This window comes from Cynocephalus volans, chromosome 4 (assembly GCF_027409185.1).
Source record: "Cynocephalus volans isolate mCynVol1 chromosome 4, mCynVol1.pri, whole genome shotgun sequence".
Lineage (NCBI taxonomy): Eukaryota > Metazoa > Chordata > Mammalia > Dermoptera > Cynocephalidae > Cynocephalus > Cynocephalus volans.
In genome coordinates this window covers 52,599,511-52,743,689 of record NC_084463.1, presented here as the reverse complement: position 1 = coordinate 52,743,689, position 144,179 = coordinate 52,599,511, and the positions used below count along the sequence as shown (strand labels likewise).

Genomic DNA, 144,179 nt, shown 5'->3' with positions numbered 1-144,179 from the left:
CACCCAGTGAGCAACCGGCCATCCCTATCTGGGATCCAAACCTGTGGCCTTGGTGTTATCAGCACCACACTCTCCTTAGTGAGCCAAAGGCCAGCCCAATTTCTTTCAGCAGTGATTGGTAGTTTTCATTGTTGAGATCTTTCATCTCCTTAGTTGATTTCTAGTTGTTGTTTGTTTGTTTGTTTTCTAACTATTGTAAATGGGCTTGCTTTCTTGATTCCTTTTACTGGTACTTCATTGTTGGAGTATAAAAATGCTACTGATTTTTGCATATTGATTTTGTATTCTCAAACTTTACTGATGTCATTTATCAAATCTGAGATTTTTTGTAGAGATTTTGGACTATTCTCTATGTAAGATCATGTCACATGCAAACAGGGACAATTTGACTTCATCTTTTCCAATCTGGATGTTCTTTATTTCTTTGTCTTGCCTGATTGCTCTATCTAGTGCTTCTGGTATTACATTGAATGGGAATGATGAGAGTGAGCACCCTTATCTCATTTCTATTCTAAAGGGAAAAGCTTTCAACTTTCCCCATTCAGGATGATATTGTCAGAGGGTTTGTCATATATGGTTTTTATTATGTTGATATGCTTTCTTTTCTCATCTAATTTGCTGACAAGTCTTTATCATGGATGATGTTGAATATTGTCAAATGGTTTTTCTGCATCTATTGAGATAGTCATAGAGTTTTTGTCCTTGATTTTTTTGATATGGGTTATCACATTTATTGATTTGCATCTGTTGAACTATGCTTGCATCCCTAAAATGAATCCCACATGATCATGGTGTATATTTTTGATATGTTGCTGTTCTGTGATTGGTAATATTTGGTTTAGGGTTTTTGCATCAATGTTCATCAAAAATATTGGCCTGTAGTTTTCCTTGGGTTTTTTTTTTGTTTGTTTGTTATTTCTTTTTCTGGTTTATTTTTCAGGGTGATGTTGGCCCTGGAGAATGAGTTTGTGAGAATGACTTCTGTTTCAATGCTTTGGAAAAGTTAATACCAATAGAGGATTGGTATTAACTGCTTTAAAAGTTTTGGTAGAGTTAAACAGTAAAGGCATCTAGTCCTTGGCTTTTCTTGTGAAACTACTGATTACTGCTTAGATCTTATTCCTTGTTATTGGTCTGTTCATGTTTTCTATGTCTTTTTCATTCTTCAAGAAAATATTCACAAACTAATCAAACAATGTTTAAAAAGAATTATCTGACACAACCAAGTGGTATTTATCCCAAGCAGGCAAGTCTTGGTCAATACTTGAAAATCAATTAATACAATCCTTAACATGAAAACACTAAAAAGAAAGAAATTAGATGTTCATATCAAGAGATTCAGAAAAAGCCTTTGACAAAATACAGCACCCATTCATCATAAAAATTCTCAGTAAACTAGAAATAGAGGGGAACTTCACAATTTGTTAAAGACTGTCTAACATTATTGTTTATAGTGAAAAACTCAAAGCTTTTCAGAAAATCAGGAACAAGGCAAGAATGAGCCCTCTCAAAACTCCTTTCAAAATTGCACTAAAAGTACTTCACAGCACAAGAACAGAAGAAAATGAAATAAAAGTTTACAGACAGGGGAAAATAAATCATTAAAATCATCATTGGTTGCAAGTGATATGAGTATCTGTAAAAATTCTAGTAAATAAATGAAAAAACTCCTGGAATTAACAAGTGATTACATCAAGATTGCAGGAAACTAGGTTAATAAACAGAATTTAATCGTCTCAACAAACTAGCCAAACTAACCAAGTAGAATCTAAATATCAAATGCAATAGTATTTGGTAGAACTTCAAAAATGAAATAGTGGCAAATCATCTATGTCATAAAAAATTAACATCAAGAATACATAAAGAAAGGTTTCCACAGCTATACAACAAAAGAAATAACCTGTTTAATATAAAAGCTAAGGAAGGGGCCAGTTGGTTAGCTCAATTGGCTAGAGAGCAGACTTGTAACACCAAGTTCAGAGGCTCAGTTCCCCATATTAGGCAGCCACCCTCACTCCACTCCTCAAAAAATTAGCAAAGAAATTTAATAGGCAATGTAAAATTGTGCAGCCCCTATTAAAAATTTGTGGCTTCCTAAAAATTTAGAAATGGAATTACCATGTGATTCAGAAGTCCAAGTTCTAGATATATATTCAAAGTAATTAATAGCAGAATCTGAGAAAGATATTTCCTCACCGTGTTCACCACAGCATTGGTCAAATAGTGAAGTTGTGCAAGTAACTCAAGTGTCCATCCATGAATGAATGGATAAACAAACTGGTATGTATACAGAAGTATTATTCAGCCATAAAAAGAAATGCAATATTGACATGTGCTATACATGGAACCCTGAGGACATTATGCAAAGTGAAATAAGCCACTCACAAAATAACAAATATTGTATGGTTCCACTGATATGAGTCAAATTTTTAGAACCCAAAGTAAAATGGTGGATGCCAGAGGCTACAAGGATGGGAAAATTGAGGGTTGTCATTTAATGGATACAGTGTTTCAGTATTCCAAGATAAAAAAGTTCTGGATATATCCTGCACAACCCTGTGTATATACCTAACACTACTTAAAGGTAAAATATGGTTCAAATGGTAAATTATATGTTATGCATATTTTTCTTTAACAAAACTAAAATTAAAATAAATTCTTTAAGAAACCAATATGTAACATCCTAAAATATTTAAAGATATTTGGTAAACTGAAGAAAAAATCTGGGAAAGTAAAAGCAGAGGATTAAAAGGCAGATGAGATTTTAAAAATTAATAGCAAAATGGAGACCTAAATCTAAGCCAATTAATAATTACTTTCAATGGAATTAGTCTAAATATCCTACTTAAAGCAAAGACTATCAGATATAATAGGAAAGCAAGTCCTAACAATATGCTATCCAGAGACATATAATTTAAATACAAAGACACAAACAGAGTGAAAGGCAAAAATTAAAAATAAAACACTACATAAACACTAATTGTGAAAAGCTTAATTGGAAATACTAAATCTAGCCAAAAGAAGCTTCAGCACAAAATATATTACTAGAAATAAATGGTGCATTGAAGGATGTGAGCCACAATATTGTCTCCCAGTGCATGGAAAATGGAAAGGGTATCTCACCCTCTCAGGGGTCTGTGAAAGGAGACTTCTGTGACAAATGAGAAAAGTGCCACCCAGCCTCCTCACTCTGCCACTGATAAAAAATGAGAAGAGATATAAAGTAAAGAAAGCTGGCTGGCCAGATCATTGAGATGTTTATTTTAGAACATGGTTTTGATAACACCAAGGTCAAGGGTTTGGATCCCTACACAGACCATTCACCAATAAATAAACAAACAATAAAATAAAATAAAGAAGTGTGCTCAATTTTCAAACCAAATTTAAAGAAAATATAAAGGAGTCAGAACTTGCTGAGTTTAAAATTAAACTACTTTTCAACTCAAGTTGTTTTCCAATAAAATATTTACAAAGACACAAACTACTTTGTGGCAAGAATCAAACAGTGTTTTGTAAAAAAAAGAAAATAAAAAACTAAAAATATTTCCAGTATTCTAAGTACCACAGGGTGTGATACATAGATAGTGCCTGATAAACAATAAAACTTCTTAAGAAATAGTTGCCTCAGAGAGAAGGGGAGACCAGAGTAAAAAGTGCCTAACACAGAGTTAGAACTGGTTTAATGGATTTAGTAAAATGGAAGCCCATGCTTTTTAAAGATGTACAAAGGGCAATCTCTTGTATCAAAAGGCCAGAACCACACACACACACACACACACAAAATTCTAAAATGGTCATTGGATTTTCAACATATTATAAACAAAAAATAGGCAAAGAAATTGGTCGACTGCAAACACAGGCACTTAAGAAAAATGGATATTGACAGATAATTTTTAGAACCCAGATGGCACAGTGCAGAAGCAGGAGGCATCTTTTCCACAGACCAGCATGGTGCCCTAATCAAAGAATTAAACCAGGTGCCCCACATTCATAACTAACTACTCAGACCAGTGCCCGCAAGTTGCCACCCCTTCCCACCAACCCTGTCTGTAGGGAAGTGCCCACATGTTTATGCCATTCTCCTCACTGTGAGCTGGCCACATGTTGAGGAGATGAAGATAACAGGCCACTGGACATGATTTAGTTGGGTTTTCAGCCAACTGCATAACAGTAGATTTCTAGGGCTCTTGAGGGCAAAGTATATTTTGCATGTGGTAGAAACTTGTGGCCAAAGAGGAAACTGTGGTCTATTAAATATGGCTGGACATTCTTATTATTACTCTTATAAAGAGGTGGAATCTAATTTTCTTCCTCTTGAATCAGGGCTGCTTTTAGTGATATTCTTGACTAAGTAAATGTGGTGGAAGACATGCTATGGTGTCTTAGTGGAGATTACAAATAGCCTTGCAGCCTCTGCCTTGGCCTCTTGGACACTTGCCCTGAAGATGCCTGACAAACCTGACTACTCTGAGACTGCTAGGCTCTGAGGAAGTCCACCTGGACACAAAGAGAGGGCCAGATGTCTGCCCAATGTCCCCAGCCACTGGTTTTCTTCCACTTGAGACCAGACACATCATGAGGCAGCCAACCATCACTGCCCTGTGTAGTCTAATAATCTACAACATTGACTCCTGATGGCTTTCTCCACTCAGACTCCTAAGGATGACAGCACAGGTGCTGGTTAGAAGCACAGGTCAACAGGGATTGAACCTCATCACCCAGGAAACATGCCCATCAGGTTTTTACAAGAATATTTCAATGGAACAAAGTTACTGTCTTTATAAGTACCAACACCTCTTCCCCCTATACAGTCAGTGTTTACAGAAATTGGAATAAAATGAAAAGAACAAGCAAACAAAAGCAGTAGGAATTGACACCAGAAAACATTAGACCCAAGAAATATGGAGTCCAGGAAAAATCCCATTTCACTGGCTTTGGTCACTGGCTGGATGGTAGTGATACCATGTGGATCAGAGAAAATATAGACATCACTTTCATTTTGGATTCACTGGCCTTAAGTTGCCTTTTGAATAGCTATAAAAGGCAGTAAACAGAGAATTCAACCTATGATCCAAAGAAAAGGGAAGAAATAAAAAAGGGAAGAAGCTAAAGAGAACTAAGAGTACAAACTATGGATGACTGAATCAGCCAAGAAGAATAGCAGCATGAGAAGAATAGCACCCAGAATTAAGCACTTTGATGAGCTATGTAAAGAAGAAAGAAGAAGAATCCAGGGAAAAGAGAGAAAACCATCAGTAAGGGTAGGAAAGAAACTAAGAAGAATTTTCAAGAGAAGATCAAGAACAGCAGTTTCATATGTGGCAGAACATTCAAGTTTGTAAAAGACTAGATGTCAGAAATGCCCTCACTCATCCAATGCCAAAGGATAGACATGAAGACATGAGGTATGGCAAAGCAAGACTAATGGCAGTCTTGCAAGATTGGGTGTCTGTTGGGAAGACATGCTGAAAACAGTTACATCAGTTTATTCCCTAGTGCACAAGTCTCTCCCCCAGTTCCCCATTGACTGAGTACTACGGGGTGTACAATCTTCCTGAATGTCACCTAAGGTTCATTGTTGCTTTATAAGGTATTTATTGCTCACTTCCTGCTGATGGAAAGGGATGGACTCAAGACAAGCTCACAAAAAAGGCCTGACAAAAATTGCTGAGCAGACAGAAGAACTAGGAAGTAAACAGAACAAGATGACCAGCCACCATCTTGAGAAGTCACCCTTGGGAAAGTGTACTTACAGGGGTTATTACATCACAAGTTAATCAAGCATCCCTTGTTAAGCTATTCTTGAAAATGAATCACTCAGGCTGTTTTCCCACAAATTCCTTCCTCTATTTTTCTGAGAACTACTGATTCCACTTTCATTGATGTTTTGGCAGTTTTGGTTCTCCTCAAATTGTCTTAGCATTTGTTGCTTTCCTCATCATAGTCTGGGTTAGCTTCCATCAACATAAGGTTATTTTGGACATAGGTTATGGGCAAATGTTTATTAATTGTGGCTTCTATAAGCTTCTATGTCAGGCTTCTGACACAGTAATAATGCAGCACCCTATTGCTGTTAAAACACCAGCTACAATTATAAGGGATGTGAAGACCAAGGCTACCATCCCCTTCCATTTTCGAAACCATCCTTCTAACCAATCAGTAAATGGATCATTAATGCTTGCAGTTTCAGCCAATTCATTTGACAATGCTGTAAGCCCTTGTAATGCCTTAGTAATGTTCTCATCCAGGGCAGTATTATTTGGAATAAAGGTACAACATTTCCCTCCTAGCATGACATAAGCTCCCCTTTTCTCTGGCAGAATCATGTCCAATGCAATTTGGTTTTCCCAGACCATTCGGAAGTGGTATCCAATTGACTAGCTACCCCCTAGACGGCATCTCTAGTATAGTTAATGAAATATGGTTGATTGTAATAAGTATAATTAATCTAGTCTACATTTTTGTTAATAGTAGACCACCAGATGAGTGCTGACTCAAATCCTGCAGCTATCTGACTTCTGGCCTTGAATTCATTCGGAACACCCTTTGGGACTCCTGTTGAATTTATGTATACATTAGAGTCAAATGATCCTTCTAATGTCCTTCACTATTATTTTCAACTGAGGGATGAAATGCCAAGGTAAATGGAACTGCCAATTGGACTAATGCACAAATTCCAGTCCAGTTGGATGGCAACAGATTATGTAGGTTCCTCTTCCCACAATACCACCAAACATCTGCCCAGGGGATGCGCAGGTTGGAATAGTTGTATTCTGGCCCACCAGAGACATTTAGCATGTGGGTACAATTCAACAGACCTTCTATGGGTTTATTGAAATTTTACCCCTGCCTGGAGAGGCAAGAGTAGTGATTCATTTCCCCTATGCAAAGGAAGGGATTGCCCTTGAATTTGACCTTTGTTGTGCAGAGAAGAGCAACATCAAGCTTCTGCAAGTTTCATTTCCCCATGCATCTCTGTCTTGGTATAGAGCCATACAGCACATTCCTATTGGTTCTGTATCCCAACCAAGAGGAAATTGAATTACCAGTGCCTGTGGCCATCCTGCAGTGCATGTATAGAAATCATTCTTGTTCAATGCATGCACAGAAAATTGAACCAATTCTACCCAGGGGTTTATATCCCAATATCCTGTATGTCCTTTAACCCCTGGTATAACAGTCTTTCCTATCCATATCAACTTCCAGAAGTAGTCCCAGCCTCCAACCCCCCCCCCCTTTCTTTTTTGTATATTGAGTCCACCTGTTTCTTCAGCAGTTCATAGAGTCTCAGTAGTGAGGATCACCTGGTAGGAATCTTCCCAGCTCAGCCAAAGTTTGTCTTCCTTCGAAGTCTTGATTAACACCTGGACACTGGGGTGGAAATGATAGATGGTGAATTCAAGAGGTGGGGTCTGAGCAAGAAGCCCTTTTAACCTGAGGGAAGACAAAGTAGAGGATGTGGCCAGTATATACCTTTTAAGAAATTGATCTTTCATTTTTCCTGTGTCAAAATGTTGCCTCTTCTTCTTTAGGTCACACTTTTAAGCTTATCAAGTGTTCCTGGTGAGACCTTACCAAAGGGAACCCCTGACTCCCCTAATTCTCATCAAGAGTCATGAGGGATGTCACTTTTTCTTACTTTTTCCATCTGGGGAAATCTCTCTTAAAATGACCAGATTTCCCACATTTATAGAACCCATTGCTGCTTAAAGTTTTTCCATGAGAACACGTGGTCTCTTGACTGGAATCCAGGGTTCTTTCATCCCTGGTGAGGAAGTTTGAATCCAGATGCTTTCTAAATACTTTTCTGCTGTGGATACCATGGTCTTTCTTTTTTCTTTCTGTTTCTCTTCTTCCGTCCTCACAAACACATTCTGGGCCTCCCTGATTAGTTCTTCAATTCGCTTTCCATTCCACCCATCTAATTTCTGTAACTTTTTATAATATCAGGCCAGCTATTAATTACAAAATTAATGTTCAAGAGACCCTGTCCTGTCGGGTCTTCTGGGTCTTCCTTGTCTAACCTGGAATATTTCCTCAGTTGGTCTCTAAGCCTCTGCAAAAAGGCAGAGGGAGTGATGGAATTTGGATGTGTTGTCCCCTCCAAAACTCATGTGGAAATTTGATCCCCAATGTGGCAGTGTTGGAAACTGATGAGTCATGGGGCAGATCCCTCATGAATGGATTAATGCTCTCCCTGGGGGACGGTGGAGTAATGAGTGAGTTCTTGCTCTGTTAGTTCCTGTGACAGCTGGTTGTTTAAAAAGACCTGGTGTGCTGGCCCATGGCTCACTCAGGTGAGTGTGTTGGTAATAACACCAGGCCCACGAGTTTAGATCCTTATATAGGGATAGCCGGTTTGCTCAATTCAGAGAGCGTGGTGCTGACAACACCAAGTCAAGGGTTAAGATCCCCTTACCAGTTCTCTTTAAATAAATGAATGAATGAATAAATAAATAAATAATAAAATAAAAAGACCCTGGCACCTCCTTGCTCGCTCGCTTCCTCTCACCATGTGATCTGCTTGTTCCTGCCACTTTCTGCCATGAATAGAAGCAGCCTGAGGCCTGCACCAGATGCAGCTGTTCCAGAATCATATGCCAAATAAACCTGTGTTCTTTATAAATTACCCCGTCTCAGGTATTTCTGTTATAGCAACAGAAAATGGACTAAAACAGGGAGTTTCCCCCTTTTCTTGTTGAATCTCAAAGGCCTTGGAAACATTTTGTGACCTTGGGGTGATTCAATTTCTTTGGTTAACTCTCTGGGGTCCTGCATTTAGGCCCTATCTCTGGGGTCATTATTGTCCTATTTGGGATCCAAATATGGGAACTTTGTTCCACAGATAGGACCCCCTGTCTGGGAGGGTGTTTTCTCTCTCAAGTGTTTCCACACTAGCCATGTATTCAGCTTTCTGTGTTCAACCACAAACTTCTATTGTTAACCTTATTTCTAAGTATTTTATTTTGACTCTATTGTAAGCTAAATTGTTTCTTCAATTTCTTTTTTTATTCTTTTTTGTTTACAGAAATACAATAGATTTTTGAATATTGATCTTGTCTTTTGTTAGTTTTCTAAACTCGAATTGTTTTAGCGAATTCTTTATGATTCTCTAAATACAAAAATGTCATCTGAAAATAAAGAAAATTATACTTCTTTCCAATCTAGATGCCTTTTATTTACTTCTGTTGCCAACTTTTCTGTCTAGTACAATGATAAAGAGATGTGGTGAAAGTGGACTGTTTATCTTGTTCCTGGTCTTAGAAAATGAGGATATGGATTTTCACCAGTAAAAACAGTGTGAGCAGTGGGTTTTTCATATGCCTTTTATTGGTTTGAGGATATTCCCTTCTATTCCTACTTTGTTAAATGTTTTCTTCATAAGTGGATGTTGGATACTGTCAATTTTGTTTTGTCTATCTATTGAAAGGTCGTGTGGTTTTGTTTATTAATTTATTGTCATAGTGTATTATGAGTAATTTTTGGCTACTAAACAAACATATAGTTCTGGTATATATGCAATTTTGACATGGCCTACAATTATTTTTATATCTTGCTTGATTCAATTTACTTTTGTATTTTTACCTAATTTTGCATCTATTGTCATCGTATACATTCTTCTGAATTTTTCTTTCCTTGTAATGTCTTTGTAGAGTCTTGTTATCATAGCGATACTGACTCATGGAATAAGTTGAAAAGCATCTTTACAACGTCTATGTTGGGGAGAATTTGGGAACAGATGATACTAAATCTCCAAATGTTTGATAGTATTTATGCTTTAAACTTCAGGACATGAGCTTTTCTTGGTGTGTAGTGGTTGTGCATCATTAATATAATGACTTCATCTGTAATAGTTCAATTCAGATAATTTTTTTCTTGACAGGTTTTGCAGTTTGTTTCTAGAAAAATGTCCATTTCATGTACATTAACTAATATATCAACATGACATTATTCATTTTAATCTCTAAATATTTTTATGTGTGAGGATGGTAGTAATGTGTCCTCTTTAACTTCTAAATTTCCCTGTCTGTCTTTTGTCTAGCTAAAGATTTGTCAGTTTCCTTAATCTTTCAGACCAATTTTGGTGTTCAATTCTTTTTTGCTTTCCCATTATCTACTTCACTGATATCTCCTGCAACCTTGATTCTTTTCTTCCTTCAGCTTACTTTAAATTTTATTTGCTCTTCCTCTTTCAGTGTCTTCACATGTAAGCTCGGATTACTGTATTAGACTGTTTTGTGTTGCTATAACAGAATACCTGAGACTGGGTAATCTATAAAGAACAGAGGTTTATTTGGCTTATGATTCTGGGACAGCTGCAACTGGCATGGGCCTCAGGTTGCTTCTATTTATTGTAGAAAAGTGGCAGGCAGGTGGTGGGTACAAGCAGATCACATGGCGAAAGGAAGCAAGAGAGAGAGAGAGAGAGAGAGAAGAGAGAGAGAGAGAGAGAGATGGTACCAGGGTCTTTTTAAACAACCAGCTCTCAGGGGAGCTAGTAGAGTGAAAACTTATTAATCCCCCCACCCCCAGGAAGAGTATTAATTCATTCATGAGGGATCTGCCCCCATAACTCAATCAGTTTCCAACACCGCCACATTGGAGATCAAATTTCCACATGAGTTTTGGAGGGGACAACACATCCAAACTCCATCAATTACTAAGTTGAGATGACTTTTTAAAATATAAATATTTACAGCTATAGACTCTCCTCTAAGCATTGCTTTCATTGTCTGTCAAATTTTGTATAATGTATCTTTAGTTTTGGTCATTAAGTGTATTTTCTAATGTCCTTCTTTATTTCTATGACACGTTCATGGTTCTGGAATATGTTGTTTACTTCTAATAAATTTATTTTTAATTGGAATGTAATGTCAAATAATATATCAGTCAGTATCACACTATGTAAGGATAAGTATTTCATGTGTGATAATGTGCTTCAATTGTTCAAGGCTGCACAGGTGTGTACTGGGTTGTAATATAAAATGTATTTCTTATCATGGGCTGAATTTCAAAAATAACTGAAAACAATAAGTTATTCTTACTCACTTGTTTTGACTTCAAAATGTGTTCACACAGTTGCCTCTTTCTTGTAATGTGGTTACCACACAAATCTGCCTATAAAAGAAAGGACTTAATTCCTACTGTACTTGCATGCATGCATGCATGCGTACATGCGTGCGCGCGCGTGCGCGCGCGTGTGTGTGTGTGATACTCTCTTGTATTCTGTGCTGCAATTGCTCACTGCTCCTTGGCCACAGGCCTAAAATAAAAATCTCAGCCCAAATGCACCAGCATACATTATTCAAGTAGAATTTGGGGAGTGGAGTCACCCTGAGTAAAAGTTGACAATAAGTGAAAGAGAGGAGCCTCAGGTGCCTGAGAGTGCAAGGCAATGCAGGCCAACCCAGACGTGCCACAGAAGTGCTGGATTCACACTTATCAGGAGCTCTCTGTTCTCTCCTTTTCAGAGCCCTTTCTTTCATCACCTTCACCCCTAACTCAATGCCTCTCCTCTTAAGAAATAAACACTTTCTCCCTCTCTGACTTGTTTATTCCTATGCAGTATGAATGAGGCATTGGGGCTCCAGGACCTGCAGGATGTGATCAGAACACATCAAAAGTTAATTGTTACCCCTTTACTATCTCTTTCTTCTTCTTTTGGTTTGTGGACCCTCCCATCTGCTTCTTTCCAATTTGTATTGTGGCTGGGCAATGCGCAGAAGAAAATAAGTCATTTGGGATGGATGTCAGGTGAGAGTAGTATGAGAGGCCTGATTGCCCATGAGGTGAAATGTGAATTTGGGGCGGGGAGAAAAACTCAGGTCTCTGAGATCCTTCAGTGAAGACAGGGAATCCCCAGAAATCATTGAGGATCTGAGAGTGAGAAGGGAACCAAAGACACTAGGCATCCCTAAGTGTGCAGGTGACTAGCCAACAGTGTGGCTGAGAGGAGAGCAGCCAGGGTTTTGAGGACAGTCCTGGACTGTAACTGAATGGGGTCCCATAGTGAGAGGAAAACAAGAATTCACTCACCTAAGCAGAGATCAATAGCTGGTGGTCGGTGCCAGATTGACAATGGAATTTAGTGGTGAAAAAACGCTGGCTCAAGACTAGGGACAGGGTAGACAAAGTGAAGCAGAAGAGGAAGAGAGATCTCCACCCACTGGGGCACTGATTACTGGGGCAAACAATGCTGGGGACTTTAGACTGAACTGAACTGTTGCCTTGACTGACAACCTTCAATTGACATCATTTATGCCACCTTTTCATGGGAGAGAGAAGAGAGAGAGTTTGTGGGTGGGCAGGGGTGGGGACATAGGACTGCTCAGGATCTGGCATTAAGCTTGGGATGAGCTGTGGCTGCCCATCACTTCCCATGTTGTAAGAGAATGTCCTTTGCCAGAGTCCCAACTCTGTTCTGGTGGTTGGGGGTGGAGTGGGAGAGGAAGAGAGAGAGAGAGAGGATAGAGCACCTCACCAGCTTCATTGCTGGCATGGATGGAAGCCAAACTACCCACCCCACAATTGGGTGCTAATAAATGTTAGGTTCAGTGAGATGGAGAAAAGAGAGAGGGACCTGAGTTAGGAATCATTTCAGCCAAAAGGCGTATTCCACTAACATGGAGGGAAGGCTGAGTCAGATCAGTTTCCCTGAACCAAGGAAAGCAAGAGGTTTATAACTAAGACTTTTAGGGAGGGTTCTGACAGAGTAATGGGCAACTTCAAAATCAGTTGTATGCAAGGTGACACAGACTTTTTGGCCCAATGACATCTGGTCGATTAGGGCATAGACTCTTGATTAGCCATTATCTCAGTACAAAGCATCCCAGCCCAAAGCCTGCTAAACACATCCCACAAGATGTTCCTTTGATGATAAAGGTCATGGTTATGTTTATCCCTTCCCAGGAGAGGAATCTCAGTTCCTGGGGTAGAAAAGGCAAAAAGGGATGGGAAAGAAACTTAACCTGGCTGTGCTGATATTAAGCTCAAAAAGGCCTAATACTGGAGAACCTCCAGCTAGAGCTGGTCACGCACATGCCTGCATGCCAGCTGCTGCTGCACTGCCACCTGGTCTACAGCCTCTGCTGAGACCTCAATGACCTGGTGACCCTCTGGAAGCACAAATGCCTGCATGAGGGCTTCATCAGAGAGGACTGGGACCAGCCTGCAGCTGACTGGAAGACCTACTTCCTACGAAGCCTCCACAGGAACCTGCTGCACTGACTCTCTCCCTTCTTGTAGAGTTAGCTTGGTGTCATCCCTCTGGGCCTCTCATTGCTTTCAATGAATTGGGCTCTGAATAACCCTTGCATCTCCATCACTGAGAGGATTGTGACATATATTTGATTAATATGTCTTATCTCAATTTAATCAGAGATAGCACACAGTAGGTGTTCATTAAATATTAAGTAATTGAGGTTTTAAACAACTTCAACTTTATTTATGTCAAGACAAAGCTTGGTATAAACCACATTGACAAGAATTTTCATAACATGGAAGATATTTTCAGGCATGGGCAAATTTTACCATGGGAACATTGTGATTTCCTCTTCCACCTTGAATACAGAAAACAAAAAGAGTGTTGTTCTAACAACAATGAAAACAACAAAAACCCAGATTAATCACAAGTCAAATGGTTTTGGACACATCAGAATGCAGAGGACATCTGGAAACCCAAAAGCCTGATATCTAAGGAGGAGCAGAACTTTCTAAGGAGAAACTAGACAAAACAAACAAACAAAAAAAAAAAAAAAAAACCAAGCTCACAGGTGGTAAAGAATGTGCAGATGTGGAGTTAGTCAGAGAAACAGGTAAAAAGAAATCAGCAGAAACATTCCTGAAATTTTGGAAGCAAATTTTGTCCTGATGTGTCAGTTATGATATCTGGGGACCCTGGACATGATGGAAAGGAAGTTTGCATTCACTTCCCAAGTGACTGAAAGAAAGCTGAGGGATGAACAGGAAGGGGAGAGACTGGCAGCAGTACAAGCAAGCAGGGGGGACTGAGCTGACTAGAACCTCCCTCACAATACAGAAGCCTTAAGCCCAGGAGCAAGGGGAAGGCAAAGACCTGCTGCAACTGGAAAATGGTAGCTGGAAATGAAGTGGAAGCTGGAAAAGAAGCAAAGCCCTGTACCACTGAGGGGAGGGCAAGAAGCCATCCTGGGACCAGGATCGATTACTAAAAGCATGGAGGGTTCTGCTGCCCCTGGGGTGTAGAGGATAGGACAGGAATCTTCAGAATAGGTAAAGTTTGACCACAAAGAGCATTTACAAGTACAAAGCTGGACCAGAACAACTGCGAATTCCCATACCCCTCACCTGGAGCCTAGAACCAAGTCACCAGCAACACCATCTACCTCTCGGGAGGGACAGGAGCATTGGGAAGACCCCATCTGAGACCAAGATATCGAGCAAGAGCTGAAAGCTGGGCATGGAGCCCTACAGCTGAGGAAGACTTTCCCACAGCCCCACTCCTGTCCGGCTCTTGAGTCAATGGCAGCCTGATGTGGAGGAACTGAAAGCCTGTGTTTAATGAAAGTTGATAACAGCAACAAATCCCCAAATCAGCTTTTCTCCTGTCTTGATTTTATCAACTCTTCACATTAGTGGTCTCACAGTGTAAGAGTCATGCACATTTCTAGGGATAATTACTATTTACTTCAGTTTATTTGTTCCCCACATGATATCCAGCATTAAATAAAAATTTATTCGCCACACAAAAAAAGCAAAAAACAAAAGAAAAAGATCCCACACTCAAAAGACAAAGAAACCAATAGAATCAGACAGAGATTACACAGATCTTGAAAAACTAAAATAAGGACATTAAAATCATTTTGAGTAATATGGTGAAAAATATAGAGAAAAAGGCAGCCAGCATCCTCGAGCTCATGTCCATTTTCAGCAGAGTGATGAATGGGGGTGGGGGAGATTAATGAGTGAGATCTTGCTGTATCAGTTCCTATGAGAGCTGGTTGCCTAAAAGACCCTGGCAGATCCTCTCTCTGTCTCTCTTACTTCTTCTCACCATGTGATCTTCTTGTACCTGCCACTTTCCACCATGAGTAGAAGCAGCCTGAGGCCCATGCCAGATGCAGCTGTCCCAGAATTGTAGGCCAAATAAATCTCTGTTCTGTATAAATTACCCAGTCTCAGGTATTCTGTTATAGCAACACAAAACAGACTAATACAACAGGTTACTCCCCATGGACGAAGCTTGGAAGACCACTAAGACACAGGCATCAAGAGGTCAAATGACCAGTGGGGCCTGAGTCATGCATCCTGGAAGCCTCCCACAGGATATGACAGCCTGGCCCTGGTGACCTGTCTTGGCCCCCAAACTGATACCTCCACACACCCTCTGATGAACACCCACAGCTCAGGCCTTACAGGCCACACCCTTCTTGAATCACAGGCTGTCACTTGAGACCTACCTCTGTCCCTGGTGATTTCCCTGCCCCCTCTACAGCCCCAGCCCTGGTGAGACTCTCCCTTGCCTCCATCTTCATCCCAGACAGCCATCCCACCTGGCCCTGGTGGTGCCAGCCAGGCATGGAGTCCCTCCCCTCACTGAGCTCCTGCTCCATGGCACAGAGCTTTTGCTGGAGGAAGTGCCACACATTGGCCAGGTTACAGCCATTGACTCAGTTATGGTTGCTGGAGATGGTGTCATCTGGAAGGGACAGGGTGTAGGCTGGTCCAGGAGCCCACGGTGGGCACTATCCCCTGCCCAATCTGCAAGCATCAACCAGGGCCTCATGTGTTAAGCCCCACACCCTAGGTGGATGATGTGGGACACAAGAAGCCCTGCCCTCTCCCACCACCTGATGGCACCAGTTTAGCAGGGAAGAGAATGCCAGGCTGGGATCCTCACAGACCACAGCTGACTCAGAGCATCTGGGCCCAGGGGAAGAACATGGCAGGGAGTGACATAGAGGGACTGTGCCTCAGCAATGCTTCCCCTCCCAATGCCTGCCTCTGCCATCCTGCGGGAAACAGGGGCTGTGGGCCACAGCTAGTTAGGTTCTGGCATTCCAAAGTTTGATAAATGGGAGAAAAGTATAATGGGCAAAAGTGAAACAGACTCAAATACATAATACTTGAAATATCTGTGGAAATGTCCAAGTGGCAATTGGATATATGATTCCAGTATTCAAGAGAGAAAGTTAAGTTGACAATAAAGATTTGAAAAGTATCAAAATTTCCATGTTAACTGAAAACATCAGAGTGAATGAACCTGAGAGGTTGAAAGTAAAAAAAGAACAAGTAAAGAATCTGCAGAAACATAGGATAGAAGGGAAGAAAAAGTGGCATTACATAATAATATAGGAGTTAGTTCTCTCAGAGGAAAATTCTTAATGTGTATGTGCTTCACAACAGATCATCAAACTATGTGACACCAAACCTAATAGAACTTCAAGGAGAAATAAAAGAATCCACCATCAAAACTGGAGATTTTAAGACTCTTTATAGAAAATGAGCAAATACAACAGACAGAAAACCATAAAAGACATAGTGAAACTAAATAACATAATCTGGATATAATGGATATCTACAGACTACTTCTTCCAACAACAAAAGAATAGACATTTTTCTCAAGGTCTCATAAAAAAATTACTAAGACCTTATTCAGAGTCATATAACACACCTTAGCAAAATTAAAACAATAGAAATCAAACAATATCTGCTGTCAGGACACAAAGGAATTAAATTAGTGATCAGTAATAGAACAATAACTACAAGACCCCAAATAGAGTGGGATTAAACAAAACACTCTAATACATGGGTTAAAAAAACTGAAGAAAAACAAAAAATACTTTGAGCTAAATGAAAGTGAAAATGGGGCTGATGTGTTAGCTCACCTCGTTAGAGCACAGCCTTGTAACACCAAAGTCAAGGAGTTCAATTCCTGTACTGGCCAGCCAACAGGGGGAAAAAAAGTGAAAATGACACCAAAATTTGTAGGATACAGAAACAATAGTGCTCTCAAAAAATTTATGGCACAGAATGCATAAACAAAAAAAAAAATCTAAAATTAATAATCTATGTTTCCAACTTTGGAAACCAAGGGGAAAAAGAGCTAATTAAATTAAAAGTAAGCAGAAGAAAAGAAATAAAAACTAGAACAGAAATAAAATTGAAAAAAATCTGGAGAAAAAATAAACATCTAAAAAGCTGATTCTTTAAAAAGATTGATAAAATTGATGTCAATAGCCAGCCTAACTAAAAAGATAGTAAGCAGAAGACTGAAATTACTAATATCAGAAATGAAAGAGAGGACATCACTACACATCCTGTGCACATTAAACAAATAATAAATACTAGGAAAAACTCTGTGCACAGATTTGACAACCTACATGAAATGAACCAATTCCTTAAAAGACACTTTACCAAAACTCACAAACAAAAATACACAACGTGAATATGTCTGTATCTATTATGAAAATTGAGTAAACAAACAATAACATTCAAAACAGAAAGCACAGGAGATTCAAGCCCACATTTAAGGAAAAAAAATACCAACTTCCTACAGTCTATTGCAGAGAATAGAAAATGAAATACTTCCCAACTCATTGTATGAGCACAGCATTACCTCAGTACCAAAACCAGACAAAGATATTATGGGAATAGAAAACCACAAAGTGCTAATGTTCATGAACATACATGCAAATAAGCTCAGTAAAATATTAGCAAACCTTATCCAAAAATGACTAGAGGAAGTATGCACCATGACCAAATGGTATTTATCCCAGGTAGGCAAGGGTGGTTCAACATATGAACATCAATAAATGTAACTGATACAATGAAAACACTAAAAAAAAAAAAAAATCACATGATCACATTAATAGATGCAGAAAAAGCAGCTGAAAAAATGCAGTATCCATTCATCATAACTCTCAGTAATCTAGGAATAGAGGGGACACCACAACTTGATAAAAATTATCTACAGAAAACTGCAGCTAAAATCATCCTTAATGGTGAGAAACTCAAATCTTTCCCAGATAATTGGGAACAAAGCAAGAAAATACCCTCTTATCACTCCTTCAACATTGCACTAAAAGTACTGGCTAGTGCAATAACACAAAGAAAAAAAATAAAAGATTTACAGATTGGGAAATAAATAAATAAAATTGTTCTTAATTGCAGATGATGTGATTATCTGTGCAAAATATCCTAGCAAGTAAATAGAAAACCTCGTGGAATTACTGATTACAGCAAAACTGCAGGATACAACATTAATGTACAAAAGTCAAACACTTTCCTATACCCCAGCAATGACCAAGTAAAATTTAAAACAAAAAACACAATACTATTAGCAACACAAAAGGAGAAAAGAAAGTTGAAAACCATCTACCTCATAAGAAATTAACATCAAGAATACATTTAAAACAATGCCTACAACTGAACAACAAAACAGATAATCTGATTGAGTAATAAGAAAAGGGCTTCCACAGACATTTCTACAAGATGATATACCAATGTCTAAGAAGATCATGGAAAGATGCTTAACATTAATCATTAGAGAAATGCAAAAACACAATGAAATATCATTTCACACCCAATACAAAATAACAACTATTGGCAAAATCAGAAATTTAGTACACTTTATGTGAGAATGTAAAGTGATGCAGCCCCTATTAAAATATAAAAGGTACAGTGGCTTCTCAAAAAATTAAAAATAGAATTATCATAGGATTCATAAATCCAAGTTTTGTGTATACTTCCCAAATAATTAATAGCAGAATCTCAAAAAGATGCTTCCACACCTGTGTTCATAGCAGCATTACTCAGAGTTAAGAGGTGAAAGCACTCCAAATGTTCATCCATGAATAAAAGGATATGATATATAAAAAGAAATAGTATCCAATCTTAAGAAGAAAGGAAATCTTGACATTTGCTTTTACATGGAAGCTTGAGGACATTATGCAAAGTGCAATAAGACATTCGCAAAATGACAAGCATCATATGCTCACACTGATAAGAGTCAAATTTTTAGAAACACAAAGTAAAATGGTGGCTGCCAGAGATTGGGAGAAGGGGAAAATTGAGGGTTGTCATTTAGTGTATATAGAGTTTCCGTTTTCCAAGATAAAATACTGGTGGATATCTCCTGCACAACAGTGTCAATATACTTAACACTACATAAAGGTTACGAAATGATTCAAATGGTAAATTTTATGCTATATGCTTTTTATCAAAATTAAGAATAAAATTTTTAAAAAGCCAATAGATGAACCAAACTGAAATATTTTTAAACAATTAATTGATAAAATGTTAGAAAATAGAAGGCAGAGGATTAAAAGGCAGATGAGGCAAATACAAATAGAAAATAGCCAAACAGCACACTTAAGTTAAAACTTATCAGTAATTAGTTTAAATGGAATTGTATTAAATATTCTAATTAAGGGAAAGACTGTCAGATTTGATAGAAAAGCAAGAACATGTTGTCCAGAGAACTACACTTTAAATACAAAGAAAGAGACTAAAAGTAAAATAATGAAAAACATATCGACCATAGCAACATGAATTATGAAAAGCTTAAGTGGAAATACTGATACCAGCAAAAGAATCTTTAAGACAAATTATATTAGTAGAAATAAATGGAACATGGAAGGATGTATGACACACTATCACTTCCTATAACATGGAAAATGGAAAGGGTGTCTCACCATCTCAGGGTCTGCCAGAGGAGAATTTGGGGCACAATGGGAAAAGTGCTTCCTGGCCTCCTCTGTCACTGAGAAAATAAAAGAAGGATGTTCAAATTTCAAACAGAATTTAGAGAAAATATGAAGGAGCCAGGACTTGCTACATTTAAAATAAAACTATTTTTTAACCCATTTTTCCCAATAAATATTTTCAAACTGTTTTGTGACAAAGATCAAATCCAGTGTTTTCCAAAGAAAGATGAAAGACCAAATATACTCCTAGTTTTCTAAGAACCTTAGGTTGTGACACATGGATAGTGACTAGTCAACAATAAAACTTCTAAGGAAATAGCCACGTTGGAGAGAAGGGGAGGTCACAGAACAAAGGGCCTGACAGAATGTGTGGAGGTAATATTGGTCTAATGGATTTTAGCACAATGGAAACCCATGCTTTTTATGATAGTGATTACACCCAATAATTTCCTGTATCAAAAGGCCAGATTCAGAAAAAAATTAAAAAGATGGTCATTGGATCTACCAAAATATAGTAACCAAAAATAGGTAAAGAAAGTCAGTCAACTGCAAACCCAGGCATTTAAGGAAAAGAGATATTGACAGAGAAGGGCATGAACCCAGAGGACACAATGAAGAGGCACAAAGCATCTTTTCCAGGGACCAGGACTGGGCCCTAATGAAATACTAAAGCAGATGCCTGATGGGAATAACTACTCAGACCAGTTCCTGCAGGCTGCTGCCTCTTCTCACAAACCCTGTCTGAAGAAAAGTGTACACATGGTCATGCCTGTCTGTTTACTGTAAGCTGCATGTGTGTTAAAAAGAAGACAGGACACAAGCTTATTTAGATCGGCTTTTTGCCAACTGCACAATGATAGAATATTTCTAGGACTCTTGAGAGGGGCAAAGTATATTTTGCATGTGGTAGAAATTTACGGTTAGAGAGCACACTGTGGTTTATTAAAGACTGCTGCAAAGTCTTGGTATTCCTCTTATTGAGAGGTGGAATCTAATTGCCTTCCCTTTGAATCCAGGCTGGTCTTAGTAATGCGCTTGACTAAGAGAATGTGGTGGAAAAGATACAAAAGTATCTATGTGGACATAACAAGAATGCTTGAAGCTTCTGGCCCTGCCTCTTGGACACTTGCTCTGGCAGAAGCCAGACTAACTTGACTACCCTGAGAATGCCACTCTGTGAGGAAGCCCAACATGTCCACAAAGAGAGGGCTGGATGTCTGCTCAGTGTTCCCAGCCAGTAGAGTTTTTCCAGTTCAGAGCAGAGACATCATGTAGCAGCCAACCCTCACCACCCTGTCCAGTTTACTGACCCAAAACATTGTGCCATGTAATAAGATGTTTTTATTTTAAGACACAAAGTTTTGTGATACTTTGTTGCATAGCAGATCATTGGAACGCCAAAAAAAAAAATGTTACAGACCTTATGTAGTGCTCTGACTTGAAACATGAACAGTGTAGGTTCACATTGAATATTACATTCAAAACAAAGAAAAAAAGCATTTCACATCTTATGTTAGATCTCAAACTACAACTGTGAATGTAATGTTCAGTTAACTGGTTTGTTAATTTTAGCTGTTAGCTACAGTTCTACTTTACAAACATACTGATGACTAATGCACACATCCATTATTCTCATTCATTTGTAAGTAATTACCTGAAAGAGGAGAATAAAATACAATCTGTAAGAAATTTTAAAAACATGATGGGTCTTATTGAACTACAGATAACTGTATATTAATAAAAACTACAAATAGAATCACTGATGTAAATTTATAGAAGCAAAAGGTAACACATTATGAAAATTTGTAATTTCTGTTTTTACTATTTCCATGTCTTTTTATTGACCATTGTTCATATATGTCCCAGTAACTCCTGAAGACTTTCTCCCCATGGACACCTAAATATGTCACCGCAGGTGCTGGCTAGAAGCATAGATCACCAGGAATTGAACACATAACCCAGCAAACATTACCTTCAGGTTGTTACAAGAATGATATTGCCAATGAAACAAACCAGGTTACTGTTTTATGAGTATGAACATCTCCCCCTACATTGGCAGTGTATATAGAAATCAGAATAAAATGAAAATACCAAACAAAAGCAGCAGGGATTAACACAAGATAAAATTAGACCCAAGAAACAGGGAGAAGTCCAGGAGAAATCTCATTTTGGTGGCTTGTGTCAGTGGTTGGGTGGTAGGAATAACAAATATAAGAGAAGAGGAGTAAGTGCTTTTAATTTTAGATTTGTTGACCTTGAGGTAGCTCTTTTTTCTGGCATCTGGCTGGTACAGAGATCTGAACCTTTGACCTTTGTATTAAATACCATGATCCGAACAACTGTGCTAACAAGCCTGCTGCTTGAGGTGCCTTTTAAATAGCTACAAACAAGCATTCAACAGAGTTCAACTTATGATCAAAAGACTAGGGAAGAAGTACACCCTGGAGAGAAAACAAAGTGAGAAGTACAATGGACTGAATCAGTGAAAAGCAATTTCACATGAGAAGAACAGGGCCCAGGATGAAGAACTTTGATAAGCTATGTTATAAAGAAGAAAGTAAAAGAATTCAGGAGAAAAAAGCAAAAACCATCAGTGAAGTCATGAGAGAAACTAATAAACTAACACAAAAGAATTTCTAGTGGAATATCATGTACTGTAGTTCAAAATGTACCAGAAGACTCCACTTAGAAAAAGATGAGAGTCGTCATTTGATTTGACCATAATTTAGGTTATAATTCTAGGTTTTATCCATGAACCTAGTACAGTCTTCCAAAGCCACCTGGAACTAGATTTATTTTAGAAACTTTATAAAAAGCATACTAAGCAACTTGTGCCTTAGAACTAGGTAACTATTTCCACTGCAGAAAGTGAGAAATGTTGGTTTCCAGGTCAGCAGTGAAAAACTTTCTAATAGTGATGGTGTTGCAGAATTTGGTGCCACCAAGTCTTCACATCCCAAGATAATCTGGCAGATTCTTTTCTCAGGATCCATTGCAATCATGTAAACAAGTTGCCTGCCTTTTTTCCATAATATCAAAAAGACCAGACACAAATTTTTATTCAACTTAGATGACTCTGAGGTCTTATAAAATGCTCTATCTATATGTCAACTTTACCTTATGTATGTACATTTCTTTCAAGTTGAGTTTTATTCATTTGTACTTTTCAAATTTAATATATTCACACCATAAAGCTCATGTAATACAATAAAAAAGATAGCACTGCAGACAGATCCTCTCAGCTGTGGCAGGCTATTCCTGCACCCCACAGAACACCTTCAAACCCCCTTCAGTAAGTAACATCTCCTAGGTCCTTGCCTCTCCTTCTCAGTCTAATTCACCTGTCCCTTCATACAGTTGGCCCAAACCTTCAAATATCACCCAGTATCACCCAGTCTCGGATAGCTATTGAGTGAAGTATTATCAGTCAACTCTGATGTGCTCTAAGCACTAGACACAATTATTGTTTAGGCTGTGCAAAGCTAGGATCTTTACCTTTCTGGGACTGAAGCAGTACTGAGAGGGTTTCGGCCATAATGATGTTCTCCCAGGTAGGATTCCTATTTACAGGACACCATCCTTCAAAGTTTGTCACACCTCCTACACTCCAAAGAAAATGGAACCATCATCCAGTGCTCCAATCTTCTTCCTAGAAGTCAGTCCCTGGGAACAAGTTTCTTTATCAGCTTTGGTAAACTCAAAATAGGGGTGCTATACAAGCTGCACTGTGCAGGAAGGACCAGAAACTCGACTTCCTGAAGAGACACCAAACAACCCCACAAACACAACTGCTACAGAGTAGCAGTCTGCACACATGTCACAATTATTTCTCTGGGAATTTGGGGACATTACACTAATGTCAACACGCTCATGTTACAGATGGGTAAAGTGAATGTCCCATAGGTCGGTACCAGGTTCCTGGACGGCGGAGCTGGAACGTGGCCTCCCGCACACCTCCCAGGCTCGCTGTCTTCACACACCCGACCCACGTTCCCGTGGCCATCGTGGACCTGAGTCCCTGTTCTGGGACCTTAGGAACAGGTTTCTGCACACCCGGCAGCGCACGCCCGCCTTCCTTCAACGCCGTCTTCTGACATTGCCGCCTGGGAAGCACAGCCCGGGTGCCCCTTCCCCGGCCGGCCCAGGTCCGCGCTCGCGCCGCACGTCAGGCCCCGCCCGCCCGCGGCCCACAGCGCTTCTGCCCCGCCACGTGCCGGGACACCCGTTCCTCTCCCCATGACCCCCAAGGTCAGAAGGGCTCCACATTCACCCTCGCACCCACGTTCAGAAACGCACAATCCGACCCCAGGATCTAAGGAGCAGTGTAGGGACAGCGGCAGCGCGGGAATTTCAAGACAAAAGATGGCTGTGTGGGCAGAGCCGCACATGCGCAGAAGAAACCCAGAGAAGCCCTTCCCATAGTCCTGCGCTGGTGTCCTTATAACAGGGTGAAACTACATTTCCCAGATGGCAGAGCAAGTGGAGACCCACAAGTACAGAAGGAACTTGAAATGGCTGTTTAGTACTTCTGGGCTTGTGATGTTCTTAGAGGGTGAGAGTACATTTCCCTCAAGCCTCTGCGGTCATTCTTTAGGGACCCAAGGAGACAATTTTGTTTTCTCAGCAGGGATTCTTGTTAACAGGAGACCAGGAACTGATGGATCAAGACTGGTCTCTATCCACGTTATAGTGAGGTGGAATTCTGATTCTTTATTAAATCCTGGTTTGGCAACCTGGGGCATTGTGAGAATAATGGGGAAATTCAAATGTGGGCCAATTACTGCATATTAATAAGTAATTTTACTTTTATTTAGTTGTCATATATATATTGCTCTTCTAGAACCCACATTTATTTTTGCAGATGCATTTTAGAGTATGAAAAATTCATGCATCTATTTTCCTTTAAATGATTAAACAAATTAGAAATTAATATGGTAGCTCTCTTCCAAGCCATTAAAGACGTTTGTTCTCATCTAATAAATTAATTTGTCAGTCTTCAATTGATTGTACTACACAGTTGGAAAAAATGTTTGTCCCTCTCTCCCAGATATAGAACTGGTTATTATTACAATCTATTGACATGACCCTATTAAATTCTACACTTTAATCCTACAGCCATTGAAGGGCATGAGCCACGTATTTGTCACCTGTAGGAGACTAATACTCACCAGATTCATAGTAACCCAGCTAATATAAAGCCTTGGTTTCAGTTTGATGTTGTGAACACCCCCTTTTCTCCCTATATTCTTACTAGACATCACTTTCTTCACAGCAAGGGCACCTGATACAGTGTGTTTCAGATTAACACCTCATGCACTTTAGGATTCATATTCTGAGTCTTGTCTGTACAGAGAAGTTTTAAATCTATACATCAGCAAGGCTGGAAATTAAGATTCAGATGGGAGTTCCAACAGGAGGCCACCATGATCATTCTGACCATAGAGCATCTGGTTCATGTCTCCCCTCCAGCTTCTGGAGGTGTACTGGCAATCTTTGACATCCCTTGGCTTGTAGAATCATTACCCTGGTGTTTGACTTGATCTTCACATAATGTTCTTCCTGTGTGGTCTGTGCACAAATTCCTCCTTTTTATGAGCACATTAGTCAATCTGGATTAACTAATTACATCTGCAATGGCAGTACTGCAAAAGAACATCACATTCTGTGGTAGTGTAGATTAGGACTTTAACATATAAATTGAGGGGAAGGGAGAACACAATTTAACTCGTAATAGAAATTTATTATTAACTTCGGCAAAAGCTACAAATGATAGCACCTCCTCACTAAATGGAGAATAGACAAGTCTCCTGTTGGCATGAAGAGAGACAGCCCATCACATTACTCTAGATTTCATGTTGGCTAGTTGTATGGGTTTTCTTGGGCTGACATACAAAACACCACAGACTTGGCAGCTTAAAGAACATAAGTGTGTTTTCTCACAATTCTGGAGGCTGGATTTTGAAGATCAAGGTGCTGGCAGGTTTGGATTTCTCTGAGGCTCTCTCCTTGGCTGGCAGATGTTTGCCTTCTCTCTTCCTCTTCACATGGTCATCTTCTGTGTACAATTACCCCTGGTGTGTCTATGTATGTCCTAATCCACTCTTGTTGTAAGGACAACAGATTGTATTAGGGCAAAGCCACATTTAAACCTAACAACCCCTTTAAAGACCCTATCTCAAAATGCAGTGACCTTTTGAAGTTTCTGTGTTTAAGATTGCAACATACTTTGGGGGTAACATTAATTAGCCCATAGACTAGTCAGTGTGTTTTTTGTGTCATTACTGATACTTAGATCGATTATAACTATGTGCATCCACTCAGATATCTGCCAGGCACGTCAGGTCAAGTAGGTCATATCCTGGACTCACACACACTTTTCTTGTGACCCCTCTCCTGCAGGTGGCCCTCCTCTTTTAAGCAGAAGTCTTGTAAACCCAGATCACCTCACTTCCCTTCCTCCGATCTAGTGGTTATTGCTCAGTTTTTCACTAGACAAATGTCTCCTTTCCCCTTTTTTGGTACAGTCTGTGTTTTGAGAAGTTCATGATATCCTGGTCTAAAAAGATCTTGCATGGGAGCGGAAGGTTCCATTGGGTAGAACTGTCTCCTGGGAGGATTGGTGGCCCTGCCCTTTAGACTCTACTCTCTCTGGCTTCCCTGCAACCAAGTGCCCTTTACTTGGAATGATACCCTGTGCCCTGAAAAGGACCATCTTGGTTTACATAAATCAAAGCTTCCCCCGAAGCATCTCTCCTCACTTATGCCAATCCTCACTGGTCACTTCAATCTCCAGTCCCTTCTACACTTGGAAGGTTCTGGTGCACCAGAAGGCATGGGCCCTGGACATGCAGGACAATGATGGCCAGTTGGGCAGTGGAGTTTCCACCTACAGTGTGAATGTGCTCAGGCTGGTCTTCACTGGACAGTGATTACATCAGGCATGGTGGGGTGCAGAAGTCCTGCGTGCCTCTCACCATGAGTTAAACATGCCCTTAGGTCCAAGAACAGAACCTGTATAAATGTCTCTTTCCAGAATGGGAATCTGTGCTCTGGGGACACCTGGACCTCAGTGTGACTAAAATGACCATCAAGCTGTTTATCTGAATCTGACCTTGTCAGTATCCCTTTCTTCAGCCAGCAGGACCAGCATCTAATCACTCAGTGGAGCCAGATGTCCAGATTTTATCTCCAACATCTTCTTTATCTTCACTGACCACATCTGTATAGTCACCAACTCTGCCCTACAGACCTTTCTCTCCATCCCTGAATTTCTCATTTTGGCCACTGTCATTTGAGGTTTGGGTGCTACCAACTTCCAATTGGCTTTGCATCTAATTCTTTTTCTTTTCTTGTCACCTGGGCAGTACAAGGATAAAACCCTGGACCTTGGTATTACCCACAAAATGCTGTAGCCAAATAAGGTAACTAACCATTACCTTATATTAATTCTTAACCCTAACCTCTAACACCTAATATTTAACCACTAGCCTTTTCCATAACACCACCATAATCCCCATCACTATCCACTAAGCCTAAGTCCTAAACTATAAACACAACCAATTATCATAATCCTTAAATTTTAACACGTGATATACATTACCTATCCCTAAACCCCACCACTTTCGCCCAATTCTAACTCTAAACCCCAAACCCAACACTTTCCCCTAAACTGAAACCTAACCCTAAGCTTACGCTAACCCTAAACCAATACCTTGAACTTTAATAATGAGCCTTAACCCTAAATTGTAAATCTAACCCCAACAGCAAGTCTATACTTAACCACTAACACTAAACCTAGCACTTAACCCTACCAGAACTGTAACATTAATCTCTAACCCTACGTACCGAACCCCTAAAGAATAATCCTAACCTTACTCTCTAAAACCAACCATAACCTCTAATCCTAACCCAACCCCCTAATGCTATCTCCAACCCCTATCCCTAATTCAACCTGAACCCGAACATCAATATCAGAACCAACCCTAACCCTCACTCTACCTGGATGGTCTTGGGCTCTGGGAGTGGCATCAGTTTCCTCCTTTCCCAAGGCTCACCTGGTGTTTTCCACACGAGTCTCCTGTTGTCCCCTGTCCTCCTCTTCTGCATTCTTTCCCACCTACCTTCTGTCCTTTACCTTCACAGAACCTGGTCACGCTGCATTCCTTCTGCTCTGACTCCAGAGCACCCCTGGTCCCGACATGAGCACCTGCTCATTCACTTGGGGAGGACTGTACTCCTTTGCCACCTCCTTGAGTTTACTTTTACTCCTGTTATTGTCATCAACATTGTCATTGCCATTTTAAAAATCATCACTGTTATAATTATTACTGTTTTTATTTTTGTTTTTGTTGGACAATCATTGAACACAGTCTTGTGGTCAAGTTATCCTGGGTTCTGAAACTGAGTGGACACCTCATTTGGATGAAGACCTCCCAAAAGTTTAATGAATGTGAGCTGTGACCTTGGTCTCTCAAACTGGTGCTGACTTTGAATCTGGGAACAGACTTTCCAATTAAGTAGTTAGGATTTACAAGTAGCAATGGAGTAAGGAAGTAGAAAGAAGACAGCTGGGCAGGATGGGATGTTACCTAAGTAATGAGAAGGACCATAAAACAGTTGCTAAGCTCCAGGAACAGGAGACTTTCTCTTGACACGCATCCTCAAGATACATTTACAGGACAAAATCCAGAACCTTCCCAGCCCGCAGAATGTGCTGAGGAGGTGAACTGTCAAGAACACAGACTGATAGGAATCTGGTAAGTGATAGAGGAAACCAAAAGTTGTGTCTTTGTTTACAGAGATCCTGCTTCTTTGTGCTCAGAGATGCAGCCACTCAGAACAGTCAATGGTTGACTTAGGCAGCCCCTTCCCCCACCCCCAACACTTTCCTTAAAACTCCCTGCCTGTAAGTGTTCTCAGAGATCATGATGTTTCTGAGCTTTAGCCACCTGGACTCCATTACTTGGCCTTCTAATTAAAGCTTCATTTCCCTCACTGCAGCTCGTGCCAGTGTTCTGGCTTTAGCTGCACATCACGTGAAGTGAAACAAGCATGGTTCTATTACAGTTACAGCTCACAGCTGGCAACATCTCAGCCCTGTAAAAAGTCAGCTCACGTCAAGACCTCTTGGAGCCTCAGTGCCAATTCTCTTCTCATGTATGATGTTGGGCATCCAAGTTGCCCTGACTGCGTGACCCCACCTTGTGCCATGCCAGGGACTGGAGGCCTGCTGCATGGGGACATTCCAGGCAGACATGCTGGGGAAGCTACAGGAGCACCAAGTGTGGCTACCCAGGCAGGGACCCCTCCCACACCCCCATCTTCCTGTGCTCCTGCTGAGTCCTCACCTCCACACAAAGGGTGCTGGACCTGCTGCTGGGAGGGTGAGCACTGCTCCTTTATGCCACAGAGGTGACCCAGCTCCAGCTAGCTGTGGCTTAAGAATGTCACTGCACCTGAGCTGTTTGCACCTCTGAAAACTGGGTGCCAAAAGGACCAGACCAAGAGGGTCATTGCAGGGACAATATGGAATGAGCCATGGAGAGTTCCTACCTGGTGTGTGCCCCTATAGAAAGGACTGGAAGGGCTGCTCATGTTAACTATTTCCCGATCCCCATGAAGCAGCCCCTGCCTCAGCTCTCCCTGGCCCCTGGGTTTGATTAGCACTGGTTTTGCATTTGTAAGAGAGGTTTGGGATTCCATCTAAGGTAACAGCGGCAGGGAGAGGGACCCACGTCTACTCAGGTATCTAGAGAAGTGCTGGTTGGGGTTTATTTATTCAACAAGTATATATTAAGTGCCTGCCATGTACAGTCAACTTTTTAAGCACTTAGCATAGTACATCAAACAGAACAAATTCATGTCCTCCTGGGAGTCCACTCTAGTTGGGAGTCAGCCAGTCCCAGTAGGGCTCATAGCAGGTCTTGTCCAGAGCACAGGTATGCCACTTCCTATAGATTTAGATGCACTCTCCCCTGTCATGATTGGGATGGTAGACTTCAGTGTTACTGAACTCAGGTACAGCTGTTGGTCCCCTAGAGGAGAAAAAAAGCCCAGAAGTCAAATTGTTGGTGTTAGAAAAGCAGAAGTATTCAGCTGAAAAAAGTGGTGGGCTATCCCATCTCAAAGATTTAGATTTACTGAGGCATTCCTAAAGGACAGCTTGATGGAATGGAACATGGGAGCTGAAAAGAAGGAGAGAAGGTTACCTGAGCTATATGGGGTCCATGTCTATGAGTCAGGAGGTCTCAGCATGGCTCCTTCTGGTTTCTGTTCTCACCTTTACTGTTATCTTGGGACCCTGGAAGATGTTGATTTGACCCAGTATAAAAACATCATTTCTGCAGTCTTGTGCATAGTTTCACTTCACAGAGCTCTGATTAACTTGGCTGGGGCCCAAGGTCAGCTTCTAGTCATTTGGCCTTGATTGCTTCTTAAAATTCTACAAGTGTCAAAGAAAGAACTGTTTGCTTTACAAAGTACTGATTAGCTTCTCAGCCTTGTTCTCCTCTTTAGTCAGAGGATGGAAATAAAAAGTGGAGAGAGAAAAGAAAATGTCATTTTTCAATCTCCTTCCACCCCCTTGCAAACCGGGCAGTTTTAGGTCCCTACATGGCTTCAGTCCTGCTTACTCCAACATCCCCACTGTCAAATGTTCCTTCTATTTCCATGGACTGGGCCACTGACTCATCTTACTGCTTCAAGCTGTTTCAAGGCTTAGTAAGCCTTAATGTGGATTGGAACTACTTGACATGATGGAGGACATAAATTTTGATTCCCAGCTGGAGCATATTTACTCAGACATTTTACTCACACTTTACTCAGAGTTAGCAAACTATACATTAATTGGTACATCAAGAATTTTAAGAACTTACATGAATCCTTTGTTTAAGAACAGGATGTCTCCATCATGAGCACCTCCATCCCATGGCTGTGAAGCTTTAGAGAACTGCTTGTGAACTTTAGAGGACACAAGGCATCATTTCCCCCTTTTTGATCAAAACATTCCTCATGAAAGCATTGACGATCAGTTACCTGATTGAAAAGGTTTCACTTTTTTTTGTACATATCCCTCGGCCCTGGAAAGGCTCATCCCCAGTTAGTCATGTCCCATGTCAGGGGGAAGATAAAACAGCATTTAGGCCAAATTAGGGCAAAATTAAGTGGGAATCAGAACTTAAAAGAGTCACGCTATTTTATAATCAATGTTTCCAGTTGCATCCTGTTATAAAGAGAGAAGAGAATGTTATTGAGCCTGTGCAAATAACCACATTGCCATAAAAATAAGATGGATACTCACAAAGTTTTCCAATTTTGGAGCAATCAAATAGGGAGAAAGTGAATGCTTCCATCTTTGTTCATAAAAGTGCATTTTACCAAAGTACTGCAAGGTATGCAAAGCTTAAGAAAGAAGTTTTCCTTAAATCTGGAAAACAAAACATTTAAGAAGCAACAGTAAAAGTTACAAAACATAAGTTTTACCAGTTGTTTAACCTTATGTAATTAATTTTTTGTTTTGCATAATCTTCATTAGCAGTTTTATAAACCCATCATATTTCTTTTTAGTTTTGAAAAACTCTTATTTTGTCTATTCATCTTCAAGTTATTTGAAACTTGTGTTTAAGAGTACTTGTTAGACTGTTTTCCATGAATCTGATTGCACATGTCTTTAGAAAAAAATCAATACTTTGTCAATTTTACCAAGAATCTGATCAATACTTTAAGGAAACCTTGTTCTTTTGTGTGTGTGTGTGTGACCAGTAAGGGGATCGTAACCCTTGGCGTGGTGTCGTCCGCACCGCACTCAGCCAGTGAGTGCACCGGCCATCCCTATATAGGATCCAAACCCACGGCCATGGTGCACCCAGCGCCGCTGTGCTCCCAGCGCTGCACTCTCCTGAGTGAGCCATGGGGTCAGCCCGGAAATCTTGTTCTAACACAGGGGAAAATTAGTTCTGTAACAATGTCTTTTTATTATCAAAGTTCAATCTTTAGAAAGACTTAGCTAATTCTCTTTTAATTGGCCAACTTAATCACACGAAAAATTCTGTCATAAATTCACCTTTCACAAACCATTTTCACAAGGTACCATTTGGGTATGAGAAATTACTCAGGAACTAATAACCAGCTTTCTTCTTGAAGGAGTTTGTTTGTCCACTTGTCTCTTTGGGTTTGAGTAAGTTGTCCCTTTGGGTCAGCAAAGACCTGATGACCAAAAAGAAATTTTTTTTTCTGAGTTTGTCTTAGCTAGAGAAATAGAAACCATTATAATTGGCTAAGTCTCTGGGCAAAATTTGTATACCTGTGTACAGAGTTCTGCAAGTGGTAAACAGAAACACACTGTCAATGGCGATCCAGTGAAGATAAGAAACAAGAGAAACTCCTCATTAGAAAGAATTAAGGTTACTTGTAGATTTTGTTTTTTTTATACAATTCAATCCTAGCTAAGAGTAATGTTTGAGAATTTAACCCAAAACTCACTTGAAACTGAAAGATGAAAAATGAGCAAAAAGGTCTGATTCATACTGCTATGGAAATTGCCATACCTAAGGTCTGTTCCACAGTGTTCATTGGATTACCTATAGGAGCAAATAAAGTTTAGCCATGTGAAAAGGTGCCATTTTTTGTGAAGTATGATTTAGATTCAACTCTATGTTATGAATAATTGGGTTTGTATTACTATCTCATGACTGAAATGAAAGCATTAAGGTATTTGTGTGTGCGAATATGTGTTTAGTCATGTTTACACACATGTACATGTGTTATGTTGTATGTTGTGTATTGGATTTGAAGCAACTTGCTCTGGTGCTCATTCTGGAAACTCCCTTTTCTCATCATTTGGCGTTTTAGCCATTTGTTGGTAGCTCCTGGTGAGTGAAATAGTTCTACTTAGTATTTTTGTTCTTTTTTTCTCTGGGTGTGTCATTTTAGTTTTTTTGTGTTGTTTTGTTTGTTTGTTTTGTTTTGTTGTCATCGTTTAAATCATATGTTGAATTTTTAAAATGGGATAGACTTTAATAAAATGTTGATGTGTGGCAGACACTTCAAAATTTCTTGCTTCCTAGGTTTTCACTAAAAATTGTGGTTATTTAAAGTTAAAATTCTAATTAGAATGTATAGTTCTGTAGAAATGTGTATAAAAAACAATAAGCTGTGTTATTGCTGAGAAAGGAATTAGTATGTAGGAGAAGACAGAGATGTGAAGAAAGCTATGGCTATGAAGACGCAGTTCTGGTTAGGAAGGTTAAAAGGAAAAGAGAATGCTTTTTGTCTGAGAACACATCTTTTGTATAAGTTTTCATCCTGAAAATGACTGGCTGTGTAGGAAAGAGGAAGTATAGGACAAAATAGAATGTCCAAACCATGTTATGAAAATTTCTGAGTAAGTCATACACAATAATGGTTTCTGAAGAATTTTGTGTGTGATAAATTTGGGTACAATTAGCAGGGAATTATTTCTACAACTTTCTAAAGATTGAACTTTGACATTACAAAGAAACAGAGGTGGAGATAAAATTTCCCCCATATTAGAACATAATTTTCTTGATGTTATGATTTGCTCTTAGTAAGACTTCAAGAAGTTCTGATTTTTCTCTAAGGGCATCTACAAATTCATCTAAACACTATAGCAAGTACTTTTAAACACAAAATTCAAATTACTACAAGATCAATGGACAAAATGAAAGTTTCTCCATACTCTAATAACAAATCCAATGGGTTAAAATCCTCCTTATTAAGATCAGTCAAAGCAAATATTAATTACATAAAGTATAATAATAAAATCAATGTTTTGTACCATCCATTGTTGGTTCTTTACTCAAGTGTTTTGTTTTTCAGATTTAAGGAAATTTTCTCTCTTAATTTATCCATAACTTATAGCAATTTGGTAAAATATATCTTTATGAAGAAAGATGGAAATATTTGCTTTATTTTTTAAACCTATTTGATTCCTGCAAAATCCAAAACTGTTTGTGAGTATGTGTAAAACTGTTTGTGAGTATGTGTATGACTTTTATGCCAACATATTTATTTACAAAAATAAATTTAATAAGTATTTCCCCTCTATAACAAGCTACAATTGGAAACATTGGGTATAAAATAGCACAGCTCTTCTAAGTTCTTGACCACAGTTCATGTTGCCCTAATTTGCCTGACTGCTGTTTTATCGAACCCCTTTCCCCTACCCACACACTCCCCAAAGTGGAAGGTGACAAACTGGGAATAATCTTTTCTAGCACTGAGGAATCAATACAAAGAAAAGTAAGACTTTTCAATCAGAAAATTGATCATCAACACTTTGTGAGGAATGATTTGATAGAAAAGGGGGGAAATAATATCTTGTCTACACACAAGCAGTTCTCTAAAAATATTCACAGCCTTGAATTGGGGGCTCATGACTTAGATGAGACATCCTGTTCCTAAACAAAAGATTCATGTTCTTCAAATTGTTGATGTACCAATTAATGTATGTCTTTCTTGCTAACTCAGTAAGCCACCTGCTGTCAGTCAACTATTAAGACAATAAATAAACAATTATTTAAAGATATTTTTTGAGCTTTGGTATCAGTGTAATGTTGCCTAGTAGAATGAGTTTGGGAGAGTTCTTTTCTTTTTAATTCTTTTGAATACTTTGAGGAGTACTGGTATTAATTCTTCTTGAAATGTTGGGTAGAATTCTCCAGTGAAGTCTTCTAAATCTGGGATTTTCCTTGTGGGGAGGCTTTTGATTACTGGTTCAATCTCCATCCTCATTACAGTTCTTTATATTTCTTATTTCTTTAAGATTCTGAATGATAGCTTATTCATTTCTAAGAATTTATCAGTTTTATCTAGTTTATTCAATTTTGGGCAAAGAACTCATTTTTTAATAATCATTTTTATTTTTATTGGCATGAGATATCATGACATATTAATGACATGAGATGTCATGTTATGTCTATTTCATTTATTATTTTATTATTTCAGTCTCTTTTTCTTTCTTACTTTTCTATGTTTACGTAGCTAGGAGTTTTTCAATTTTATTGACTTTTTCTAAAACCAATTCAGCATCGTTGGTTTGTTTTTTCTTTCTTTCTTTCTTTCTTTTTTTTTTTTCTATTCTCCTTATGTTCTTTATCTGGGTTCCAGTCATTTTTCTGCTTGGTTTTTCACTAGGTTGTTCCTGTTTTTCTAGGTTTTGAAGTCTAATCTTAGGTTGTTGATTTCAGATATTTCTTCTTTTTAATGTAAGTTTTGCTTGTAGAACTGCTTTCACTGCATCCTTTGAGTTTCCTCATGTTGTATTGTTATTTCCATCTGTTTTAAGGCATTTTTGCCCTCAAAAAGTGTAATTTTACTGTTTTCAGTTTAGTGGGATCATGTAGTACATCCTCTATCTCTGGCTTATTTCACTAAACACAATGTCCTTCAGTTATATCCATGCTGTCACAAATAGCATGATTTTTTTTTATTTGTAAGGCTGAAAAATATTCCTTTGCTTGTATGTGCCACATGTTACCTACTCATCTCTGGGTAGATATTCAGTTTATTTCCATGTATTGGCCTTTGTAAATAATGCCGACAACTCTTTGAGATCCTAACATTGATTCCTTTGGAGATGTATTCAGAAGGAAAATTGCTAGATTATAGGGTATTTCTAAGTTTTGAAGTAACTCCATGCTGTTATTTATAGTGTCTTTACCAATAAACATTCTCATTATCAGTGTACAAGGGTTCTCTTTTCTCCACAGCCTCACCAACACTAGTTATATTTGATAATTGTTATCATAATAGAATTCAGGTAAAATCTCATGTTTTTAATTTCCATTTTCCTGGCAATTAGTGATGTTGAAAACATTTTGAGATATCTGTTGGCCCTCTGTATGCATTTTTTTTTTTCCTCAATATGTCTACTCTCAAAAATTTAGCCAAATTGGGTTATTTGTTCTTTGCTTTTAGGGTTTTGTATTGTTTTGTCTTTGCTGTTGACCTATAAAAGTTTTTTTTGTTGTTCTTTTTATATTTTTGACGTTATTCTTTTATTAAATATACAATTTGCAAATATCTTCTACCCATTCCATATTATTGCTCTTTCACAATGCAGATTGTTTCTCTTACTGACAAGTTATTTTCTGATTTCTCTTCTGATATGCTTTTTATCTAACAGTTTGCATTTTTACATTTTTAAATATAGGTGGATTTTCAAGCTTTTTATTTTTAATGTATTGTGATTGGGAAAGTTTTTGTATGATTTTGATATTTTTAAATTTATGGATTGCTTTCTGTCCTAATGTGGTTTGCCTAAAGAATATTCTATGAACACTTGAGAAAATCATGTTCTACTGTTGTTGTAGGATGTGTTCTGTATATGTCTGTTAGGGTCCAAAATGCTCGATATTGTTGTTCAAACCCCTTATTTACTTATTGGTGTTTTGTCTGATTCTATTTATTATTGTCTGTGGGTTATTGAAATCTCCTGGTATTTCAATTGCTATCTTTTTTTTTTTTTTAAAGAATCTTTCATGTTTGGTGCATATGTACTTCTGGTGAGTTGAGCCTTTCATCTTTATATAATCTCTTTTTATTTAGAGGTCTGCAGCAAATCCACACTTTTATTGACTTTGTTATAAAGCAGACTCAGAGCCTCTATACTTTCACTGGTTGTGTCACCCTGCCAGCATTTTGATGTGTTCACCAGCCCTGAAGTTTGCTGAACCCAATCCTTAGGGATTCTTAGGGAGGTTTCAGTACATAGGCACGATTCATTACATCACTGTGCACTGGTGATAGAACTCAACTTTCAGCCTTACAGGGGGTGACTACTCAGGTTTCAGGCTTCTATTATATCTTGTCAGGTTCCAAAAGCAGGAGTGGCCTGAGCAATATATGGTTTCACCCTCTCAGTATTTCATATAATTGAGCTGAAAGATAATACCATCTTTTGCTCTGAGCCTCTTTCAGGATATTGAGGTAATACTGAATTTCTCTCATTACATATTTTATTTATCAATTCTTTTACTTTCACCTGCTATTTCTCTTTTTCTTCATTTATACCCAAGCACACTTAACACTGGATGAAGCATTTGGTTTCTCCATTTTGGCGCTCCACATTGCAGGCAGTGGTCTAACAAATACCCACTCCTCCATCAGTCCTTTTGCATTCATACAGGATATGTTTACATAGGTGCAGATTCAGTGGGCTGTTTCACTACTTGGCAATATACCTGCATTTTCTGTCAACCCCTTATCGGTAGTTTCAGAATACAACCTGCTTTATCATGACCTTAGGAATTATGAGACAAAGATTTAAAGTTAACATAAGTTTCTTGCTTTGAAATAATTTCTGATTCCAGCGCTTGCAGGTGTAACTCTGATTCTGTGACCACTGTATCAGGTAGGAACAAGAAAGTTGAAGTAATGTAGGGAAGAAATCAAAAAGTATACTAATGACCTTCCTCACCCGTTCATCTCCAAATCCACTTAAAAACTAGAGAAATCTATCAAGTGGCACTCCCTTCATTTGTCAAATGTTGAGTTTGGACACACACTGTGAGGGTGTGGAAGCCAGCCCTTTCATATCTATATCCCGCCTCCACAATTTTTTTTTCAAAATTTGTAGAAGACTTTGGGTTCTGAGTGACAATTAGGCTCACAAAACTCTGGCTCTTTTGTCAATCTCCATCATCATTAATCTGCCTGACTATTGCCTTAGTTAATTTCAGAGTAGATTGTTAATTATGATCTTTGCTTTTTTTTTCTTTCAAATTTCTCCAACTGGGATAAATGGAGTGGAATTTTTGAGGGACTGTAATTTTGGTAGAAAAACAGGGTATCCCTTTTGCCTGCCAAATCCTTTATACTGTGGTATCAAGACTTGTTGAGCTGCAACTGCTCCACTTACTATAGCAATTGCAAGGGTGAAAGGAGGCCACACCAAATGCTGGCTGTTTAAGTTCCCCACCCGCATGGTCCACACAAGATGGCACCTACAGGAAGCAAAGGGGGAGTGTCACTTTTAGTTCATCAAAAATTTTTATTGGTAGTTGCGCGTTTCCGTGCTCGTGATCAGTGCATGATCAGTAGGCTAAGCATAGGAAAGTAAGGTGCGTGCACATGTGACCTTTCCAGTGATTGGCTCTCAGTTTGGAAATCCACGCTTGCTTAGGTATAAATACAGGTGCTTAAAAGACAATAAATGGAACTGCTTGTCGGAACCCCTGCCGCGTCTGAGTATTCTTTTGCGGGCTGAATAGGTGGGCAGTGCACTCACCCACCTTCGGGGATCCTTATTTGGCTTACGCCGCTGCAGAGGGCAACTTATCTGGTCCTGCCTGGGGGGAGATAGGGAGTCTGCTGGTGATCGCTCAGTGGCCACGGCCAGGGCATACTGGAGCCCGGGCCTGGCTGACCAAGAGAGCACCATGACAAAGACTTTTTTATTAACCACACCAATGTCCATTTTATAGATCTTATTACTTAATTATCATCAAAAGATTTCCACCCTCCTGAGATGAGTCTCATGACTCCCCCTTTTGTTTTTCATCTTAGTTTCACATCTCTCAATGTTTATAAATTTTATCTTATGAGTATTTGTTAATGACTATTTAAAATTTTACTCCTTCCTGGTATGACTCTTCCTTCTACCTTTCCTTTTTCTCTTGTTAATTACTTAATGTTTTTTAGCCTCTGTAACTCTCATGAGGGAAAACTGAGACATCAAAGTCAGTATGGCTTCCAGGACGGTTACTGAATTATGGAGTAGTACATTTCATTGGATGACTATGTGAAAGGGCCCCTATGAACTACAGTGTTTATTACACTGGGATGATGTTCATGTCAAGCAGGTTAAGGCACAGTTCCAGAGAACTATGTCACATTTCAAAATAATTTGCTTTTTCTACTTCCCTTGCTAGACACATGAGGTCAGCTTTTATCAGTATTTACTGTGGGATCCTGGCCACGCACTTGGAGGTAAATTTCACAATAATGGGTGGCCTGCCAATGACTGGGTCCCCCTGGAGTTTTTTACTTTCATAGTTGTCCACACTGAGCCTTCAGGAATTGGTCAGTCACAATGTCACAGTCAGGTTTTCCTTCCCCTGCACTTGTTCCCATGGTGGATTCCCAGGTGAGTCTCTCTTTCCATGAGCCATGACTGCCTATATTCTACTGTCTGTTTCTCTAATTTTGAGGGCAGCACTTTTCCCTCTTCTCTCATGAATTGAAGAAGAGGTTTTGATTTTTTAATTTCTTCAGCCTTTTATTTTTTGTTTAAAAAGAGAAATTACTTTCACCCTCCTTACATGAGGAACTAGAAATGTGGATGGTGCTTTTTAAAGAATCTTCTTGGTCTCTACATGAACAATCAAAGTTTTGTTCTTCACAGCATTGTAAATATAATAAATTATAGTAGCAGCATTCTGTTGGGCTTCACTCAGTTCATAAAATGAACTCAGTTTATTCCTTGTCAGTCTTTATGATCTCTCTCTCCTTTTCTATCAGCAAATATTAGTTTTTCTTATAGCCAGATAGGAAGAATAAGTTCTACTGTTCTATAGTACTGTTAGGTGACTGATAATTAACAATAACTTATTTTATATTTTCAAATAGTTGGAAGAGAGGAGTTTGAATGTTCTTAACACAAAGAAATAATAAATATTTGAGGTGATGGCTGTACCAATTGCCCTGATTTTATCCTTACACCTTGTATGTGAGTACATGTATCAAAATATCATGCCATATAAATAAATATGTATAATTATTACTTGTCAACTAAAAAAAAAAATAAGAAAATACATGATTTTTTTTTCAGATTCTTTACATGCTCTTTTTATTTTTTCAATCTTTTGGGTTCACTTAAAGCCAATTTATTCACTCGGATTACTTTGAGCACTACTCAAATTCTGCTACTTTCCAAATTTTGCTTTAGCTTAGATTTCTGTAAACTGTTTAGTTATATATCTATTGCCAGCTCAACACCCCACATGTTGGATCACAGATATATCAAGTAGGACATGTCCACATCTGTGCCAATTTTGCCCATCATATTCTTTTTTCATTTTACAAATTTCACTTTACAAGACCAATGTCTATGTAGCTGTGATCATGCACATAGCCTGGAAACAAAACTTCTCTCCTTACATTATGCTCACCAAATTAGTACTACATTCTGCTCTTTCTCTCTTTTCAGCTCTTTTAAATAAATTCTGTTCTATTCTGTATGGTTGATGCTCTGTGTCCTGTTGTAGGTGCTCATCTGTCTCCCTGTCTTCTTCCCTCTGAATTGCACTTCCCACTCTCATTCTGGGGGATGAGTGTGAAAATTCAAATCTGGTCATGTAGCTTACCTGCTTTTATACAACCTCATTATTCATACCTATGGTTTGAAAAGTGGCACTGTTTTCAATCTGGGATGGCCACAAGCAATTATTTGACATGTAGAAAAAATTTCCAGATGTTTATGTAATTCTTTTAGTTTATAAGTAATTAAAAATCAGCAATATGCTCATGAAATGTTTTGTTGCTTGAACTAAGTCCAATATTTTAATGCATAACTGCCACATAATTTGTTTCTTCAACATTGTGTCTATCTCTCATCATGGACCAGGACTAAACACCTACAAACGATGCTCTGTGTAGCTTCATTAATGCAGGTTATATTCTTTGTGCTCTTTTGACTGAACTTTTGATGTTGTCCCATAATCTTGAGAATACATTGTTCATGTGGAAGAATTTAACATGTTTGGCTTTGCAGTGAAGTGCAAACTAAGTATAAAATAATACTATATTATTTTGTTCTTTGTTATCTCAGTCTACATTGAAATTTTGTCTATACTAGTTCAGCTAACACTATCCCTGTGAGTATTTATACTTATGTCTTCATACCAGATTGTAAACTCCTTGGAGAAGCATACTTCTATTCATACTTTGATCATTAGAAATTAGGATGGCTATATATTTATAAGGTAAGCTTTGTGATAGCATTTTTGGTAATTAATAAATTATTACAGTGGCTGGATATTTATTTTGTGATTTTTCTGTCTCCCACCATATGAGGTACACAGCTGCACTTTATATAAGATACGTTTAAGACACATGCACACGCAAAAGTATGAACTTTCAGATTACTGTTTTGCGACCCAGGTTTGGTGACTTCATTTACAAAGAAACATGCGGTTATAGGTATTGGTGTCATTTGAGAACATGGATGTGGACTTCACCTGGGAAGAGTGCGAAGACCTGTATTATGCTATGAGAATATTGTACAGGGATGTGATGCTGGACACCTACAGCATATTGTTGGGTGAATGAAGCTCCTTAGCAAATCCCAGCGACCAATTTTTTTCCATTGGTAATTACAGAAATCATTTATAAAGCTTAATGCTATACAGAAAGATACTATTTCATGAAGAATGAGACAGTCACCCCTCTCTTTCGAAAGGTTTGATTTGGCCTCTTCATTGCACAGCTTCTGAAACTGAGATCTTTTCACACTTAGTAGTTTTACAGAATTCTACATTATTTTTCATTAACAGGACACTACATTAGCAAACCTGAGGTGATCTTCAAGTTGGAGTAAGGAGCAGAGCAGTGGATGGCTAAAGAATCTCTGAAACAAAGCTTCCCAGGACAGTCACCGCACACTGGGCACGGAAGCTCAGAAGTGTACAGCCCAGCAGATGCTGGCCATGTTCAGCATTTAACCAATTTTCTCATCAGATCCTAGACTTGAGGACAGCTGGTCTGACTGCACCAAACACAAGCATTATGGGATCTCCAAGGCTGGCTCTCATATGTATACCTTTACCTTTTATATTCTTGAATTTCCTTTTATATTTACCCAAACTCTAATTCTTACCTTCCTCTTCTCAGACTTTATTTTTGCTATTCACTCTCTGTCTTCTCAGTTGCCCTCTTATCCTCCATTTGCATGCACATTTTTTTCAGACTGCATAAGTTCATACTCTGTCCCTTGTTAAAAAATTAGAAAGTCCTAAAGCTGGGCAACCAATAAAGAAACAAAATTCCTTTCTAATACTTCTGGAAGCTAAGTCTAATGTCATGGGGGTGCATCTGCTGAGGGCTTTCTTCCTTTTGGGGCTTTCTGCAGAGTCCAGGAGTGACACAGGGTATCACATGGTGAAAATGTCAGAGCTATGTCCACATGCTTTTTGTCTCTTTTTATAAAGCCATTTGTCTACTTACTGATAACCTATAAAGCATTAACTCATTATTCCATGAATCAATTAATCCATTTGTGGTGGCATAGCCCTCACTATCTAATTATGTTGTAAAGTTCCCATTTTTCAAATACCATAGTGGAATTTTCCACTTTCTTAACATTGATACAATGGGGATCAAGCTTCAATCTAAGTTCTGTGGGAACATTCAAACTCTGGAAAGGTATTAAATTATACTCTCTGCTGTGAGCATAGTATTCTCATACCCTCAAGTACAGACAGGCTGGACACTTCTGAGGACCTCACTGCATTCCTCTCTGATTGCTTATTGGACAAGTTTATCTTTTCACTTTTTAAATTTTGTTGTGTTTCATTTTGCTTACACTCTGTGGAGGTGGGTTACTCCTATTTGTATTTAAGTCCTAAATTGTCTAAATTTATCAGGCCCATGTCTTACCTTTTTCTTTTCACTGAAGTATTTGCAGGCACTTCTGCATACATGTGATGTCTAACATTATACTAGCTTTCCATTCCTTTTAATATATTGTGCAGTAAATCTATTCTTTATCTTTGTCAATTTTACATTGATTCTTAGTTTTATTTAAAAATCAATGTCAACTTCCTTTCCACACGCACAAATGCCTACCGGAATCTGATTGGATTTACATTCAGTTAACTTTTAGTGGGTATCCACTTAATCTAGATTGTGTGGGCCATTCCTAGGACTCAAGGTTACAAATACAGAGATGGGGGTACAGTGTGCTGTTTCCATATGTGTATAAATTGTTGAATGAGCAAATCAGACACATTCATATATCTATCAACTCACATGCTTATCATTTTTGAGGTAAGACTTTTAAATAAACTTTATAAAACAACTTTGAAGTATTCAACACATTAATTTTTTTGAAGTATATTCACTATGATGTGCAATACATCACTAGAAGTATTTCACCCTGCCTAACTGAAACTTTGTATCATTTGGCCATCTGGTTCCCTTTTCCCATCAAATTTCATCCCACCCTTTAGCCTCTGATATCCTTCATTCTATTCCATACTCCTACTGTGATTTGATTATATTCTTTTGAAAAATATCTACTAAGGACTATTGGCCATTTTTGATAAGGTTTTACAGTTATTGAGTCCTTTGAATTCCTTATATATTTTGGATATTTTGCCCTTAACAAATGTGTGATTTGCAAATAGTTTCTCTGAATCTGTGGGTTGTCTCTTTTGATTGTCTTGTTTGTCCATTTTGGAATGCAGAAAATTCTCAGATGTATGAATCTCACTGGTATATTTTTACCTTAATTGTCTGTGCTTTTGGAGTCATAGCTAAACAAAATATTGCTCAGACCAATATCATGGACCACTCCCATTAGTTTTTCTTCTAGCAGTTTTCATATTTTACAATATCATGTTGAAGTCCTTAATTTATTTGATTCTTGAACAAAGATTTAGGTAAGGGTCTTATTCTTTTTTTTAACGTTTGAAGTGGGAGTTATAACAATATCGTTTACTAAACAGACTGGCCTTTCCCCTTTGGGTGTTCTTGGAACTTTTGTTAACAATCAGTTGGCTGTAGATGTGTGGGTATACTTATGAGCTATTTATCCTATTTCATTGGTCGATGTGTCAGCTTTTTTCCAGTAACATGCTGTTTAGATTACTAAACTCTACAGTATATTTTAAAATTAGGTAGTGAGATTCCTCCAGTTTTTTTTCCTCAAGATGATCCTTTGCTGTCTGTGATCTTTTGTGATTCTACACATATTTGAAAGTTTATTTTGTACTTGTGTAAAGTATGACATTGAAATTTTGGTTTGCATTGCATTGAATCTATAGATTACTTCAGGTAGAATAGACTATTTAATAAAATTGAATATTCCAAAAAATAAACATGGGATATCTTTCCACTATTTCTGTCGTTTTTATTCATCAATGCTTTACAATTTTGCCTGCACACATTTTCCATATCCTTCATTAAATTCACTCTTAATTTCCTTATTTGCTACTGTAACTGGGATTGTCTTATTAATTTCTGCTTCAGATTGTTGTTACTGTGTAAACACAATACTAGTTTTGCAATGTTGGTTTTATATTCTGCAACAACACTAAATATGTTTTTGAGTTCTAAGAGGTTTTTTATTTGTTTGTATTTTGGTGGAGCCATTAGGCTCTATGTGAAAGACCATGACATTTTCCTTTTCTATTTGTTTGCCTTTCATTTCTTTTTCTTGCCCAATATTCCGTTAGAAATTTCTTCCCCAATTTTACTGGCTGGAAGAGTTTTAAATTTTCACTGCTTAAATGATCCTAGCTTTGAGCTTGTCATATATGGTATTTATTAAGTTAATGAACATTTCCTCTGTTAACTGAGAAAAAATACAGTAGAGAAAAATATCTTCAAATATGTTGAGCATATTTGTAAATATAAAGTTGGATTAAAGACTGGAATACATGCCATGGCAAGCCACAAATGCATTTAGTGATAGAAGGCTAAGAGAAAGCTTCTATTGGCACAAAGGGAGTTCACATAAGCTGCTTAGAAACAGGGTTCATTGGTTTTGGAGGCTCAGAGTCAGATTTCTCACTGTTCTTTGCTTGACATGCCATGACCTGACAGGTTTTTTGGAGGATCTTAACTGAATTACTGCAATGGCCAACAATATCTAATGATAAACTTTTTCCAGAAATGTGTTTTGTATAAACCAGGGGACACATAAAAAAGTAAAGGGATTTTTGATGGGTTTTTAGAAGGTCCTTTGAAACAATTCTTACCTTGGGCAAGTAAGCATGAGTCTTCCTTCCTTGTGCCTTTCCTGGCTCTATTTTGTCTTGATCTTACAGAAATTGATTTAGTGAACTTTTACATTTCCTGCTTTTGAACGAGATCTTTCTTTGAAGACCTCACTGATAAATTAGTCCAGTGTCAGACTTTATGTGTCCCTTGATGCTGGGATGAACATGTTTCAGTCACTGAATCTGATCTAATATCAGGGAAGGTAATGAACAACTGCAAGTCAGTGTCAAGATGTTTTAATTACATTGGAGCAACAGGGAGGCCAGAAAGAGGTGCTTTTGTGTCTGTGTTACCCAGGTTTTTAAGTTAATATGTTTTGTAGGTATTGTTTGTTATATCAGAGCACTGGGGGAACATTATTTTGTTGGTAGTTGCATTTCTGCAGACCTTTAATAGATAACATGTACATAGTTTAAAAAGGAAGGAATAAAGGAAAGATGGCAACTTTGTGATCATTCTAGGTTGCATGATGGCTTTAAGCCATGAACCTATAGCAAAGACATTCAATTACATAATGGAGACCTAGGTGAGGCTTATGGTAGAAATGTGGCTTCCTCTCTTATTTTATGCAGCTGAGTCTCAATTTCCTCAGAGTTTATGCACGTACATAATGCAGTATTAGCAATAAAAGAGACATAACCTTCCCAAGTTAACAGATAATCAAGAACAATTCTATTGTCTGAGACTACCCTGGCTAGAAATGTTAGAATGTTGTTGTGCAGTAACAGCACTTGCAGAGACCTTAAACATTCATAGGGTAGCAGATGAGGTTTATTATCATATCTGCATGAGTGGCTACAATGTACTTTGTTCAAGAGATCTGCTAAAGGAAGCAAATCTAGAATACCATAATTAACCAGGCAAATCATGCTTAAGCCCCTTTGATGTAGTTGGAGGGGACTACTGCAATCATCATTCTAATGATCTGTTTTAGATTTATTATGTATTGATAACAGAGGAGTCAAATATCCCAATCCACACTGGCCTCCTATTGTCCAGCTGTCTAAACATCTGGAAGCTCTAATTGAGGCATTCCACCTATAGAAATGAATGTACTTGGTACAAGCAGAGATGATTCTTTAATCTGTGAATTATTGTATGTAAGGCAATTAAACCAGGAGAAAGTAGTAAGTTATATTACTACATATTCCTAATGATACCTCCTTTGGGATTGGTTTTAATAACAATATATACATATATATTGTTTTAAGAAGAATACATAAATACATAAATATATATATGCCTTAAGAAGAATGATCCATTGCATCTTTCTAAGGGCCAATTCAGCAAAAACTGTTTTGAGTAGGTAAGACTGGATGGGAGTTGAAGGCAAATGACAAAATTTAACCCTGTTGGAGGCCCACAAATATAGTCTCTACAGACAGTGGAACATGGAATTAGTGTATAAATGAGCACATCCAGGTGTCCTGCTCTGAGACATGGGGGAAACTGGGACGTTTAGTTGATTTGCAAATAGCAGCTGCTCAGTGGAGTTGAGGCCAGGGCTGTAGAGTGGATCTTATCTGACCTCACCTGCTCATCATGCCCTTTCTCTACATTGAATCTGGTGGAGAAAAGCATGAAGGCTTTGAAGATTGGGCTGTGCTCCGTGTGTGGGACAAGAGACAGTCCATCATCACTGATGGGCTCATACTTCACATCCAGGAGGCAGGAACCATGCAGTAAAATGGATAGTTGGAGATGGAGAGGGCATAATGTAAAAGAGGTACTTACACCTTAGTACTAGCCCACAGGCAGCTATTGCAATAGAACTAGAAAGCCAAGGAGCTTCTGGAGGCTACCATCCACCACAAGCACCGAGAGCAGTAGCAGCAGAGGTGGACACACAGTACCTGTCACACCCAACAAATGTAGTCTCCTGTCCTCTTCACCTTCTGTGTCTGTATGTTTACTACCTCTTGACTCTCCTACACCTGTCCCATTTATTCCCCCATTGCACCTTCTTATGCCACCCCTTTCATCCAGTTGAAGGAAGAGCTGACAAGTGCAGTGTACAGGATCCTGCTCAAGCTCTGAACATTCATGAAGAGGTTGACACAAGAAAGGTGGAATGCCCTCAGATTCAGTGGAAGAGAGCAAAGGCAGCACCTAAATGTGACTAGGGGACTGAGGGCAAGGAGGGCTCTGGGAATTCTAAGAGGAGTGTCTACAAGGAAGGAAACTCTTGCCATGAACACAGAAAAGGCAAAGGCACAAAGGTACACTGTTGGTTGGGTGAAGTTTGGTATGAGCAAGGAGATCGTGAAGACTCCCAATCCAGATGTGACCTCCCAAAGACAAGTCCCATTTTCCTAGAAGTCCTTGAGGAAAATGACCTACAGCCACCCACTGACCATGGCCTGATGCCCTTCCAGGCAAGGACGACACACTCCAACATGACCTTATCCAAGTGGACTGTGGGAAATGAAGACACTATTCCGGTGCAACTACTTCAGTTGAGTCTGTGCTGAGGGAAGAATGGAGGTTTGTCCAGCACCCCCAAGTCCCTGATGCTTTGTAAAGCCTTTGCCTCACATGGCATTCAGGCTGGGCCAGAGTTTACCCAACTTCTGCATCCCTGGAATGCTGGCACATAAGAACTGAAAGGGTTTTGGAGCTCCCATGGTGGAGAGATGAGTACTGAGACTCTCTCTACCTGGGTCTGGAGGATCTGGGACCCACCAGAATATCCCAATTAAAAAAAAAGTCAATGAACTGGGATCCAAACCAGTCAGTTCCGTGTTATGGTTCCCATTGGTTTACTGAAGAAAAAGAAATGTAATTTGCAGCTATGTGTAGTTTGTCCTCTTACAGACATAAGATATATAATGGACTTTTTGGCAGGAATATATCTAATATATTAAGTGTGCAGAAAGTTAATCAAGGTTGTCTTAAATTGTGTACACCTCATACAGTTTCAAATTCACAACCATGCATTAACCCATTTACGGTCAATGACTGAAGTCAAAGTGTTCATCTCCTGGGTCCAAACACATTGATCACCTCTCATAACAGGCTCCCACACTAGGAAAGCCAGCAATGTGGTGGAGCTGAAGAGAGAGGCTGACCCATGCTTACAGAGTGGTAAGCATGTTTTCCACAGAAGAAAGGAAAAATATGGCATGGTGGAAAAGATTTACAACCAGCCCAAGACCTCAAGCAACAAACCTAAATCTCAACCTCTCATTTTTCAAACTATGATATGGGGTTAACTACCCCTGTTATGGGTGAAATGTTGACACAAAATCAAAATAATTTTACATCTAGTGTAAATTAGCGAGGACACTAAATAAAGTACAAACATTACATGGAAAACATTAATTCAGCTAATCTCATGGTTAGAAGAAATTTATACCTCAAACTGAAAAGCTTCTGCACAGAAAATAAAACAAATACCAAAGTGAGAAGATAACCTACAGATTCAGAGAAAACATTTGCAAGCGATACATCTCACATGGGCTAAATCAAAGCATACACAGAACTCAAAATGCTCAATAAGAATAAATAAATAAATAAACCTACTCAAAAAGTGAACAAAAACCTAAATAGACATTTCAAAAAATAAGACTTGAAATGACCAACAGATGTATGAAAGCATTATCAACATCACTAATCCACAGGGAAATGCAACTTAAAACTACAATGACATCACGTCAGACCTGTTACAACAGGTATTATCAAAAAAGATAAAACATAACAAGTGTTCATGAAGGTGTGAATACACAAGATATATTGGAACACCAACTTGGAAAGTAGCATAAAGTTGTCACAAAACTAAAAATAAAACTACCAAATGATTCAGCAATCCCACTTCATCTTACATGTCCAAAGGAACTGACATCAATATGAGAAAGAGATGTCAGCCATCCCATGTATATTACACCATTATTCACAACAGTCAAGATATCAAAATTACAAAAGCACTCATCAATGAATAAATGGATAAAGTGAATATTTACATATGAAATAAAATTCTACTCAGACATTAAAAAGGAAACAAATTGTCAATTGTAGAAATATAGATGAATCTAGAGTACATTGTGTTAAATAAAATAAGCCAGGTAAAGAAAGACAAATACCACTTAATTTTACTTATATGTGGACTATTAAAAAGTCAAACTAATAGAAACAGAGAAAAGAATGTATACCAAAATTGAGGGTTTAGGATGGGGTAAAAGATCAATGGGGGGCCAACCCCGTGGCGTGCGGCACTGGGAGGGCAGCAGTGCTCCCGCCGCGGGTTTGGATCCTATATAATGACGGCCGGTGCACTCACTGGCTGAGCGTGGTATGGCCGGTCACAAAAAGACAAAAAAAAAAATCAATGGGGATGTATTGGTCCAAGAGTACAAAGTTTCAATTCAGCAGGAGGAAAATGTTCTGTTGGTCTATTGCACAGCACGGTGAATATAGTTAATAGCAATGTATATTTCAAAGTTGCTAACAGAGTGGATTTTAAATGTTTTCACTGCAAAGAAATGTGTCAGATAACAAATATGTGAATTAGCCTGTTTTAATCATTTCACAATGTATACATGTATTGAAACTTCAAATTGTACCTCAGAAGCATATACCATTATAATCTGTCAAGTAAAACAAAAAATATTTTAAAAGATTGTTCAAAAGTATTTGTTAAAAAAAGTAAAACTATATATTGAGCACAAGAGAAACACATTAAATTCAAAGATACAAACAGATTGAAAGCTAATGGGTAGGAAAAGATATACATTGTAACCATAACCATAACACAGATATACTAGCTGACCTTATTAATATCAAAGAAACAAAATTAGAACAAAACTGTTACTAGGAATAAAGAGGATCATTTATGACAAAAGTGTCAGCCAGTAGGACACCAAAAAAATTATAGGTATAGGAGGCAACCAGCCAGAGAAGTGGAATTTAAACAGAGACCACACACCATGTGGTGCCAGTGCACGACGCAGCAGGTAGGCCTTGCCGCTGCTTCCCAAATCCAACCCCAGGATGGCAGAGTGTGCACAGATCACAGAGGCATCGAGCTGGAGAAGCAGAAGTTCTGCCGAGGCCACACACCCTGCAGTGCCAGTGCATGACCCAGCAGGTAGGCCTCACTGCCACCACCTAACTTCATCCCCAGCCCAGCTGAGTGCATGGTGACCACAGAGGCATCTCCCTGGAGAGGCCCAAGACCCAGGGCAACCAGACATCTTAGGCACTAGTGGGGAACTGAGCAGACACTGAGGCACCAATACTAAATTGGCAGCCCCAGCAGCATCCTAGACAGCTAAAACTGTCAAATCAGTGGACCGTGAAATCCCCTGCCACAATGACTAAACATCAAAGGAAAGATACCAGAAATATGAAAAAACAAGAAAGTACACCACCAAAGGGTAATAACTCTCAAGCTCTAGATCCTATAGAACAAGAAGACTTTGAAATGTCTGACAAGGAATTTTGAGTGATAATTCTAAGGAAACTAAATGTGATACAAGAAAATTCAGCTAGACAACATGATGAAATGAGGAAAATTATACAGGACCTGAAGACGAAATGTACAAGGAAATCAATGCCCTGAAAAAGAATGTAGCAGAGCTTGCTGAGCTGAAGAAATCATACAATAAAATAAAAAACACAACAGAGAGTTTAATCAGCAGGCTTGTGGAAGCAGAAGAGAGAAGTTCTGACCTTGAAGATGGGCTGTTTGAAAAAACACATGCAGACAAAAAGAAAGAAAGAAAAAGAAAAAAGAATTAAAAACATAGAAGAAAATCTAAGAGAGTTATCAGAAAACCTTAAGTGCTTAAATATCAGAGTTATGGGTATTCCAGAAAAGGAGGAAAAAGGAAATTGCACTGAAAACATATTCAACAAAATAGTGGCAGAAAACTTCCCAGGTATAGGAAAAGACACATATCTTCAGATTCAGGAAGCTCAAAGATCCCCAAAAGTATTCAATCAAAAAGCTCTTCTCCAAGACATGTTATAGCCAAATTGGCAAAATTCAGAGACAGAGAGAGAATCTTAAAAACTGCAAGAGGGAAGCATCAAATCACCTATGATGGAATTTGGATGTGTAGTGCTCTCCAAAACTCATGTGGAAATTTGATCTCCAATGTGGCAGTGTTGGAAACTGATTGAGTAATGGGGGCAGATCCCGCATTGAAGGATTAATGCTTGCTCTGGGAGAGGAGGTGTAGTGAGTGAGTTCTCACTCTATTAGTTCCCACGAAACCTGATTGTTTAAAGGACTCTGGCACCTCCTCTCTCACTCGCTTCCTCTTCCTTCCTCTCTCTTGCTTCCTCCTGCCATGTGATCTGCTTGTACCTGCTGGCTGCCTGCCACTTTCTGCCATTAGTAGAAGCAGCCTAAGACCCATGCCAGATGCAGCTATCCCAGAATTGTAAGCCAAATAAACCTCTTTCCTATATAAATTACCCAGTCAGAGGTATTTCTGTTATAGCAACACAAAACGGACTAAAACAACTGATAAGGGAGCCCCAATCAGACTAACATCAGACTTTTCATCACAAACCCTAAAAGGCAGAAAGGAATGGGATGATATATCAAAAAGACTGCCAGCCAAAAACACTCTACCCCACAAGGCTATCCTTCCAAAATGAAAGGCATATAGTGTATTTCTCAGACAAACAAAAACTGCAGTAGTTCTTTACCACATGACCACCCTTACAAGAAATTCTCAAAGGAGTACTGGGTTTGGTACCTGAAAAATAACTAACACTGCCATAAAAACCCAAGAAAAATCACAACCCACTAGTAAAATAAAAATGGCAACAATGAAGAGAAAACAAAATAAAGTTTATCTACAACCCAAGGAACCAACAAATAAAGAAAACAAACAGTAAATCAAAAAGAAAGGATCAAAAGACATTTAAGACATCCAAACAAAAATTAATAAAATGCTAGGAGTAAATCAATACCTTTCAATAAGAACTCTTAATGTAAAAATTTTAAATTCCCCAATCAAAAGACATAGACTGGATGACTGGATTAAAAATGAGGACCTAAATATATGCTGCCTTCAAGAGACCCAACTCACCCATAAAGACTCACATAGACTAAGAGTGAAAGGATGGAAAAAGATTTACCATCCAAACAGAAATGAAAAATGAGCTGGAGTAGATACTCTTATATCTGATAAAATAGACGTAAAACTAAAAACCATAAAAAGAGATAATGAGGAACACTACATAATGATAAAAGGATGATCCATCAAGAAGACATAACAATCATAAATACATATGCACCCAATGTAGGAGCAGCAGGATTTATAAAGTAAACACTATTAGACCTAAAGAAAGGAACAGACACTAATACCATAATAGCAGTGGACCTGAACACCCCACTATCACTATTGGACAGGTTGTCTAGGCAAAGAATCAGCAGAGAAACACAAGATCTAAACAAGACTCTAGCCCAATTGGAATTGGCAGATATCTACAGAACATTCCATCCAACAACATCAGTATATTCTTTCTTTTTACCAGCATATGGATCATTTTCCAGGATAGATCACATGTTAGGTCACAAATCAAGTCTCAACAAATTCAGAAAAAATGGAATAATCCCATGTACTTTTTCAGACCACAATGGATTAAAATTAGAAATCAATAACAAACGAAATTCTGGAAAATATACAAACACATGGAAATTAAACAGCATTCTTCTTAATGACATATGGGTCCAAGAAGAAATCAAACAGGAAATCAAAAAATTTATTGAAACTAATGAAAATAATGATACATACCAAAACATGTGGGCTACTGAAAAAGTAGTACTAAGGGAGAAATTTATCACGTTAAGTGGTTACTTCAGAAGAATGGAAAGATGGCAAGTGAACAACCTAACACTTCACCTTAAAGAACTAGAAAAACAAGAACAATCCAAAACCAAAGTTAGCAGATGGAAAGAAATCATTAAGATCAGAGCAGAACTTAATGAAGTTGAAACCAAAAAACAATACAAAAGATCAATGAATCAAAAAGTTGGTTTTTTTAAAAGATAAATAAAATTGGCTATTAGCATGGCTAACTAAAAAAAGAACAGAGAAGATCTAAATAACAAAAAGTAGAAATGAAAAAGGTGATATTACAACAGATACATCTGAAATACAAGACATCATTCAAGAGTACTATAAACAAATATATGCCAACAAATTTGAAAATCTGGAAAAAATGGATGAAAATCTGGAGGAAATGGATAAATTTCTGGACACACACAAGCTACCAAAACTGAGCCAATAAGATCTAGAATATCTGAACAAACCAATAACAATAAAAGAGATTGAAGATATTATCAGAAGGCTCCCAACAAAGAAAAGCCCAGCACCAGACGGACTCACAGCAGAATTTTACCAAACATTCAAAGAGGAATTGACACCAATTCCCTACAAACTATTCCAAAAGATTGAAACAGAGGCAATTCTCCCAAACTCATTCTATGAAGCAAACATCACCCTGATACCAAAACCAGGTAAAGACACAACCAAAAAAGAAAACTACAGGCCAACATCCTTGATGAATACAGAAGAAAAACCCTCAATAAAATACTAGCTAACAGAATACAGCAACACATATGCAAAATTATACACCACAATCAAGTGGGATTGATCCCAGGGATGCAAGGTTGGTTCAACATATGCAAATCAATAAATGTGATACACCACATTAATAAAATCAAACACAAGAACCATATGATCATCTCTATAGATGCTGAAAAAGCATCTGATAAAATTCAACATTTATTCATGACAAAGGCTCTCTGTAACTTATGTACAGATGGATATTATCTCAAAATAATTAAAGCCATATATGATAAACCCACTGCCAATATCATCTTAAATGGGGAAAAGCAGAAAGCTTTTCCTTTAAGAACTGGAACTAGACAAGGATGCCCACTCTCACCACTACTATTCAACATAGTGTTGGAGGTACTAGCCAGAGCAATCAGAGAAAACAAGGAAATAGGTTGGCTGCTCCCGCTGCTGCTGCCACTGCTGCTGTTGGCACTGCTCAGGGCCTTGGCCGCTGGCACCGGGCTCCTTTGGGACCTTTCCTGGGGGGCGGGAATACACTCAGTGGCCGGGGGCTCAGCCGGGCATTCCTGGCCTGTGCAGCCTGAGGAAGTAAGGTTTGGAAGAAGTTATAGCTCTCATCACCAGCAGCAGCAGAGGCATCGGGCACTGGCTCACACATGAGTTAGAGGAGTGCAGTGCCAGGAAGGAAGATTCCATGAGATTGTTGAGCACACTGAACAGGGGATCCGAAGATGCTGTTTGGGGGACTTCCGGTCAAGATGACAGAAGAGACGGTCCCTAGCATCACTCTCTCCCACAAAACAAATGATTTAAACTATAAAAACATAACAACAAGTGCATATAGAACAGGGAGACGTCCAGTGGGGGAGGCAAAAGCTCCACGGAGACCACATGCCCTGAGGGGCAGATAGGGTTCACCGCTGCCACCCGGCTCCATTCCCAGCCCAGCCCTGTGTGCACTGAGTGGGGAGACGTCTGGCAAGGGAGGCGGAGGCTCGGCAGAAACCACACACCCTGTGGGGCCACCACTGCGTGATCCAGCAGCCCGGCCCAGTGCACTAGGAGAAGGGAGACGTCCGGTAGGGGAGGCAGGAACTCCACGGGGACCACACTGCTGCCACACGATCCAGCAGCCTGGCCCAATGTGTACGGAGCACAGAGACATCCAACAAGGGAGACAAAAGCTCCATAGAGTCCACACACCCTGTGCGGGGGCCACCACTGCATGATCCAGCAGCAGGAAGGCTTCACTGCTGCCACCCGTCTCGATCCCAAGCCTGGCCTAGAGCGCACAGAGCAAGAAGACATCCTGTAGGGGAAGGGGAAACTCTGCAGAGAATGCACACTCTGCAGTGCCTCAGTGCATCCCAGCAGCCCGGGCCAGAGCACACGAACAGGGAGAAGTCCTGCACGAGAGGTGGAAGCTCAGCAGAGTCCACACACCCTGCAGTACTGCCCCAAGATCCAGCACCTTAGCAGAGTCTAAACTGACCAGACAGTTGGCTCCCCAGAGAGGTCCAAGACCCAAGGCAACCACACACACAAGGCACTAGTGGCCAATCGAACAGTCACAGAGGTAGCCATACCAAAATGACAACCACAGCAACATCTCAGTCAGTCAATAGTGTCAAAACTGTGTACTGTGAAACCCCTGGCATAATGAATAAACATCAAAGAAAAGATACCAGAAATATGAAAAATCAAGAAAGTACACCACCAAAGGATAATAACTCTCAAGCTCTAGATCCTATAGAACAAGAAGCCCTTGAAATGACTGACAAGGAATTTCGAGTGATAATTCTAAGGAAACTGAATGAGATACAAGAAAACTCAGCTAGATATCATGATGAAACGAGGAAAAGTATACAGGATCTGAAACAGGAAATGTACAAGGAAATTAATGCCCTGAAAAAAAAATGTAGCAGAACTTGCCAAACTGACGAATTTATTCAGTGAAATATAAAACACAATGGAGAGTTTAACAAGCAGGCTTGTGGAACTTGAAGAGAGAACCTCTGAACTTGAAGATGGGCTGTTTGAAATAACACAAGCAGACAAAAAAAAAGAAAAAAGAATCAAAGGCATTGAAGAAAATCTGAGAGGGATATCAGACAACCTTAAGCGCTCAAATATCTGAGTCATGGGTATTCCAGAAGGGGAGGAAAAAGGAGATTGCATTGAAAACTTATTCAACAAAATAGTGGGTGAAAACTTCCCAGGTATAGGAAAAATCACAGATTTTCAGATCCAGGAAGCTCAACGATCTCCAAACGTATTTAACCCAAAAAGGCCTTCTCCAAGACATGTCATAGTCAAATTGGCAAAACTCAGAGACAAAGAGAGAATCTTAAAAGCTGCAAGAGAGAAGCATCAAATCACATATAAGGGAGCCTCAATCAGGCTAACATCAGACTTTTCATCACAAACCCTAAAAGCCAGAAAGGAATGGGATGATATATTCAACATACTAAAAGACAGAGATTGCCAGCAAGGAATACGCTAACCTGCAAGTGTATCCTTCTGAAATGAAGGACAAATAGTATATTTCTCAGACAAACAAAAACTGCAGGAGTTCACCACCACACGACCACCCTTACAAGAAATTCTCAAGGGAGTACTGTGTTTGGTTTCTGAAAAATAACTACCACTACTATAGAAACACAAGAAAAATCAAAACCCACTAGTATAATAAATATGGCATTCATGAAGAGAAAACAAACAAACAAAAAGGCTATCTACAACCTAAGGAACCAACAAACAAAGAAACCAAACAGTAAATCAGAAAGCAAGAAACAAAAGACACCTAAGACAACCAAACAACAATCAATAAAATGCTAGGAATAAATCAACACTTTTCAATAACAACTCTTAATGTAAAAGGCTTAAAATTTCCCAATCAAAAGACACAGACTGGCTGACTGGATCAAAAAGGAACACCCAACTACATGCTGCCTACAAGAGACCCACCTCACACATAGAGACTCACATAGACTGAGTGAAAGGATGGAAAAAGATTTACCATGCAAACAGAAAAGAAAAACAAGCTGGAGTAGCTATTCTTATATTTGATAAAATAGACTTTAAACTAAAAACCATAAAAAGAGATAATGAGGGACACTACGTAATGATAAATGGACTGATCCATGAAGAAGACATAACAATCATAAACATATACGCACCCAATGTTGGAGCAGCCAGATGTATAAAACAAACTCTATTAGACCTAAAGAAGGAAATAGACACTAATACCATAATAGCAGGGGACCTGAACACCCCACTGTCAAAATTGGACAGATCATCTAGGCGAAGAATCAGCAGAGAAACACAAGATCTAAGCAATACTCTAGACCAATTGGACTTGGCAGATATCTACAGAACATTCCATCCAACAACCTCAGAATATTCATTCTTCTCATCAGCACATGGATCATTCTCCAGGATAGATCACATGTTAGGTCACAAATCAAGCCTCAACAAATTCAAAAAAATTGGAATTATCCCATGTATTTTCTCAGACCACAATGGATTAAAACTAGAAATCAATAAGAAACAAAACTCTGGAAACTATACAAACACATGGAAATTAAACTGCATTCTACTTAGTGACATATGGGTCCAAGAAGAAATCAAGCAGGAAATCAAAACATTTATTGAAACTAATGAAAATAATGATACATCATACCAAAACCTGTGGGATCCTGCAAAAGCAGTATTAAGGGGGAAATTTATTGCATTAAATAATCACCTCATAAGAATGGAAAGATGGCAAGTGAACAACCTAACAATTCACCTTAAGGATCTAGAAAAACAAGAACAATCCAAACCTAAAGCTAGCAGACGGAAAGAAATCATTACGATCAGAGCAGGGGAAGAAGACATAACAACTACAATTCCTTGAAGTTGATACGACAAGCAAACACAAAGGGCATTGTTGGTTTGGATGGAGGAGAGGGAGGAGAGAGGGATGTTTCAGTAATGGGCCACAATAATCAACCACATTGTATATCAACAAAATAAAATTTAAAAAAAATAAAAATTAAAAAAGCAGAGAAGAAGGAAATAACGGGCATCCAGATTGGAAAAGATGAAGTCAAACTGTCCCTGTTTGCAGAAGAGATGATCCTATATATTGAACAGCCTAAAGCCTCTACAAAAAAAACCACTTGGGAGTTGATAAATGATTTCAGCAAATTAGTAGGATGCAAATTCAACACACAAAAATCAGTAGCATTTCTATTCTGCAACAGTGAACATGCAGAAAGAGAAGTCAAGAAAGTTTGACCATTTACAATAGCCACCAAAAAAATAACATACTTAGGAAAAGAGTTAACCAAGTAATAGATCTTCAACATAACCAGTGCCACTTTAGACAAGGCCAAGTACAAAATGGTGCCACCCACCTCCTCTCCTCCCCCCTTCCCTTTACAAGAAGCCTCCAGACTTAGAAACAAGTCTCCAGCTCTGCATCGGTGCAGTTCTCCACCCACATCAAACTAATGGTCCCTCCCCCCGTACATTTCACACTCAAAAGCTAATATAAACTCTCGGAAACCCATTGTTGTGGCTTTCCATCATTTTCAGGGCAGCCATGGGCCCCTTGCCACTCTGAGCACAGCCCAGCAGATTTCTTTCTTTAATAAAGCTTGAACCATACCCACCATCTCGGCTCACTTTCTTTCATTATGGTGCCAAAACCCAGGAGGGATTTTGGCCGACATTGTGGATGATCCCCTCTCTCTGGTAGTGATTGGCCCTCGGCCGCCCTTCTCAGACCGGCCGGAACTGGGTACACTAGGGATTCTCTCTCCTTTTGCCATTTCAGAAAATGACATCCAACATCAGCCTCAATTCAGGGTGAGTCAGTGGGTCTGTCCTGCCTACTTGTACGGTTCCCCCAACTACTCTCTCTCTGACTCAGGTCTCTATGAAAGCCCAGGCACCTGGCCAAGGGAACCCTTCTCATGCCTCCCACCTATTGAAGGATACTTCATTAGCTGGTCAGTTGGCTTTTTTTTCTCTCAAAAACAAGGTGGGCAACAGAGAGGATGCTCTTTGTTGGCACACTTCTTCTACCGGGACTGACTTCCCTTTCTCACCCTCTAAATGGGATCCTCACAATCTAAACCTCCATGCTCTAGGCCATTGGGCTGTCTCCTGGTCAATTTCTTGGCCCCCAGGGAGAAATTGAACCTAAATGTCTAATTTTCAAATGTACTGCACTCTACGCCTCTGGGCCATGCTCCATGCCTCTGGGCCACTCTATGCCTCTGGGCTGTCTCCTGGCCAATTTCTCAGCCTCCAGGGAGACATTAAACTCAAACACCTTGTTACAATGGATCCCAGTGGCCACAAAATGGCACTCGATTTAGACACTCATTGAAATGGCAAAAGCTGTGGACATTCCTTGTTCAGGCCTTTTTCTACCTCTGAACATGTTCTTCTCTGTCAAAACTGTCCTATGTCTCAAATTCTCCTAGCTCATGCTCGACCTCTCCTTCCAGACTCGGATCAATCTTCTGATCCATCAGTCTCCAGATGCTCATCCTCAGCTCAACTCCTCCTCTTCTCCCACTTTGTCAGGTAACAACCCCACCTCAGCTCTGGCTTTCTATAACCCTTCCATGAGGTGGCTGGGATGGAAGGAATTGTCCAAGTCCATGTACAGGGGGCAGGTCTGGATGGCAGCTCAAGTACATGCTCAAAATAATAGGCAGCCTATGGGAGCCATTGCTGTTCTTTGCCTGGACCCAAATTAGAACTACCCAGCTGGCCTCAGGGATCGGGATCTCCAGTATAATATGATCACACACCTACTTCATGGCCTCCAAAAGGCTACTCACAAGTCAGTCAATTATGACAAGCTTAGAGAGATCACACAGAGACTCACTAAAAATCCCAGTGAGTTCCTAACTCACCTCTCTAAGGCTTTACATAAATACACACATATAGACACAAACTCCCCTGCAGGCATGGCCCTCTTACTCTCATTTCTTACCCAATCAGCCCCTGATATTCAAAAAACTATAAAAGAATTCAGGAAAAATACCAGCTCCTGGATAATGAGATCCAAGGCTCACATACTCCAAAGCTGGCTGCCTCAAGGGACAAGCCAACAAGGAACTTCTTCAAATGCAGTCAACTGGACCAATCAGCATGAGCCTGTCATGTGCTGTCATAACCTGTCCTCACTGCAAATGGCCAGGTCACTGGGGTATTGACTGTGCCACTCACCAGAGACGGAGTGGCCCAGTCCCCAACCTACAGCCTTTGACTTCACAGCCATCACTAACAGAGCTTCGCAGCTTTGCCCAGAAAGAGAACTGAGCATGCCCAGGACCTGAGGCCCCCACAGAGATCATCATGTGTGAGCCCAGGGTAACACCTCATAGCAGGTAAGCCGATCTCTTTTGTCATTGATACAGGGGGCATTTACTCTGCCCTTCTTGAGTATGCAGGACCAATGACCCTGTCCTCTATCACAATAGTAGGGGTCACGGGATCAGAATACCGCCCAGGGATCATTCAACCCCTTTCCTGCACCCTACATCACACCCAATTCACACACAAATTCTTAAAAATGCCTCAATGCCCAGCCCCCTTTCTGGGATGGGACATTCTTTTCAAATTCAAAGGTCCCCTTACCCTAAACACTTTAACTCCAGCTACAATACTCCTGTTACAGGCTGCACCCAGACCTGGCCCCTGAGGCTTCCACCTTCCCCTCCCCCTCAGACAAGGATAATCCCTAGTAGGGGGCGCTTCTTCTCCCTCCATTGCTGTGCACCATTCCTCTATCCTTGTTAAATTGCTGAATCACTCTTTGTTCCCTAATGTCTCACAGTACCCCATCACTAACAAACACCTAATAGGCTTAAAACCTGTCATATACAAACTCCTTTCTTCTCATCTCTCACAGCCTACCCACTTACCTTTCAATACACCCATCCTTCCAGTTATAAAGCCTAATGGCTTATATTGTTTACTACAGGACTAATCCTGACACGTGCCATTCCGAATAACTTACTTGGGCAGTACTACCTCAGGGGTTTCAGGATAGCCCCCACTTTCCGGCCAGGCCTTAGCTCAAGACTTCCTGAACTTCGCCCAACCTCTAGCACTTTAATACAGTATTTGGATGACCTCTTCCTTTGTAACCCCTCCTATGAGGATTCAAAGGCCCACACTGTTGCCTCCCTAATTTCCTGGCCTCCAGGGGATATCGAGTGTCCCTCAACAAGGCCCAAATTTCTTCTCCTTCAGTTCAAGAGCCTAATTTCTGAACCCCCTACTGCTACCACAAAGGCTGAAATCCTTTCTTTCTTGGGGCTTGCAGGGCATCTTTGTCTATGGATTCTTAACTTTGGTGTGCAAGCAAAACCACTTTATGGAGCAGCCAAAGGGGATCCTACCATTCCTTTAGATCCCACAAAGCTCATTCATTCTCCCTTCCAGCAATTAAAAGCCGCTCTCCTCACAGTCCCAGCTGTATCTCTCTCAAACCTATTTCATCCTTTTATCCTGACACCACCAAAACGCAAAGATTGGCACTTGGGGTTTTGGGACAAAAGGCAGGAGATATTTCCTCCCAGGTTGCATAACTCTCTAAAGAACTAGACACCACAGCTTGAGAATGGGTCCCAGCTTATGGGCCTTGGTGGCAACCGCCCTTTTAACATAAGAAAGCCCTAAACTAACTTTTAAAAAACCAACAGTCAAGACCTTCTCAGCTATAAGGCCAAGTCAATTCTCTCCCTTTCCTGCCTATAACTTATTCACCTTACTTTCACTGAAAACTCCCAATTCTCCTTTAAAACTTGCCCTCCGTTAAAATCCAGCCATTCTCATCCCAAAACACTCATGACCCTTAGAACACAATTGCATAGAGTCTTTAGACCTCTTTCTCAATCCCTTTCCACACATCTCTCTGCATCCCATTACATGGTTCATAGATGGGAGCACCACCTCCACACCCACCACCCTGGTGGGTTATGCCATAGTAAATCTAACACAAGCTATTGAGGCTGCACAACTCTCAAAGGAGGTTGGGGTTATACACTGCAGAGGACACCAAACCTCCAACAACCCCATATCCTAGGGAAAGAAACTGGCAGATCTAACCACAAAATAGGCTGCTCAGTCACCAGGCCCCCACTCTTCCTCTCTTGCTCAGGTCCTTCTCATGGCCCCTACACCCTTACACTCCAAGAAATAAAACACCTCCAACAGTTGGGGGCACAGAGAAAGGACAACTGGTATATTCTCCCGGTTGCTATATCCTCCCTACCACACAAGCTGAGCAAATCCTTTCAGAATTCCATAATTCAGTTCATATAGGCTATGACCTCCTACTATGCCTTCTTCAGCCCTTATATTACTCTCCCACAAAAGGACACACTATCTTCTAACATTAGTAGATACCTTTTCAGGTTGGATTGAGTCTTTTCCCTGCACTTCAGAGGACGCTACAGCAGCAACGCATGCTCTCACCTCAGAAATCTCTTGTTTTGGCTTACCCACCAGTCACTCACTCACCTACAGGCTGCCCCCCGCAAGCCCACAGGCCTCAGCACACCTCGAACTTATGTATGGTAGGCCCTTCATGCTCACACCTCTCCCTTCCAGCTCATCACATTCAGGCCAGTATCTCCCTACTCTTTTGCTCATTAGGGATCTTCTTTTTTTTTTTTTTTTTTTTTTTTTTTTTTTTTTTCGTGACCGGCGCTCAGCCAGGGAGCGCACCAGTCATTCTTACATAGGATCCGAACCCGCGGCGGCGGGAGCGTCGCCGCGCTGCTAGCGCAGCACGCTACCGAGTGCGCCACGGGCTCAGCCCTCATTAGGGATCTTCTTAGGGAACAGGTCAACCTTCTATCACCTCATCCTTTCCCCACCACCCTCTCAGACTTTAAACTGAGCCCGACAGAATATTAAAACCTGAATCCCAAAGCCTCTCTCACCACTTTGGGAAGGGCCTTATACAGTACTTCTCACCAGCCCCATGGCAGTAGAAGTACTAGGAAAGGCCCTTGATAGCACTTATCCTTGTAAAACTAGCACCTGAGACTTTACCCAAAAATCTGTTGACACCAAGCCAGAAGAGTCCCTCTACTCAACCCCCAACCCAACATCTCCTCACACTTCATCCATTTTAGGACCCACAAAACTGAAAATCTTCAGGACGATCTTTCCCCCAGCGATTTTCCTCTCACTCTTACAGGCCCGCTCCACATCCCTCACACAAGAGCTGCTATTATACTCTGTTCTAGTACTTGCTACAGAATTGGCAGCAGCTGCCCCAGAGCAGTGTAACATTATAGGAAGATTTCTCCTGGCATTTCTTTACCTCCTATCAGTAGGATGCTTCTCAGCAATGTCATTGTGACAATGTCCCCTTTAAATTCTTTTGGCTCCCTAACCCTTCGCATCCTTCCTGTGTTTTTCCTATCTCAATGCTCCCCCTCACCTGAAACATGGCGGTTCCAGGTCTGCAGGGATGATGCTGTCCTCAGTGAATCAGACTGCTCCCTGAGAGACCCATCTGTCTCCCCCTTCATGAGAAACTTTTTGTGGCCACCCCCTCCCTGTCAATGCAGCCCGTAACGTTTCCACAAATGTCTTTTCACTTTCCTCTAATCTCACCTCAGTGGGGACTGTCAGCGTTGTGCGGGGCCTGCCCACACTCTGCCTCACTAACACCACCAAATGCTACTACTCACCCCCACCTCATCCATTCCCTAAAATGAATATATTTCCTTTCTAAAACTATGTTATCCTGTTGTCTGCCCCCAACTCAATTTCTTACATATTTGTTTCACTCGCCCCTGCCTTCACCATCCAGACAGAGGGGACTGGGACTAATTTTGGCCCCTCCCTCTCTGGAAGTGCCCCCCACTTGCATAGGGCACTAATTGTACCTTTTAATTGGGGCAGGGATCCTTCATGCAACTGGAACTGGCATAGCGGGCCCTGCTACTGCCTCTCAATTCTATCAAAAACTCTCAAGAGAACTAAGCATAGACAGCATCTCCTCCCTCCAGTGACAGGTCACCTCACTTGCAACAGTGGACAGTTGCTTTACAAAACCACCGGGCCTGTTATTTCCTTACAGCTGAGAAGGAAGGCACTGGCCTCTTCCTGGGGGAGGAATGCTGTTATTATGTAAATGAGTCCAGGGTGATCCATAACAACTTAAACCATTCCACTGAACCCTTGGATACCCTGGCTCGTACTCCTACTAGGACCCCTAACTTAACTGTGTGTGCCTCATCCTACTTTTTTGTCCCTGTGTCTTTTGGTGTTTCTCTAATTTCTTTCAGGAATGTATCCAGGCTTTCACCAACCTAAAGGTCACCGAATTGTCTCTGCAAGGAGAATATCAGCCCCTCAGAATCAGTGACCCTTCCCCAGAGGAATACAGCCTCCCCACATGAAACCAATACCCCAACACCTAAATCTTATTTTTTCCATATCTTCACCCATCTCCACCAGGAAGTAGCTTCAGAAGAATGAGATCTCTGCCCATTCCCCCTTTTTCCTATACTTAAAAGGCAGGAATAATCAATATGCAACATAACCAGTGCCAATTTAGACAAGCCCAAGTACAAAATGGCACCACCCCCCTCCTCCCCTCTCATACCCCGTTCCCTTTACAAGCCTCCTGACTTAGAAACAAGTTTCTGGCATCTGCATCGGTGCAAATTCTCCGCCCAGTTACATCAACCTAATGGACCCTCCCCCTGTACGCTTCACACCCACTCTCACAAACCCATTGTTGAGCTGTCCACCATTTTCAGGGCAGCCATGGGCCCTGTACCACTCTGAGCACAGCTCTACAGGTTACTTTCTTTAATAAAGCTTGAATGGTACCCAGCATCTCAGCTCACTTTCTTTCAACAAGGATGTGAAAATTCTCTATAATGAGAACTAAAAACGACTGCTGATGGAAATTAAAGAGGATACAAGAAGATGGAAAGATATCCCATGCTCTTGGATTGGAAGAATCAACATTGTGAAAATGCCCATACTACTCAAAGTGATATACAAATTCAATGCAATCCCCATCAAAATTCCAAAGACATTATTCTCAGAAATGGAAAAAACTATCCAGATATTTATATAGAGTAACAAAAGACCATACATAGCCAAAGCAATGCTGAGCAAAAAAAATAAAGCTGGAGGCATAACACTACCTGACTTTAAACTATAGTACAAAGCTATAATAACCAAAACAGCATGGTACTGGCATAAAAACAGACACACTGGCTAATGGAATAGAATAGAGAATCCAGTAATCAACCCACACACCTACAGCCATCTGATCTTTGACAAAGGCACTAAGCCTATACACTGGGGAAGAGACTGCCTCTTCAGTAAATGGTGCTGGGAGAACTGGATATCAATATGCAAGAGAGTCTAACTAGACCCATACTGCCCACTATATACTACAATCAACTCAAAATGGATTTAAGAATTAAATATACACCCTGAAACAATAAAACTTCTTAAAGAAAACATAGGAGAAACACTTCAGGAAGTAGGACTGGACACAGACTTCATGAATGACCCCAAAAGCACGGGAAACCAAAGGAAAAATAAACAAATGGGATTACATCAAACTAAAAAGCTTCTGCACAGCAAAACAAACAATTAACAGAGTTAAAAGAAAACCAAGAGATGGAAAAAATACTTGCAAAATATACATCTGACAAAGGATTAATATCCAGAATATACAAGGAACTCAAACAACTTTACAAGAAAAAAAACAAGAAACCCAATTAAAAAGTGGGCTAAAGAACTAAATAGGCATTTCTCAAAGGAAGATATACAAATGGTCAACAGATACATGAAAAAATGCTCAACATCACTCAGCATTTGGGAAATGTAAATCAAAACCACACTGAGATACCATCTCACCCCACTTAGGATGGCTAATATCCAAAAGACTGAACAATAAATGCTGGCGAGGTGGCACAGAAAAAGGAACTCTCATACATTGTTGGTGGTACTGCAAAATGGTGCAGCCTCTATGGGAAATGGTATGGATGTTCCTCAAACAATTGCAGGTAGACCTACCATATGACCCAGCTATCCCACTGCTGGGAATATACCCAGAAGAATGGAAATCATCAAGTCACAGATATACCAGTTCTCCAATATTCATTGCAGCACTCTTTACAATACCTAAGAGTTGGAACCAGCCAAATGTCCATCATCAGATGAGTGGATATGGAAAATGTGGTATGTGTACACAATGGAATACTACTCTGCTATAAAAATAATGAAATACTACCATTTGCAATGACATGGATGGACCTAGAATTATATTAAGTGAAACAACTCAGGCACAGAAAGAGAAATATCAGCTTCTCACTTATTTGTGGGAGCTAAAAATCAATAAATAAATATACAAACAACCAGGAGGGAGGGAAGAAGATACAACAATTACAATTCCTTGAAGTTGATGCAACAAGCAAACAGAAAGGACATTGTTGGGAGTGAAGGGGGAGAGGGAGGAGGGGAGCGAGGTTTCAGTAATTGGCCACAATAATCAACCACATTCTATATTGACAAAATAAAATTAAGTTAAAAAAATTATAGGTATACATGCACCAAAGGAATAAGTTCAACATCAAATAAAAATAATTAGAGAAGAAATTAAGGGTGAAATACACTGATGTAAATATTTAGATATGTGAAGTGCAACTTTTGATAATCGATAGACCAATTAGGCAAAAGACTGAGAAGGATATAGAAGTCTTGGAAAACATTATAAAACAAGTTGAATTCACAGATATGTATATATAGACACAACACCCAAAAACAGAATACTCAATCTATCCAAGCCCTTGGAACATACTCCAGAAAAGACCATTTGCAAGACCACAAAATATCATCAATAAATTTGAGGATTGAAATCATACAGTGTATGTTCTCTGACCACAATAAGTTTAAACAGAAAATTTATAACTGAATATTTCAGTAGTTCACAATTACGTGGAAGTTAAACAAACTCCCAAACTGCCAGTGAGCCATAAAGATGACAATGAAATTTGAAATATTTTCAGATTGAAAACAGCAATACAACATATCAAAAGTAAAAAAGGGCTTAGAGTAAAATTTCTATTTGTAAATGTACACATTTTAGAAAGGAAAGATCTGAACTCAAAGACCTAACCTTCCAACAAAAAACCTTGTTAAAGGTGGAAATTTAAACCTCCCAAAACAGAAAGAAGAAAATAATAAAGATTAGAATGAAAAATGAGAAATAAAAGATGGTGCTGTACTCTCTGCCCACTATTACCAGATATTTGAGGACCAAATGGTAGCAATGGAAATGACCTCCCTCCCCAAAAGGATCCCGGAGCCTCTACCTCTAACTACACCCCTCAGGTTCTATGCTGGATACCATTTTGTCTTACTTGCTCTTACCCCTCCTTCGGGGCTTAGGTTTCCTCCACCCCAAGGGCTCTGAGGGCAGAGAGAGTCACCACAGACTTGAGGACTCCTCAGATGAAAGGCTCTGGGGCCATCTCTATGTCTGAAGGTCTATATACAAGAAGAGCCATGCACAAGCCAATACACAAGAGGAGCCAGAATTTACCTGTTAGTGGCAAGACACAAAATAGAACTCCATGACAGCAAATAGAAACACAAAAGATGTCTTAGCTGTAGGGCATGTAGTACACACTCATACCTGTGATTTGGCACCATTAAAAAATATGAATAGGTATAAAGTATAACTATTCCTTCCAGATGCTGCTTTTCACTGAGTAAAATAAAACTACTATTGTTCACGGCTCTTTAAGTAAGTTCAAACAAGTTGTTTACAATTATTTGCCTGTGAATTTGTGCATTCACTTAAAAAGTTTCTATTCACCCCAGAGAATGGCTCTGCATTAGCATCAAATACCAGAAAAAAATTACCTTTACTTAGTTTTGTAATACCTGTCATACAAATTTACCTATAATAGGAGAGTAGAAAAAAATCTATGTAATGCAGTACTTTAGACAATATATTTAATAAAACATACAGAAGTTAGAGTGGCAGTTAATGTCAAAAATCCTGAAGTAAGTCAACCAAACGATTTTTATTATAATAAGTGTACACATACCCGCAGTCATGTTGGTTTCATTAACATAAATTTTTAACAAATTCGTATGCATAAGTGTTTTATATGTGAGGTGGCTTTTTTGTGCATTGTAGGCTGTTTAGCAACATCTGTGTCTTCTTCCCAGTAAATGGAGTAGCAACTCCCAACCTTCGGTTATGACAACCAAAAATGTCTCCAAAGACAAATATCCCCTGGCAGGCAATGTTACCAGTCATATTTAAATATTGGTAACACTCAAAATGTTAAAAATATTTTTAATACTCCATTTACCATTTCTATTTGAAACTTTGCATGGACATTTTGATCTTCATTTCACATTCTGACAAAGTGTGAGACTTTTGTTTAAAGCTTTGACACATTAAAGAGACTTAGAAAAATATTTAACTTTATTTTCACTATTCAATGATCTGTCCCAAGAAGATATCTCATATTTACTGCATTGTTTCTCCCCATAATTTGATTTTCCCATAAACTGATTTGGGTATAAAAGGTGACAACACAAGATTCTCTTCCCATATACAAGGACTGGTAACTTCTCTCAGAAAGTTTATAAAATCATTTAGCTGGAGAGGGCTGGTTGTGCTGTAATGCAAACCGACCACACATAAAACGGTTCAACAAGGAAATATTTTCTTATATAATGTATAAATGGTGGTCTTCAGATAGTGGTGAGAATATCTCTGATATCTTTAATCCCTTCTATTTTAAATTAGGGTGGATTTCTCGCACCTGTGGTCCCCAACTCCACCCAAGAGTCATCTTCATTCAGTCTCAGAAAACATTAGAAATCAGGAACTGAATGGAAATTTTTATTTTGGTGCCTGAGCTGGAAGTAATGGTCATCACTTATATCTACATTCCCTTGAACAGAGTTAAACTACATGGTCATCCAAGCAATCATGGAATGCTCAGATTGCAGGCTATGCATACAAGAGGAAAGAGTGGTTTTATTTTAAAAAGACAGTCAGTCCAATCCATACAGAATTTTTCCCCACTGTAAATTCTCTAGTGCCTGCTATGATGTGATTCCATTTTTATTTTTATTTATTTTTTCATGTGTGGCTTGTCTGGGGATCCTTTGTTTTATGAGCACAATGCTATAAGTAACAGTGCTCTAACCATACACAGCCTTGAGACTTTGGAGAAAAGATGTTTTCAGTCTCATTACACTCCTCTCTCCATATCTGACAGTTACAAATCTGGTGATTCAAGCAACTACTTATCAAAAATCCTCAAAAATAAATAAAAATGTTAAATAAATGAAATAATTCTACAACTGAAAAACAACATGGTATAACAACTATTTACATAGTATTCACATTTCTTCCATTATTATAAGTAACCTACACAAGATGTAAAGTACATAGCAGGAATTGAATTGGTTATACACAAAAACTATACCATTTACAGAAAGGTCTTGAGCATCAGCAAATCTTTATATCAATACGGGATCCTCAAGACAATCTTCAATACCTGAGGACAACTGTATATTTACAGGTCTTCTCGACATAAGTTCTCTGATGTCTTCAGGTATGACTTCTGGCAAAATCTTTCCCCATACAAATTAAATTCACTGAGACTTTCCTTTGTGTGAATTCTTTTCTGTCTCTTAGGGGGAATTCCACTACAAGACCTGTCATATTACATTGATAAGGAGTTTTTTCCTCTGTGAGTATCCTGATGTTTCCTAAACTGTGACTCTGCTAAAAAAAAAAAAAAAAAAAAAAAAAAAAAAAAAAAAAACTTCTTCCACATTCTTTAAATTCATGTAGTTTCTCAGCTGTGTGAATTCTCTGATGCATGCTGTAAACTGACTTTTGGTTAAAAGCTTTTCTGCATTCTTTACATTTATATGCTTTCCTCACTTCTGTGAATTCTCTGATGGATGCTGAGGTTTGGCTTTTCATTAAAAGCTTTTGAACATTCTTTACATTCATATGATCTCACTTTTGTGAATTCTCTGATGCTTGTTGAGGGATGAGTTTTGGTTAAAAGCTTTCCCACATTCTTTACATTCATATGGTTTCTCACCTGTGTGAATTCTCTGATGCATGCTGAGGAATGACTTTCGCATATAAGCTTTTCCACATTCTCCACATTCATATGGTTTCTCGTCTGTGTGAATTCTCTGATGGATGCTGAGGCTTGACTTTCGGTTGAAAGTGTTTCCGCATTCTTTACATTCATACGGTTTCTCACCTGTGTGAGTTATCTGATGGATGCTGAGGTGTGACTTTTGGTTAAACACTTTTCCACATTCTTTACATTCATATGGCTTTTCACCTGTGTGAATTCTCTGATGGATGCTGAGGTGTGACTTTTGGTTAAAAGCTTTTCCACATTCTGTACATTCATATGGTTTTTCACCTGTGTGAATTCTCTGATGGATGCTGAGGTGTGACTTTTGGTTAAAAGCTTTTCCACATTCTTTACATTCATATGGCTTCTCGCCTGTGTGAATTCTCTGATGCATGCTGAGGTCTGACTTTTGATTAAAAGCTTTTCCACACTCTTTACATTCATATGGTTTCTCACCTGTGTGAATTCTCTGATGCTTACTGAGGATGGACTTCTGGTTAAAAGCTTTTCCACACTCTTTACATTCATATGGTTTCTCACCTGTGTGAACTCTCTGATGGATGCTGAGTATCGACTTTTGGTTAAAACCTTTTCCACATTCCTTACATTCATATGGTTTCTTGCCTGCCTGAATTCTCTGATGCCTACTGAGGATCAACTTTTCATTAAGAGCATTTGAATATTCCTTACATTCATATGGTGTCTCAATTTTGTAAATTCTTTGATGCTTGTTAAGGGCTGACTTTCGATTAAAAGCTTTCCCACATTCTTTACATTCATATGGTTTCTCTCCTGGGTGAATTCTCTCATGTCTCTTCAGGTGTGACTTTTGGTTAAAACCTTTTCCACATTCCCTATAAATTCTCTTATGCTTGCTGAAGTTTGAATTCTCGTGAAAGGTTTTTCCACATGTGTTACAGTCACAGGGATTCTCATCAATGTGAATTCTCTCATGTTCCTTGAGTTTTGACTTACTGGAGAAAATTTGACTTTCTTCACAATCATATAGATTTTCACTCATGTGAACCCTCTGATGTACAGTCAGGGAAGGATTATGGTAGAAAGATTTTCTACATCCATTACATTCACATGATTTTCCATTTGCGTCAACTGCCTGATGACAGTTGAGATGTGAATTCTCATGAAAATTTTTGCCATACTTAATAAATCCATAGGATATTTCCCCTGAATTATGATAGAAAAATTTCTCCTGTTTGTTATACAGATAAAGCTTCTTCCCTGAAGATGTTCCTTGATATGGGATAAGGTATGATTTCTTAATAAAAGATTTCTGACATTCGCTGCATTTTTCATAATTCTCTCCTGTCTGTATAATCTTATGCTGAGTAAATTTAGCCTTTTTATAGAACATTTTCCCACATACATCATAGTGAAAAGCTTTCTTCTCTACCTGAGTTATCTCTTGGGCAATGACAGCTGACTTATTACAGGCATTCCCATATTCACTATATTTACAGGTGGTCTCACCCATATGAATCTTCTTATATGTAGATAAAATTGGCACTGTGTTGGAGGATTTTCCTTTTCCACTATATTCAAAAAGTTGCCCAGTTGGAATCTTGTGATGCTGAATAAGATGCTCCTGATGTCTCTGTGATTTCTCACATATATTGTGCTCATCAGGTCTCTCTCCAGCATGCATGGCATCAGTCTCTGGAAGAAGTGCATTCTGACATATGTTAAACTCCTCATGCCCCACTCCTGAATAGTTTCCATTATTTATACCCAAACTTAAAATATACATTGAACCCAAATTAAATGATTTTCCTAACTCCACTCTCTCCTCAGTTGATTGGTTGCCATTGATTATTACACCTTGCAACAAGCATCTACCATGACTTTCTTGGCTCCTCTCAATTAGGTCAATGATTACCTGGACATCTGAAATGACAAACAAACAAAAAACCCATATCCGTGAATCACACATAAGCATATATTATTACATGCTCATGTAAAGGTACAGAAGTTCCTCCCAACCCTAGTAATAAAAGATTTTATAAAAATGAATAATGGGTGTTGGTTTCATGAGTATATGGATTTTCTACATACTGAAATAATGATATGTTGTATCAATATATTTTCTAACATAATGTCACAATGTTCTTTGCTTCCTTACTCACTTTTTTCTTTTTAAAATCATGATGAAATACTTGATAATTTTTACCTTTTTCCTAAATGTAGATTTCAAATAATTGCTTATCACCTTCCATTTCTTTACACTTTTTACTCTTTTATTTTTCTAACAATAGCGGTTATCTCCTGCTGCTCTTTTTCACATTCTTCTGCTTTGAATATGACTAGATTTTTCTTCATTGGCTACTTTCAGGTGCAGAATGATCAAATTTTTCACCACATATGGAGGAGAATGACTTAGGTTAAGAATTTTGCATTAATGTTTTTATACGTTTTATTCTTCCCTAGGAAATGTCTATACGCATGTGGAAGACTTTCAAATAATAAAATCTCCTTTTTCCCACCCTAAACAGAGCCTCACACAAATTACTCATATAACCTGACTTCTGGTGCTTCTCAAACCCATTACTATACAGGAAACTTCAGTCCAACCCTACAGACACCCTGCTGGTGTAAAATATTTGGTTGTGCAACGAATGCTGTGCACATCATCTTTGAAAAAGGTGCTTTTGACTCCTTATAAAATCAACCTGTATTATCTTCCCAAACTCTGGAACACACTCTGCCACTTGATAATTCGTTGCTCATGAAAGCTTTAGTATTATGTACTGGAGTTATGGATGGCTACTAGTCTCATAAAAAATAGAGTCTCCTGTACATTTCTAAATTTCTTTGTTGTCTTAGAATGATTTCTACAAAGAGAAGAGGAAAATACTAATTTCAAATTCCACTTCCAAAGAGCACTCTCAGTCCCTCAACTTGAAACCCTTAGTTCACTTGACCTGACACCATAAGTCTCATGGTTCTTCTATAATGCCCAGACTATCCTTTTCCATGTCTGCCTTAGAGCCATAATTTCTGATATGGTGGGACAGAAGGCTCATACCTCGACCTCTTTTCTTATTTTCTTATCAACTTCCTATGTGAAAACATGCACTATTCTGGGATTCTGCCAAGAATCCCCACCAGAAACAAGGCTCTTACCACATGCAGCCTAGACCTTGGAATGCTCAGCCTCCAGAACCGAACAATAAGAGACAGAGTTTGTTTCTTCATAAATCACCCATTTTCAGATATTCTGTTTTAAGTAAGACAAAATGACAGATTCTGAAAAACTATGTCCATGAGCGTGCATGACATGAGGGCAACTGAGAATACTGAAAAAGTGAATAGGAAAAATAAATGTGAAAGAAGAGAAATGTAGGGATTATATTTTAGGAAAATACATTTTTTAAAAACACCAAAATAAAAACCTTATATGGATATATATGTGTGTGATTCTATCTAAGAGATTATATAATACATGTGTTTGATGCAAGGAGATGAGCCACCCTCAGTTCAGGCATGAGTGGAGAAATTGCTAGAAACAACAAAGAACACAGCCAAGATCTGCTGGGTTTTACTCTTCCTGGCCTCTGCCCAGGATGTGCTTACTAACCTGGGAGGCTCTGGTTTGGGTGTTCTTCTATCATCCATGGCTCTGCTCCTTTCTCTAAGTTGAGGATCATGTCAGGTTTACTAATGCAGTGCCCTGTTAATGGGAAGTAACATAGAACTTTACAAAACTACAAAGCCAGATACATGAAAGAATGACAAGAGTTCAGCTCCAGAAATTACACAATAAAGAGGCCAATTTAACTCTTTTATTAGATAGGCATGACATGTTTTTTATGAAATGTAATGTTACCAAATAGCATAAAAACCTATAAACCATTACTATTTTTATAAAAAAATTAATTGTTTCTCCTGAATGTTACTGGGGAGTTTCACTCACCCAATGAAACAAGGCTGCCATAGTTCTCCAGCATCACATCCCTGTACAAAGTCTTCTGAGCATCATTCAAGTCCCTCCACTCCTCTGAGGTGAAGTCCACAGCCACATCCTCAAATGACACCAATTCCTGTAACAGGACATAGATCTCAAATCAATCCACCAGCCCTAGGTCACAAAACAGGAATCTCACGGTTCACACTTCTGTGAGTGTGTCTTATGTGTTAAATAAGGTGCTGCTTTGCTGTTCTCCATATGGTGGAAGAAAAAAAACCAGCAGGAATATCCTGTCACTATAATAATATATTAATTACTAAGAATATAACTACAAAGCTTACATTATAGCTAATAACCATCCTTGTTGCTAGTAATAAAAGAATGAATAAGATGCTGTTTCTCCAAGAAGTTTATAACCAGGTATAAAGACATAAGTATAAATACATGCCTGAACCAGTGTGTCAGACTAACAAATTTTGACACAAATTCAATAGACAATGGTTTAAGACAAGATATATTTATATGTTGCATTCTGTTTGCACTTCACTGAAATGCTAAAGGTATTAAGCTCTTCTACGTGAACCACATGTTCTCATGAGTATAAGGCAACAACAAAACTGCAGACACAAGAGCAAAGGAAGACACTCCACATTAATGGAACTACACATGGCACCATATCTAAGTGAACGCTCATGGGTGGTGATAACAAATACATTGTGAAAAGAACACATTATGGAATGCTTCTGCATTTAAGTATTTTTCTATTTCAAAAAGTAAAACATATGCAATTGCTATTTTTTTGTTACTTATAAACTGGAAACATATACAAAGGCACTCAAAATTTCCTTCCCACATGCCAAAGGATAGCTTGTGTGTGCATGATAGTGAACACTGCCACTCTCTAAACACAGGGTGTAAATAAGGTGGTTTTGTAAATACAATTCAGTTACATACTACATTCCCAATTTAGTAGTTATCCACTAGAAGGAGAATGGAACAAGCTTTAGAGAGAGTCAGAGCAGAAGAAAACAGGGTGGTGGAAGACCAGCTTCATTAGAATATAGAGCAAGCCTGGTTAGCTAGCTCACTTGGGAGGGCATATTCTCACAACACTAAAGTCACAGGTTCATATCCCCATATAGGCCACACAACGGAAAAATAAATAAATAAAGCAGTAAGCATACAGAAGAAGAACGTAATATGGAAACCAAAAGCAGGAAGACACTGCGGTACTAAATTCCTATGCATAAAATAAAATAGTGTTTTACTCTCAGGCTCCCTATATAATCACAGCTAGTTAGGCACTGGCACTGTAAAGTGTAGCTCTTTGAATGACAGAATAATATAGTGTGCAGAAATAAAACAGACTGAATACATTATACTTGAAATATCTGTGGGAATGTCCAAGTGGCAATTGGATGCTTGATGCCAGAGTTCCAGAGAAAGATCTAAGCTGAAGACAAAGATTGGAAATGTATTAGTCCATTTCTGTTGCTTATAACAAGATACCTGAAAGTGGGTGATTTGTTAGAAAATGAAATTTACTGCTTACAGATTCAAAACCTTGGGAGTCAAAAGTCCAGGGAACACAGCTGGTGAAGGCCTTGGTGGACATGACAGTGACCCAGGGGTCTCACATGGCAGAAAATGGCAGGGCAGAGAACCACATCCCTGCCCACCATTATTAACCCATTCATGATGGTATGGTCCTACACTCCAATCACATCATTCAGGCTCCATCCTTCAAGTACCGTAATGGGATTTCCCACCATCTTAACACTGTCACAGTGGGGGTCAAGTTTTGGGGGGACATGCAGTCCAAGGCAGGGAAACATCAAAATTTCAATATTACCTGAAGCCATCAGAATGAGTGAGCAAGCCTAATACATTCCAAGTAAAAAAAAAAAAGCAAAGCAATAAAAGAATAAGGATAGAGTTGGCAGAAGCACCTTATCTTTAAACATAAGATAGAGGGAAACAAATAGAATGTGAAGAACAAAAAGAAACTTTCTAAATTTTTTGCACAATTAAAGGAAAGATAAGTACTAAAAAGTCTACCCATTCATCACATACACACACACACATACATGCACACACACACATATATATACACACACACACACATATACACACAAATATTTGCATTTCGTCTGTTTGGAAATCCAACATATTCAGAGTTCTATGAGTGAAAATCCTTTAAATAATTACATAGATGTTAGAAAGATACACAGGGGTAGGCAACTGGCCAGTATAGAGATCAAACTCTGGTCCCTGATAGTATTAGTACTACACTCTCACCAACTCAGTACACTGAACACAGTTGAAAAAAATCTCTCGTTTTGAGAATTGATCAAAGAAATTAAGAACCAAAAAGCATACACACACAAGAAAAAGACAAAAAGAACAGAACATAATATCTGAAGAATTGCACAATTTCAAAGTTGTAAAATAAGAGTAATGAGAAATACAGCAGAAAAGAGATGGAGAAAAAAACAGAAGAAACATTTAAAACAATAACATCTGAGAACTTCCACAAATTAATATCAGGCACTAAACCAAAGATTAAAGGAGTTAACACAGAACCAGATAAATACCAAAAAATCTACATTTAGGCATGTAGTTCTCAAACTTCAGAAAGTCAAAAATACTGAAAAATCTGACTGAACCTAGAGGGAGGAAAAATATCTTACCTAAAAACAAACAAGTTTAGAATTACACCCACCAACTCCTTAGAATCCATTTAAGGAGAGAATACGGTGAAATAATCAAACAGTTGATTAAGAGAAACCTACAACCTAGAGTCCTGTACACTATGAAATAAACCTGTAAAAAAGATGAAAAAATAAAGACTTTCTCAGACAAACAAAAATTGAGAGAATTTGTTGCCAGTACTCCTGTATTGGAAGCACTGTGGGGAAAAAAAACTTACACAGAAGAAAAAAGATATAGGTTAGAATCTGGATATACATAAAGAGAACGAAAGAAATAAGTGAAGATTCAACAAAAGGCTTTTTTTAAGTTAAGTTTTTTACATTGCAGCATAGTTGATTGTACATATCTTTGAGATAAAGAACTGGATATCAATATGTTTGCAATATGTGATGTCAAATCACGATAATTAGTATATTTGTTATAGGGTAATCAATTTTTGTGACCCTTTACATATATGTCCTTTCCACCATGCCCCTGAGCATTTCCTCTCTCTAGTAACCTCAGTTCTGTTTTCTTCCTTTGATGGTCAGTGCAATATTGTGACTGTTATATATTCCTTTTATTTTTTTAGTTATTTATTTATTTACTTTCTTAGCTTTCACTTATAAGTGAGTGTAAGGCCTTAAAAACTAACTCCACCTTAAGTGACATTACAAGTGGCGCCATTATGGGCCCACAAGGGCGTATTAATGTGGCAGCCTAAGACGGCGCCAGGAGGAAGTAGGGTGGGGGTGTCTGCACGAACCTTGCCTTAGCCATTATTGGCCAAATACACGCTTCCACACTAATGAACCCTGTGTGATTGCGATAGGTAGGCACTGAGACAGGATGCATGCCCTAAACCTTTAAGCTGATTGGAGGATGTAAAAACCTCCCTTCCCCATTTGCCTTAAAAGCAAGTGCTAGTGTGATAATAAATGGAACTGCTCGACAGAACCCCCACCACGTCTGAGTGTCCTTTAACCAGGCTGGTTGGGGCCGGTGGCTGTGCTCACCTCTCTTCATGGCTCTCTTCCCCTGTCTCCTCCTAACGGGGACCGGAGGGAAAGAGGAATCCGGGCCATTCGCTTGCCCACCAAAAGGAACGAGGCTAGGGCTGTTCGGGTTGACCGGCAGCGGACCCGACAGAGTGGTGCCCTGTGTGAGGAATTTTTTTAAACTCGTGGGTAAAAGGCAAGCAAGTGAGGCCCCCGGCTGCTTGGTCCTGAAAGAAGGTTGACAAAGGGTGATCAACCAACAGAGTGGCCCCCGCAACCATGGTAGTCGCTGTGAAGTAATCTGCCTGCGTGTCAGGGTGAGTACCATAACAGGGGGAAGTCCCTGCACTTCTCTGCCCTGTTGTTCCCCTTTGTCCCTTCCTCGTGGGGCAACATGAGAGGTGTGCGTGGAAAGAGTGACGAGACAGCCTGCAAGGCTCTAAAGTACATGTTAAAAAGCAGAGGCCTAGACATATCTGACTCCACGGCCACCAATGCCTGGCGTCATGTGGTGAAGGTGGCCCCTTGGGCACCTTGATCCAACTTGTTCTCGTATGAGACTTGGGACTGGGTTCAGACTCTGGCCAGAAAGAATGAGATTAGTCACAGGCTAGACCCCCCCTTAGGGTTCTACCTAACCATCTCTGCCCTAAAGCTTTTCTTCCATCCCGAGAAGAGTAAAAAGGAAACAAAGCTGTCAATGCAAGGCCCTGAGCAAAGTTTAGCCGAAGGAGAGAAAGTGGCACCTGAAGAAGTGGAGGAGGCTAGCCCACCTTTAAAAACATCCCCGGCAGAGCCGCAGGGTTTTCCTGTTATGGCTCACTGGGAACCCCCAGCCTTCTGCAGCCCATGGGGGGAAGTGACCCCTCAGACCTATCCAGTCAATGTTGTAAAAGAACTAAAAAAGGCTGTTGCCGAGGCCAGGACTTTATCCTTAGCCTTGCAGGCTCAGACACAAAACTTAACCAAAGCCTTCAAGGTGTTTACCGCCCTGATCCCCTCAGGAAACAATACTTCCCCACCCTTCAAGGGACAGTGTTTTGGTTGTGGAAGACAAGGTCATTTTAAAAGCCAATGTCCCAAGGCTAAAGGCAAAAAAAACCCTACCACACCTAGCCACCAATGTAAAAAAGGATTACATTGGAAAAAGGACTGTAGGTCCAAATTTGACAAAGCCCCCAGTGGAAATAGGCCGGCCGCTTGGTACCCTTGGGAACCTCATGACCTTAAAGAGCTGAAAAAGGCTGTTGCAGAGGATGGGCCCAATTCCCCATGGGCAGAAACCATCCTCCAGGGCTTACCGCCCCAACCTTTCACAACTCAAGATTGGAAAATGCTCTGTAAGGCTGTCCTCCCTCCAAACTTCTTTATCAAGTTCTGCACCTTCTTTAAAGAAGAGTGCCATGTGCAGGCAGAGATAAATCAAGCAGTAGCATTGCCCTATGCCACGAACCCCGGACTCACCTTTCTGTGGGTCCTTGGCAAAGGTTCCTACGTAGGTGCCAACAAACCCTTTTGCAGCACTGTGGCAAATCTCACCACCCCCAAAACCCGAAATAAGCGGACCCGAAACAAGCGGGCCACAGGGGCAGCTGCGGTGGCCATCAGCTTCCTCTTGGGATTTATTGGAGCAGGTACCGGGACCACCGGGATAGCCTTGGCACATCAACAGTTAGCTTCCCTTAGCGAGGCAGTGCACATAGATTTTCGCTGCTTGGAAGTGTCTGTATCACATTTTTAAAAAATTGCTAACATCACTTTTTGAAGTTGTTTTACAGAATTGAGCTGGACTAGACCTGTTGTTCTTACAGCAAGGAGGATTATGCGCCACCCTCAAAGAAGAGTGTTGCTTCTACGCCGACCACTCTGGAGTGGTCAAGGATTCCCTAGCTAAGCTTAGAGAAGGGCGAGAAAAGCACAAAAAAAGACCTGGAAGCCAACTGGTTTCAAAGCTGGCTTTCAAGTTCCCTAAGGCTCACCACCCTGCTGTCCTCCATGGTGGGGCCCCTAGCCATTTTCCTTGTCTTAATCATCTTGGGGACTTACGCCATTCACCAGGTTGTGTCCCTTACAAGGCGCAACACCACTTGTCTCATAATGCTCACCCAGGTGGTAGAGAAGCCCACAATGTAAGCCCTGACAGCCCTTGGGTCAATATGGCCCTTCAAGAAATCAACACCAATCTGTAAGGCTCTGCCCCACCCCCACTTGGCTGGATAGTCAATGACGGGTAAGATTTCCAGAGGGAAACAACCTAAGACAGGCACAGCCACCAGAGGGAATGGAGGCGAGGCTGGGAAGGTTAGCCGCCTCCAGCTGCCTTATTAAAACAAAAAGGGGGAGATGTTGGGCCTTAAAAACTAACTCCACCTTAAGTGACATTACAAGTGGCGCCATTATGGGCCCACAAGGGCATATTAATGTGGCAGCCTAAGACCGCACTAGGAGGAAGTAGAGTGGGAGTGACTGTGGGAACCTTGCTTTAGCCCTTATTGGCCAAATACACGCTTCAGCGCTTGTGAACACTGCGTGATTGCGATAGCTAGGCATTGAGACAGGATGGACGCCCTTGACCTTTAAGCTGATTGGAGGAGGTAAAAACCTCCCTTCCCCATTTGCCTTAAAAACAAGTGCTTGTGATGATAAACGGAACTGCTCGTCAGAACCCCAGCTGCGTCTGAGTGTCCTGTAAACCAGGCTGGTTTGGGTCAGCGGCTGTGCCCACCTAGCTTCATGGCTCTCTTCCCCCGTTTCCTTCCAAAGGGGACCAGAGGGAAAGAGTAATCCGGGCAATTCGCTCGCCCACCAAAAGGAACGTGGCTAGGGCTGTTTGGGTCGGCTGGCGGAGGACCCGACAAGTGAGGACATGCAAAATTTTTCTTTCTGTACCTGACTTATTTGACTTAACATATTTTTTTTCTACGTTCATCCATGTTGCTGTGAATGGTAATTTTTCATTCTTTTTAAAGGCAGAATAGTATTCCATTGTATAAATATACCACATTTCCCTTATCCAATCATCTGATAATGGACATTTAGGTTGGATTCAACTCTTGCCTACTGTAAATAGAGCTGCAACATGGGAGTACAGGTGTCCCATCTATATGATTATTTCCAATCCTTTGAATGGTTACCCAGCAGTGGGATGGCCGAATCATATGGCAGTTCTATGTGTAGTTGCTTGAGATACAACCACATGGCTTTTGATAATGGCTGCACCAATTTACAATCCAATCAACAGTACAGCAGGGTTCCTCTTTCTCCATTCTCACAAGCATTTGCTATTCTCTGCTTTTTTGATAGGAGCCAGTCTAAATGGAATGAAATATTTTGAGTGCCTTTTAAACTTCCTGGATGCTGAGTGATGTTGAGCATTTTCTCCTGTATCTGTTGACCATTTGTACATCTTCCTTTTCGAAATGCCTATTCAGCTCCTTTGCCCATTTTGAAAATCGGACTATTTGTTATTCTGCTTTTAAGTTGTTTCGGTAACTTGCATATACTGGATATTAATCCTTCATCAGATGCATATTTTAAAAATAATTTCTCCCACTCTGTATGTTGTTCTTTTCCTCTGTTGTTGCTTGTGCTGCGCAGAGCTTTTTAATTTGATATATTCCCATTTGTTTTCTCTTTCATTGCCTATGTTGTGGGGGTTCTATTCATAAAGACTTTGCCCAGTCCTACTTCCTGAAGTGTATCCCCTATAATTCCTTTTAAGAGTTTTATGCTTTCAGGTCTTACACTTAAAATTTAAATACATTTCTTCCAATTGAAGAGCATGAAATATCTTTCCACTTTTTGTTGTCTTCTTTCACCTACATCATTGACTGTATTCCAAGGTATTTTATTTTTGGGGTGACTATTGTAAATGGAATACAGCTTTCTTGATATTTTTTTCTGCTAGTTCAAAATCACTACTGATTTATGCATGTTGATGTATCCTGATACCTTACTGAAATTGTTTACTGACTCTAAGATTTTGGGGAGACCTTTTAGGCTTTTCTGAATATAGGATCATGATATCTGCAAAACGGGACAATTTGACTTTCTTTTTTCTCTTTGAGATGCCCTGGCTTTTTTTTCTCTTCTCTAATTCCTCTAGCTAGTACTTCCTATACTATGTTAAGTAACAGGTAAGGGTAGATATCTTTGTCTTGTTCCCATTCTTAAGGAAAAGTTTTCAACTTCTCCCCATTCAGAATGCCAATGACATTAGGTTTTTCATGTATGGCTTTTGTTTTGTTGAGATACTTCCCTTGTATAAGTAATTTTCTGACACTCTTTACCATGAAGTGATGTTGAATTTTGTCAAATGCTTCTTCAATGTCTGTTGAGATAATCACATGGTTTTTCTCCTGATTTTGTTGATAGAGTGTATCACATTTATTGACTTGTGTATGATGAATGATTCTTACATCCCTGGGATGAATCTTAATTAATCGTGATGTATAATTTTCTGGATGTGTTGCTGTGTTCTATTTGCTAACATTTTATTGAGGATTTTCCCATCTATACTCATCAAATATAATGGCCTATAATTTTCTTTTTGGTGGTATCTTTATCTGCTTTTGGGATCTGGGTGATGTCTGCTTCATAGAATGAGTTTAGGAGAATGACCTCTTTTTCAATTTTTTGGAACATTTTCAAGAGAATTGTTATTAACTCCTCTTTAAATATTTGGTAGAATTCAGCAGTAAGGCCATCTGGTCCTGGCATTTTTTTCTTGGGAGATTGCTGATTACTGCTTCAATATCATTGCTTGTTATTGGTCTGCTCAAGTTTTTTATGTCTTCCTGATTCAATCTTTATAGTTTGTATGTATCCAGAAATCTCTCCATTCCCTCCAGGTTTTCAAATTTATTTTAATATTGTCATTTATAATAGTGTACAATGATCCTTTGTGTTTCTATGGTATAGGTTTTGACATCTTTTTCATTTCTAATTATTGTTACTTGTGTCTTCTCTCTTCTTTAGTTAGCCTACCTAAAGGTGTGTCTATTTTGATTATCTTCTCAAAAAACAACTTTTTCTTTCATTGATCATTTGTATCATTTGGGGGTTTCCAAATCATTTATTATTGATATGATCTTAATGATTTATTTCTATCTACTACTTTTGGGGTTAGATTGTTTTTATTTTTCTAGTACTTTGAGGTATCATGTTCAATTGTTTATTTGCAGCCCTTCTATTATTCCAATATAAACATTTATCACAATCAATTTCCCTCAGTACTGTTTTTGCAATATCCAAAATGTTTACATTAGTTTCAAGAAATTTTATGATTTAAGGATTTAAATATACACCCTGAAACAATAAAACTTCTTTTTTTTTTTTTTTTTTGTGACCGGCACTCAGCCAGTGAGTGCACCAGTCATTCCTATGTAGGATCCGAACCCGCGGCGGGAGCGTTGCTGCGCTCAAAGCGCAGCACTCTACCGAATGCGCCACGGGCTCGGCCCACAATAAAACTTCTTAAAGAAAACATAGGAGAAACACTTCAGGAAATAGGACTGGGCACAGACTTCATGAATACGACCCCAAAAGCACGGGCAACCAAAGGAAAAATAAACAAATGGGATTATATCAAACTAAAAAGCTTCTGCACAGCAAAAGAAACAATTAACAGAGTCAAAAGACAACCAACAGAGTGGGAGAAAATATTTGCAAAATATATATCTGACAAAGGATTAATATCCAGAATATATAAGGAACTCAAACAACTTCACAAGAAGAAAACAAGCAACCCAATTTAAAAATGGGCAAAAGAGCTAAGTAGGCATTTCTCTAAGGAAGATATACAAATGGCCAACAGACATATGAAAAAATGCTCAACATCACTCTGCATCCGGGAAATGCAAATCAAAACCACATTGAGATACCATCTAACCCCAGTTAGGATGGCTAAAATCCAAAAGACTGAACGATAAATGCTGGCGAGGTTGCGGAGAAAAAGGAACTCTCATACATTGTTGGTGGGACTGCAAAATGGTGCAGCCTCTATGGAAAATGGTATGGAGGTTCCTCAAACAATTGCAGATAGATCTACCATACGACCCAGCTATCCCACTGTTGGGAATATACCCAGAGGAATGGAAATCATCAAGTCGAAGGTATACCTGTTCCCCAATGTTCATCGCAGCACTCTTTACAATAGCCAAGAGTTGGAACCAGCCCAAATGTCCATCATCAGATGAGTGGATATGGAAAATGTGGTACATCTACACAATGGAATACTACTCACCTATAAAAACAAATGAAATACTGCCATTTGCAACAACATGGATGGACCTTGAGAGAATTATATTAAGTGAAACAAGTCAGGCACAGAAAGAGAAATACCACATGTTCTCACTTATTGGTGGGAGCTAAAAAATTAATATATAAATTCACACACACACACAGACACACACACACACACACACACACACACACACACACACACACACAAAACCGGGGGGGGGAAGAAAATATAACAACCACAATTACTTGAAGTTGATAGGACAAGCAAACAGAAAGGACATTGTTGGGGGGAGGGGGGGAGGGAGAAGGGAGGGAGGTTTTGGTGATGGGGAGCAATAATCAGCCACAATGTATATCGACAAAATAAAATTTAAAAAAAAATAAAATAAAAAGTAAACTTAAAAATAAAAGAAATTTTATGATTTCCAGTTTAGTTTCTTCTTGGCCACATAGGTCACACAGGACAACTTGTTTAATTTGCATGTATTTGTAAACTTTCCAGAGTTTTGTTTGTTACTGATTTCTAGTTTTAATCCATTGTCTTCAGAAAATACAAATGAGATAATTTCAATTTTATAAAAATTTGTTGAGACTAGACTTGTGACCTAATATGTGGTCTATCCTTGAGCATGTTCCTTGGGCTGATGAGAAGAATATATATTCTGTGGTTGTTGGATGAAATGGTCTATGGATGTCTGCCAAGTCTAATTGGTCTAAAGTACAGTTTAATTCACGTGTTCCTGTTGATTTTTCACCTAGATGATCTGTTCAATGATGAGAGGGGAATTCAGGTCTCCAACTATTATAATATTAGAGTCCATCTCTTTCTTTAGGTCTAATAGCATTTGCCTTACTTATCTGGATACTCCAATGTTGGGTGAATATATACTTATGATCATTATGTCTTCTTACTGGATAGATCCCTTTATCATTAATCCAATCATTCAGTCTGTGTCTTTTGAGTAGGATATTTAATCCATTTACATCAAGAGTTACAATTTAAACATGTTGACTTACTCCTGCCACTTTGAATTTTATTTCAATGTTTAAATACGTTTTGTTCCTTTATTTCCATTTCATATTTTGTCTTCTTTGTTAATTTTTGAGGTGGTTAGATAGAAGTTTTTTCTCTTTAACATTAGCATTTCTGTTCTATTGCTGGCTTTTATTCTTTTCTATTCATGCTAATAATTATTGTTGTTCAGATATGAGATGCAGAACTCCCTTGAGAATATCTTGGAGGGCTGGTCATGTTGTTGTGAAATCCCGTACTATTGGTTTTTGTGGGAAATATATTCTTTCTCCCTCATTTCCAAAAGACAGACTTGCTGGGTAGTCTTTGCTGGCAACTTTTGTCTTTCAGTATTTTGAATATTTCACTCTGTTCTCTTCTTGCCTTTAGGGTTTCTGATGAAAAATCTATTGTTAGTCTGATGATGGTTCTTATATGTGACTTGATGTTTTTTGCCTGGTTGCTTTTAAAATTCTCTTTGTCTTTGAGCTTTTCCAATTTCATTATAATGTACCTTGGAGAGGATCTCTTTGGATTGAATTGGTTCTAGGATCTTTGAGCTTCTTCAACCTCTTTCTTTCTTCTTCTTTTTTTTTTTTTTTTTGGATCCACTTGTGTTATTTTGTAAAGGCTGCCTTCAAGATCATGAATTCTTTCTTCTGTTCATTCTAGCATGCTGTTAAAGCTTTCAGTTGTGTTTCAAATTTCATTTAATGACACTTCCAGTTCCACGAGTTCTGCTACATTCTTTTTTTAGGGCAATAGTCTCTTTGTACATTTCCTCCTTCAGATCCTGGATAATTTTTCTCATTTTTTTGTTCCTTCTGAGTCATCTTCTATCTCACTGAGTTTAATTTTCAGTCATTTCAATGACTTCTTGCTCTATACGGTCTGATACATGAAAGTTATTATATTCTTTAGTAATGTCATAAGTTTTATTTCTCAAATTTCTAGTATCTCTAGATTGGTCTCTAGTCACCTGGTAGAGCAGTTGTTTTTTCCTAATACTCTGCATTGGTCTCTAGTCACCTGATAGAGCAGTTGCTTTGTCCTAATACTCCAGAGTGGGCTTTGAGGAGAGGGAGTTCCTTTTGTTGATGTGTTTTATACTGACTACTGAATGGGTGCTTTACTACTGGTTTCAGGTAGATGCAGTAGTGTAGTCTCCATGTAGACGCTTTGGCAAAATTTAGTGTTTGGATTGTACATGGGTAGAAAAAAATAAAAATAAAAAATAAAAAATCTCAAATTTTTTAAAAAATATTTTTAAGTAAGAAATGAGAAATGCAACTTATCTTAATTTGTGAGATGCAGAAATAGGAATCCATTCAAAAAATTTATAATATTGAATACATATATTTAAAAAAAAGAAGAATCACCTAAAATCAATAAGCTAAGTTTATATCTTTGGAACCTACAAAAACAGCAAATTAAATTAAAAGGAAGCAGAAAAAATAAAAATTAGAACAAAAATAAAATCAAGAGAGAAAATTAAGAGAAAATTGTCAACAAAAATGTTCATTGTTCAAAATAATCAATAAATTTGATAAGCCTATGGCTAAACCAATTAAAAAGATAATGACAGAAAAGAAATTGCTAATATCAGAAATGAATAAGAGGACATCACTACAGAGCCTCTGGACATTAAAAAATAAATACTATGAACAATGCTGGGCACAAATTTGATACCCTAGATGAAACTGACCAATTCCTTGAAAGACACAGTTTCCCAAAATTCACACACACTGAAATGCAGTATTAGAAAAGGGCTATATCTATTATTAAAACTGTAAAAAAAAAAAAAAATCTTCAAAACAGAAAGCACCTGGGCCTGATGAGTTTACTGGGAAATTCATCCAAATATTTAAAAGAACAAATTATACCAACTCTCTACTACCTATATCAGAGAATAAAAGATAAGATTCCTCACAACACACTCCACAAGGAAAATACTAACTCAATACCAAAATCAGAGAAATATATTATAATAAACTAGAAACCATTATGTCATGTGAATGCACTAGTATCTTCAAGAAAATATTCAAAAATCTAATCAAACAATGTTTAAAAAAATTATGTACCACAACCAAGTGATATTTATCTCAAGCAGGCAAGGCTTGTTCAATACTTGAACATCAATTAATTTGACCCTTCACATCAAAACACTAAAAACAAAGAAATTAGATGGTCATATCAACAGATTCAGAAAAAGCGTTTGACAAAATACAGTCCCCATTCATCATAAAAACTCTCAGTAAATTAGAAATGGATGGGAACTTCACAATATGATAAAGAATATCTATAGGAAACTGCTAACATTATTATTCATGGTGAAATACTCAAAACTTTACCAGAAAACCATGAAGAAGGGAAGAATGGGCAATCTTATCACTCTCACCATTGCACTAAAAGTACTTCATACTGCAATACCAGAAGAAAATAAAATAAAAGATTACAGACTGGGAAAAATAAATCCATAAAATATTCTTTGGTTGCAGATGATATGAGTATGTGTGTAAAAAGTTCCAGTAAATAAATTAAGGAACTCCTGGAATTAATAAGTGATTGCAGCAAGATTGCAGGACACAAGGGTAATAAAGAAAATTTTATCATGTTTCAACATACCAGCAATGACCAAGTAGAATATGAGATAAAAAACACAATACTATTTGTCAGAACCTCAAAAAATAAAATAGTTGCAAATCATCTATGTCATAAGAAATTAACATCAAAAATACATAATGAAAAAACCTTCCACAACTATACAACAAAAAACAACTTGTTTAAAAAATAAGCAAAGTAGTGGGCTGGCTGGTTAGCTCAGTTGGTTAGAGACCAGAATTGTAACACCAAGTTCAAAGGTTCAGTTCTCCATACCAGGCAGTCACTCCAACACCACCCTCCAACAAAAAAAAATAGCAAAAAAAATTGAACAGACATTTCTCCAAAGATGATACGCCAATGTCTAAGAAACACATCATAAGATGCTTAACATGATTAATCATTAGAAAATAGAAAACCATAATGGAATATTGCCTCACATTCAACAGAGAATCACAGGTTTCAGTGAAATTTGAAATTTAGTATGCTGTGGGTGGCAATATAAAATGGTGCAGTCCCTGTACCACTTTTGAAAAACACACTGGCTTCTAAAAAAATTAAAAAATGGTATTACCATGTCATTCAGAAGTCCAAGTTCAATGTACATATCCAAAATAATTAATAGCTAAATATCCAAAAGATATTTCCCCACCAGTGTTCGTAGCAGCATTAGTCACAACGTGAAGTGGTGCAAGCAACCCAAACGTCCATTCAGGAATGAATGCATAAACAAATTGTGGAACGTACAGAGAAAGGAATATTATTCAGCCATAAAAAGAAATGAAATCTTGAAATATGCTATAACAAGGAACAGTGAGGACGTTATGCAAAGTGAAATAACCCACTCACAAAATCACAAGTATTGTATGAGCCCACTGACATGAGTCAGATTCTGAGAAACCATACTAGAATGTCAGATGCCAGATGCTCCAAGCAGAGGAAAATTGAAGCTTCCCAATTAATGGATATAGAGCTTCAGTATTCCAAGTTAAAAAAAAAGTTCTGGACATCTCCTGCACAACAGTGTAAATATACATCACACTACTTAATGGTTAAAAAAAAAAGGCTGAAATGGTAAATTTTTATGTGTTTCTTTCCCAAAATTAAATCAAAATAAATATTTTAAAAACTAATAGATGGAACTGTTGCTTTGTCTCACACCGATTTGTCACCTCTCTTCCCCTGCATGGTGGAGCTTCAAAAGGATTACAAACTAAAATATTTAAAAATATTTGATTAACTGAAAAAAATTTTACAGAAAAGAGGAAAAGCAAAGGATTAAAAGGTAACGAGACAACAACAAAAAGAAGCAAAATGGCAGACCTAAATCTTCCCCTTTTAATAATTTGATTAAATGGAATTAGTCAAAATATTCTACTTAAGGCAAAAACTATTAGATTTGATAGGAAAGTAAGACCCAAGGATATGTTATCCAGAGACAGACACTTTAAATACAAGGACACAAACAGAGTGAAAGTTAAAAAATAAAATTATATTGAAAATACTAAAGAAACACTAATTATGAAAAACTTAAGTGGAAATATTAATACTAGCCAAAAGAAGCTTCAGCACAAAATACATTACCAGAAATAAATGTATAACTGAAGGATGAGGGCCACACTATTGCCTACTATACTATGGAAAATGGGAAGGATATCTCAATCTCTCAGGGGTCTGCTGAAGGAGACGTCTGTGAACAACAGGAAAAGTGCTACCTGGTCTCCTTTCTTCTGCCACCGAGAAAATATGAGAAAAAAAGATAAATTACAGAAGGTTAGCTGGCCAGATCACTAAGATGTTTAGAGTATAGTTTTGATAAAACCAAGGTCAAGGGGTTGGATCCCCACATTGCCCACAAATCAATAAATAAATAGTAACAATAAAAAAAGAAAGACGTTCCATTTTCAAACAAAATTTATAGAAAATGTAAAGGAGCCAAAACTTGTTGAGTTTGAAAGAAAATTACTTTTCAATCCAAGTTTCTTCCAACAAAATATTTTCAAAGACAAAAACTACTTTGTGGGAAGAATTACAGTGTTTCATTAAAAAAAAAATATTTGCAGTATTACAAGTACCACAGAGTGTGATACACTGACATTGCCTGATAATAAAACTTCTTAAGAAATATCTGCTTCAGAGAGAAGGGGAAGCCAGAGAAAAAAGAACCTAACACAGAGGTAGAATAGTTATAAAGGATTATAGTACAATGGAAACCTGTGCTTTTAAAAGATGCACACAGGGTAATTTCTTGTATCAAAAGGGCAGAATTAGAAAAAAAATTTTTAAAAGACCATTGGATTATCAACTATTATAACCTAAAAATAGGCAAAGAAATTGGATAACTGCAAACTCAGGCATTTAAGAAAAATGGATTTTGACAGAGAATAGTGAGAGCCCAGAGGACACAGTGCAGAAGCAGGAGGCATATTTTCCAGATACCAACACAGGGCCCTAACCAAAGAACTAAACCAGATGCCTGGGCCAGTGTCTGAAGGGTGCAGCCCCTTACCACCCACCCTGTCTGATGGGAAGTGCCCACATGTTTATTGCATTCTCCTCAATGTGAGATGGCCACATGTTGAGGAGATGAAGATAACACATCACTGGACATGAGTTACTTGAGTTTTCAGCCAATTTTATAACAGTCGATTTCTAGAACTCTTGAGAGGGGCAAAGTATATTTGGCATGTGGTCGAAACTTGTGGCCAGAGAGCAAACTGGTCTATTAAAGAGTGCTGCAAATTCTGACTATTCCTCTTATTGAGAGGTGGAATCTAATTACCTTCCTCTTGCATCAGGGCTGCTCTTAATGATGTGCTTCACAAAGAAAATGTGTTAGGAGACATGCTTTGGAATCTGAGTATAGAAAACCAGAAGCCTCACAGCCACTGCCTGGGTCTCTTGGACAATTGTGCTGGGAGAAGCCAGACAAACCTGACTACCCTGAGACTGCCAGACTCTGAGGAAGCCCACCTGGCCACAAAGAGAGGGATGGATGGCTGCCCAATGTCCCCAGCCACTAGTATTCTTTCACGTGAGACCAGACACTTCAAGGAGCAGCCAACCCACACTGCCCTTTAACAGTCTACTTACCCACAACATTCCAACTTGGAGTAAAGAAGAAATTCTTATTCTAAACAACTAGGTTTTGTGTCTCTTTTTGAACAGCTGATCATTGGAAAACCAAACAAGTCATTAGAGACCACAGACAGTACTCTGATATGAAACAGGAAGCATGTAGGTTCACATTGAACATTACGTCCAAAATAAATAAAGCCAGCATGTCACATCTTATGTCATATATCAAACTCTAACTAAGAATGTCAACTTTCAGTTAACTGGTTTGTCAGTTTTCTTTCTTAACCAACTGTTAGCTACAGTTCTAGTTTATAATCATAGTGATGACTACTGCACACATCCATTTTTCTCATTCATTTCTAAGTGATTTCCTGAAATAGGAGAAAAATAAAATACAATATGTAAGAAAGTTTAAAAACATGATGGGTCTTCTTGAACTAGAAACAGAAAACTGTACAGTAAGAAAAACTACACATAGAATCACTGACATAAATTTATAGAAGCAAAATGTACAAATTATGAAAATCTGCAATTTCTGTTTTTATTCTTTGCATGCCTATGCCTTTTTATTGGCTCTTCATGAATGTCCCCTTGATTCCTGATGGCTTTCTCCCCTCAGACGCTTAAGGATGTCACCAATGTGCCGGTTAGAAGCACGGGTCACCAGGGATTGAACCTCATCACACAGGAAACATGCCATTGAAGTTTTTACAAGAATATTTCCAATGGGATAAAGTTATTGTCTTTATAAGTACCAAGAGTTAATACCCCTATATAGGTAGTGTATACAGAAATCAGAATAAATGAAAAGAACAAGCAAACAAAAGTAGCAAGAATTCACACCACAAAGAATTAGACACAAGAAACAGGGAAGAGTCCAGGAAACATCCCATTTCACTGGCTTGGGTCACTGCCTCGATGGTAGTGATACCACATGTAAGAGAAAAGTAGTAGACGTCATTATCATTTTGGATTCATTGACCATAAGGTGACTTTTGAATGGCTACAAAAAGCAGTCAACTGCGTGTTCCAACCTGTGACCCAAGGAAAAGAGAAGAAGTAGAATAGGGAAGAAGCTAAGGAGAACCAAGTGTGCCATCTACAGAGGACTGAATCAGTCAAGAAGAAGAGCACAGTGAGAAGAATACTGCTTAGAATGAAGCACTTTGATGAGGTATGTTACGAAGAAGAAAGGAGAAGAATTCAGGGGAAAAGAGAGAAAACCATCAGTAAGGGCATGACAGAAACTAACATCGAAGAATTTCCCTAAGAAGATCATGAACAGCAGCTTCAAATATCACAGATGATTCAACTTAGAAAAAGACTACAGAACAGGCACTGGATTTCACTGTAATTTAAGTGATAATTCCATGTTTTATCCATGAATCAAGTACAGTTTTCCAAACCAGTACACAATCCACAGGACATGTGAGTGTAGCCATCTTTAACCAACAGCCTCAATCATGGCACCAGGTCACCAAAGCTGCATTTGCCATCCAGGCAACACTAGCATGAGAACTGTGCAGCTGATTACACCCAACAAATCGATCCATAGAAATTCAGGAAAATAAAACAGCTGGATATTTTAACCCACTGTGTTTTGATTTGTTCTTACACAGCAAATGCTAAATGATACAGGTAAGCCCCAAGAACTCAGTATATTTTAACAAACTTATGTGAATAAAAAGTCTTAAATTGCATGAAAACTTACAGACTGCTTATTCACCACCACGTGCCTTAGCACTCACTAATTATTTCCACTGTGAAAAGTTATGTGTTTATTTACAGGTTGGCAGTCAAAAACATTCTAATAGAAATGGTATTTCAGAATTTAGTGCGAATAAATCCTCATATCCCATAAGAATCTCGCATGTTCTCTTCTCAGGTTCCATTCCAATCATGTAAAAAAAAGTGTCTGCTTTTTGACATGACATCAGAAAGAGCAGAGACAAATTTTTACTCAACTTAGATGACTTTGAAGTCTTACATCTTGCTATATCTACATGCAAACTTTAACATCCATATGTACATTTCCTTCAAGCTGAGGTTTGCGCATTTCTGCTTTTCCATTTTAATTCATGCTCCCCATAATACCCCAGTAACACAGTGAAGAAAATGAGGAATAAATAAAGAAACAACTCACTGGAGATTTATCCATATTTTGTTGCTCTTGGAAATCCATAGTGCAGTCTGGGAGCTTAGCTGGGAAAGGAGGGAATGGAGTGGATTGAGGAGAGGACTGTTGTGGCTTGACCCTGGATTCTCCTGCCCAAATCTCTCTACACATTAGCTGGAAAAGACAAACAAACAAAAAGCCTCCCAGTGAGACAACAATCCTTTATGGTCGATAAGGTGCAAGAAAGACTCATAAAACATGCATCTGCAAGTACATTAATTGATACACATTAGGTACACAATTTATTTTGGGGTTAATGAAAACATACATTACCTACTGATTCAGCAAGGATCAACGTTACCCAAAATACGACTTCATTATTTAAACTAAAGAAAAACACATTGTGTCATTACTAAAGCTAATGCTATAGAAATATAGTTAGGCTATATTAACTACTTTCATATCAATGACTCCACACACGACTGCAGATAAGTGTTTCCACTATAACAAATCTTATTTATATGTACCTAAATAGCTGTTAAGTATGCATCTTGCAATCCAACATCTTTTGCCCATGATTATATAGGTTTGAAATATACATTATGTATATTTCTTTTGGTACACTATTCTAGTAACATTACCCAGTGACGGATCTCCCTGCACACAAACCCTCATGAAGTATGCTCTAACAAAGTACGGGGCTTTGCTATGTGACTTGCTTTTGCCAGTGGCACATTAGCAAAGGTCATGCAAACACAAGTTTGATAAGTACTGGTCACTGGTGTTTGCCTTCTTAAACACAATCACAGTGTGAAGAAGCCTGGGGCTACACTTTTGGAGACACAGGGCCCAGCACAAACCACAGGATATGTGAATGAAATCATCTTGAATCAACCATCCTCAGTCAAGTCACCAGGTGACTAAAGCTGAACTGCCCAGCTAAACACACTGAAAATGTGGATTCCTAGGACTATAAGATAATAAAATGGCTGGGTTTTTTAAGCAATTTGGGTTTTGATTTGTTCCTTACATGGCAAATACTAAATGATACACCTAAGCCCCCAGAACTCAGTATATTTTGAATAAAATTATGTGGCATAGAAAGCATTAAATTACATGTCAAATACAATCAGTATACCTTCACAACCACAGGGAGAAGTTTTGAAAATTACAAGGAATGTCAATTAAGAGGACTTCATTGAGTTTCCTGGCTCTAATGCAGGCCATGTGAACCAAAAAAAGAAAAAAAAGCAATTGTTTGCCTATCAGTAAACTATGATGTAAGATTTTCTGGTTTTTTGTTTTTTTAATATCATGAAGAAGTTATTTACTATAAAAACATAAAAAGGGTCTGTTTCTTATAAGTTAGTAGTGAGCTGTACAAGGGTACTTTCTAAGGTTCATGGAAAAAAATAATTAAAGAAAATATGGATCTCTCCATGAAGTTTTTGAAGCATACTAGGATTCCGATTTTCCCGTTTAAGTAATGTAAAGTTGACTCCTATATATACATCGGCTAAATTTGTGATTTTCAAGAACAGCATACTGACATTAAAGGGAAGTACTTATGTTATTTACTCTTTGTGGTGATGTGATCCACAGAAAGGACTGGAAATCAAAAAAGGATAGGGACGTTTATGGCAATGTATGTTAAAGCATACATTGTTCTAAGTTGACTTCAGCGTTACACAATTTATCTCAACAGTGAACAAACAATTGTTTTGATGGAAGTGTGGCAAAATGGAGAACAATAGGCATAAAGTCAGGATATCTAACACCAACAAATCATGTCACCCTGGGCAACTCACATTTCCTCATATCAACTTATTTTCACTTTTCTTCCAAGATAAAAATACCTGGCAAAATATTCCTAAACTACAAGAAACTAGGAAAATATAACACCATCAGCATATCTCTAGATGCCAAAATTGGTGATAGGCTGCGTTTCAGAGAGCTCAGACACTAGGACCAACGAGGGAAGACTGAAGGAATGGGAGTGTGTTCAGAGAGCACTGCAGACAGATCCTCTCAGCTACGACAGGTTATTCCTGTACCCAACAAAACACCTTCAAAACCTCTTCAGTGAGTAAAATTTCCTACGTCCATGCCTATTCTTCTCAAATGCACTCTCCCTTTTGAAAGTTGGCCTAAACTTTCCACTACCTCCTCGTCTCAGGTAGCTACTGAATGAGATAGCTGAACGGCAACTTTTGTGCACTGTAAGCGAATAACTGCGTGGGCTGTGAAAGCTACGCCTCTCTGGGACTCCTTTGTCTCTGCTCTGAAGCTGTCCTGAGAGGGTTCAGGCCACAGTCATGTTCTCCCAGGTGGGATTCCTAATCATATTCATAGGGCGCCCGCCTGCAAACTCTGTCACAGCTCCTGTACCCCAAACAAAACTAGAATGTCATCCTATGCCCCAATGTTCCTGCTAAAAATCACTGTCCCTGAAACCTTGGTCTGCTACCAATGTCTGTAAACTCAGACCAGGAGCGCTATGCAGGTTGCAGAGTGCAGGAGGGGACAGAAACTTGACATCCTGAAGAGACACCAAGAAACCCTACAAACACAACTGCCACAGAGTAACACTTAGTCTGCACACACCTCACAATTATTTCTCTGGGAATTTGGGGCAATACATGAATATCAACACGCTTATGTTACAAAGGGGTAAAGAGATTGTCCCACAGGTCGGTACCAGGTTCCTGGACGGCGGAGCTGGAATGTGGCCTCCCGCACACCTCCCAGTCTCGCTGTCTTCACACACCCCCACACAAGTTCCTGTGGCCACGTTGGACCTGATCCCCCGTCCTGGGACATGTGGAACCGGCTTCTGCACACTTGCAGCGCACGCCCGCCATCCGGCAGCGCCGTCCTCTGAAGGAGCCGTCGTGGAAAGCGCAGCCCGGGCGCCCCTTCCCCGGCCCGGCCCAAGTCCTCGCTGGCGCCGCACGTCAGGCCCCGCCCGCCCGAGGCCCACGGCGCTTATGCCCCTCCACGTGCTGGATCCTCCTAGGCCCTCGGGGCCCCTCTTTCACTTCCGCACCCACCTTCAGAGAAGCACAGTCCAACCCCAAGATCTGAGGAGCAGCGCGCTGACAGCCACAGCCACCGGAATCTCCATACAAAAGATGGCGGAGTGCCGCGGAGCTGCACATGCGCAGTAGAAACCCTGACAGTCCTGTTCCATAGGAGTCCTGCTAGGGTGACGTCATTCCAAGGCAAAACTACATTTCCCAGATAGCAGGGAGAGCGATGACGCACATGCGCAGAAGAAACCCACAAGACCTTTTTAGTCCTGTGCCTGTGACGTTCGTGGTCAGTGACACAACATTTCCCCAAATACTATGGCGCTCTACATTAGAAACAAACGAGAAATTTTTTTAAAAATTTTCCTTGCACGGTATACTGTTCCCGGGATATCAGTCCTTGTTCGATCAAGACTGGTCTCTACACACGCAATAGACTTGTCTCTATTCCACAAATGTGGAATTTTGACTTTTATTAGATGTTGGTTTGACCACCTGAGACATTGTGGCAGTAATGGTGAAATTCCAATGCGGGCCTGGTATAGGTGATACAAACCTGTGTCTATTTATAAACGTGCATTTTAAGTGTGCAAAAATCGATTTCCGGTGAAGATGGTGGGATAGACGGTCCCCAGCGTCACTCTCTTCCCAAAATCAATGAATTTGCAACTATAAAAATGTAACAACTGCCAACCCAAGGCTGCTGGAGCTCTGGGGAAGAGGAGAAGAGACCTACAGACCTACGGGGTTAACAAAGGTAGTAAAGCCATGAGGAGAGAAAGAAAAAATGCATAGCAATTTGGGCTGCAGCTGCTCTAAGGCTGGAGCTGCTGAGCACATGGAGCATGAGCCAGCAGAAGCTGAAGCTGTGCTATTAGGATGGAGTTGCTTAAAGGCAGCAGGGGACAAGAGGGACTTGGTGGACATGAAGACAGCAAGACCACAAATAGGGTTCCTGTGGACCCACGCAGGAGCGAGGAGCCATTCAGAGGCTGGTGAGTCACTGCAAGGGACTGGTGCAGGGCCTGTCACATGGGAAATGTTTGGAGCATGATCAGTGGGGGAGAAGGGCCCACTGGAAGAACAGTGTCTCACAGCAAGCACAGCCAATCCACACCCCAATCAGTGCAGGACCACTCAGAGGAGACTAGTGAGGAATATAGAATTGCATGGGGTGCAATTTGATGAAAAGACTCAGGCCCAGATCAGAATTTCTATACAACCCAGGTGCACCAGGTCTCTGGAGAGCTGGAAGTACCTATAAGGTCAACCATTAAACCCTGAGCAGCACACAAATTCTTCCCTAGAGGAACAGCAGCGAAGTAGCAATTTAGCCTAACCACACAGCTCAAGTACTGGTTCCCACACGAAGTTAACCCATTTTATCTGCACCACACTCCCCACACCTTTTTTGAGGATGACTGGTAAGGGGATCTTAACCCTTGACTCGGTGTTATCAGCACCACGCTCTCCCAAGTGAGCCATGGGCTGGCTCTAACCTGTTTTAGAAGTAAGCAAAGGACAAATAATTACTTTCAGCTCAAGGACACCACCAACATCTTGGGGCCTGCCCAGGGACCTGAGGTATGGAGCTGAGGATCAGACACTCTGCACACATCCCTGCACACCCCCAGCACATAGGGGACCTGCCTCAGGGCCTGGGGTATGGAGCTGGAAACCAGAATCCACTCTCACAACCAGGCACACCGCCAGTGCCTTGAGACCCTGCCCAGGGGCCGGGGGTATGGATCCAGGGACTGGGTTCCCTGCCCACAACCAGGCACTCTGGCAGGGCCAAGGAGCATGCCCAAAATATCACCTCCATGTGGGTGGCCCACCTTAGCTACCACAGTAATCACAGCTGCCACAAAAGTGGTTTGACATCACAACCACCATGCAGACAGTCTTCCAGTCACTGGAGTGCATTGACACAAGGAGAGTAACAGGCAGAGGCCAAAGAAAAGAAGAGGATGTTTCTCTCCACAGACCCATTCCAGAGTGACAGAGGAAGCATCTGCTCTATGGTAATACTGGGGGACCTGAACTCACCTCTCAGCATTGGACAGATCATCTAGGCAACAAATCACTAGAGTAACCATTACTCTTTCAGAAGGAGAAAAGAAATCTAGGGTATTGGGAGGGGAGAGGGGGAGGTAGAGAAGGATGGGGAGAGATTGGCCCGTTGTCCATAAAGAATAAGTGTGATTTGTAACAATATACATACTAGTAATACTGATTTGATCAACATATGTATAATCAATTATGATTCAAATTTTAAAAGAAGAAAAAATAATAAAGTATGAAAATGATCATATCTCTATTTTATTTTAAATGTGTTAAAAAAAATCGACATGGTAATTTTCTCTCAAAACATTGAGATGTTCGATCTCATCCAGTAAACTAATTTGTGCATCTCAATGCACTGTATTACACAGTTAGAAAAACTGCTCTAGTGTATAGTGAAATAAAATAGCGTGGTCATAGGGTAGATGCATTTCTTAATCCTCGTGCCAATATACATTTACAGTGTCTGATAATTAATTGCTCAGAAGTTCCCATTTTCCATTAACCCATCTGTCCCTTCACTAAATCAAATTTTAGTAATTTGGGTTGTGTGTGTGTGTGTGTGTGTGTGTGTGTGTGTGTGTGTGTGTGATGGACATGAACTTTGCCTATTCTCTGTTTTCTGCAGCAATACAGGCAAGGAGATCTTTACAGGGGTTTATCAAAGTTTCTGCTATGTTGAAGTTCCCCTTAAAACAGGAAATAGGGCTTACTTGTTAGCTCACTTGGGAGAATGTGGTGCTGATAACACAAACATCAAGAATTCAGATCCCATTACTGGCCAGACACCAAACAAAGAAAAATGACAGAAAGTGCAAAAATGCCTACCTTGAGAAATCAGAGTTGATATGGGCTTGAGTGTCAGAGTGTGGGGCAGAGTAAAAGAAGGGCGAACATTGGGGGTGTGTGAATGGGATGTCTGAGAGGCTGTGGTCATGCCTAAAACCTATCCCTGGTTTTCTCTTTTCCTGATTTATTTCCTGCATTGTTTAAATTCCTATATTTTCTTTGATTCTTCAACTTCCCCTCAGTGATTCTAATTGCAGATCCAGGGGCTCAGCCTTGGTCTTACCACAGCCTTCTTGTCTCAGACCTTAGAACCTACAGACCTACACCCTTGAACTCCTAAATCCCATGCCTCTCTCTTAAACACTTATTGGTATGGTATGTGCGGATCCTTTAAACACAGGATGATTGTCAGGGATTGGGTGGCGGGAGTCACTGCCTGATCTTTCACACTCTGGAGAATGTTTGTCATTCCCTCTCTAACTTCTGTCCACAAAAATGGAGACAGTAACACATTTGGGTGTGCACACCTTAGCCCACCTTTATTAACATATAAACCAATAATGCAATCCCCTTTCTTCACCTAAGAAGGTAAAGTTCTCTCCTCCAAGGAGATGAGGCTCAGGGATGATACCTAAGTGTTTCCACACTAGCCACCTATTGTAGCTTTACCTGTTCAAGTATACACTTCTATTGTTAAACTTAATTCTAAGTATTTTATTTTGATTCTATTTTAACTAGAAGTGTTTCTTCAATTTTATATTTCTATTGTTTATTTTTTTGTACATAAATACATTTGATTTTTGTATATTGATCTTGTCTTTGCTTACTTTTCAGAACTCTAACAGTTTTTTTATTAATTCCTTATACTTTTCTACATGCAAAAACATGTCAACTGAAAATACAGAAAATTGTACTTTCCAATCTAGATGCCTTATATTTACCTGTTGCCAGGTTTTCTGTCTAGTACAATGATGAAAAGGTGTCTCGAGTGTGGATTGTTTCTCTTGCTCCCAATCTTAGAAAATAAGCATGTGAACTTTCACCAATAAAAATAGTGTGAGCGGTGGGTTTTTCATATGCTCTTCATCAGTTTGAAGATGTTCCCTTCTATTCCTCCTTTGTTGAATGTTTTCTTCCCAGAAGGATGTTGGACTTTGTTTTGTCCATCTATTGAAATGTTGTGTGGTTTTGCTTATTAATTTATTTTTATAGTGTGTTGTAATATGTAAGTTTTTTTCTATTAACCAAACATGTAGTCCTGGGATATATGAAACATTGACAGGGGGCATAATTTTTATATGTTGCATCATTCTATTTACTTTCATATTTTTACCGAATTTTGCAACTATATTCACAAGATACATTCTTCTGAACTTTTCTTTGCTTGTAATGTCTTTGTAGAATCTTGGTACCATAATAACACTGATGCAGGGGATGAATGAAAAAGCATCTCTACAACAGTTATTTTGGGGAGAATTTGGGAAGAGTTGATGGTACATCTCTCTCTATCTCTGTCTCTCTATCTCTCTTTATCTCTCTGTGGTCTAGCTAAGTATTGGTCAGTTTTTAAATCTCTCATGAACCTAGTTTTGGTGTTCTGTTCTTTTTTCTTTTCCCATTATGTACTTCATTCTTATCTCCTGCAGCCATGGTTCTTTTCTTCCTTCTGCTTACTTTAACCTTTACTTGATCTTCCTCTTTCAGTGTCTTCACATGTAAGTTTAGATTACTGACTTGCGATCATTCTTTTTTTAATATAAATATTTACATCTATAGACTTACCTGTAAGTTTCAGTTTAATTTGCTTCCAAATTTTGTACATTATATTTTCATTTTCAGTCATGTTAGTGTTTCTACTGTCTCTTTTGGTTTATTTAACACATCCATGATTGTGGAGCATGTTGTTTACTTCAGATAAATACACACACACACACACACACACACACACACACACACATTTGGCAGCTGACCATTATGGTGAACGGAACTTTTGACCTTGGTGTTACAATGCTGTACTCTAACCAGCGGAGCTAAATGGCCAACCCAAGATTCATATATTTTTATTTGAAATGTAATGAAAAATAATATATCAGACAGTATCACACTCTGTAAATTTCAGTTTTTCATGTGTGATAATGTGCTTCAGTTGTTCAAGGCTGTACAATTGTGTAGTGGGTTGTAATATGAAATGTACTTCTTACCATGGGCTGAATTTCAAAAATACATGAAAGCCACAAATTATTCTAAGTCACTTTTTTTGCCATTGAAATGTGTTCACCAAGTTACCACTTCCTTGTAATGTGGTCATCATAGAAATCTGCATGTAAAAAGAAAGGTCTTATTTCCTACTGTGCTTGCATGCGTGTGTGCGTGCACGCGCATGCGTGTATGTGTGTGTGTGTGTTTGTGTGTGTGTGTGTGTGTGAGAGAGAGAGAGAGAGAGAGAGAGAGAGAGAGAGAGACTCCTTGGCCACAGGCCTAAAATAAATATCTTAACCCAAATGCACCAGTATGCATTATTCATATAGAATATGTGAAGTGGGGTCACCATGAGTAAATGTTTTCAATAGGGTGAAAGAAAGGAGCTTCAGGTGCCTAACAGTGCAGGGCACCTTAGGTTACTCAGATGTGCCACAGAAGTGCTTGATTCACCCTTATCAGGAGCTCTCCGTTCTCTCCTTCTCAGAACTCTTTCTTTCTTCACCTTCATTCTAACACTTAATGCCTCTCCTCTTAAGAACTAAACGCTTTCTCCCTCTCTGATTTGTCTTTTCTGATGCAGTTTGAGTGAGGCATTCTGACACCAGGACCTGCAGGCCGTAATCAGAATGCATTGCAGGTGAATTGTTACCCCTTTACTGTCTCTTTCTTCTCAATGTTGGTTTCTGGACCCTCCAATCTGCTTCATTCCCACAATGAATTCGTCATACTCTTCATCAATAAATGGCTCACAGGCTGGTGGAGGGAGTAAGTCTTGAAGATCACCTGAGAACAGACAGAGTAAAGCGTTCCCCAACAAGATAAGAAAAAAATGGTGATAAACCAGGGGTTAGAATTTCAGATGCATTTTTCATGAGCCAACCCCCTTCCTGCTTTTGCACTTATTCACAGCTCAAATGGGACTGATCCCCTGGCTGCCCCGTCATTTCTACTATTCACTTTAAAATGTATAGTCACTTTGGTACAAATTGAAGTTGACTTTTCCTTACTATTTTTCCTACTACAATAGTTTATTACTAATGAAGATCTGTCCTAACCAATGGGAATAATGTCCAGCTTTATCTTTCTTGGGGAATTACTTTTCTACCAATTTAGGTGCTGACAAATTTCCTTCTGACTTGACTTGGGAGAGCAGACATCTCCTGTCATGGGCAGGGACCATGCTCAGTGTGTTGAAGCCATGGAGATAAATGTTCCATCCCATCCCCATGTTTCTATGCTCCCTTACAGTTATGCAGCATCAGAAGACAAGTTATCGCCTGTGAATAACATCCAATAAAGCATGGAAGAACCAGTGTGCAACCTGAAATGTGCTCGAGATGAAGTAACTCTAAGAGCGCAGAACCAGAAACAGCCTCGGTTCATGAATCACTCTGAGCAGAAACACACACCCCTTGTTGACATGAATGTAAAGGCGAGTGAGAAGTATGTCGTCTTCTCTTCAACCACTGAGAAAAGATTATATTTAAATGGAAAACAAGAAAGGTAAGTCTGGTGGGTCACAGTGTGCTCCAGCTGTCCACACCACACAGAAGCATGGAGATGTGCTGAGTTGAAATGACCATGGTGGGTGTTCAGAGAAATGAGGCCACAAGAATTTGAAGGCAGAGTTCTTAAGAGGAATGAGGAATGCAGAGAAAAAGTGAGCATGAGAAATAGCAATCTTCATATATGCATATACTCCACGGTGCTTGCATAAACACAGCACCCCACATGCAGTGTGGGGGTGGGAGCGGGTGGGGGGAAGATCGTGATGCTTGCAAAAGATGAAGAGAGCAATAAGCGGGACACTACACGGTTCTACGGGGCTGGAAAATGTTTTGTGCGCTCAGTCAAAGTCGCAGGCGAGGTGCTCCAAGTGGGCTGGGCTCTGTCTCCTGCTCTCCATCTAGACTCAGCCCTCTCTCTTCACCTAGCTCTGTCGGTTCGGTGGTCTCCAAAAGCCCTCCACCTAAAATTTTGAAGGTGTTTCACACTGCTGTCATCTCCCCATCTCTGTTTGATATTAATCCAACGATACTGATTTCGTACTTCTGTCCTTCAGGATTGTGGAAGAATAAATTTCGGCTGTTTAAAGCCATTATGTTTGCAATGATTTCTTACAGAAGCAATAAAACTTAGAGTCCCTTGCAGCTTAACTCCTCTATTTGTATCAAGCAGATGTAGCCAACAATAACTGGTACCTATAAACAGTGATCAGATCTGTTGGGAAACAAAACAAAATAGATTTTAAAACATAAATACTCAATAGAGAAAATGAGGAACATTTTATAATGAATGAAGTGTTTATTTATCATTAGAATAATAAATAAGCTTGGAAACCTGCTAAATCAGTGATTGGATGTATATTTATACATGTGAATATGTATATTAAAAATGAACAATGATCTCAAAATGACTTACGCTTCCCCCAAAATATACTGAAAATAGTAAGGCAAACAGAATCTAAAGTAAGCATAAGAAAAGAAAAAAATAAAATCACAGACACACAAAAGCAATGGAATGGGAAACAAAAAACTGTAAAGGAAAACAATAACATTAAAAGCACGTAAATAAAAGATTTTTAAAAATTGACAAATATTTAGCTAGTCCAAGGCAAAAAAGAAAACAGAGAGGACTCAAATAAGTAAAATCAAAAATTAAAGACATCATTACTACCAAACTTACTAAAATAAAGATAATGTTAGAGAAGAATAATGCGTAGGATTGTATGCCAATATGTTAGATAATTTATTTATTTATATATTTTTATTTTTTTATTTTTTATTTTTGTCTTTTTGTGACCAGCCTTACCGCGCTCAGCCAGTGAGCACACCGGCCATCCTTATATAGGATCCGAACCCGCAGTTAGAGCACTGCTGCGCTCCCAGTGCTGCACTCTCCCAAGTGCGCCACGGGGTCGGCCCATGTTAGATAATTTAAATAAAATGGAGAAATTCCTAGAAAATTAGAAAGTACTGAAACTTTCTCAAAAAAATACTAAAAATTCTTTTTTTTTTTTTTTTTTTTTTTTTATTTTTTTTTTTTTTTTTTTTTTTAAGGTGAGTCAAGTGAAGCAGTGGGAGTGGAGAAAGAACAAAGAAATCTGTAACTGGTTGTGATCAATTAGTTGTAAGCACCACTGCACTCGGACCCACCAAGAAGGCTAATTTCTAAAAATTCTAAGTAGACCTATTACAATTGATTTAATAATAAACAACTAGTATACAGAATGAAAAGTTTTTGTTCAGAAACTTCACCATTTAATTCTACTAATCATGTGGAGAAGATTTAACATAAAGTCTGCTCAAAAAGTCTAAAAAACAGGAACACAGTAGAGACACTTTTACCTTCATTACATAAGGCGGTTTTACTATGATGCCAAAAGCATACTGAGAGATTACAAGGAAAAAAATTCAAATCAGCTTATCCTGTAAGTATAGATACAAATTCCTTCAAAAACAATACAACCAAACAGAATTCAACAACATATAAAATAATTATTCCCCATGACCTAGTTAAATTCTCAGAAATAGAAGGTTGATTAACAGCTAAACACCATTTAATATAATATATCATATCAATACAATAACAAACAAAACCACAACCATCTCCATACATGCAGAAGATGAATTTGACAAATTTAACATTGTTTTATGATGTTAAGATTGTTTCCCATTTAACATAAGAATAGAAGGAAACATGACTAATAGGTAAAGGGCATTAAAATATAAACAAACTCACAGAGAAACAAAAAACCCACAACTAACATTATAATTCATAGCGAAAGCCAGTATACTTACTTTCTGGGATCAACGACAAGGTCAGTATATCCATTCTCACCACATCTACATATTCCTGTACTAGATGTGCTAGCCGGGACAATTTGGCAACAGAAATAAATAAAAATCATCTACATTGGAAAGGAAGTACAATCATCTTCATTCACAGATGACAGGATCTTGCATCTAGAAAATTGTAAGGAATTCACAAAATGCTATTAAAACTAAAAAAACAACTTCAGGAAAATAATAGAAGATCAACGTACAAAAATTAATCAAGTTTCTGTACATAAGAAATAGAGTCATAAATAATGTTGAGAAAACTATTGTATATACAATAATAACAAAAGCAAAACACGAGTAACTCAGACAAAAGAAGTGTAAATTTGAACAATGAAAACTACAACACATGGTCAGTGTGGAAAGATTTAGGTAACATTCCAGAGACTCCTTTCCTTATTAGAGACAGAAAAGGGATTTTATTCATAGTCTTTATATTAGAAAGATGGACTCAGGGTGAGTTCTACACATCCAAATATTTATTACTGTCCCCATTTTTATGGACAGAAGATTGAGACTCACTAACAAATATAGTCACTGGTTGCCCCCACCAACCCCTGCTTTTCATTCTGTATTTAAGGGATCCCCAATATCATACCAGTAAGTTTGGTGTTTTTATAATTAATACATTTTATTATTGTAAAATAAATATAACAAAAGCTTTGCCATTTTAAGCATTTTTAAACATACAATTGCATAAAATTAAACACATTGACAATGCTGTGTAAACACCACTTCTATGTATCCAAAGCTTTTTTTGGAATCCTAAAAGTAATTTACTTACCTTCCCTTGATTCGATTATTCCCCAGTATTACCTCCCCTTCAGTTTCTCGTAACCTGTAATCTACTTCTGTCTCTGCATTTTTCTCTTTAACATTTTTTTCTTAATTGACCCATGATAATTGTACATATTTATGAAGTAAAATGTGATATTTTGGTACATTTATATTGTTTGTAGTAACTATATCAAAGTAATTAACATGTCTTTTTTTTTTTTTCCCTAAAGGCTATGAGTTTTAGGTCCCAACATGGCTTCAGTCCAGCTCACTCCAACACACCCGTCTTACAACTTTGCCACTTTATTTAATAAAGAACCAGAATTTCACATCATTGTCAGATAGAGGCAGGCCTTATTCAGCAGGTCCTGGTCTCCTAGTAACAGGACTCCTACTGAGAAAATAAGTAAAATGTTTTTCCTCTTTGGTTCCTAAGGGAAGATGGAGAATTTCCAGGGACGTAATCTGCACAGGACTATGGGAAGGGCTGCTCCGTGTTGCTTCTGTGCATGTGCTGCTTCCCCTACTCATGCCATCTTTGCCTGAAACTTTTGGACCATTGGGCTCTCCGGACACTGATCCTCAGTATTTGGGTTTGGATTCTGTGCCCCTGATGGTTAATGCCTGGATGAAACAGGAACCTCCGTGTCATGGGTGGACCCTGGGAGTCAGGACGGGGTTCCCAGCACTTGGTGGAGCAATCTTGGCTGGTCTCACGCCAGCTGGAACTGATGTGTCTGTGTGAGCCACGAACATGGGAAAGGGGATGTCCACATACGCTTTACAGGATTAGATTGTCAGAGGTCAGTGACCTTCAAGAAGAGCAGGTGTGTGATTCCACTGCACAAAAGCTGGAATTCCTGGGAATTTAAGTTGGCCATGGGGGGTAATTATGTTTATATGTTGCTGAGATCTGTGTGGTTATATTGTTTTTGAAGGATTTTCAACCTAGACTTACAAGAATAATTGGCCTGATTTTTTTCTTTGTGATTTCTCAGTATGCGTTTGATATGGTAGTAAAATCACCTCATGTAATTAACAGAAGTGTGTCTCTACTGTGCTTCCATTTTTTGGATAATTTGAGCAGAATTTTGGAAGAAAGTGAGCTAAAATGCTGGGGACTGGTCAAGCTTCATTAAAGAAAGAAATCTGCAAGGCTGTCCTCAACATGGAGGTAACATAGGGCAGTTGGAGCTTGTATTGGTTTGATGGTGACAAGAGGTGGGTGATGTAATTCTGGGGTTGGGACTGAGTTAGGTCGTGGGAATGGAGAGTTCTGTGCATGTGGGAATGCCAAAAGTTTCATTTGCTCCTAATCCATGAGGCTCCTTGTAAAAGAGAACAAGGAGGCAAGGAGAGGAGCTGGATATACCATATTGTAATTGTGCTTCTCTAAAATGACACTGGTTATGTTGCAGATCTATTATTCCTGCCTTTTAAGTATAGAAAAAAGGAGGAAAGGGTGGAAGTCTCATTCTTCTGAAGCTCCTTCCTGCTGGAGGTGGGTGGAAAGGAAAGATCAGGTGGAAAAATCAGGAGAAACAAAACATCCTGTTGGTTTCCTGGGGGTGAGCCATGTTCTTCCCGGTCTCTGACCTGGACCGGCCGGTATCCTCCTCCTCCCATGAAGAGTTCAGTTACCTTTGGCATTCTTTCCTGTGAGAAATTAGAGAAACACTGAAAGAGGCAGGGACCAAGAAGAAGAAGGCTGTCATGGTTAAGGGTCCTGGTAATGGTACCAGCCAGGGGGTCCATTTCCATAGACCACTTCAATTGTCCCAGGAGTCCGCTGCAGCCTGTCCCTTTTTAGCCATTTGGTTGCTGGATTTGTGTGTGTAAAAGCAGCATTTCTCCCTTAGGAACAGAAAAAGCCCCCCCCCCCTTCTCTGCTGTTAGCAGGTCTAGGCCCCATCTATTTTGTAGAACTACTTCTGCCAGGATGTTTGTTTGTCATGGGTACAGCTAATGGCATCTGACTGGTCATAACACACAGCAGGAGTGTGTGTTAGGGCTGAGAATATCTTTTCAGGGGCTCCCCCCTAAGTCTAGCTAACACCTGTGACCCCACAATCAACCCAGGTCCTGCAACCATTACCGTGGTTTCACATTGTGTACAGGAGGTAGCGTGTGTAGATGGTATAGAAGGGAGTAGGAGAAAGAAGAAGGCTAATTTGGTTAGGAGAGGAAAAGGGTGCGTAATAAAAAGAGAAAAGAAGAGAAGAACCTCATCAGGAGTGTAGTCGCAGAGGACCCCTTGCCAGGCTAATTCAGTTAGCCAGTTAAGGATATCTTCAGTACTGGAAGTGGTGGGTGGGGACCAATCTTGGGACAGCTCCTGTGTGAAAGAGGTGAAATGGGTCTGCAAGACTGGGAAGATAATGGCCAGGGGGAAGATCATCCTTCTTCTGGGATTTGGGGAAGAGTGGAGTTCCTGGAGAGTTTCAACTTCCTGGATCCTAAAATGGACAAAGTATAAGAAGGTGTTGGGTTGGAGGTTGAGCAAAGGAATCCTTTGGAGTTGGTGTTAACAGACTCTTTGGGTAAAGTCTCAGGTGCCAGTTTTACCAAGGATAAGTGATACCAAGGGGCCTTTCCTAGTACTTTCACTGCTGTGGGGGGTGGTGAGAAGTACTGTAGAAGGCCCTTCCCAACACGGTGAGCGAGGCTTTGGGATTTGGGTTTTAATATACACTTGCTGTCTTGGGCTCAATTTTAAATCTGAGAGGTTGGTGGGGAAAGGATGAGGTAATAGAAGGTTGGCCTGTTCCCGAAGAAGATCCTTAATGAGTGAAAGAGTAGGGAGATACTGGCCCAAAGGTGATAAGCTGGAAGGGAGAGGTGCGAGAGTGAAGGGTCTGTCATACATAAGCTCAAAGAGGCTGAAGCCTGTGGGCTTGCGGGGGGCTGCTCGCGGGTGAGTGAGCGCTAAAGGGAGAAGTTGTGTCCAGGGCAGGTGAAGCTCCATGGACAGCTTGGTGAGGTGTGTTTTAATGAGGTGATTAGCTTTCTCTATTTTACCCAATGCTTGGGGTTGATACGGTATGTGTAGGTTCCATTTGATATGTAAGGCCTGCGCGACGAGTCACGTAATCTGGGAAAGAAATGCCGGGCTGTCATCAGATGGGAGGCTGGTGGGCAGGCCAAAACGAGGGATGATTTCTGAGGTGAGAGCGTCTTACCGATGCTGCTTCCTCTGAGGTGGAGGGGAAGGCCTCAATCCAACCAGAGCAGGTATCTACTAAAGTAAGAAGATAACGTGTTTTCTTGTGGGGAGGCATGTGAGTAAACTCAATTTGCCAATCCTGGCCAGGAGTGTATCCTCTGGCCTGGTGGGTGGGAAATGACTGGACTTGGGTGGCCACCTTGATTGGAGCAACAAGTACACAAAGGACAGTTTTGAGTGATTAGTTTTAGTAACTTGGCTATGTAAGGAGAGTAATACAAAGGCTGAAGAAGGCATAGTAGAGAGTCATAGCCTATATGAACTGTATTGTGTAAATCTAAGAGGATTTGTTCAGCTTGTGTACTAGGGAGGACATAGTGACCAGAGAGAGTCCCAAATGTTGGAGGTGTTGTATTTCTTGGGGTATGTATTGACGTGAGGGCATGGGGGCCTTGAGAAAGACCTGAACGGGAAAGAAAGAGAGGGAGCCTGGTGATTGAGCAGCCTGTTTTGCAGTTAAATCTGCCAGTCTGTTTCCCTGGGCTATGGGGTCATTAGAGGTTTGGTGTCCTCTGCAGTGTATAACCCCAACCTCCATTGTCAGTTGTGCAGCCTCAAGAAGTATCGTGATAAGATGTCCATATTTTATGGGCCCTCCCTGAGTGGTCATGTATCCTCTCTCCTTCCATATGGCTGCGCAGGAGGGCAGGATGTGGTAAGCATACTTAGAGTCAGTGTATAAATTGACTCATTTGTTACTTGCTAGAGTGAGAGCATGGGTGGGGGCAATGACTTCTGCCTGTTGGGAAGTGGTTTTAAGGGGAAGGGGTGCAGCCTCAATAGCTTGTGTTACATTTACTATGGCATAACCTGCCGGGGAGCAGACGTGGATGTGGCACTCCCATCGACGAACCATGTATGCTGGAGCCGCATAATGGGATGTGGGGAAATTTGTGGAAAGAGATAGAGACAAAGGTCTAAATCCACTGTGCAATTATGTCTAAAGGTTGTCAGTATTTTGGAAGTAGGGTAGCTGGATTTAAAGGAGGGCAAGGTTTGAAAGAAAACTGGGAGTTTTCGATGAAAGTAAGGTGAATTAATTGTAAGCAGGAGGGAGAGAGAATTGACATGGCCTTGTGGCTGATAAGGTCTTGGAGATGATGAGGGGAACAAACATTTGTTGTCCAAAAGTTAGTTTAGAGCTTTTCTATGCTAAAAGGGCGGCTGCTGCCAAGGCCCATAAATAGGGAGACCATCCCCGACTGTGGTGTCTAGTTGTTTTGAGAGGAACGCAACTGGAGAGAAAATATCTCCTGCCTGTTGTCCCAAAACCCCAACTGCCAATCTTTGGGTTTCAGTGACGTATAGGATAAAAGGATGAGATAGGTTTGGGAGGAACAGAGCCAGGGCTGTGAGGCGAGTGGCTTTTAATCACTGGAAGGGAGAATGAATGGGCTTTGTGGGATCTAAAGGAATGGTAGGATCCCCTTTGGCTGCCTCATAAAGCAGTTGTGCTAGCAAACCAAAGTTAGGAATCCACACGTGGAGTTATCTTGCAAGCCCCAGGAAAGAGAACATTTCACTCTTTGTAGTAGGACTAGGGAGTTCAGAAATTAAATTCTTGAAATCCACTGTTATTTCTCTAGTGTTGGGGGTGAGGTGGACTCCCAAATAGGTGACTGAAGAAGAAATTTGGGCCTTACTGGGGGACACTTGACATCCCCTGGAGGCCAGGAAATTAAGGAGGCAACAGTGTGGGCCTGTGAATCCTCATAGGAGGAGTTACAAAGGAGGATGTCATCCACATACTATATTAAAGTCCTAGAAGTTGGAAGAAGTTCAGATAAGTCTTGAGCTGAGGCCTGGCCAAAAAAGTGGGGGCTATTCCAAAACCCCTAAGGTAGTACTGTCCAGGTGAGTTGTTGGAAATGAATGACACATATCAGGGTCACTCCAGGTGAAGGTGAACAGGTTTTGACAGGACAGGTGTAAGGGGATAGAAAAAAGGCATCTTTGAGGTCAAGTACAGAGAAGAAATGGGTTGTGGTTGGGATTGTGGATATAAGAGTATAGGGGTTAGAAACGATTGAGGTTATGAGTAAAATGTTTGCATTAACGGTCCTGCAGTCTTAAACTAAATGGTATGAGCCATTAGGCTTTATAACTGGAAGGATGGGTGTATTACAAGATGAATGGGTGGGTCATAGAAGATGAGAAGAAAGGAGTTTGTTTATAAGGGGCTTTAATCCTATTAATTAATAGCGATGCGGTATTGTCGGACATTAGGGAAAGAAGAAGGATCCCACAGCTTCATGAGGATGGGAGGGTGATGAGTAGTGATGGAGGGTGAGGAGGTATCCCATGCCACAGGATTAACTTTGTCAGGGGGAAAAGCGAGGGTAGAGGTTTCAGGGCTCAAGTCTGGGGTGGCCTGCAACAGGAGTATTCTAGCTGGAGTTAAAGTGTTCAAGGTAAGGGTAGCTTTGAATTTGGAAAGGATGTCACAGCCCAATAAGGTGGTTGGGCATTGAGGCATTATCAAACATTTGTGTGTGAATTCGGTGTGATATAGAGTACAGGAAAGGGGTTGAGTGATCTGTGGGCAGTATTCTGATCCCATGACCCCTACTATTGTGATAGAGGATGGGGTTGTTGGTCCTGCATATTCAGGAAGGGTAGAGTAAGTGTCCTCTGTATCGATGTCAAAAGAGATCAACTTACCTGCCATGAGGAGAGTTACCCTGGGCTCACATGTGGTGATCTCTGTGGGGGCCTTGGGCCCTGGGCATCATCAGTCCTCCTCCTGGGCAAAGCCTAGAAGCTCTGGTAGAGAAGGCTGTGGAGCTGAAAGTTGTGGTTAGAAACTGGTCCACTCCCTCTCTGGTGAGGGGCACAGTCAAAGCTACAGTGACCTGGCTGTTTGCAATGATGACAAGACCCTGTTGGAAGCCTTGGATTGGGACATGCTCATGCCCAGTTGCCAGTTGACTGCACTTGAGGCAGTTTCTGGGTAGCTTGCCTCTTAAGGTCACCTGGTTTGGAGCATGTGAGCCTCAGGTGGCATTAGCCTGGAGCTGGTATTTGGCCTGTTCTCTTTGTAATGATCTTTTTTCTCCTGCTCCTCTCTATTGTTAAAAACTTTGAAAGCAGCATCAAGGAGGTCTTGTTGGGTAGTATTTCGACCATCCTCAACTTTTAAAACCTTTTTTTGAATGTCAAGGGCTGATTGAGTAATGAAATGAGAGTGTAATAGAGCCATGCCTGCCTGGGTGTTTGGATCTATACATGTGTATTTATGTAAAGCCTCAGAGAGGCTGGTTAGGAATTTGCTGGGATTTTCAGTGGATCTCTGTGTGATCTCTCTAAGCTTGTCCTAAATGATTGACTTGTGAGTAGCCTTTTGGAGGCTACAAAGTAGGTATGTGATCATGTTATCCTTCAATTCCTGATCCCTGTGGCCAGCCTGGTAGTCCCATTTAGGGTCCTTGTGAGGGACGGCTGTGGCTCCCACAGGCCTTCTGTTATTCTAGGTATGTACCTCATCTGCCTGGTGCTGGGCCGCCATCCAGACTTGTTCCCTATCTTCAGGAGAGAGAGTGGTAGTGAGAATCATAAAAATATCATGCCAGGTGAGATCATAAGATGGGATGAGATATTTGAATTCTTTGGTATATGAATCTGGGTCAATTTGAAAAGATCTTAAATGTTTTTCAATCTGGGAGAGATTGGAAAGAGAAAAGGAATTTGTACCCAGATAATTCCCTCCACCCCGGCCACTTCAAGGAGGGGATATAAAGGAACCAGAGCTGAGGTGGGCTTCTTATCTGAAGAATGGGAAGAAGGGGAGGAGTTGGGCTGAGGATGAGCATCTGGAGGCCAGGTGTGGGGAACAGTGAGAGAAGGTGGAGGCACTGATGAAGGATCTGGAGTGTAAGGAGGTGGTCAGGGTTCAGAGTAATCTGCTGGGTCAAAAGATTGATCCAAGTCCAGAGGGGGACATTGGGCATCAGCTAGGGGAATTTGAGACAGGACAGGTTTTGCAGAGAGAAGGATGTAATTGGAGATAGAGGAAAGCTTGTACATAAGGAATCTCTCCAGCTTTGCCATTTCAGTGACAAATGTTGTCTAAATCTGTAAGAATATCTAAATTGAGTGCCATCTTCTGGCCACTGGGATCCCTTGTCTAGTTTGTATTTAGGCCAAACCTGATTGGAGCAGAGAATGAGACATTTGTCCTTAATGTCTCCCTGGAGGCCAAGAAGTTGTAAGTTGGCCAGGAGACAGCCTAAGGGCATAGAGTGTGACAGTTTGGATCATAAGGATCCCACGTAGAGGGTGAGGAAGGGAACAAGTAATCCTAGTAGGAGAAGGGTGATGACAAAGTCTCCCTGAAAGCTGACAGAATTTAAGCCAGCTAGGAGACAGCCCAAAGGCATAGAACATGGAGGTTTAGATTGTGAGGATCCCATTTAGAGGGTAAGAAAGGGCAGTCAGTCCTGGTAGAAGAATCATGCCAACAAAGAGCATCCCCTCCGCCATCCACCTTCTTTCCGAGAGAAAAAAGCCACCAACCAGCTAATGAAGCATCCTTCAATAGCTGGGTGACATGAGAGGAGATCCCCCAGCCAGGCACCTGAGCTTCATTGAGACTGGAGTCATAGAGTAGTTGGGGGAAACCCATAGAAGTAGGCAGTACAGACCCACTGACTCACCATGAATTGAGGCTGGTGTTGGATGTGTTGGTGTGAAATGGCAAAAGGAGAAAGCCCCAAGGGTACAGAGTTTGGCAGATTTGGGAAAGGTAGTTGGGAGCCAATGAACCCAAGAGAGGGGATCGGCCGATGGTCCATCCAAGACCCTTCCTGGGTTTCGGCACCAAAATGAAAGGAAGTGAGCCAAAATGCAGGGTACTGGTCAAGCTTTATTAAAGAAAGAAATCTGCCAGGCTGTCCTCAAAATGGACAGCAGATAATCTAAGGCGGTTATATTGGTATGTTTACACTAAGAGCTGGCTGATGTATTTCTGGGGTGGGGACTGAGTTAGGTCATGGGAATGGAGAGTTGTGCGCATGGGGGAATGCCAAAAGTATTGTTTTCTCTGAAACCATGAGGCTCTTTGTAAAAGAGAACAGGGAGGGGAGGGGAGGAGATGGATGGTGACATTTTGTACTTGGGCTTGTCAAAAGGGCACTGGTTGTTTTGCAGCTCTATTAACTTTACATTAAATCTCCAAATGTTTGGTAGTATTTAACTGAATTTTCTGAACATAAACACTTCATGATGTATAGTATTTTATTATTAAAGCACTTGTAGTAGGTCTATTCAGATTACTAATTATGTTCTTGATTTTATTACTTTATTATGAAAATTTTCAAGAGTTCTATCTTTCAAGGTATTTATTCATTTTGTCTAAATTATCTAACATATTGGTGTAGAGCTTTTCATATTATTCTTCTATAACATTTTCTTTGTTTTTCTAAGGTTCGTAGTAAAGACCTAGCCTTAATTTTAGTTATTAGGGACTTTTCTTTTTTTTTTTTTTTTGCCTTGGACTAGCTGAAGATTTGTCATTTTTTAAAAAATCTTAATCTGCTGGTAATGTTATCTATTTTTTATTTTCTATTTCATTACTTTCTCTTTTAACTTTTTTTCATTTCATATGCTTACTTTAGATTCTGTTTATCCTTCTACTTTCAGTGTCTTATTGTGGAAGTTTAGGTTATTGATTTGATACCATTGTTCCTCTTTCTTATACTTGGCCAGGGGTCAAGTTCAAGATGGCTTCTCAAGTGGGGTTGAGGTGGGTTGGGGTCTGTAGACGTTGAGTATAGGAGGTGTGCGGTAAGTTCAATTTCCAGCTCTGCCATGAAGGAGCTTGTTGGTAATATACATAATATTCAGTTTACCCATCTGTGCCTTGATTGTACTAATGCTAGCAAAATGCCCCCAATTTCCCATAGAAATAATTGTGAGGTGTGTCCAGACTGTTACTTTGCAGCAATTGTATTTGAGGTGTTTCTTTGTGTCTCCTCAACAAGTGAAGTTTCTGTCCACTCCTGCACTGTAGAGTCTAACTACAACTCCTAGTTTGAGTTTAGAGAAGTTTAAACAAGAATTAATTTCCAGGGACAGTGAGTTCTGTAAGGAAGAATGGTGTAGTGGATGATGGTGTGGTTTGGGAGAGAGAAAAGTAGTCCTCATGCGCTGTGAATAAGGGGGCTCCATAAGTAGGAATAGTACCTGAAAGGAAACCCCTCTCACTTGAACACCCTCACTACCTCTTCAGAGCAGAGACAGAATAATCACAGAAGGAAGGTCTTTATATGCCCCAAGAAATTACTGAGCATAAGTCCCAGAGTGAATAAGATTTGGGTGATCCTACCTTCTTCAGAAGCTGTCAGTGACTGGGTGATATTGATAAGTTCAGACCAACTTTTAGCAGTGAGATGTGAGTTGGGTGAGGGATAGGCAATTGCCTAGGAACTCATTACTTGTTGGAAGGAGCCTTCCGGGTGTGCTTTATAGCAAAGGGATAACATATTATAATTGAGAGGATCTGTCTACATTGCTCCCTAACACACTCCCATTACTTCATTCTACCCTCATTATTTCCAGATTGGAGCTCTCTCAAGCCTAGTCTGTCACCACAAATTGTATCCACACACAAAATGTGCTGATACTTCCACTATTTTGATAATTTTTCCTGGAAGTTCAGGGAGGGTTTACCAGCATCTTTTTACCATGTAAAAAAGAAATTGGATGTAAGGAGATGAGTAAGTTGCCCAGGGTCACATAATTCGAAGATACCAGGCATGCTGAGTTTTTGACTAGTGTTACCTGCTTTGCCACAATAAAGTCAAAACTCATATTGATTTTTGAGATCAATTTCATAACCTGCATACAATTTAGAACAAATGTTTCAGAAAAGTTTGCCTTGAACATACCTATTGTTTTTTTCCTAATGCTTTCTGTGGATTTCGTGAGCCAATGGGGCAGTATAACTATTTTCACTTCATGTCACAAATCTACTCTTAATAATCATAAGTCTAGAGGAATTTAATAGCAGCCTATAGTCCACTATTTTAAAAGGGAAAATTAGACTGAATCACACGATTACTTCTAACTAGTTTCTTTAAATATAAAGAAAACCATGCCCACATAAAAGCAACAGCCTAATGATGTACATATTTAAACACAGTCTTATGATCTCTAGAGAATATATTTTATGGTTCACATGGCATCTCTTATTCCCAGCAGCCATCCTGAGGTCCACCTGGTTGACATTTATTGTGCTTCTAACAACTTGTGTGATTGTGGAGTTCTGTTGACTGTATTTGTCACATATTCTGATTCTTTCTTTTCTTCCCACCAGTACGCTAAACATACTAAATTTGGAGCAATTGTATGTATTAGAATTTCATGTGTTATAAATGACAAAAACTTACTCACTTAAGAAACAGTCACTTATAATTCCATGAATCAGTGTTTGGGGCTGGGCTCAGCTGGACAGTACCTATGCTGGTGTCATCTGGAATCAGAAATGAGGCTATAGGGGTCTGGTGCCTTGACTGAGGCTGGTTCCATGAAGAGGACATCACTCACAAGTGTAGTGGCTTGTTCTGGCACTTGGCTGGGCACTGGCTATCCAACAGGCAAGCCCTGGGCTGCTTCACAGCATGATAGTATTCAAGAAGGCAAACTCTGTTGGGCAAATATTCTTCAAAACTATGTTTGTATCTCATTTACTGAAGTCCCATTGGATAAACTAATTGAAATGGCAAAGCCGAGCATCATTGTGGGAGGGAACTATGTGAGGGCATAAAGACAAGGATGTGTGTCACTGGGAATCACTTGTGGAAAAGTACACTATGATATACACTATGGACATTTCCCCTGTACCATCATCAGCCAAAAATGTGAGGTTGGAAGATGCATACTTTCCATGAAATTTATATCTATAAAGGAAGAGGTGTTCCACTGGAAACAGCGTTATGGACTTCTGTGTGGTGTGTCTTTATTAATGGGAAAGTAGTTAATACTTCTCAAGTATCTTTTTACAACGTCAATTTTAGTGAGCACGTAATGTTTTTTTTGTGTGTGTGTGTACAGTACTTTATTTTAAACAATCATCCTTAAAATTTAAATTGCTTTTTCTGTAACATTAACTGTTACTAAACCAGTAGCAAATAAATGTTCTGAGTAACATAAGGGTAAATTGTGTTTAATCTCTATTAATGAAGAGAAAAAAAGGATCAGCATGTTCAGCGTGGATGCTCCTTCAGGGAGTTCTTTCCTGCCCACTCTCATGTAAGGAACTATTACCCCATAGGGAGGCTTGTATAGTTTTGTTTCCTAGCTGTTCTTCTAGAGAGCTTTGCAGAGTAGAATCTAGGGCCAAGCCATAGATTCATTTCTCTCCTGAGTGCCTTCATTCACCTTCTCTTCCAATGATGATTCCAGAGGCCTTTACCTGTCTCCAAGAGCAAAGAAAATAAATTCATCTCTGGTAAGTTGTTTATTTGGGCATGCATCTGCTTATTTTACATTATATTTTAAGAGCTTTATGAGTATTCAGTAATTATAGCCAAAAAGTAAACAAACAAACAAAAAACCTAAATTTAACAATACTGAAATATTACATAAAAAAGAGAAAGGTGGAATATTGATATATGCAGGTTACAGGACCATAGAACGATCTGAGTGCAAATTGGTGTATTTTTCTGATACCAGGGCAAAAAGACACATTATTACATGATTCCAATTGACCCTAAGACAAAAACTTGCTAAATTTTTATGAGATATAAAGTCTGATGCACAGTCTTCATTGGTCACATGCACGGTACAGTGGACTGTGTTTCATAGCCAACCTGGAAATAAACATTCTTGTTCTGCAGTGGTAACAGTTATCCAGTGGTAAATAACATATCAGTTAATAAGGTTCTTATGAAGTTGCTTTAGTGCTGTTGTCCCAGGCAGCTTTTTAAAGTCCCCACTTACTGCACAGGAAAGCCTGGAATATGTATAGAATGGGATCCAGTGGAGGCCCTCAATAATTCTGTACATTTCTCTCAGCTGCTCTGTGTATGTGGGTTGCACCACCGACAGTTCAAAGTTATATTTTCTGGTAAACACTTTTGTTGGTCACTTGCATTTTAATCTACTTGATGTAGCTTTAGTTCAGTTCTTTAAAAGTTTATCACTAACTTAAGTTATCATCCAATTGAAAAACATTTTGGCTTTGCCTTTCTTGAATCTTCTGCTGTATTTGAAACTGCTATTCATGATTTTTACAAGGAAATTCTTCTCTGTTAGTTTATAATGGCCTTGCTCATGGTTTCTTCACTGTATCTTCTGAATTCTTCTACTTTCGTTTTCTTCTTAACATATCTCATCCAAGTGTCCCATCCTGCTCCCACTCATCTCACTCTTCAGTTCTCCTTGACAAATATTGCTTTCTGTGGTTTGATGATGCTAAATGCATCTCTACAGCTTGGAGATATTTCCCAGCCTTTAGGCAATAGGTTCAGCTTGCTGTTCAATGCTTCTTTGTAGCTACCCAAAAGGCACCCTGCACTTAGCAAATCCAAAACAAATACCATGTTCTTTATTCTTCTCCTGTAATGAGGGTACTTCAAAAATTTCATGGAAAGATTAATATTACCTTTTAGTACTATTTTTCATTTCCCCCCTTTTTTTGGCAGCTGGCCAGTACAGGGATCTGTACCATGACATATGTGTTATAACACCACACTGTAACCAACTGAGCTAACTGGCCGCCCTACTCCTTATTTCTATGAACTTTTGTACTACACTCATATATGATATTGTTACCAAGTAGTCTTGACCCAAACCACCAAAAGGAGATTTTTCCCAAACTCCTTCCTCTCTCCCAGATCCAATCACATCTGGTCTCATGTCCTGCTACTTTTGTTCTTGTGCTTTTAAATTTTTATTGCAATGGCTACATGCAGTGCCTGTAAAAGGAGAGGCACTGCTGTTGCTCAAAAATAGTAACTTTCTATTTTACCATGGAAATCTTAACTTTTGGGAAAACCTGAAGAATATGTTTGATCAGTGATGAGGATTCATCTTTCTTGTAGTTTGTGCTACTAGCAAGCAGGTGTGGAAACACACTTAGGAGTTAGTGGGACAAAGCATGCAGGAGTTAATGGGATACATGTGAGCAAGGGTCAAGAGAAAAATACACAAAGAATAAAAACCGGAAGCACAGATTTTAATAATTTGTACCTTTTTCTTATATATTTTATGTCCATATTTCTATCTTAAAAACACTTTTTATTATAATATACATTGCAGAAAATTTGACACTTTAATCTTTTTTAAAGTCACAGATCGGTAGAATTAAATATATTCAAATTAATTTGCAGCCATCGCCACCATACATCTGCACAATATTTTCATGTTTCCCAATAAAATTTGTACATGCCAAACACTAAATCCCTATTTTCTTCTACCAGAAGCACTGGCAAGCACTATTCTCCTGGCTACATCTATGAATTTTTCTACTTCAGAAAACTCATATAAGTGCATTTATAACATCTTTGTTTTCTCATGACTGGCTTATTTCATGAAGCTTAATGTCCTCAAGCTTCATCTGTGTGGTAGTACTTTCCAGTATTTTTCTTACTTTCTAAAGCTCAATAGTATTATTATACACATACACCACCTGTTGTCTATCCATTCATACACCGGTAGATGCTTAGGATGCTTCTTCCTTTTGGCCATTGTGGATAATGCTGCTGTGAACATGCAGGTGCTAATGTCCAGCTCAGTCTCGGCTTGCAATTCTTTGGGGGATATACCTAGGAGTGGAACTGATGTGCCACATGATAATTCCATGTTCAGAAATCTCTATAACATCCTCCACATTTTACATTTCCACCAACAATGAATTAACGTTGCAGTTTCTCCACTTCCACCCTAACACCTGCTCTTTTTTTGTTTTTGTTTTTTTGTACAGGCCATTGTAATGGATGTAAAGCAATAGTTTATTGCAGTTTTGATATACTTTCCTCTAATGACTAATTTATGTTGATCATCTTCTCATGTATTTATTAGCAATTTGTCTTATGTGTATTTTTTTATTTTCTTGTTTTGTTTTTTAGTTGTAGAATTTGAAAGTCTATATTCTGAATATCAATACCTTATGACATATGTTTTGCAATTATTTTCCCCATTTCATGGGCTGTCATTTAACTCCATTAAATGTGGCATTTGATGCAGAAAGGGTTTTAATTTTATACAGTTTGTCTTATTTTTGTTGTTGTTATTTCTTGTATAATGTTGATTAAATTATTGCCAACTCAAAGTTACGCCGTTTCTCCCCTATGCTTTTTTTAAGTGAACCTTTTAAATATACAAATGTAATTTGATATCATATCATAAAATATGAGACTATTGTTATTCACTCTTTTAGTCACTAAAATTCAATCTAAATTTTGATAGTCAATGTTGCCAATTAAGGCACTATGTTTGGTCTCTATTGACTTTAGTGCTTCTAATATGCCAGATTCTGTTGGCTAAGCATGTGGCTAAGACCAACCCACATTTAAGGGAAATTAGTTTTTACCCCAATGACAGGCATGAGAAAGAATTTATGGCTGCCTTCACTCTATCCCAAATGTCATTGTTACAGTACATCTTGATCAACATATATTCTCATTTCCTGTTACATTTCTTTTTTTATTCACAAATTGTTCACAAGTGTATTATTTCATTTTTGAATATTTGAGGCTTTCCTGAGTTTTTCTTTTTGATTTCTAATTTTATTTCATTTTTTTCTTTTCAGAAAACGTGTTGCAAGATTTCTGTCTTGAGACTTGTTTTATCTCTTAGCATTTATTCTGTCTGGTTGAGTGTTCCCATAGTGATTTATAAGTATCAGTCAGGTCAGGACAGTGTCATTCATGTCTATATTCTTACTGATGTTTCATCTGGTGGTCTCATCTATTAATAAGAAAGGAGTGTAATTTGTCCGACTACAGTTGTAGTTTTTTGTGTTTTTTATAAGTTCTGTGACTTTTTTAAAAAAACTCTTTTCAGGCTTTTCTCTTATGCACATACATATTTATAGTTATTATAATATCCTAGTTTAAGATGTATTTGTTATTATGAAAGGTCTCTATCTGGGATAATACATTTTGCTTTGAAGTTTATTTTGTCTTGTAGTAAGATCTCAATTTCAGCTTCTCATTCTTAGAGTTTGTGTATTATTGTCTCCATTATTTAGGACAGAAGACTCAGTTCCACAAAGAGGAAATGACAATCCATACCTTAGAGGATAGACTATCAGTCACTGATTCACCCCCACGTAACACCTGCCAATCATCATGTATTTAATAAAGCCCAGATATCACATCAATGGATCTTTAAGTTAGAGCCTGGGATTCAGGGATCTGAGGAAGAGAGGCTTTAGATGATAAAGTCTGAGTCAAAATGGCTCTGGGGAGTTCAATGCTGAGTTCCCTAGATTTGTAGGATATTCACTGAGGGGCAATTGTAGGATTAGACAAACCACAGGAATTAAAACATGGCAGAACATACATCTGCATTAGAAAAATGTAAAACCAGGGGTCAGTGTTAAGAGTCAGCCCTCTCACACCCCCTACTCACTCACCCCGAAACATCATGCTTTTTTATTCTAATCTTTATTTTACACATGTCTACATCAACCTGAATAACTCGAACAGTCCCTGTTTGAGGAGGAAGATCAGTAGTACCAGGAGCCCTGAGAAACCCTTGTGTGAGAGATTTTGCCTAGTTTCTGGCATAAACCAGGGAAGAAAACACAAAGCTCAAATCCCCCCCATGAATAATAATAATAATAATAATAATAATTTAAAAAGTAAATATTTAAGAGATCGATAGATGGACAGGTGGATGGAACTTTGGAGTCTGGGCAAATAATTTTTAGAAACTGGGGTATAAATTCAACAAGAAATATGCAGCACACTTTCCTTATGGCCCTGGTATCTTATTCTCATATACAGTATTCACTAGAGCAGTGTTTTCAACTGAGTAATATAATCCATTAAAGACACAAAATTTAGTTTCCTGGGTGAGAAGAAACATTTTATAGTGAATGAGGAGAGTTATATTAATTAATCGATTGTTAACAAAATAAAAGAAAAAATAGACTTGATTTTTTAAATTTTTTGCATTACAATAGATTGTAAAAAAAATACATGTGGGTTCTATAACCACAATACCTTTAACCAAACATGAAAAAAAATTATGCTAATATTTAATATCATCAGCTGTTTTGCCCAAATTCAAACTTCCCCCATTCAACCCACAATGTATCAGACTGACAAACCAGGGTTTACAGAAGAAACAATTTCAATTGCTGTCATATGAGTAGAAACCAGTACTGACCACCGTGTCTTGTTCTAAGGGCAGCAGGATTCACCCACAATGAAACAAACAAAACGTCCTCCTTTTGTGTGTAAGGGACTAAAGCAGAGGCCTGTGGAAGTGTCCTTTCTTCCTGCAATGAAGCCATCAGCAGAAGATCATGAAAAAAGATCTTTTTTATTTCTTCTGCGCATGTGCTGCTTCATCAATTCTCACCATTTTCTGCCAGGACATTTCAGACCCTGCAGGTCTCTGACACTGCTCTGAAGGCTGTGGGGTTGGGTTCTTGGTCTCTGAAGGTAAATGTGAGAATGAAAGAGGAGCCCCCAAGGGCCTCAGGAACCCTGGGGAGAGGGATGTGAGTCCTGCCACCTGGTGAAGTAGAAAGCTTGGTGGATATTTTTGGGCCAGACCTGACATGACATTGTGAGCTGAGAATCCAGGCCAGGCCAGGTGGCCAACACTAGCATTGGCGTCTGCAGATCAGGGTCTGTGAAAGGGGTCACTTGAGCTGTGCTTTCAGTGATTGCTTTATCAGAAGAAGGTGCTCTGCCAGGACACCAGATGCTTTTGTCTAACTGAACAAAAGCTGCTTCCTGAAGCTGAGTGAATGAACAGGGTAAAGTTTTCTTACAGACAGCGTGCAGGTGGGAGATCTGTAGTGTGAGCTCTCATTACAGTTCTGACACTGAAGGATGTGGGAAATGTTACTATCCTAAATAACATTCAGTTTGCCCATCTATAAGTTGTTGAGCATATTAGCAGTACTAGAGAAATGTCCCCGGAGTTGCAGAGAAATCACTGTGGTGTGTTTACACCAAGAGTTACTAAGCGGCAGTTGAATTGTTGGGTTTCTTGGTGTCTATTCAGCAAGTGAAATTTCTGTTCCCCTCTGGTACTGTGCAGCCTGCCTAGCATTCCTGGTTTGAGTTTACATTATACAGGACCTACTTTCCCAGGACAGTGACTCCTAGGAGAGAAATTTGGGTAGCAGATATTGGTATGGTTTTCTTTGGAGTAAAGGAGGTTTATACGTTTTGAAGGAAGTAAAGTTACGAATAGACATTTCACATGAAAGAACACTGTTAAGGTCTGAACGCTCACTAACACTTCAGAGTAAAGGTGAAAGAGCCAAAGAAAGGGCAAGATGCTGACTTTCCATGTCCCAACTATTATTGATCTTACTGCATACAGTGAACAAGAGTTGAGTGATACTACAATTTCTGGAGATTATCAATGACTTGTTGATATTGGAAGGTTTGAACCAATTTCCAGAAGGGAGAGGTGAGTCTGACTGATAATGACAGACATGGGCCTAGAAAATGTTACTGATTGGAGGTGTTGAAGATGTGGATTGGGGTACATTGATACCCTATCACACCTGAAACAATCCATACAGAGCTCTTTAAAAACACTTCTATTTTTTTTATTTATTATTAATTTTCACACATCTAGATTTTAAATTTCCCCTGAATGATTGTTTTTAGAGATTGAGATCTCTTAGACCTAGTCTATCACCCAATTTAGCATCTAGAGATATGATTGTGATCCATCCATCCTTGAGATCTTTCTTCCTTTGATTACTGTTATGTTTTGAAACAATTAACTGAAAAGAAGTGCTTGTCTAGTTTTGCCATCATTTTTGTGATAGTGAAGTCGAATTGATATTTTTCTTACACTGAAGTCAACTTACATACATTGCTTCAAAATGCTTTATTTTAGACATCCATCTTATCTGAATTACTGCAGTGATGAACAATGTTTACTGACCAACTTTGTTACAGAAATGTGTGTTTGTACAAAGCTGGAGACGCATGGAAGATGTGAAGGGATTTCTGATGGGTTTTTAGAAGGTCCTTGGAAAAATTCTTACCTCAGACAAGAAAGCATGAGCCCCCCTGTTTTCTGGCTGTATTTTCTCTGTGTCTTACATAAATTAATTTCATCACTTTTTCATTTTCCCCCTTTCATCAAGAGCTTTATTTGAAGTCATCACTGATAAATATGTCTAGTGTCAGATTTGAGAAATGTAGAGGCCTGAAACAGTTCCTTTGGGGCCTGAGTTGTCTGGATTTTATCTTTAAGTTTGATTGATCTGTTTTTTAGGAATCAGTTATTATCTCAGAGCACTGCAGAAACATTATTTTGCCAGGAATGGCATTTCTACACAGATTTAATAGATAATGAGTACACAGTTTAAAAAAGAAGTGCAAAGTAAAAATACCAGAAACATGACCATTCCAGGTTATGCATTGGTTGTAAGTCTTTAACTTAGACTTAAAGGCATTTGATTATGTAAATCAAATGACACTGGAGAACTAGGTGAGGCTTGCACTAGCTTTGAGGCTTGTTATCTTATTTTATGGAAATAAATCTCAACTGCCCCAGAGGAATTTACTCAGGCACAGCATGTAGTGTTAGCAATAACATAGACAACATCTTCCTGAGCTAATATACAAGAACAATTATATTATCTAAGACAACCACGGCTAGAGATGTTAATGTGCTGTTGCTCGGCAATAGATTTTGCAATGGAATCGGCAAAACTTCACAGGGCAGCAGCTAGACTTCTTATCATTCCTTCATTAGTGGCTATACTACATGTGGTTCAAGAGATCTGCCAGAGGAAACAAATCCAGAATCCCATAATTCACCAGGAACCCACTTGACATCCACATTGGCTTCCTGCTGTCCAGTGACTAAACATTTAGAGGACCAAATAGAGGTATCCCACGCACAGAAGGAAATGTGCCTGATATGAGTACAGACAATTCTTCCATCTGTGAATTATTATATGTAATAAAATTAAACTAGGAGTTAGTTATATTACTACATATTGCTAATGATAACTTCTTTTGAGATTGTTTTCAATAACATTTAAAAAATATCTTAGGGAAAACTCAAGGAATGTTTTAAGAAGGAAGAACCACTACACATCTGTAAGGTCTTGAAACTGGGTAAAGCTTTGGCTTCACTCTGCCTGTGACCTGGGTCAGAGTGCTTCCCAAACCTCCTGGTGTCTATACTGTTCACATTCCAGTACCCCAAGGCAGAAAGATGTGGAATGAGACCCTCTCACCATGAGCCCAAAAGGTCTAGAAACCACTAGATCCTCAGAATTTAAAACAAAAGAGGGTGAACATGCTGGAATCCAACACCAGTCAGTTCTATGCTATAGTTCCCACTGGTTTACTGAGAAATAGAAATGACAGTTGAGGCTATGTGTAGTTTGTCCACATATGGGCACAACATATATACCTGACACTTTTGACAGGAATATGTGAAAAATTCTTAATGTGCAGAAAGTCAATCAAGCTGGTCTTCAACTGTGTGCACAAGAGATAGGTTTCAAAATCCCCAATATGCATAAACCAAGTGAAAGCCAATAAAGGGAGTCAAGGTGGGCACCACCTGGGCCCAAATACATTGAATTAAGTACAAATAGATTTTTTCTCTTGACTGGCTCCCACACCAGGTAGGGTCAGTGACATAATGGGCTGAATGAGAGAGGCCCACCCAAGCTTCCACACTGGAGAACATGTTACCATGGAAGAATGTAATACAGCATGGTGGACAAATTCTACACCTGGCCTGAGTCCTCGAACAACAAACCTAAAAGTCAAAATCTCATTTTTCTATGACGGAGTTAACCACACCTGTGTTAGACATGAAATTTTGATTCACTGTCAAAACAACTTTTACATTAACTAGAAATTATAGTATCTACTTAATGACAATAAATAAATCACATGCACATACTGATATTTAGAGAAATGTTGCTTCTGCTCAGAAAATGAAACAACAAAGTGAGGAGACGACCACAGATTCAGAGTAAACAGGTGCAAACTATACATCTGATAAATACTTAATATACAATACATATTAAGGACTCAATGTACTTGACAACAAAAAACCAAATAACTGTACTCAGAAAAAATGAGCAAAGAACCTGAATAGACCTTTCTCAAAAGAAGACATGAAATGGAAAATAGAAGTAAGAAAAAAATGTCCAACTTCACTAATCCTGAGAAACACAAAAACCACAATGAGAATACATCACACTTGCTGGAACTGCTATTATCAAAAAGATGTAAGATAATTGTTTGTGAGCGTGTGAAGAAAAGAGAACACTCGTACACTGTAGGTGGGAATGTAAGTTAGGACACCATTTTGGAATGTAGCATCAAGTTTTCACAAAGAGCTAAATATGAAACTACCATAGATCTAACTATCCCACTTCTGAGTATATATTCAAATGAATTGAAATCAGCTTGTCAAAGAGATGTCACCATTCCAGTGCTCACTGCACCATTATTTACAACAGCCAACATATCAAAACTACAGAAATGCTCATCAAGTAATGAACAGATAAAATAAATGTCATGGACATAAAAAATGGAATTCAACTCAGCCTTTAAAAAACTTGCCAATTGTGACAACATGGATGAATCTAGAGGACATTATATTAAGGAAAATTAGCCAGGCACAAAAATCAAATACCCCATAATTTTACTTCCACGTGGTCTATTAAAAAGTCTGACTAAGAGAAATAGAAAATAGAATGGAAGTTACCAGAAGCTGAAGGTTAGGATGCAGGTCCAAGGTGAATGTGGACATGTTGGTCAAATGGTTCAAAGTTTCAATCTGGCAGGAGGAGTAAGTTCTGGTGGTGTATTGCACAGCATGTTGAACATAGCTAAGAGTAATGCATTATACATTTCAAGGTTGGTAACAGTGGATTTTAAATGTTCTCATCATGAAATAAGTTTGTGAGATAATGAAGATAAATCAGTCTGATTTTATCATTTCACAATGTATACATGTGTTGAAACATCACATTGTACCTGATGAATATATACAATTATAATCTGTCAATTAAAACAAAATAAATTTTTTAGGGGCTGGCTGTGGCTCACTTGGGAGAGTGTGGTGCTGACAACAAAAAGTCAAGGGTTAAGATCCCCTTACTGGTGACCTTTTAAAAAAACAAAACAAAACAAAAATAAATAAATAAATTAAAATTTTAAAAGGCAGGTATTGCCTGAAAAAAAATTTTTAAATACAAACAAGAAAAAACCAAATATCGTACATAGGAAAAACACTTGAAATTCAAAGATACAAGTAGATTGAAAGTTAGTGGATGGCAAAATATATGCAATGTAAAAAAACCCAAAAGACAGCTATAATGGCTGGCCATAATAATATTAGACAAAATAAATATAAAAACAAAAATGTTACTGGGTATAAAGAGAGACAGTTTGTGATGACAATAGTGTCAGTCATGAGAACTTCATGACAATTATAGATACACATGCACCAAACACAGAAGCCCAGCAGTAAATGAAAATAATTAACAAAGAAATCAAGAGAGTAGACCATTATATATATATATATAAATTTTGGAGAAGTCCAGTGCAATTTTCACTAATGGATAGAACAACTAGGCAGAACACTGAAAGTGGTATAGAAATCCTGGACAACATTATAAAGCAACTTGACTTTAGATATGTATATGTACAACTTGTCACCCCAAAACAGAATACACATTCTGTTCAAATGCACATGGAAGGACCCCAGAAATCATCATTTCTTAGGCCATAAAATACTCTCTATAAACATGAGGACTGAAATCACACAAAGTATGCTCTCTGACCACAACAGATTTAAATTGAAAATGAGTAACTGAAGGATATTTCAGTAGTTCACAATTATTTGGAAATTAAACAACAACCTACAAACAGACAGTATGTCATAGTCACACACAAAAAATCAGAAACACTTTGAGACTGAAAACAAGAACATGACAAACTAAAACTTAAAAAGGAGTTAGAATAACATTTATAGCTCTAAATACCTATAATTTGAAAAGATCCGAAATCAAAATCGAACCTTCCAACTAAAAAGCAAGAAAAAGATAGCAAAATTAAACCCCTAAAGAACAAAACAAAAAGAAAATAACACACTCTGGAAAATGATGAAGAAATAATGTAGTTTCTGCCCACTGGTACTAGAGATTAGGGGACAGAATGGTGGCAAGTGGAAGTGAACTCTCTGCTCAACAGGGCCCTGCATCACCTGCATTCTGACACACATCAGGTTCTACATTGGACCCCATTTTGTCTTACTTGCTCTTACCCCTCCTTGGAGTCTGGGTCTCCTCCCCTCACTAGGGCTCTGATGACAGAGAAGGGCCACTGCAGACTCCAGGAGGCTCCTTCAGTGAAAACAGGCTCTGGAGCCATTGCTAGGTCTGTAGACTTATGGGCAAGTAGAACCATGCACAAGTGGAACTGTTGCCCCTCTTAGTGGCAAGATGCAAACACAGCACTCCATCACTGCAGATGTAAACATAAGATATTCCTGAAGTACAGAGCACGTTGTACAGGCAATCATATTTAATATGTGGCAGAATAGATGTTCTCCAGTGTCACTCTCTCCCAGAAATCAACCAAGTTACAACCATTAAAAGCAATGACAGACAAGCTGTGGCTGCTAGAGCTCAAGGGAAGAAGAGGAGAGACCTACAGAGTTCAAGAAGGCAGGAAAAGCCATGATGAGAAAGAAAAAAATCACTCCCACCACTTTGATCCCCAGATGCTTTAACTCTGGAGCTGGTGAGCAGATGGGGCAAGAGCTGGCAAAAGCCACAGCTGTGCCCTTAGTATGAAGTTACTTGGAAGTGGCAGGGGAGAAGAGGGTCTTGGTGACCCCAGTCCCGCGAGACCAACAGGAATTCTGTGGACTCACAAAGAAGAGAGGAACCATAGACAACAGAGAAAAGAAACCACTCAGATGCCAGTGAGTCATCACAAAGGAACAGTGCATGGCCTGTCCTGTGGGAAATGTTTGGAATGTGGGTGGTGGGAGAGATGGGCCCAGTGGGGGGAACACTGGGGAACAGCATGGACAGCTGTTCTACCCTCCAATCAGGACAAGATCACTCAGTGAAGACTGGTCAGGAATATAGAACTGCAGGAGGTGAATTTTGCTGAAAAGACTCAGGCCTAGACCAGAGTTTCCACACAACACAGGTGTACCAGACCTCACAAGACACAGAAGTACATACAAGGTCAACCATTAAAACATGAGCTGCACAAAAAGCCTTCCCCAGGGAATCAAGAGCAAAGCAGTAATTTAGTCAATCACAGGGCTCAAGTGCTGGCCCCACAGGAAGTTCCCCCATTGTAGAAGTAACCAAAGGACAGCACATTAGTTCCAGTGCACAGTTAAAGTGGTGGGAACAGCAAACAATCCAACACAGAACTGAAAGAAAAAATGAAATACCCAGATTAGAGACATTTGATCTTAACTAGTAAAGATCTAACACCACCAAAGAACACCTATAAAAGCTACAAGGACCAGAAGTCCCCTGGGCTCCTGTAGTAGATCGAATTATGTCCCCCCAAAACTCCCTGAAGCTTGAATTGTGTCCCCCAGGTTTAAGGTAGTAGAAACTTGGCCCCCACTCTGACTGTGAAGAGGGTGGGAAATCCTATTATGGTAATTGAAAGGAGCAGTCTTGAAGAGGTGATTGGAATGTAGAACCATGCAGTACTGAATGGATTAAGAAGGGTGGACAGGGACACGGTTCTGAGGGCTTAAAAAAAAGAGAAGAGTCAGGGATCGGCCTGTGGCTCACTTGGGAGAGTGTGGTGCTGATAACACCAATGCCATGGATTTGGATCCCCTTACTGGTCATCTTTAAAAAACAAAAAGGGGAGCCTGTCTCTTGCTCTCTCTCTGCTCTAATTGTTTCAACTACCTTGCAATGTTCAGACCCCTGGGTCACTGTCACCACCATCAGATGGACTTAGGTCTTCCCAGCCTCAGAAACTGTAAGCATTAAATTTCATTTTCTTTATAAATTACCCCATCCCAAGTATTTTGTTACAGGCAACATGAATGGACTAATACAGAAAATCGGTACCAGAGAGTTGGGTGTTGCTTACCACAAATACTTGAAAATGTGGAAGTGGCTTTGGAACTGGGTGTTAGGCAAAGCTTGGAGGAGTTTGGAGGACTCAGAAGAAGACAAAAAGATGAAGGGAAGTTTGGAATGTCTTAGAGACTGGTTATGTCTCTATAAGCAGAATGCTTATAGAATGAGGGATTATAAAAACCACTCTAAGGAAGTCTCAGATAGAAGTAAGGAGCAGTTTATTGGAAACTGGGGCCAAGATCAACTTTGCTATGAACAAGGAGTTTGGCTGCATTCAGTCCATGCCCTAGGACTTTGTGGAAGTTGGGACTTAGGAGTTGTGAACCAGAGTACTTGGCATAAGAAATTTCTAAGCAGCAAAGCATTAAGGAAGCTGCATGGCTACTTGTAACAGCCTACACCAAGTTATGGCGGCAAAGGCATGACATAAAGTGAGAATTTAAAAGAGAAGCAGAGCATACAGATTTGGAAAATTTGCACCTTGTCCATGTGGTAGATAAACAGAGCTTTTCCACAGGAAAACTCCAATGGTGCTAAGAAGGTGAGTACAAAGGAAATGGCTTATCAAGGAATGAATTCCATGAAGGCATTGCAGAAGCCTCTGGGGCCAACTTTTCCTTTTCTGCCCAAAGACCTAGGGAAAGAGAATCATCTTGGGGAACAGAATTGAGGAACTTTCCATGGGCTCACTGCCCAGGACCACCTTGGAAAACTGCCTCCAGCACTAGCGCCCCAGCTGCTTTCACTACTCCAGCTGTGGGTAAGTTGGCATCAGGTGTGGCTGGACTTGCAGCTTTGGAAACTACAAGCCAGAAGCTTTGGCACAATCCATGTGATGTTAGGTCAGCAGGCTTGCAGGCTGCCACAGCTAGGAAGCCTTTAGAGCCTCCACACAGACTTCAAAGGATGTATGGAAAAGTCTGGGGCCCAGGAAGAGATATGTCACAGGGGTGGTGTCACCATAGACAACCTTTGCTAGAGCAATGCCAAGTGGCAATGAGGGGTGGGAGTTGCAGCAGAGCAACCCCATCAGCACCACATCAGTGGAGCCAGGAGAGTGGGACCTCCATGGAGAACCCAGACCTGTGGAGGTACCAGAGTGGAACACCAGGCTGTAAGAGCTGAAATGTGGTTTCAGACTGGGAAATCCATAGGAGCAGAGCTGCACAAGGACCTGGGGACCCAACCCCCATACCAGCATGCAGAGGACATTAAACATGGAGTTAAGGTACATGATTCACTAGTTTTGAGATTTCATGCTTGCCCTGCTGGGTTTTGGATTTGCTAAGGATATGTTACATCTTCCTTTTGGCCTGTTCCTCCCTTTTGGAATGGGAATGTGTACTCAATGTCTGTTCCACCATTTATCTTGGATATATGATAAATTTGTTTTTGATTTTTACAAGTTCACAGCTGGAAGGAGTTTTGCCTTTGGTCTCAGATGAGACTTTGGACTTTTAAGTTGGTGCTGGAACAAACTAAGACTCCTGGGACTGTTGGGATGGAATTACTGTGTTTGGATGTGATAGTGATGTGTTTGGGGGGGCAAGGGGCAGAATGATAGAGTCTGAATGTGTTGTCCCCCCAAAACTCATGTGGAAATATGATCCCCAATGTGGCAGTGTTGGGAGCTGTTTAAATCATGGGGGCAGATCCCACATGACTGGATTAATGCTCTTCCTAGGGGGTGGGGGTAGTGAATGAGTTCTCACTCTATTAGGTCCTGTGAGAGCTGGTTGTTTAAAAAAAACCTGCACCTGCCCCTACTCTCTTTCTCCTCTGCTCCACCTCTTTGCAATGTGATACCCTGTCATCACGAGGTCACCACCAAAGAAAGCCTTCACCATATGTGTTCACTGGACTTTGGACATCTGAGCCTCCAAAACCATAAGCAATAAATTTCAGTTTCTTTATAAGTCATCCAGTTTCAGGTATTTTCCTATAAGCAACAGAAATAGACTAATACAACTATGAAGACTTAAGTACAAATACACGCCTGAAATAATGTGTTACATGAACTAGTTTAGACTCAATTTCAATGTATACTGGTTTAAGAAAGGAGAAAACATAGTTCTGTCTTGTATTCAGCTTGTACTTCAGTAAAATACCAAAGATGTTTAACCCAATATTCACACAGAAAGTCAATGTTCTAAATGTACTAATTTAAAGACACATTTTCAGAATGGATCAAAATACAATACCCAATTACACCCATATGATATCTAGAAGCAATCCAAATTAAATATAAAAGTGCACATGAATTCAACGTATATGGATAAAGAAAATGTACAATGGCAGCACAAACCAGAAAAAAACAAAGTAGCTATTTTATTTCAGACAAATGAGAGTTCAAAGCAAGAAAAGTTATCAGATATTAAATATGGCATTGCATAATGATATAAAGATTAATCCTCTAAGTAGACAAAAATTCTTGATGTGCATGTGCCTAACAACTGATTGTTAAACTATGTGAGCCAAAAACTAACACAGCTGTAAGGAGAAATACATAAATCCGCCATCACAACCAAAGATTCTGACACCCTCTATCAAAACTGGATTGATCTACCAGGGAGAAAAGCAGTAAAGACACAGGTAATCTCAAATCAAGATCTAAATATAATAGATATCTAAAGACTATATCATCCAGCAACAACAGAACAGACATTCTTATCAATCAGGAAACAATCACCCAAAGAGACCCCATTCTGGGCCATAAAACACACTTCAACAGATTTAAAATAGAAACCATACAATGTGTGTTTTCACACCAAATGGAATAAACTGGAAATCAACAACAAAACAATACTTGGAAAATCCCCAAAACGGTGGAATTAAACAATATACTCTGAATAATACTTCTGCAACTCAACAAGAACAAAACACACAACCTGGTTTAAAAATGGGCAAAATACTTGAATACACCTTGCTCCAAAGACAATATACAAATGGCTAACAAACATGCAAGAAATGCTCCATATCATTATTATTGAAATGCAAATCAAAACTACAATAAAATATCACCTCACACCCAATACAGAGCAACACGTGTTAGAAAAAAATCCTAAGGATATCACCACATGTGCTGCCTAAAAACCCAATTCACCAGATTAAACCTCATCACCCAGCAAACACACCCTTCAGGTTTTGACAAGAATGACATTCCTTACTGAATGGAACAAAGTTACTATGTGTGTTCCTCCCCTATATTAGCACTTTATATAGAAATTAAAATAAAACAAACCAACCAAAGTAGCAGGATTTGATCCCAGGCAAAATTAGACCTGAGAAACGGAATACTTCAGAAGAAATTCAATTTTGGTCGTTTGGGTCACTGGCCAGATGGAGTGATACCTTATGTAAGAGAAGAGAGGAGGACGTAGTTTTCATTTTTGACTTGTTGACCTTGAGGTGTCTTTTGGATAGTTACAAAGGAGCATTCATCAGACAGTTCAAACTTTCTGTTGGGAAAGAGGTCCAAGCTGCAGATAAACAAAAGTGCAAACTAGAAAGGGCTGAACTGGTCACAACGAAGTGCAGAATAAGAAGGGGGCCCAGGATGGAGCACTTAGACAAGCTTGTTAAGGAGAAGAAAATAAAAGAATTTCCATAAGATCATGAGCAACAATGTCAAATGAGGCAGAAGATTCAAGTTAGGCAAATACTAGAGAGTAATCATTGGGTTTCACTGTAATTTTAGTTATAACTCCAGGTTTTATCTATGAATCAAGTACAGCCTTCCAAAACCTGAGACCAAACTATCTTAAATAATTGAGAAAAACATTATTAAATAACTTGTGTTTTTACACTATGTAACTATTACCACTGCAGAAAGTGAAAAGTGTTTGTTTCCAGGTTGGTAGTGAAAAATTTTCCAATAGAGACACTGTTTCAGAATTTGCTGCCAGCAAGTCTTCACATCCCATGAGAAATTTATCATACTCTCTTCTCAGGTTCCATTCCAATCATGTAACAAACATGATTACCTTCTTGAGATAACATTAGAAACCCCAGAGCCAAATCTGCCCTCAACTTAGACAATTCTGAGGTCTTGTAGCTGCTACATCTATATGCCCACTTGATCTTGTATATGAACATTTCCTTCAAGCTGAGTTTTACTTACTTCTACTTTCCCATTTTAATTCATGCACCCATAAAGCTAATAAAATACAATGTAAAATAAAGTGAAAAATATACAAACAACTCACCAAACTTTTCCTCATTTTTTGCTGTTCTTGGAAATGCATAGAGCACTATGGCAGCACAGCTGGGAGAGAAGGTGAATGCAGGGGATTATGGAGAACTAGTGTGGTTTTCTGCTAGAATCTCCTGCCCAAAACTTTCTACAAATTACCTGCAAAAAGGTAACTCTCTGTGGGAGAAAATACATCAATAAGACCAAAAATGGCTCATCAATGATGCACTTAGAAGTATATTACCTGGTACACATTAGACAATTTATTTTTAAGTTAATGAAAACGTACATTACCTACTGATTTAGCAAGAATTAATATTAACTAAACATATAATTTAATAATTTAAGCAAAAAAAAAGGCTTTGCTAAAATTAATGCTATAGAAATATAGTTAGGCTGTATTAATTATTTCTCTATTAATATAGGGATTATATAGAGGACTCTAGATGAGTGTTTCCAAAACATATCTCGCTTTTATAGACCTAAATATGTGAAAAGTATGCATCTTGCAATGAAACATTTTTGGCCAATGATTACATAAGTAAAAAATGTACAAAACGTATATTTCTCATCGAACACTATTACAGTAATGTTGCCCATTGACAGGTCTCCCTGTACCCAAGCCCTGACATAGTATACTCTGACAGTGAACTGGGCTTAGCCATGTGACTTGCTTTGGACAATGGCACATGAGAAAGTGTCATGCAAACATAGGTTTGAAAACTACTGGCCACTGCTGCTTGCCTCATGGCCACACATGGTGATAATGTGAAGAAGCCTGGGACCAATCTGTTGGAGACACAGGGCCTAGCCAAGAATCAGCACAAACCACAGGACAAGTGAGTGAAGCCATCTTGAACCAACCAGCCTCAGTCAAGGCATCAGCTGACTAAAGTTTCACTTGCAATCCAGTAAACATCAGCATAAACCTGCCCAGCTGAGAACACCCCAAATTGTGGATCCACTGAACTTTAAGCAAAGAAAAAGGTTGGGATTTTGTTTGGTAGCTGCGCAGTGTTAGGATCCAGGTTAATTTTTTAAAGCCATTGAACTTTGGTTGGTTCCTTGGATAGCACATGCTGATACATCTAAGCCCCCAGAACTCAATATGTTTCTAACAAACTTATGTGATGGAGAAAGGCTTAAATTACATATCAAAAACAATGAATACAATTTCACAGCCATATGTACAAGTTTTGAAAATCACAGTGAATGTCAACTAAGTGAACTTCAGTGAGGTTACTGGCTCGTACATAGGCCATGGGAATCATAAAGAAAAACTGCTTTGAACATCAGTAAACTATGCTGTAAGTTGTTTTTTTTTTAACATAATAAAAAAGTCTGTTTGCTTTAAGAAATGTAAAACATAAAAAGTATCTGTTATTTATAAATAACTATTGCACTGTATTTTAATTACATTTTTAAAAATTGTTTTGGAGTAGGAGTGAGATGCAGTCTAATTTTCAGATTTCAAATCATGTAAAATAGTCTTCTATAATATTCCTGAAGAATTTATGATTTTCAAGAACAGGTTACTAACATTAAGTGTAAAACACTTGTGTTACATACCCTCTGGACTCACAGAATCCACAGAAAGTGCTGGAAATAAAAATGAATAGGGAAGTGGCTGGCCACTTAGCTCAGTTGGTTAGAGCATGGTGATGGTAACACCAGGGTCCAGGTTCCAAAATCAAAACAATACAAAAAATAAACAAATAAAGAATAAGGATGTTTAGGGCAACATATGTGATAGCAATCTTAGTTCTAGGTTGACTTCAGTATCACAATAATCTCAGAAGTAAACAAACACTTGTTTTGACTTAAGTGTGGCAAAATGGAAAACGTAGTCAAAAATGTCAGGATATCTAACATCTACAGATCATATGACCCTGGGCAAGTCATATCTCCTCAAATTCAATTTTCTTTTTTTCTTTCCTTTTTTTTTTCTTCACAGGCAGAACTACATGGGGAAAGCTTCCCTGAACTACCAGGAGGATCTGTCAGGATAAGAGAGAGCATCAACATATCTCTAGATGCCAAAATTTGTGATAGGCTGGGATTGAGAGAGCTCAGACACTGGGAACAATGAGGAAAGACTGAAGGAACAGGAGTGTGTTTAGAGAGCACTGCAGACAGATCTTCTCAGCTATGACAGGCTATTCCCGCACCCCACAGAACACCTTCAAACTCCCTTCAATAAGTAACATTTCGTAGGTCCTTGCCTCTTCTCAAACTCACGCTCCCTTCTGAAAGTTGTCCAAATCTTCCACTATCACCTAGTCTCTGATAGCTACTGAAGGAAGTACTACCAACCCACACCTTTGTGCACCTCGCCACTAGGATCAATAATAATTGCTTGGGCGGTGTAAGGCTAGGACCTTTACCTTTCTGAGACTCTTGCCTCTGCTCTCAAGCACTAGTGAGGAGACACTCATGCTCTGCCCAGCTGCGCCCCGCTCCACTGTAATGGCTAACTGAGCCAGGACTCCCGCCCTCTTATGGTACATGCCCAGCAGTACCTCACTCCACCCTACCACGTCTGCACTGCTGTAATGGCTAACTGAACCAGGACCCCTGTCCTGTTATCATACATGCCCAGCAGTACCTCACTCCACCCTACTATCATGTCTGCTCTGCTGTAATGGCTAACTGAGCCAGGGCCCCCGCGCTGTTATCATACATGCCCAGCAGTACCTCACTCCACCCTACTATCATGTCTGCTCTGCTGTAATGGCTAACTGAAGTGTGACTGTGCACTCCTGATAGAAAGACATCACCATATGAGTTCACCCCCTTTCCCCAGTGCAAAAAACCCGGGAAACGCTATGGTATAAAAGAAACAGCCCTGCTGCGTTCGGGGCTCAGACTTTGTGACTGGAGTCCGCTCAGCCGCTGCTGCCATCGATGAACTCTGCTTCCTGTCCCAAGCCTGGGTGTCTCCTGCCTCTCCCTATGAGTTCACAGTAACACACTGCAGCAGTGAGAGAGATTGGGCCAGAGGAGAGTTCTTTCAGGTGGGGATCCTGTCTATATGGCGTCCTCCTGTAACACCTCATTTAGTCTGAAGAAAACGGGACCATCATCCAGTACCCCAATCTCCATCCTAGAAGTCACTGTCCTGGGAAACGAGTTCCCGTATAAACACCTGCAAACTGAAAACAGGAGTGCTGGGCAGGCTGCACCAGGCTGGAGGGGACCGGAAACTTGACTTGCTGAAGGGACACCAAGACACCCCACAAACACAACTGCCACAGCGTAACAGTACGCACACACCTCACAATTGTTTCTCGGTGAATTTGGGGGCATTTCAACAATATGAACACGCCCATGTGATACATGGGTAATCTGAATGTCATACAGGTTGGTATCAGATTCTTAGGGAGCCGTGAGGGAAAGCGCAGCCCAGGATCCCCTTCCCCGGCCGGGCCAGGTCCGCACTTGTGCCCCAACGTCAGGCCCCGCCCGCCCAAGGCCCACGGCGCCTCTGCCCCGCCAAGTGCCGGGACACCCGTCCCGCTCCCCAGGGTTTCACCCTGTTACCCACCTTCAAGGAGGCACAATCCAACCCCAGGATCTGAAAAGCAGCACTGCGGTGGCCACAACAATCGTATTTCCAGAGAAAAGATGGCGGTGTGGGCGGAACCGCACATGCGCAGAAGAAACCCGGGAACGCCTTTCACATAGTCCTGCGCTGGGGACGTCACTGCAGGGCGAAACTACGCTACCCGGATTGCAGAGTGAGCGAAGCAGCGCATACATAGAAGAAATACAAAGAGCTGTTGCCATAGTCCTAGCTGGTGACGTCACTGGAGACTGAGACAATACGTTTCCCAGAAGGCGGCGGAGTGGGCGGAGCAGCGAGTGCGTAGAAGGAACTCAAAAATCTGTTTTTCTACGCTACTCCTGGTGACGTCATTGGCGGGCAAGACTGCATTTCCCACAAGCCTCTGCGGTCATCTTTTTGGGCGGGAAGGAGAACATTTGTTTATTTTCCCAGCAGGGACTGGACCCTCTCCACATTATTTCGAGGTGGAATTCTGATTCTTTATTAAATCCTGTATTGACGGTATGGGACGTTGTGAGAATAACGGGGAAATTCGAACGTGCGCTGATTACAGCATGATATTAGTACCTAATTTTACTTTTAGTTGTCATATAGGTATTGCTATCATAGAACCCACGTTTATTTTTGCATATGCGTTATAGAGTATGAAAATATCATGAATCTATTTTATTTTAAATGGCTTATCAAATGAGAAACTAATGTGGTAGCTCTCTTCCAAGCCATTAAAAATGTTTGTTCTTATCCAGTAAACTAATTTGTCAGTCTTCAATTGAGTGCATTACCGAAGTTGAAAAACTGCTGTACTGTGTACAGCAAAATAAAAGCACGAATATTGGGTAGGTGCATTCCTTAATCCTTGGGTCAATTTACACTGTTGGCATCTGATAATTATTTGCCCAGAAACCCCCATGTTCCATTCACCCATTCATCAACATATCAATCACAACTTCAGATATGTGTGTGTGTGTGTGTGTGTGTGTGTGTGCGCAACATATCAATCACAACTTCAGATATGTGTGTGTGTGGGGGGGTGTCTGTGATGGACATTAGCTTTGCCTTTTTTTCTCTGGTTTCTGCAGCAGACTAGGCAAGGAGTTCTGTACAAGGTTTCTCTAAGATCCTGGTACCACTGAAGTTCATCTTCAACCAGGGAAATGCCAAGCTTGAGTCAACAAGGTTGATGCGGGTTTGAGTGGTAGAATGGGGTGTGGAGTGAAAAGAGGGTGAAGATTAGGGGTGAGACGGTGATGCGTGAGAGAGGCTGGACTCTTGTTAAAGACCTATTCTTTCTTTCTCTTTTCTTAATGTATACCGTGTGTTGTCCAAATTCCTGCCCTCAAGTGACTCTATTCAGCAGACCCAAGGATCTCAGACTTGATGTTCTGAGAGCCCTCTTGCCTCCATTTTTGGAATCTATAGTCTCCCTTTCTCAAATTCCTGGATCCCAGGCCTCTCTTTTAAGCTCCTATTGGTAAGATATCTGAGGATTCTTTAAATACAGGATTTGGTGTTATAACGCCAAAGTCAAAGGTTTGGATCCCCACATTGGCCAGCCACCAAAAACAAAACAAAAATAAAATCATGATGATTAGCAGGGATTGGGTGGGAGGTGACTATTATTCCATCCTCTAGAATGCGTATTGTTATTCTCTTTTATTGTGAGCCTCAATCTTCTGTTTGTAAAAGTGGAGACAGTGGGCTGGCTGATTAGTTTACTTGGTAGATCAAGGTGCTGATGACACCCATTTCAAGGGTTGGAATCCCCATACCGCCCAGCCACACAAAAAAATAAATAAATAAATGGAGACAGTAATGCACATTTGGAGGAGTATGTCTCACACTAATAGTATAAAGGCCAAGAATGTGTTTCTTCTCCCCCACCCCCTTTATGAAGGTAAAGTCCTCGGAGCAAAGGAGAGGAGGCTCCCAGATTATACCTAGGTGTTTCCACACTAGCCATGTGTTGTAGTTTTCAGTGTTCAAGTTCACAGGTCTTTGGCTAAAGATGTTCCTAACAATTTTATTTTTGTTTTACTGTAACTAGAATTGTACACAAGAATTTTTTTGTACACAAATGCAATTGATTTTTGTATATTGATCTTGTATCCTGATACATTCGTGATAGTTTTTAGATAATTCCTTATGATTTTCTAAATACAAGATTGTGTCATCAGCAAATTAAGATAATTGTCCTTCTTTCTTTTCTAATCTATATGGCTTTTATTTATTTCCATTACCAATTGTCCTGCCTAGTACAATGATGATTAGATGTGATGAGTGGGTGTATTTATCTTGTTCTTGAGCTTAGGGGAAAAGTAAACACACTTTCACCATTATGTATGACATTAGCTGTGGCTTTTTCATATGCCCTTTATGAAAGGGCTGTCCCTTTGTATTCCTACTTTGTTGAATGTTTTCCTCATGGAATGATGTTGGGTTTGGTCAAATTCATTTTCTGCATCTATTGAGATGGTCATGTGGTTTTCCTTATTATTGTATTGATATGGTCTATTATATTAAACTACTTTTGCACTGCAACAAATTTTAATATAGGGCTGGCCAGTTAGCTCACTCGGTTAGATCTTTGTGCTAATAATACCAAGGTCAAACGTTCACATCATTATACTGACCAGCCACCAAAAAACAAAACCAAAAAGTTACAATCAATAATTTTTGCTTGTTAAGCAACCTTGTATTCGAGGGATGAATCCCACTTTGACGTGAGGTATAACTATTTTTATATGTTGCTGAATTGTGTTTCCATGTATTTTAAAAAATATTTTGCATGTATAGTCAAATTGAATTGGTCTGGTTTTTATTTTCTTATGATGTCTTTGTAGAAATTTGGTGTTGTGGTAATACTGACTCATAGAATGAGCTGGAAAGTGTCTCTACTACTTTTATTTTTTGGAGAAGTTGGGAAGAATTAATATTAAAACTTTTGCAAATGTTTGGTAGAATCCACCAGTAAGGTTTCTGGAAATTTTTCTTAGTGTATAGTTGTTTTTATTATTATTACTATTATTTTAATTATTATTATTTTATTATTAAAGCAATGTCTTCACTGTGATAGGTGTATTCAGATTCTTTTTTTCTTGTGTCAGTTTTGGAATTTGTGTGTTTCTAGGAAATTGTCCATTTTGTGTAAATTATCAAGTAGATTGGCATACCATTGTTTCTATTATTCTCTAAATATTCTTTTATTTTTGTAAGGTTGGTAGTAATGTTCTACCCTTAATTTCTGAGTGTAGTTATTTGAGGTTTTTTTTTTCTTTGTCTAGTTAAAGGTTTAAGAATTTTGTTAATCTTTTATTAACTTACTTTTGGTGTCATTGCTATTCTCTATAGTTTTTCTAATCTCTGTCATCGATTTCTTCTGTAATCCTTATTATTTCCTTCCTCCTGCTTACATTAGATTATGTTTGCTCTCCTATTTTCAGTGTCGTAATACAAACACATGCATTTATAATGCCTGTTATAGTTTCACATTGACCTTTACTGGTGCCTTGCATTTTTTTTATGTGTGAATTCTAATAGCATTGTGAGATTATTCTTTTTTCTTAATATTGATATTTAAGCTATATATTTTCCTCTCTGCACTGCTTTAGCTGTCTCTCAGAAAAATTTATATATTGTAACTTTATTTGCAGGCATCTCAGTGCAGTTTCTAATATCCCTTTTGATTTCTTCACCCTTTTGGGATTTGAGCGTACTGTTTAATGCCATGTATTTGAATTTCCAAATTTCTTGGCATTATTATTTTCCAGGTTCACTCCACTATGATTGGAGTACATACTATGTATTATTTCTATCCTTTTACCTAGGATCTGGATTGTTTAGTGACCTAGTGTAAAGGCTATCCTGGACAATGTTCACGTGCAATTGAGAAGAATGTGTAGTCTGCTGTTGTTTGGTGGAGTGTTTTGTACATGTTTTTCAAGTCTAGTGAGACTAAAATATTATTTTTGTCTTCTATTCCATGTTGCTCTTCTGTGCAATTGTTCTATCCGTTATTGAAAGTGGGTATTAAGATCTCTTTTTGTCTTGTTTTTGTGGGTGGCTGGTATGGGGATCCAAACCGTTAACCTTAGTTTTACAATACCACATGTCTGTACCTGTAAATCTATACTGTTACTCCTGCAGACAGCACTGAGTTGAATTTTTTTTAGAATTTAGTATAATAATCTCTACGTTTTGCTTGAATTGTTTAATTTATTCACATTTAATGTTATTGATATAGTTGGATTTATGTCTGCGATTTTACTTTTTGTATTCTATTATTTCTTTTCTTTCTTTCTTTTTTTTTTCAAAGATGACCAGTAAGGGGATCTCAACCCTTGGCTTGGTGTTATCAGCACCAAGGTCAGCCAGTGAGCTGACCGGCCATCCCTATATAGCATCTGAACCCGTGGCCTTGGTGTTATCAGCACCGCACTCTCCCGAGTGAGCCATGGGCTGGTCCTCTATTCTATTATTCCTAATTTTTATTCCTTTATTCCTTTTTCACTTCTTTCTTTTGAAATATGTAAATATTTTCTAATGTGTATTTAGATTTTCTAATTTATTTTTTATGTTCTTAGATGTTGTGGAGTGGGGGGCAGAGAGGGAAGAGGAAAGGGGATGGGGTCGAGGGAGTGTGTAGGGAGGTTGGGCTGGCCCATGGATGCCTCCTTTGCTGGCCTGGTTGTAGATGGCTGGGGGTGTAGCTGAGTCTGTGGCCCCCCACCCTAGCTCAGGACTCTGGGGGGCTTCTTGCATTTAGATTTAAAATGATTTACACTCTATTTTTAACATATTGCTCCACTGAGTGTATGTGAGCCTCCCTCGTACATCTTAACTTATCAGAATCAGCTACAAAGAAACATGCACACACAAACACACACAAAAACAGAATCAGCTACAGATTCATACTAACTTAATTCCAGTTAAATACAGAAGCATTAATCCTGTGTTGGTCTACACCCTACTACAGATAGCTTTATATCCCTACATATTTCTATACCTTTCTCTATATACCTTTTTAGATATTATTCTTATGCTCATTACACCTATAAACATTGCAAATTCAATAATAATTGTTACTACTAATACATTATGCAATTTTATGTCTTCCAAAGAGGCTAGGAGATGAAAAGAGAGCAATTATATATTTAATACTTTTTTGTTGACATGAAGAGAGACAGCTGATCACATTACACTAGATTTCATGTTGGCTGCCTTTACGGGTTTGCTTGGGCTGCCATACACAACACCACAGACTGAGCAGCTTAAACAACAGACATGTATTTTCTCACAGCTCTGGAGGCTGGAAGTTGAAGATCAAGGTGCTGCAGGATTGGTTTTCTCTGAGGCTCTCTTCTTGGCTGGCAGATGTTTGCCTTCTCTTTTCCTCTTCACGTGGTCATCCTCTCTGCACAATTATTCCTGGTGTGTCTACGTATGTCCTAATCTTTTGTGGTAAGGAGAACAGTCAGATTGTATTAGGGCCCAGACTCATTTTAACCTAACCACCTCTTTAAAGACCCTATCTCAAAATGCACTCACACTTTGAAGTACCTGGGGTTAGGATTGCAACATAATTTTGTGGGGTATACAACTCTGCCCATACACTAGTCAGGGTGGTGTCTGTGCCATTGGGAAAATTAAGGTAGATCCTAACTAGGTCCCTCCTTTCAGGTATCTGCCAGGATCCTCAGGTCAAGCAGGTCGTATCCTGGAATCACACACACTATTCTTGTGACCTCTCTCCTGGAGGTGGCCATCTTCACTCAAGCAGAAGTCTTGTAAACCCAGATCACCTGACTTCCCTACATCCCACCTAGTCGTTGCTGCTCAGTTTCTCACTAGACAAATGTCTCTTCTATTTTTCCCCCTCCCTCATAGCTATTTGGTGTTTTGAGAAGGTAATGATTCCCTGGCCCAAAGAAATATTGGATTGGATAGAGGGTCCCACTGGGCATGTCTGCCACCTGGGAGACTTCATGACACTGCCATTTAGAATCTACTCTCCTGCTTGCCTGGGATGCAGTGCCCTTGACTCAGCATCCTCCCCTGTGCCCTAAGAAGGGCCATCTTAGTTTATGTAAATTGTACCTTGCCCATAGGCATCTCTCCTCACCTACTTATGCCACTCCCCACTGGTCACTTCAACCTCCATGCCCTTATACACTTGGAAGGTTATGGTGCCCCAGAAGCCTTGGGTCCTGGATATGCAGGAAAATGATGTCCTGTGGAGTATACTATAAAGCAAATGTACTTCACAAGGCCTGGTTTTCCAAAGCCTTGCAGTTTCAAATATTGACCTTATAAAAACGAGGAAATTTTCCCCACGGTATTGAGTCTTTGTGGTAAGGTAAAGAGGTGTAACACAGCAAGGCTGCTGGCTGAAAGACAGACAGGTTACTGATTGATTTGTAAAGATACTGGGAAACTGTAGTAAGAAGGAATGTTTGCTAAGATCAAGCTTTTGTTGGTGGACCACATAATTGCCTTAATGGAATGTCATCTGACTTGTTTTTACTGAATGTTACCAGCTTCTATTGAGTTTGTTAAGACTTTAACCTCACCTATGTCTCTTCCTGTAACTTCCTGGGCTGGAGAATAAATGCAGGAAGAGAACTCCAATTTGGGGTTAATTTCCCAAATGGAAGGAATGTCTCTCCCTTGAGGGTTCTGGGGAAGTTATCCACTTTGGGACTTCTCACTGCTTAGAAGAGATGGGCTTTGAGTAATCCTTTGTGGCTCTGTCACCCAGGGGAAGAGGGGTGACAAATCCATGGGGGGCAAAGCAACAGTGGCCAGTTGGGCAGTGGAGTTTCAACCTATAGTGCAGATTTGCTCAGGCTGGTCTTCACTGGACAGTGATTACCTCAGGCATGGTGGGGTGCAGAAGTCTTGCATGCCTCTCACCATGAGTTAAACATGCCCTTGGGTCCAAGAACAGAGCCTGTGTAATTGGCTCTTTCCAGAATGGAAATCTGTGCTCTGATGGCACCTAGACCTCAGTGTGACCAAAATGGCCCATAAGCTCTTTATCTGAATCTGACCTTGCCAGTATCCCTTTATTCAGTCATAGTCACCAGTTCTGCCCTAAAGTGCTTTCTCTCCATCGCTGAATTTCTCACTTTGGACACTGTCATTGGAGGTTGGGACGATACCAATTTCCAATTGGTCTTGCATCTGACAGATGTTTTTTTCTTGTCAGCTGGCCTGT

The 144,179-nt window shown here is 39.4% G+C and overlaps 1 protein-coding gene and 1 long non-coding RNA gene across 2 annotated transcripts; both read right to left on the bottom strand.

Annotated features, from left to right (window-relative positions):
• Positions 1 to 69,099: 69,099 nt before the first annotated feature.
• Positions 69,100 to 92,128, bottom strand: LOC134376134 (zinc finger protein 345-like). Its single transcript, XM_063094797.1, is given in 5 exon segments — positions 69,100 to 69,235; positions 69,237 to 71,274; positions 72,965 to 73,057; positions 73,301 to 73,427; positions 92,061 to 92,128. Coding segments are annotated over 5 exon segments (2,391 nt in total). The 5' UTR covers positions 92,100 to 92,128; the 3' UTR covers positions 69,100 to 69,141.
• A 7,858-nt stretch (positions 92,129 to 99,986) lies between these two features.
• Positions 99,987 to 137,008, bottom strand: LOC134376845 (uncharacterized). Its single transcript, XR_010023422.1, has 3 exons — positions 136,946 to 137,008; positions 103,918 to 104,082; positions 99,987 to 102,337 (listed from the first exon to the last, which is right to left on the bottom strand). It is a non-coding gene; the product is annotated as an uncharacterized LOC134376845 (long non-coding RNA).
• Positions 137,009 to 144,179: the final 7,171 nt, after the last annotated feature.